The following is a 140888-nucleotide window of genomic DNA, read 5'->3' on the forward strand; positions in this document are numbered from 1 at the left end:
GAAAATATCCAAATTGGGCCCAATTAGACATTTTCCCTCCCCGGTGTCATGTGACTCGTTAGTGTTACAAGGTGTGAATGGGGAGCATGTGTGTTAAATTTGGTGTTATTGCTCTCACACTCCCTCATACTGGTCACTGGAAGTTCAACATGGCACCTCATGGCACTATTTTAACAGGTCAGGAAATATGTGGCCTATAAAATAAAATAAATTCATCAAAGCACTCTCATCAGGCCCAACAAGCTAGTCTGGTTCCACACCTCCAAATTGTTGCGCACATTTCCGATTTTTTTCAGCACTTCAAAGAATTAAGTGAAATTAGATGGCAATTCAGTCTAATTATCAGGCCACATGCCCCTCTGTTTGGTCAGATCAGTGATGAGGCAGTTATGGCCTTGGCTTTGACATTTTGTCCTTTGGGTTGTGCTTTCACCTTACAAAGGTTGATTTGTTTACACTAGTAAATCATTTTTATGTAGTGACACTGTGGAGGTCAATTTTTTGTGTTCGACAATAAAATGTTGGCTGTATTGCACACAAATTACATTAAGATTCATCACAGTAAAACTAAAGCAAACTCAGTATAGAGTACCTGTGATATTTTGCACAGTTTGCCTTAATAGTACCTTCCTTTCTGAGTTTTACATATTTCTCCAGTGTGTTATTTTACTTGTTGTGTTTGTCCTGATTGTCAGAAAAACATTTTTGGTATTCATGAGTTGATGAAAGTTGAAAAAAGCATGACAGAGCCAATGGAATATTTATAGTGGAGCACTTCATGAGGTCGTCCCTGTGGACAAAAAAAAATGAATTTATTCCAATGCTATGTATTAATAAAAATTAAAAGTTAAAATGTGATAGAAGCACCACACATCAAGCCGTCATCTTCATTAAAAGCTATTTATTGGTGAATGATTTGTTTGTGAAATAAATTTTTCATTCTAAATGTCACATTTCTGGAAGTTTGGCAATGCAGATTGGCTAAGATATTTTGTTGAAATATACATGGGACTTCTTTGCTTTCCCATGGCACGCAAATTTGATTGGTGTTAGGGGGAAGGAAGATGGATGAAGATTGTCTGGGGTTAGTTGTCAGGAGACCAGGGGATGTTGCAACATTGTTTTATATCTCCGTGAAATGTCTCTGATCGGAAATGGCAGCTCCCATATGGATTCAAATCCAGACACAATCTGCATACTAATAAACAAACTGCACACAGACAGACACAAATAAAAGACATGCACATATAGCAGACATTTACACATATAGAAACAAAGTGGAGTTAATCCTAAAGTAGGCCTAAACTTAGATCCTCTGAAACAGATAAAACAATAACCTTTAGTCAACCCTGCAGTCAATCTGTGTCACACAGCTCATGACCAATATGGCTTTTACAGGCCAAAACAACACAGAAGAATCACAGCTGACACAACTTATATGTGGTGATGATGCCTTTGAAACTTACCATGCTAAAAGTTAGTGAATATTAATTTCTATTACTAAGAAATATACATATAGTAGTTTTTTTAATGAAATTGGCTACAGGTCGAATAAACAAAATGAACCAAATATAACACTAGTCCAGAGATTCTATTTCCAAAAAAACACAGACCAATATCATCTGAAACCATGACATCTCATTGGAGCAATGTTCATGTGTGAAGCAAAATTAAGCAACATTTCTGATTTACGTATTGAATCAAATAACTCCTGGTAGCTCCTGTACCACTCTGTTTCTGCTTGTGTGTAAGTAATGCATAATAATGTAGAACGTGCTTTTATACAGAGTGCTGTCGTTTAATGGGGAATCAGTTAATGGTAAGCTTCAGTTGTACATAGATAATTAAAAGCATGCATAAAGGCATAGATGATTTCTACAGGGGATATGTACTGTTTGTGTCATGCTGTGGAATTAAGTGGCAGCACTCTTGAAGGTCCAAGACAAAGGTGTTTGTGGAGACTAATCCGTTAATTGATCAGTTAATGTCTTAATCTAACTAATAAATCACTTTTTTGACCTGCGCTGGTTTGCAGCATTTGGTATGTGACATTTTCAGCCCAGATAATCAGGCGCAACGTTAGCATTAGCTATGTAAGGGAACCTCTCTCTTGTTAGTAACCAAAGACACAGACATCTGAAAAAGGGTTGACATGAGCCTTATTATGTCTGTCTAACTCCACATACTTTGATTTGAACTCCACAGCTTCTCCAGCTGCTCAGTCTAGTCTTTGTACCACTTGGCCAGCCATGAATTGCAAAAAATTTGTTAGCCTGCACTTCAATCAGAGGTAGAAAATATCCCTGCCAAGTCAAATAAGTCGAATACCTTTCTTCTTCTGTCTCCAACAAAATATACTGCCCTTATGCTTTTATCATCGTTTAACATCACGTCAGTATACAACTTTAACTTTCCTCGAAATTGTAATATCCAGGGAATAGGTAGATGAGATCCCAGTGAATCCTGGTTTCAGTTCATCTCCCTTCATCAGTGCTGGGCTATATTAGGTCAAATAGATACTGACAGACCATCATGAAACCATTTCCTCCATCAGATTGGCTGTCTTTCTTTCCTCTGACATCATGGATCTGTCCTTGCTGCTCATCTTTCTCACCCGTTCTTCTCTCTCCTGCAACATTTATCATTTCAATTGTTGATTCCTTCTTTCTTCTGCTTTCACTCTTTGTCAAATGGCATCTTGCATTTATAAGTCCATCCTTTACTATTCTAACATGTTGGACTCATCTGTCCTCAGTCACTTCATTGCTCTCTCTCTCATTCTCTCTCTCTGTCTCTCTGTCTGTCTCTGTCTTGCGGTCTCCCTTTCAGATTTACAACAAATGTTTGACCAAGCTGTTCCACACTGTATTATTCAGCGCTGTGTGTGAGCCGGCGTCATCAGACATGATGCATTGGCTCTGTTTAATTATAGAGATGCTGAATAAATATTTACAGATGGCCGATCCGTCTTCTCCTGGCCAGGCCCACAAGTGTGATTTATGAACCGTCAGTTAATGCGGAAGAAACTGCTGTCATTGGAGGCTGGATATTATACACTGCATGTATGCATTACAACCAGCTATATGGTATTTCAGGTCTTAGACACTGATGCATAAATACATGCACAGGGCTGCTACTGCGGGCCTGGATGGAATTTGTTCAAACAGGTTCTTGAGACTATATTAACCTGTAAAAGCAGTCAGGTCTTGTCAGATATGGTGGATACCGGCAAGGGTAGAAGAGTAATTATAATATATTAAAGTTTTAAAACTGTGTGGATTAAGTTTTACCTATAACCTGAACTGAACTTTACTACCATAATGTCCAAAGAATCACTTTAACCCTGACTTGCTATTTAAATAATTATAAAATGACATTTTTAGTGAAGTAAGAGCCATTTGTTAACAATAGATGCTAGACTGCTCCTAAGTAGGCTGATTTAAGGCAAGAGCTGGGCAATATCAGATGAAGAATGCTGTTATATTCAAAACATACATCTTTTAAACTAAAATTAATGCAAACAAATAAATTGTGCTCTAATTTAGGGGGGTGAATAAAATTAAACCTGACCTAATTTGTGCCAGAGGGAATTAGATTCTTAATCGAGCCAAACCCAAAGAGTCAGGCTAATCGGGTTTGGGCTGGGATTCAAAGCTCTAGATTAACAACCCCTCGATCCAAAGCAGTCTTTTACCAGCGTGGGCGGCTGTGTGGAAACGAAGGAGCTGCAAGGCTAGTTATGATGAACTACTGGTATGCAAAGATTATGCCTTTACATACAGTATGCTTGGAGAACTTTCATGTGATGATAAAACAGACTTGTGGACAGGAAGTGGCAAAAGTCACGATTGCTCTTTAGCCATTTTTACTTTTACTTTTTTTTAGAAGAATGTGGGTGAATGTACGTTGTAAAAATAATACTCAAGTAGCTTGGAAAGACTTAGTTTGGAAAGAAAACTTTAGGTAGAGCAAATCAAAAACAAAGAAAACTTCAGTCCACATTAGATCATGTTTTACACAACAACAGACCCATATCTTCAGAAAATGTTTGTAATATCTCCTCAAACTGTAGGAAAAAGTCCTCATTAGTAGCTTCCATGCAAAAGTATGTATTTGAGCACCATAAACTCTCGAACTCTCCTGATCTAGTCCAGCTTTAGACTTTATGAGTGACATTTATGTGAGCTCGGAGGTGGAGCGGGTTGTATATTGCCATGTTGTGCATGAGTTCTACCTCAGCCGCTGGGAGACAAGTACAGTAAAACAAAAAAAACATTAAGCATTTCACTTCGAAACTCGCTGGAGGGCTGCAATGTTTCCTAATGCTCTTTTTATGGCACACAGCAGCGTGTCTGCACGTGTGTGCTTGTGCATGGGAAGGGTGCGCGAGAAAGTCCACTTGCACATGTGTTCTTGCATGTGCGTTGGTGTACTTGCCTGCCTGCTGGTGCTCCACAGCCATCTGGTATCTGGTCAGTCTAGTGAGCCTCTGGAGGGCACCTGGCCAGCAGCTTGCTCACCTGGCTCTTCTAGCCCCTGCCAACCACCACACCTGGTCTGGCCAGCATACATGGAACAGATTGCAGCCAAAAAGCAGCAGCATGGAATAACGCAATGATACGGGATATACTTTCTGTTTGCTGTATAGTGTCAACGGACGTTACTTAGAATATGATCCGCATTTAAAATGTGATATTTTTAAGGCACTACAGTAGTGATGACATTAGTTACACAAATATTAGTCACCAGACAGATCTCAGTGCTTTTGGAAACAATGCTCCACTCATCATTTGTTAGGAAACACTCAACACACTCATGTATGATTCCATAATGAGTAATGTTGACTTCTACTGCATCTGTCCCAACAGTTTGTGCCAGTCTGTGCCAACACATCCATTTAGCATACGATGGCACTTCCTTCCTGCAGGTTGTCCTCAACTATCAATTACACTGTCCTCTCCCTGCAAGAAAAATGCTCTCTGTCCCCTGTTGCGCACATACACACACACACAAACACACACAAACAAGCGCACACATGGTGGCTGTAGAGGGACAGACACCTGCAGAGTGTTTGTCACCTCTTCTGTTGGCATCTGCGACCGCACGGCATTGTGGGAGAGACGGCCATCTGTTGTCGGCAAGGCTGGACTGGAAAGGGGCAAGTGAGCACGATGCATCATGCTGCTCTTTTCTGTTGGTCTGAGCTGTGCGAATTGTTGTGCTGTTAAGGTGTTTTTGTTGTTCTCACTGCTATTGGTGTTACTGAGCTGAAACAATATAGCTACAGGAAGAAGGTAAACTTAATTTTGCTTTTAATGAGCTACAAATGCAACTGCGTGGTTGTTGCAACAGTGTTAGAAGTAAATGTAGCTTCTCTTGAGGGCGCTAACATCTTCTTCTTTTTTAAAATTCAACATGTGCTAATTATACAAAAGCAATGTCCCATACAGAATGTTTTGGATTCATTAAAACCACATGCAAATGGTTGCCTTTTGTCAAATTGAACTCTCTCCTAATTATCTTGGAAGTGTTTATCCCTCTTCACAGGGAGACAGCACACAAATGCTTGATTGACATGACAGTGGCTGCAAAGTTTCTTCAATTATCCTGGCAAGGTTACGATTGCTGCCTCTCCATTCACAGCAGGCCCTTGTCATTCTGAACACAGAAATGCTAAACTCTTTTCTCTACAGACACTGTTGTAACCTATGAATTTTAAGTCTTTTTAGATTGTATATAAAAGATGGACGGGGAGTTAGAACCATTAAAAATGATTGTGGTATTTAAAACATGTGGAGTGAGCTGATGCTTTGATTTTGCGGGCCGGTCAGTTGGTCCACCATTTTGGTCCAGGCTGAAATATCTCAAAAGCGATTGGATAAACTGCAATGACATTTTCTACAGCCATTCATGGTCCCCAGAGGATGAATCCTATTTACATTAGTGACATTTTCTCTGGTGCCACTATGAGGTTGACATTTTTGTTATTTAGTTAAATGTCTCCACAACTTTTGACTGGATTGTCATGAAATGTGGGATACACATTCATGTCCCCCTCAGGATGAAATTTAATGACTTTGGTGATCTCCTGACTTTTCAACAATTTAAATTAAAATGTGTCCAATACTTTGATTTACAACCAAATACCTGCAAAACTAATGACATTCCCATCAGCCCAAGCTGTACTTTGTGCTAATTAGGTAATGTTAGCATGCCAGCACATACGAAACTTGTATTGTGAACATTGCCTGTGTCCGATATCACCAACTACTCACTATATAGTAGTTTTGTAGTGCTGTCCGAATGTATAGTGAGAATTATTAAACCCTATATAGTCCACTCATGGTATGCCAGAATGAATGAAAAGTAGTGTACAACCGATGGTGACTAACCAAGCCGTATATACCATCGTGCATTGGGCTGATAAAGTCCACTAAACGATTGTCCGCCAGCAATGGCGTAATCAACGGCCCCGAGATAATGATCGTAGTAGTGTCCAAAATTGTTGCTGTCATTTTGCGGGTGACCTCACTATATAGTCGTCTACATACAACTCACTAGATATGGTGTCTGTGAAGGTTCTCAGTCATCCAGGTCATAGTTATCCAACGAAGGTTGAGGTCAAGGGCAACTGGACTTGGTTGAAGATACTAGAAGACGACCATCGTTGGCATCTTCACCTGAGGCCAAGAGGAGCCATTTGGCCATGGGTGGCTGTAACGACCATGACGAACCAGCGGTATCAACAATCATAGCTAATGATCCTAGAGGTTAAATAGCTAGAGTTTCAGTCAGAACTGAAGAAGTCGCTTGGATGAGGGACGAAACGTCTTTTAGTATTTTCAACCAAGTCCAGTTGCCCTTGATCTCAACCTTGGTTGGATAACTCACTAGATAGGGAGTAGGGAGTAGTGAATGAGTAGTGATTTCAGACACAGCCATGGTGACACCTGCTAAACATCAGCATGTTGTCATTGTGAGCGTGTTAGCTTGCTGATGTTAGCATTTAGCTCAAAGTACCACTGTGCATAAGTACATCCAAAGCTGTTTTCTTTGCATACAAATAAAAGTCAGAATATACTGTACATGCTCAAGAATGTACGCACGCAGAGCATCTGTGTCCACATTCGCTGTGCTGAGAAAATGGATTCTTGTCATGTCTCTGTTTACAAAACCAAGTGTGCTGGAAATAGCAGACATATTGGCTAGAGGGTTAGAAAATACAACTGAGGAACAAAAGCACCTTTCTTATCTTCAGTATTGCGTAAAATGAATGACTGTAACAAATAAATCATTTACATGATTTCTTACTGTAACAACAAAGACAAATATGTGGTTGAAATATGCACAACATATTCTAGTTTCAGTTTTGTTACTTGAGGCAACAACTAGGCTACTTTGTGAATTGTGTGATGGTTAATGTAATGTTAATAAACATTGGACTTCAAAGAGGATGTGGTCTTTATCTTGAGGAATTGCTGCAGAATGAAGAACAAATAATGACAGCAGCTTTGGAAAAACTATACATATCATAGGCAGGAATGAGCAGAAATCTTGAGATAACAGACACATTAATCCACATGTTCCTGAAGGACATTCACTTGTGCAGGACGTTCATTTGGCTGGTTGGTTGGGTTGTGGGTCTGCTCATCCAGCCGGCCTGCACATCTCAGACAGATGTCCGGCCAGCCAAGCCTGCAGCGCCACAGGCAGTGTGTGTTCTAGAAAAACCCGGAGACCAGATGCTGCTACCTGGTGTCCCACCCGCTTGCCGTTCCACTGTAGCGGGCATGCTCCAGTGGCCATCACATGACCTCAAACTGGGTTTCGAGATTGTGTGCCGTCAATCATATTGATGATAGAGTCGAGTAGAGCTGGAACTGAAAGCTTTCGTAGGGTTGACTCAGCAGGTATCTGACAGGCTGAATTCATATGCCAGATTGTTTTGAATAATGAATCAAATAAGGTAGCTATAAGAAAGTGAAATGCTCCCATACATGTGAGTCAGAGAACATGCATTTTCTCATTGAGAAGTCAAATGAATATCACACGATAAATAATTATTTGGGGGAAATTAAAGCATCAAAGCACACATCATAAAATACCACATGGTATCCTAATGATTGAACTATCTGAAGTGACATCAAAAGATATAATGCAGCATCAACATCCTTTTCCCTCCAGTTTTGTTCAAAATAAATAAACAGTCTCTCTCTCCTGAACAAACAGAAAAACAGATTATTCGTTCCTCTCCACGGTCCCTGTCATTACCAAATCCAAGGAAATGTTCGAAGAGATTCAAAGACACTCAAGATTAAAGAGTTATTTGTTCTTTTGAAGCAGTGTTTTTGTCTTAAATCTTCAACAAAATGCGACATGATAACGGTGTTTCCGTAGCGTGGTTTGTGCTGACCCAGAACTGCCAGAAAGGTTGCTGCCCTGACGGCCAGGCTCTTGTCTCAAATAATGAGGAATGGCTCAGTAATGGCACGGCTTCCTTGTAACCTCAAAGGACAGACAGTTTACTTGCTTGTATTTCAACTGATATTTCTGTATTATTTTGTGATGTGAAAAAAAGAAGAAAAAGAAGGTGGCTTTGTTTTGTAGCATCTTTTTATGGTCTAGTTCACTTCAAATCTATCTTTTCTAGTGTCTTTTTCCCCCCTTCTAATCTATATCAAGGATGCTTCTGTGTTGAATTGTGTTGATTTTGATGTAGCGATATCACAGTTATTGTCTTCTACATCTGTCGTCTTTGCCATTTCTTTTTCTGTTGATATGTATCAGTGAGTGCATTAAACTTCCACCTTTCCTCATATTTGGTAACACTTGTTACATTTAATAGTCATACATGAGTTACAATGCTCTGATGTGATGCTTGGATTTCAGTTAAGCTTTGAATTCCAAAAAACGCTCATTGTTCTTGCTTTTATTAGCTGCTCTATCTCTTAAGATTCATCAGGCATATCTCAGTGTGCTGTGTGCATCAGTGCATCTCTTTCCTCATCTACCCCAGAGCCAGCAGAGAATCACACTGCCCCCTAGTGCCCACGGTCATTAGTAACACAACAGAATTTATTGTGCAGCCGTCAACCAGACAATACCCTGGTACTCTGCCAGTGGCTCGATACCAAGATCTGTCATGGGCAGCGATGCACGACAATAGATTCTACTGATTGGAGTGGTGCACACTCCTGGCTATGACACCGGCCTGCCGCTCGCTATCGAATGGCTGTTTCCCTCTCTCTCTCCAGTCACAAGGCCCCTAATTCAGCAATCAATGCTACTCATTTTAATAGCACCTCTGCTGTTGCCCCAAGGAGACAAGAGGAGAAATCAGGGTAAACCACTGTCAAATCATTCTTTGGAGGGTGAAGACCGCAATCATGGCTTGGATGGATCTCTAAAAATGACTTCAAAAGTGTGGATTCATATAAAACCACCATGCAAATGATATGCTATGCCCTTAACACATAATAATGACACTTCATGATACAGAGTAGAGACATGTCTACATATGACTATAGGGCCACACTTTCAGTATATCCCTTTAATAAAAGCTTTCACCCAGCATCCTTTAGTCTGTTTTTAGCTAACTTATCACTTGCTTTCCAGCCACAAGATGCAATGTGAGCTCAAGCAGCCATAGGCTCCTCTAAAGACATCCTAAGTAAGTGCTCCAAATGACAAGACAGACTAAATACCCCCTAACAAACGATACAAGACCGCAGAAAGCGCTTTAACAAAGGAGGTATGTAATGAACCCCTTGTGCCTTCTCCCCAATATATCATCCTGAGTGAATTTGCCAACATCACTCTCTTTACCTGCAAGAACGGTAAATGAGAATTTATGCACCCGCTACTTTATCATTCTTTACTTTTTTCACCCCCACAAGGTATCCATGCCATGCTAGACAGATTTTTCCACCAAAGGCAATATCCTCTCGTAGTAATTATATCAGAGCGAGAGAATGGCTCATTAACATGTGCTAGGCATGTCAGGAATTTACAAGCGCCTTTTGTAGATGCCTCTCGTCAGTGTAGGCCTACTGCTCCCCTCCGTATGGTGTCTCCTTTGAGGATGCAACCTCCTCATTTACATAGATGTCAATCAAGCTGTGGTTTTTAGAATTGTTCTGTACAAAACACATGACTCTATATATGGCAATCATAAGGGACAGCTCAGTGATATGGAAAAAGTGTGTGTGAGCACATGTGAGGGTTTGACTATGTGTTTTGTGAAGCGACATGATGAAAACAAAGCGATGGGGGCAAAATTATCTTGATGGTGTGTCATCAATGTGGAGTGGGTGAAGTGACTATATTTGCTTTTCTGCTGTATGCCAAAGAGGGATGTGTGTTAGTGTGAATACATGCATAAAGCTTGACACCAGACACCAGACCGACTAACAGTTAAGTCCTGCAGGCCAATGAGCTATAGTGGCGCCGCTGCTGCTGCTGTTGCTGCTTTACAGCTTCAGGACCCAACATCTGCTGCCTTCAAGAATGCACGTAGGCCACTGTTGGCCTTTCACCTAATAGCATGGTGCCAGCAGAATGGAATGACCTATTTATTAGCCATGGTCATATACACCCCTTAAAAACACAATGTCAATTTCCATTTTTAGGTTATTATGTAAATCTAGTGAATATTTACTGAAGTTATATATAATTTATAGTGTAATTCACCCTTGAACAAAATGGTGTGTGTGTAATCTTAGTAATGGGAAGTCTTTAAAAAATTTGAATGTAAATGTGTGAACATACAACTCCCTTCCAGTACTGGAGGCTGGGGAGCCAAGTCTGTAACGGTGTAGCCAAGAAAAGTTTCCCTGTGAAGTGCAGTGTATTGATAGTAGAGTTGGACTTAATTATGGTTCCCAGTTTTCTATAATAACATAACATTTTACTGAAGAATGCTTGCACAAATTTGAAAGCTTTAGGGTGTAAAACAAATACTGCTGAATGCAAGTTTCATTTAAAGACTAGTTTAACCTTTTGGGAAATACGCTTGTTTGCATTCTTGCCAAGAGTTAGGTGAGGATGTCTATACCACTATCATGTCTGAATGGTAAATATGAAGCTATAGCTAGCAGCTGGTTAGCTTAGCTTAGTACAAAGGCTGTAAACAAGGGAAAACAGCTAGCCGTGCTCTGTGGGAGATAAGAAAATCCACTTACCAGCATCTCTAAATTTACACTTATCTTCCTTCTGTGATACCACTGAGACTAAGGAGAACACTGGTAGCATCTCTAAAGCTAGCCACTTTCCTCCTATTTCCAGTTTTTGTGCTAAGCTAAGCTATCTGGCTGCTGGCTCTGGCTTCATACTCACCGCACATGATAGTGATATCACTCTTCTGATCCAACTCTTAGCAAGAAAATGATTAAGGGTATTTCCCAAATGTTGAACTTTTCCTATCTTCACATGAGAGAATTGACCCTATATACTCTGATGAAACTTGGTCCTGCAGTGAAATCCTGATTGTTAAAATGTTGGAGACAATGCTAATCACATGACATGATGATGGGCTGCATATTTCCAAATATACATTATAGTAGGCTATAGACATAATTTATTAAATCTTTATTCAAAATTAAACAAAAATCGATACTATGAAGGGAAAATGCACTAGCTCAGATGGTGCTGTGCCACAGTGGCCCAACGAGGCCAAGACAGCCTGGTATGGTGTTTAGGTCCACCACACTGGCTGACTTGGCCCCTATGCTTGGCCCACTGCCCTCATACTCTGACTGACAGTAAACTAACTAAGCTGACTCGGGAAGGAATTTAGGCTGTTCTGAAAACACAAACTCATACATCCACTTAAACAGATGGCAGCCTCACTTTAATTTGTCTGTGCTGTAAATGGACAGTAGCTGTGGAGTTGACTTTTTAGGAATGAATAAGGCAAGTGAAAATGGACAAAAGAAATCATTTTAAAAAGATATAGATCCATTGGCTGGGAGTGAAAAAGTGACGTAACAGTGGCAAATTATAACAGGAGTTAGACAGAAAACCTACAAAGTGAGATAGAGCTAGAGAGAAAAGTAATTTTGTGTTTGAATGAGTCTGGTCTTTTGCCCCGGCACATGTCATTGCAGTGACTGAAGAGCCAATGTCCATTTCCATCACCAACTGCTCTCTCTATCTTTCTCTCTTTCTTTCTCATTCTTTGTCATTGCCTTTTCCCTTTAAGTGCACTTTCGCCCACACCACTTGGAAATTGATTGAAACAAAATGTCACAATTATGCCCTGTAGCTCGCCGCTTCAATTATTCATCAATTAGGGGCTAGGCTCCTTTTTTTCTCTCCTCTGATCTGATTTTTCATTCAGTTTGCTCGAGATGTATGGCTCCCCTGCTGTTAACCAGTCCAAAGTCATTAGTTTCTGGGTTTGCAATTAAACCTGATGCCTTATGCATGAGGCTCCGACTCAGTAGACACACGCAGCAGCGGCCGCAGCAGCTAGCGAACGAGCTGCTCTGGAGGCGTGGATGGGAAATTAATTTGCTAGAAATGAAGTTCTCTCTCTCACTGTGCCTCTCTCTCTTTTTCTCTCTCTCTCTTGTGTGGCAGGTAGGAACAGATGCCACTGGCTGGAGATGGAGATAGAGATGGGGCAGCTATAGAGTCTCAGTACAGCTTGATCATCACTGACAAGGAAATAGGATCTCACTAGATTTACACACCCAAAATACGTGTTGAAGATATATTCTAGCAACATTGTCATTAAGGTATCACTAGAATTTTGTCAGCAATGTGTGACTTTACTGGGTCTATATCCTCAGTTGCCAGTTGTACACCTTGCTACAACTAATGCAAATCTAATGCAACAGTCCTGCAACAAACCCTAATTTAATGAAGGTTATAATGTCACATTTTTGTTAAAACTGGTATTGGTTCAACTTCATGATCATTCTGTAATTGTATAATGTAACACAAAATACTATAGTTTAAAATTAAACTTAACTGTAATGGTTGAGCCATTCAAGGACAAAGGTTTTGTATAAGTAGTACACAGTAGTAAGCAAAGTCACCATGTACAGACCTATTATACAGATTTTATTATTAGGAATTTTATGAAAGCTATGCTTGGCACACAGCATAAATATACTCGACATGCTATCATTATTAAAACATTTTTCAGTGTTCTTTTGATGCCACCTAGTGACCACGGAGTCAAACGGCATCTGTGAGATGTTTGAAGGACAAAAAACTCATATACTGGAAATCATAGCACCATATTAATATACTTTAGCACATCTAACTACTGCCAGAAATGCACTGTCTTGGTGAGGTTTATTGTTAAATGTGTGTATTAATAGATATGTGTCCATTGTGATTGAGATAGATAGTAGCTATTATTACTGAACTTGTATTTATCTTGCAGCAATACCATAGTAGGAGTGTCCATCTGTATTAAAGCACTTGTACGAACAAAGAAGGGCGCGCACTGGAATAGTCAGCGAACTCCTCGTTTTCATGTCCTGTAACACACATAAACATGACAAAGCACATCTAAATGCATGAGCCGCTATATATTTACCCTATTTCTGTGCAGATCACAAATATTTAAGAACATCTTTTCAAACCTTCTTCAGATTGACAAAATGCACACACTCCAGCCAGGTGGTGAGGAAGGGACCCAGGCAGAGCGCACAACAGCTGCCACTGGCCAACAGGGTGGTCAGGAGTGGGTAGTGGTGAAGCATCCTGTGGACCAGAGACGACCTGTTCCTGTTCTCCTGCAAGACAAATCTGGCAACCAGTTCCTGGCAGACAAAGATGAAGCAGGAATAATGAGATGCAAATACACCAAATATAATGTTACTGAATAAACACAAAGCCATATTGTGAGCTATCTTGCATAGTGGATGATAAATATGGTAAATGTCTGCTGTTCTGCTTCAGTGACACTTTACCTTTAATGTAAGCACCTCCACATCCTGCACTGACGATATCGGCTCACAGCGCACAAACCTGTTGCCTTCATAGTAGAGCTCCTTCAGGGGCAGCAGGTGAAACTACACAGAGCAATGTCCTGTGTCATTCAGTGAGGCGGTGATTAAATTTTTTGATTTCACTATGACACAGCATTGTGCTGCTGAATTAGCTAACAACCTACCTCAATGGGGAACATAGACATCTTGTTCCCAGCCACATCTAGAACCTGGAGTTTTGCCAGTGCCCCAATTCCCTGAGTGAAATGTAAGTGTTTGGTCATGTAGCTGCCACACAATGTGTGTGCAATAAAATGGTAAACTGAAATTAGAACTTGACTGTGACAGCATATGTGGGTGTGACTTAATATCCTAAAAGCTACCTTGTTTAAATATGAAACCATATTCTTTCCGTCCAATAGGTTCAAGAAAATAATAGTTTAGCCATAAGTTACCACATATTCATTTAGATAAAGAATTTCACTTGCATTGCTTGAAGTCAAATAAACATGCAAAAACTGCTAAGTGTGTTTTTTGTTTTGTATGAGCTGAGGACAAATGCATTTAAAAATCCCACTAGTGAATACCCACCTCTGGTAGGCTGGTCAGCTTGTTTCTGGCTACATATAACCTGGTTAGTTCTTTACACTGGTACAGCTGCTGAGGTAGCCAGGACAAATTATTGGATGTCAAGTTTAACTCAGACAACATAGTGAGATGACCCAACTCAGCAGGGACCTCCTCCAACTGATTGTCCAGCACACTGAGATGTTGAAGCCGTCTCAAGCTAATGGGAGAGACAGATTTGAATTTGTGTTTTTAAACACAGAAATACATTATTCGTAACCACTTTACTATAATAGAGTTAATTTAGCATTGATGTACAAATATTAATTCATTAGTCATCTTCAAAATCTATTATTGCAAGGAAGGATATCTTGAATACCATGGTGCCATACCTTTTAATCTCAGGTGGAAGTCTTTGAATCTGGTTGTGGTTCAGATTGAGCACAACAAGGTTGTGTAAACCATCTGTAACACATAATAAAGGGGTTCATTTTAGCTTTGTGTTTTTTATCAAATCTTCAGAGGTGCTTATCAGGCAGAACAGTGAGGACCTACCTATGACATCAGGTGGCACTACTGTAATTTGGTTGCTGAACAGATACAGTTTCTTCAAGGACTCCAGATGGCCCAAAACAGCAGGGACCTCCTTCAAGGCATTATTTCCCAAATTGAGCTTAACCAGCTTGCAGGGATTGTATGAATAAAGGTGTTATTTTGGAAAATGTCCAGCAAACAGATGAGCTCGGAGCAAACAAACGGAGGAGACTCACGCGTTGTAAAGAGAGCAGCTCGGCAGGCAGGGCGCTGATGGAGTTGTTGTTCAGCAGCAGCACTGACAGGTTTGATAATCGGGAAACACACCCGGGGACGTCCTTTAGTTTTTTGGAATTCAAATTTAAAGAAGTCGCTTTACCATAATAAGCTCTGGCCACTGACTCCATGGCAAACTTTGACAACTAACATCCAGCACTCGCCTTAAAGTTTCCATGGCGACAAGACGCTTTTTGACTTGTCATGAGGATTTGCGTTGAGGCAGAGCGACATCTAGTGGTGACAGCTGAATGGCATATACTTCAATGAGTTCAATTCAATTAAAAAATCCATCATTAATCCCACAACGGGATTAAGTTAATATAAGAGAAGAGAATAAAATGGATATTCAGAATATATAGAGAAAATATTATTTAGGCAACATCTTCTTTAATTAGATTACTTAACAATTACATTTAAGTACATTTTAGTATTTTAGTATTTTAGTTTATTAAGTATACTGTTAAGTAAGTTTGTGGACAAATTTACATAAACACACACGTGCGTGCGAGTCATCAGACAGCATGTTACAGGGAGAGGGTAACTTTGTTGTTTATTTCACTACACATGTTTTTGAAGCATATCATATTGCATGACATCCATTTTTGCTTCTTTTGTCTTATTGTTACTATTTACCCCCAGCATGTGTTACAACATACCCTGGTAGTAGGGTAGGTTGTGACAAAGTAACACCATGTAACTCAGGAGGTCTGCGAGATTTTTGAGGACTGAATTGGTGCCATTTGTAGTAAACAAATGTGGGTACTTTGTAAAAAGGTTTGAGAACTCTAGCAAAAAAATTCATTGAGTTATAGTTGCTGAAGCAAGAAGTGTTACAACCATACCCGTGTCCCCTATCTACAGTACATATTATTGCATGGTCCTGTTGTATGTGTGTTTATTTTTTGATATATGTCCAATTCAGTTTTAACTGCACAGCATTTTCCAGTGGTGGAAGAACTAGCTCATTTACTTCAGTAAAAGTAGCAATAAAAAACTACAGAAGTATTATGAGCAAAATGTGTTTAAATTATTAAAAATAACTCAAGCAGAATGGCTGCTTTAGGTGCAATGTTATATATTTTAAAGAATTATAATTACTGATGCATTAATGTGTAAGAAGCGTTTTGACATAGTTGGTCAAGGAGCTAGTTTTAACTATCTATTATACTGTTGGATAGTGTAGGAACTATTTATTATTTGTTCAAGTATCTGCTCCTTGAGCTTTATATTAAATTTTCTTTTGGTACAGGTCTGGGTTTTGGTTTGTAAGAATTGGGAGGCACCACAGGTTTGTCTTTTTACCAGAACGAAAGGGAGGAGCCCTGGTATCTTATTTTATTGCTTGCTTTGCCTAGGATTGGCTATGAACCACATGAAAAACTCAACAACTTCATTATGGACCTCAGACTTCTTTTGCCTGCATACAATTATTTCCAAAAGTGTGGTGCATCAGTGACCTATTAGAATAAAACTTAACATGTTTTGTATTTAAACTCTAATCTAAAAAGCAACTACTAACTATAGCTGTTAATATTTATGTAATCAAGTATAAAGTACAATATTTCCCTCTGAAATGTAGTAGAATTTAAAGTAACAAACAAGAAATACTCAAAGTACCTCAACATTGTACTTCAGTACTTTCCACCACTGGCATTTTACAGTATTTTATGACAAATTGCAAAGCAGTGAGTGTATGATTATAAATATGTTCTGTAGGCCTCCAGTATGTGTACAGTTTACCATATGCAGACATATGTTTAAACCATTTTTCTGTATGAAACTGACAACTGGAATTAACCTGAGGGAGACCATTTGTGGTCAAAATGTCATGTGTGTAGAATTAACGAACAGGAAAGACTGGTGCAGCTGTGTGCAGGTATTTCTTCATCTTTTTGTTCACATTATTTTTGTTAAATACCTGAAAATAATTCAAAGCGTATGCCTTCTGATGATCACCTTAAGTTAAAAATAAATAACTAAAATAAAGCAGTCACATACCTTTTTAGTATTGTATATGTTTATGTAACACGTAATGTTTTACAAGTTCAACAATTCAGTTCATTCCAAGAACACTGCAAAAGTTCTACAACCTCTCGGTGACTCTGTTGACATTTGGTTGAGTGACATGCATAATCAACAGCTCTTACATCCTCTCCTGCCCAAGTGAATTTAGATACACAGTATTTTGCCACTACTTCCTAAAATGGGCTGAAGGAAACCCCGGGGGTCCCTGAGATAGCCCGAGGATGTCCAGTGTAATATCATTAATTTCATTTACATGGTAATTTTTCAGAAGTGATGGATTATATTAGATTTCACTCTCCCCAATGATATCTTTTGACTTCTTAACAGAAAATTGCCATTGTGTGTTTATCCCATTTTGAAATCAGCAACATTCTCCGTTAACCTCAGCTTAACAGTATCTTCAGTGGGGGGTGAGGTCCTCCCTCTAAAATACGTTTGTATTTAGGGGCCCTTGGTGTGAGAGGCTCGAACACTCTCAGCATTACACAGACTCGTTTAAGTCACACCAAGACTGAGCGGTCTCTCAGCTGTCCTCTGTGTTGACTGGGTCCTTTAGCCGCTCCACAGAATTATAATGCTCTCCTAGTCCATAGGCATGACGCATATAGCTGCAAACAATGAGAAAATATGTTTAGGACTTATTATTTAATATTGTTTATGCACAGATATGCTGTCTACAGCTGCTTTAGAGTGCTGCATGATAGCCATGATGTTATCAGTTTCTTAACATTTACATGCATACATGAGGATCCAAACCTGCCATATTATGTCCCTCATAAACAAGTACAGTACATGTTTGGAATATCAGTTACTCAAGTTTACACTGATCGTAACTGGTGAGAGGAACAGCATGCTCTATGAGAGAAGACGTTTGATAAGCCTTTCATAAATGCTTAATTTACATAATTACAGATTATATTTAAACTTGCAACAAATGCCTTGACTAGTTTCATCAGGTTTCAACTGTTGTAAATACCGCTCTAATTTATATGTAATGTTTTCAGCTTCATATTTTATTACACATTTTTCTACTATAACTGTTAATATTTGAACAATTCTGCCTATCCTACGTGATCTTGAACAGATATAGCAACGTACACGAGGGTGATGGATTCACCGTCAAATTCCTCCCCAATTTTTATAGTTGAGGAGTCAGCCTGGATCACTTCTATTGGCATGTGAAGAACTTGGGTCAAAGCTCGCAACTGTTGGGGAAAGAGTCATGGAAAGGAAAATCATTATCGAAAAGCACAAGGAGCTTTAAAACACAAATACCATTTGCCTTAACCATTAAATTGTGCTGTTCAAAAGTTATTGATGTGCCATTGGAGATCTATAAAGATGGAAAAGATAACTTTTTCCTTTAACCAGAGTATGCACATTTACATCCAACACTGGGGAAAGTGGGTGTAATATGTCAAACCTCTGAGACCCAATTTTGTTGAGATAATGAATTGAAGGAACATCCATGAATTTTACTTTTTTGTCTGTCTCTTTAATACACTGTACTGTTCTGTAACTGTGTAAGGCCAAACTGCTATAAACATCTTTATTATGCTTCTTCTTTTATGCCTTTCAATTACGCAATCTCCCTCCTTGGTTGTAAATAGTTATGTTGTGTTACCTTTTCATAGACACTTTATAAGGATGCTGGAATATCCATCTGTACTCACAGTACAGTTCCAACTTGTAACAATGCATTTTGAGTCAGAGACAAGACAAGACAAGACAAAAAAGGAAATGGGGAAAAAGGGACAAGAAGCAACAGCACAGTGTATCTGAGCAAAAACTTCAAACAACTCACTTCTAGTTGTCCACCCCAAGCTGCTGTGTGCTCCACATCACTGCAGTATTTGTCAAACTCATCTGGAAACCAGTACACACACACACACTTTCATGAATACTGTGCATACACATAATTACTTTCTAAAAACATGTCATATGGAATATCTCCGGCTACCATTTAAGGTTTTTAGTATACTTATACCTTTGACAGATTGCTTCTGAAAACCAAAACAAAGATCAAAGTGTTACCTGTTGTGTACATGTCACCAGTGTTGGGGTTGGTGAGGAAAGGCAGGAAGTCATCAGCATGGCTTCTCATGTGCTCAGCAGTGCGGGAGCGCAGTTCTTTCACACTCATGATCAACCCAGGCTAGAATAATACATAACAGAATATAACATGTACTCACTATGTACTCACTGTGTATGAACTTTAGGGATTATAGCAACTCTAGACAGTGCGGTGGCAAAGAGTGTGGTTGGTACACTTTTGCTTATCACATCTCTGATTTGGTATTCAAACTACAGCTACATCTATAATACTTCCACAACAATATGTACCTTCGATCGCTGTGCCAGCTGATCTTCGATGGCACGGTACATGCAGTGGCCATCGGAAGAGATCTCTTTAATCTGAAGCTGTTGCTGGGCGAGTTTCTGAGCCAGCATCAAACCCTCCTGGTGCCTCACACCCTGCAGGTTTTGCACCTCAGCCTCTGCTATCCTGCTCTCCCGCTCCTTCTCCTGGGCAGCCTTCTTGTCCTGGAGAGGATCATTTAAACAAAATGTATTTAATTAGTACTTGGAATCATGACTGAAAAAAAGGAAAGCAAACAAAAATGTTTGATTAAACTACCAATTGTAAATTAAATGTAGAGGAGTAACCAATAATCGTACTTCAGTCTAAAAGGTACCGACATAAATTATAGGATGATAGATAATAGCCTGAAGAGTGCTTCTTCCATCGTTCTCTGAGTGTGTCATTAAATGTATTGCTGTGGGCAATAACAAACAGCACTTAATATGCTCCTATTTGAGGTGGAACCTGTATCTCACCCTTCTCTTCTGGGCCTTGGTTACACGTGGCTGTTTCACATCTTCTTGTTCCCTGTCCTCTGTCTTCATGGTCCCAACTCCATTTATCATCTCTTTCACCTTGTAAGATTGAGTGAGGAGAGCTGTGTTTATGTTGCAAATTGACATTTATCTAATAACACACTTGACATAACCATGAATAATGAGATACAAATGTGACAAAAAAAAAAAGAATTATGTGCAATACTTCGCTAATGTTATGAAGTACCTCCAATGTATTAAACTATGTGCATGTTTAGTACATCCATGTGTCTATTTGGAACAATACATGTGTTCATGACAATTACGTGTTGTGCAATAAATTATACAGGGATTGCATTGAAAAGGGTTTGTCTTTTTAAGGCAGCCATGTCTCCTAATGTAAAGCATAACCGTGACATTTGTCAGTCACCTGAATTCAGACATTTACCTCTGTGTCAGCGGTAGATTTGAGTTGCCTTAATTCCTCCTCGTGTTTCTGGCTGAGGTCAGCCTCTAGTTTGGCAATCTCCTCTGTCAGCTGTTTTCTCTTTTTCTTGTCATTTTTTGGGACTGCATTTTTCATGCTCTGGATTTTAGCTGAAAGTGAAGCACAGGAAAGGATTGTTTGGCAAAACAATATTCAGTAAAGCTTGTGTATACTATATACAGAAAACAACTCTAAGATGATGCTGGATGCTGGTTAGAAAAGCTAAGGTTGAAAATAAATTAGACGGCCAGGATGGCCAAAATGAAGAAGAATACACTCACAGATGATATTAATGAACCTTGATGTTGTTTATTTATTTAAAGAAACTGAAATTTGCTTTCCCTAATTCAAATCTGTTGCTGCACCTCTCCCTGTGAGTTAAAAAAATATATATAGCCTACATAACCTGGCAAAAGTGTAGTATCAAACCTATTTGTCTGGAGACACGCAATGTAACAGCTTGTATTTTGCCTTTAACAGCTGGTTTGCACATGATTGATCAGAATGACGCTATAATGAGAAGCATTAAATCTTCAACCTATACAGATCTGTGCAGTTTTCTGCCATCTATGACTGTGTGAATTTCACCCCTACAGCTACAATCAGCGTGACCTACTACTGAAACACTTTGACTAGTAAACACACCAGAGCATTATAACACTATAATATTACTACATATTATGGGCCTTACATTTTGCTCAGAATCGTCTCCTTTGACTTGATATTTTTATACTACTTGGTTTGATATTGGATAGATTGTCCAAGGAATAAAGCACCAATTTAAATGCAAACAAACTGATAAACTTTAACTACAAAGAGTGCCGAGAGCTGAAGTTCAGGTACCTTGCAGGTCTTTCTTTTCCTTGCGGTGCTGCTTTGCCAGCTGCTCCTCTGGTGTCTCCGCTGTCTCCTCCTCCATGACTGGATGTTGCTCAGTTTGTTCAATGGGTCTTATCGAGCTGTATGAAACAGACCGCCGCTAGACAAACAAAGTGTTATGGTATAAAACGCCACACAACACAGACAACAGATAAAATGTATATTCCACTATAAATAAAATGTGCTGATATCATGGGTGGCTTATCCGGAAGAGAGAGCAGGGCGGAGCTTTGCTCTTCCTCGCCGAGCTAAACTCCGACATTCACTTAACTATACTGACACCTCTTGGCTCGTTGTTATACTACAGTTCCCTCCTCTCAGCAGTCAGTTGTGGGCTTACGTTCAATCACCCTTTCTATAAATATTTATTCAACCCATGTGATACATTTCAAGCACACCTTAGTTTAGGCCAGTGAGAGAACATGCGGTTATAGATACAGGGGACCTGTATTTAGGTCATGTAATCTAATTTTTTATCTGATATTATTTTATACAAACATCACATCACTCTTAGCTCCGGAGTACTTTTTTTCATTTTTAGTCACTGAGTTTTTTTCTACTGCTAGTAGCACAAACTACTTTTGTGCTCACGAGAGAATGGCACTGGCTCGCACAGCTTTCTGAGACTTGAGGCGGTGGCTGTGGTGGGTACTGTCCTTTAGTATCCTTTGGGCTCTGCGCAGGCACCTAACCGATATCACTGATTCTCGGGAGATGGGTACCAATGATCTTCTGAGTAGTTTAATCACCCGCTGCAAAGCCCTTCGGTCCTGGCCTGGGCCGTGCACATCCCATGCCAGTTTGTGATGTTTTCAGTCAGGATGCTTTCTATTGCTCCCGATTGCTCCTCTGTAAAGGGGAATTTAGCCTTCTTAAACTTCCTTAAGAAATACGGTCGTTTTTGAGCTTTCTTCACTAGCTTGTAAAGTTCCTAGGGTATAAATATGTGTGACTATTGCCAATATATTGACAATGCAATATTTTCATATTCGTTGTGTTATATAAATATAAAGTAATGAGTAATTATTATGATTATTAAAATATATTTATTTGGCGTTATTGGTAGCGGAGGGCAGACGCGCTGTGTGACGTGGCACGTGGGGCGGAAGAGGTTGTTTGTGTTTTGGTTCTAAGGGGAAGTTGCGAGAAGAAAGAAAGGAGGAGACGTGACGGGATTGTTGAATTTATTTTCTTGGTTCCCCAACATCACCTCACCACAGTGTCCCGGGTTCCGTGTGTAAATACTACAGCGGTGGTATTTAAAGTTCAAAACATCGTCTGGCTCTCAGGTAGCGTACTTGACATGAATCGACAAGTTGTGGTTTCCAGCTGGCTGACTGGCTAACGCTAACGTTTGCTCAGTTGTCATCAGGGAGTAAGGTTAGCTAGCGCTAACGTTAGCTGACTCCAGCTAACGTCGGTGATGTTTGATAGCTAAGGGAATGCAGAAATACAGGCCTTTGTCACGTCTTACCGAGTCCATCTGTTTCTCTTCTGTGTTCATGTGGTGTCATTAGCAAGCGCACGGGATAGCAAGCTTACATTTGACTTTGTGATTGCTAAAAGCTAAATGGGTGGAATCAGGTCAGTGGGTGGATTGCTAACAGTGCTAGCAAGCTAGTGTGTCTTATTTAAGGGGTTTGGCTACTCCCCATTAAATAACATTAGCTAACAACATTTCAGTTTGATAACGTTAACTAGCAATACAACGACTAGCTTATTAACCCATTGTATTTCCTTTTGCTGTATGTAAGTTAGCCGAGCCTGTCGTATTTCTGTGCTTTTAAAGTGGATGGCAGGGTAACTGGATAGTTAAAAAGCTATGGTTGGCTAACAGCAAATAAGCTAGCTAGACAACAAAAACAGTTTGGAAAATGGCGTCCCCCTCTAAAATCAAAACAGTTACATGGCCACAGCTGACATGAGCAAATTTGTTTACAGTCAACTAATGACAATGACTAATGACATATACAAATATTTTGTGACCATTGCAGTGCGCAGCGTTGATAGTTCCTGTCATAAGTCTGAGCAAACGCAGTTCAAGTTAACTGGTTTCTCGCAGTAGTTTCTCATGCGTATGTCTGTTTTCGTCATGCTTGCCTTTGTTTAAAATGTTTGTTGTCAAATTGTCTTGGTTAATGTAAAGGATAAATCCCCGGCCTAACTACCTCGGTAACGGCCTTACTAGTCGCTTTCATGCGCCATGTGTCGCAAAGCATGTTATTTAAACGCAGTGTTCTTCCCCATTCCTGGATATGTTCTGCATTTTAAGAAATAATTTGACACCTGTGTGCATGCGTTTTGTAAGCTAATATGTAATGTAGGCCTATTATGTTGTTAATATAGCCTTTGCAAAGCCTTGGGCAATATAAGTTAAGGATTTAAAGGCACAGGTTTCTGTGGTGTTGCAAAAATCTGCTTAAAACAGATCATTCTTTTAATATGTGACTAAGACATTATATATAACCCTGTTGATGTTTTGATGTATTGATGACTGACATAACATCAGCAGAAGCCAGCACAGACTGACACAACACAACAGGTGACTAGACCTGTCTTTGCCTTTATAAATAAATGACTATATTCATGCAATAGTATACCAGTTAAACATAACAAACATGAGCATCTGTACGTTCTGTACACCTTACAATGTTATATAATACAGTACAACATCATCAAAACTGTGGCTTCTCAGCGAACAATATCAACTAATGTGTGACTAATATGCTTTACAAATGTACATTTTTGCATAGCCATTGTACTATAATGCATTAGAGAGCATTTATGAGTATGATAAGGTATCTGTGTTTTTGTCAGTAGGCATAATATCCGCCTCCTGGATAAGGTGGTTGGTGGGGGATGCACGGTGAAAGTAATAATAGTCATTTTTGTGGTCAGTGATAAAATTCCCCGTATCATGCTCAGAGTAAATTCTCCTTGCACAATCGCGCATAGAATGCTATTCTCTCTTGACAACATCGTTTGTGCACAAATTAGTCAGCAGTTCAGTCCTAAATAAGTTACTAAGAAATGCCTGAATGCATGGGATGTATTCATACAAAGGTGCCTGCAGTTGTAACACACTCGAGTAATGTGGGTGGGTGAAACTCTGTGACAACTCTGACAATGCTTTCTTTGCTTGTGGTTACCGATGTGGTTGTGGTGGGCTTTCTTTGCCTCTTTGATATTGTCTGTGAAGGTTCTCAGTCATCCAGGTCATAGTTAACCAAGGAAGGTTAAAATCAAGGTCATAAGGGGACTGTTGGAGAGACACACCTACTGTGGTAACATTTTGTCAATGATTACATAGTTATATTTAAATGATGGCTTTGCATGTTGACTGATGACTAATTATTTAACTAATAAATATACATATAGATTTACTTTTTCATTACTCAAAGACAAAAGGAACATGAATTTATTGTGTAGCCTACATTGTAAGTATATTTTGTATTTTGCATGTTTTGTATGTAAATGTATTTATTGCTTTCGAGGGGAAACTGAGAACTTTACACACTTTATTTATTTATTTATATATATATATATATATATAATATTATTGTTGTGGAAAATCTGTAGAAGCCTGCTTGTTTTTTTTTTAAATGGCAATGTAGCACACAGCATACAGAAGTGTGATACTACTGGGCTGGAACTTGAATGTGACATGAGAAAGTATGGGTGTGAAATGCATCACTTTCAATGCACTGGCTCTGTTTTGAGTGGACTTTGTCAGTCAGGACAGGTGGAACTGGACAGGACTATTAAAATGTATTTATTACACAGAATGCGTCTCTATGTACAGTGAAGGTGCTGGCTAATTCTTATGATACTCCACTACACAGATATATATTAGAAAATAATATAAATTAAAAATGTTATCAATAAACACTGAACTGATCTATAATAAGGTGAGTAGAGCCTCCATACTTATTACTTCCATTGTTTTTTTTCTGTCTCAGTCTTTCTCTAATTTGTATTATAGGAATAATTTTTATATTCTTTGCACAGTTGTTATTCATCTGGTTTTTGTTGCATGATGACTCCTTTTGGCAGATCTCTAGTTCCCTTTAAATATTACCAATTACTTAAAACGACCACAAACTGCCCACACAAAACTAGTCGGCAGGGTATTTTTTTTCCACTCTTTGCTTATAGTAATACAGTAATTGTCATAGTATTTTGTTCTATTTCAAATCCCTCATATCAAAACAAAGGGGGGAAAAAGCAGGTTATTTAAGTAACTTTTCACAGCTCTAACCGAAATTGTCATCTGTGTAGACACTGTTTCCGTTAATATTTTGGCATCACACTTGAACTTTGTCAGCATTTGAGAACATTGCACTGTTTACATAAAATGTTGGAGCATATTTCCGTCGATGTAAGAAGATTTTTTTCTGTTTATTCCGAGCAAACACATGTTTATTATTCTTTAATATTCAGCAACTTGGTTTCTTCTGTTACGCGCAGCAGAAGTGCTGATAGTGAGGCACACAGGACACCGGGGGATCTGACTAGGTCATGGCCAATCGGGGAGGAGCTACGAGACCCAATGGACCCAATGCAGGGAACAAGATCTGTCAGTTTAAGCTGGTGCTGTTGGGGGAGTCAGCAGTTGGCAAGTCCAGCTTAGTTCTCCGCTTCGTCAAGGGTCAGTTCCATGAATTCCAGGAGAGCACAATAGGAGGTGAGTGTCACAGACACACCAGGTTGTACATCAGCCAGGTATATTTGTGACTGTATTTGCCAGATTTTGCTTTTTTTTTTGTAGTAATAATGTGTGATTCAGGACAGGTACACCTCCTCATAGCCAATTGGGTGCTTTGCTATTGTTATGACAGTGCTTTAAAAAAAGAACTCCAAATTAAAAAATAATTTGCAGACGTTTACCATTTCATTGTTGCAGTCAGGATTATGGACACATTTTTAAAGTGGAACTTGAATTAGTTACAAAATCATAACATAACAAGCACCTATCTCTTTTCCACATCATTTGAAATGGAATTCTACAAAGGCTACAGTTTGTCTCACATAAATTGATAATTTATGCCCTGTTTCCATGCATTGGAAAAAGTGCTGTTTGGTGTAGATGTTGATCATCTAATGCTGACTCTCCCCTTACCTTATGCTTTCCTTTCAGCGGCCTTTCTCACCCAGACAGTGTGCCTAGATGACACAACGGTGAAGTTTGAAATCTGGGACACTGCAGGCCAGGAGCGTTACCACAGTTTGGCACCCATGTATTACAGAGGAGCACAGGCCGCCATCGTGGTCTACGACATCACAAATGAGGCACATTTACTCCCTACTAAGCTCTTAATACAATTTTCCCATTCAATTTTAAGTCGTACAGATATTTGTCATATTCATGCCCTCAAGATGAAGTAAGATTGCTTCAAAAGAGCTGATGGCTTTTATGAAAATGACAGAGGCGCTATTTTTTCTATTTGCAGGAGTCCTTTGCACGAGCAAAGAACTGGGTGAAAGAGCTGCAAAGACAAGCTAGCCCGAATATAGTCATCGCACTGTCAGGCAACAAGGCTGACCTAGCCAACAAGAGAGCTGTCGACTTCCAGGTCAGAGCAAACTAACTGTGTCTTGACAGTCAGTCTTAATTTTTTCATTTCTTGGGAATAATAATATAATAAAACAAAATAAAATAGTGCACACAGCGAAGATAAAAACAATACAAAACATTAGGGCTGCTCGATTATGGTGAAAATCATAATCACTGTTATTTAACACGATTGATTAGTTACTGATTGACTTAGGAAACATCATGCATTTTAAAATATGCAAGCTTCATTTTCATAAAATATTATGCATTACCCCAAAAATCCCAAATAGTCCATGAAATAAGAAATAGTAATTGAATATTATTAACTTTAAACAGCATTTTGGAGTGCAAGAGGATGACAACAACGCAGTGTTTCCACAGGTTGACTGCTTTGGGGATGTTGTATTGCTGTATACACACATGTGTGTGCGTGTGTATACACGGAGTGGAGCAGAGCAGGTGAACTACATGAGTTGACAACAACTCGTTACGTTACATAATGCTGAAATTCAACCGGGGTGTTCTGTCAGCAGTTACTTAATTAAACCAACGGTGAGTAAGAAAAGTATAACTGGTCATACTTAATTCGTTAGAAGACAGGGAAATTGTGGATATTTAACAAGCAGGGACTTGGTAAAGCCAAGCTTAACACACCTGGTATAGTATAAGTATAAATAATATGGTGTGGTGATGGCGCATAAGACTATGCCTTTGGTGTGAGAGACCCGGGGTTCAACTCCCCACTGTGACCCATCCACCATTGTGTCCCTGAGCAAGACACTTAACCCCTCGTTGCTCCAGAGACATATATAGCAATTGTAAGTCAGCTAAATGAGTAAATGTAAATATGTAAATTGTCAAGCTATGAGTACAGGAAAAGCTGCTAGCTGCTAGGCTAGTTTATGTGACAGTGTAAAATGCTGTAGGCTAAAGCTAATAATGGGGTAGCAAGTTGGAGCAGTTATAACCCCCGTCATCTTGGCCTCCAGCTGAATTAAACATCACAGCCTGGCTTTTAGGGAGGGGCACCACTGTAAAGGAAAGGGTGTGCTGGATTTATAACACAAGACAAAACTATTCTTATTAACTAGTCATTGCAAAGTAGCAGGCAGCACACATCAGTGGAAGCCAAAATCAAAATCGTGATTAAAATTTGATTAATTGTACAGCCCTATAAAACATCAAATCTGATAAAACAATAATGTGCAAAATAATAGGTAAAATGCAGTAGATTTACTAAAAAAAAAGCCATCCTATTTTGAGGACTGATTTAAAAGAATGTACTGGCAAGATTTGCAGTCTCAATAATAATAATAATAATAATCTTTATTTGTAGAGCACTTTTCAAAAACAAGTTACAAAGTGCTTTAACAAGTGTAAAGACAATAATACCCAAGAGACAATCATACAAAAACAATACAAGATAAAAGCAAGAAAACATTGAAAAGACTAAAATACACGTTTAAGATAAATATAAAATAAGTTAAATAGAATAAATTAAAAGGGATAAAATAAAGTCAAATAAGATCAGGAAAGGCTCTCCTATAAAAGTATGTTTTAAGAAGGGACTTAAAAGAGTTCACTGACTCCGCCGACCTGATTTCCTCGGGCAGGCTGTTCCAGAGCCTTGGGGCCCTGACGGCAAACACTCTGTCCCCTTTAGTTTTCAGTCGAGACTCTGGAACAGACAACAGACCTCTGCCCGAGGATCTCAAGGTACGTGCTGGTGTGTATGGAACTAAAAGGTCAGAAATATAACAAGGCGAGAGGCCATGAAGAGCTTTAAAACTGATCAATAAAATTTTAAAGTCAATTCTAAAACATACTGGGAGCCAGTGTAATGAAGCTAAAATAGGAGTAATGTGGTCATATTTCTTTGTTCTGGTTAAAAGCCTGGCAGCTGAGTTCTGGACAGTCTGGAGTCGATCAATAGATTTTTGGGTTAAACAGGTGAAAAGGCTGTTGCAATAATCCAGGCATGATGAGATGAAGGCGTGTAAAATGGTCTCGGTGTCTTTAAAAGTTAACATAGATCAAATTTTTGCTATATTTCTAAGTTGATAAAAACATGATTGAACAAGCTTTGTGGTGTGCTGCTCGAAATTTAAATGACCACATCTAATTGTCTTTTCTTGTCCCCGAATGCATGCATATGTGAGGACGTATCTGAAAGTCATGGCGTTTATGTTGTTTTGACAGGACGCCCAGTCCTACGCAGATGACAACAGCTTACTTTTCATGGAGACGTCAGCCAAGACATCTATGAATGTGAATGAGATATTTATGGCTATTGGTGGGTAATTCTTGACACATTATTCATAATTTTGCCAGTGCATTTGTTGAGTGGTCATCAGAGCCAAATTGCAAAATCTTACACCCATGTCTGTATAAGTCAATGTAAATATTTTTTCTGATTAACTTCAGGGTTGAGGTTGGGCTATGAAAGTTTATTACATGTGTAACTTGTGCAACGAAAAGCTGCAGTTTATTCTACTGTTGTTTAGTTTGGTTTGTTTTTTCACTTCAGCAAAGAGATTGCCGAAGAGTGAGCCTCAAGCTGCAGGAGCCAGTAGCGGGCGGAACCGGGGAGTGGACCTGACAGAAGCTGCCCAGCCAGCCAAGGCTCCATGCTGCAGTAACTAACGTCAAGAACCCCCCCCCCCCCCCCCGACCAATCAACCTGTATAGCAGTAACTAATGTGGCCGATGCCCCGAATGCCACTACAGTTACTAATGCGATGTATTGTACTCTTATCTCCAAATCCCTCATTTGCAAAACAACAAATATACCCTGTGCCCCCCCCCCTTTCTTTTTGCAGTAACGAAGTCAATGCCATTACACTGATCTCTCCAAATGGCTCTGCCTCTTTTCCTACATGGTTCTGCTGCTACCTGGTTAAGCCTCCTAACCATTCAGTCCTACTTTCTGCCATCCAGCTTGTTACATCTATCAATTATTATTGATAGATTAATGATATTGCAGATATTAGAAACATTAGTGCACACCCTGCCTTCCATCATCTTCCTTCAAATATGTAGATATGTTTCATTTAGAGGAAGTGGTCACTTCCCTTTTCTGGGATAGCTTAAGACGTTACTATTGCATTTGTAATAACAGTTTTCTGTTTCAGTTCTTTTTTTATTTTGATAATTTTGATTATTATTTTTTGCTTTTTGTCAAAATTGTGGATGCACACACCTGTATACTTACATGGCCTAAAGTAGAAAAACAAAAAAACTGTGTTTTATCTTTTGTCTGCAGTAGCACAGACAAATCTAAGAAGGAGGAAAGGTGGATGGCGGAGAGCAAGAGAGGAACTCTACACATCTCTCTTGTCACTGGGACCCTTTTATCTTAGAGTTTAAAAACACTCATGAACTATAGTCCTGTTTCCCTCTGCCTGCCCATGTTGTGTCCCCCACTAAACCCAAAGTAGCACTAGTGTACATTCTCTTCTACCACCCCCAAGGCTCCATTCTGGGGCCATGCCTGTTTCTAGCTGTCCCTAGTGGCATTGTGCAATGTTTCACAGTATTTACTCTGTGAGTGTCTGCAAGGACCGATGCAGCACAGCAAACCATCTGTTCCACCCAACTTTCCCCACAAGAAGGCGCAGGGGTCTCTGAGGTACACGTCAGTGTCACCACCTCCCCATCTCCTGATGCAGTGTCCTATCATAAATCTTGTGAAGACCATTCCTTTGTTTAGGTCTCTTGGTTTCTGTCGTGGATGATTAAGCTGATGCCGATGACCTTTTTCATTGTGTTGATGTTGCTGCACCACTGCTGAGTTTGCTCCTGGTAGAAAGTGAAGGTGATGGTAGTGAGTTGGGAGTTGCAAGATGCAAGGCTGCTTCATAATCACCTTTGAATCATAATTATTTGTCATCTTCTTTTGATTAGGAAGTGCTTTAGACACATTTGTGTGTCAGCATGTACAAACTGAACACACATTTGCACATGAACACACACGACATTGACTTCTTCCTTCCAAACCCTGTCAAACCTAAATATCATTGTACATAAGCGCACACATGCACACATAGACTGTTACACCCTCACCTATGCACACACACACACACACACACACACAGTTACACGCGATGACTACACATTCATATACATACAGTACATCTGGTCAATAACTCTTTTTACAGGTCTGTCTTACTCATGCCTTGCACTAATGATGCTCATGAATATATCTTGTCATAATTACAGCCAGTGTGATTGATTGATATATATAAATAAAAATATATAAATATAAATATAAATAATATACTGTAAATAGGGTGTTGCAGTGTAGTCTACCTTTTTTTTTTTTTCTCTCGATTTACCAGTGACAGGACTAATGCTTGCTAGGGAGTTGTCTAGATAATCATAAAAAGAACTGTACAGTTAGTAGAAAAAAACAGCTACAATCTGGGTTTGGAGTTTTGTTGCTGTTCCTTTTTTCCACACAAATGGTTAAATTATAATCAGTGGTGGTCTTTATAAATGTATGTAGTGTTATTAACAAAAAATGAAACTGCCTTTATTTAGTGGTCTGTCTTGTACATTTTTTTCTCAAAAGAAAAAAAAATAATATCCAAACAGTTTGGTTTTCAATTTTTTAACATTATCACTTTCTTGCACTTCACGTATTCTTTTTTAATGGTATCGGGCTACGAGGCCTTGCGGAGTACTCATCCCTGTAAGTAGACCTGAACTTCCAGAGAGACTAGTTGTAAAAGCTCTGGAGGAGTCAGACCCACTACAAAACAGTTTGATTAACAGTTGGCCCCTCTATAACATCTCAGTAACCTTGTGAAGATATCATAGGAACAGTATAACAACTATCAGCTGGCGCGATGGTGATTCGTGAATAAATGAAATAACACAAAATAAGTTGTAAATTGTATGTTTTTTTGCCGTGAACACTTAATTACAGCTGAAAACATTTAAATGCAAGCATTTTACAGTACTGTTATGTAATGACCAAATAAATACTGAAATAAATTTGATCATTTATTTGTGTGTGCCTGCGTGCGTGAACGTGTGGAGTTGGTGACCTCCCACAGATAGTGATAGTTTTGGTTTTGTAGGTTGTTACAGTTTGATGCTCCTCCACCTCCAACTTGACATTGAATTGATAAACTTTGTTTTTCTCCTTTGTTTATCTCTGACCTTTAACCTTAAGGAAACTGTTTTTAATTGGATGCCATGTTCTTTTCCTTCATGAGTTTTAACAAATTGTAGTATGAACCAAAATGTATTTATATGTTTAATGTTATAATATGACATTCATTTTAATATAGTCTATACAATAATGTTTATTGGTATTAATTCCCCTTAATCTTGCATGAAATGACCATGGTTGACCGGTCACTGTGAGCTCAGACATGGCTCCGCATAGTAAGCCACTTTTTGACCTTGAAATTTTGCTACAAATGGTTGCATTTTGTGACCTCTCCTCTCTGAATTGTAGTGGAATTGGCCTATCCCATCTGAGTCCCCTAGCGGAGGAAAATGGGCCTACAGCGAGAAATTGAAAATAAGGATGAGCGCCATGTCTGATCCTCCGCTTGTGAAATAGAGCGGACCGCAGAGCGAATATTTCCCGGGCCGGGGGTCCCGTCGGGGTTCGGTGTGAATCATGGCCGACAGCGCTGGGATCCAGCAAGGTTCGCCGGCCATCGGGGCCGCGGGCTTGGTTCCGGCCGCTCCTGGAGCCGGGGGGACGGAGGGCTCTGGCGCCGCTGGAGGATCCGCACGTATCGCCGTAAAGAAGGCGCAACTCCGCTCCTCACCTCGGCCAAAGAAACTGGAAAAACTCGGAGTGTATTCATCCTGCAAAGTATGCTATATTTGCAGATAGCTGACTTTTCAAACACAGCTGTTTTTGATGGCTTATTCTTTATAAATGGTATTTCCTGGGCTTGGTTGCAATAGTTTACAAAATGCAAGCGCAGCAAAGGAAGCCATTGCCGCACTTCATTTTTTTTTCATTTTGCATGCACGAACCAAATATTGAAAAAGCGAAATCAATAATCTAGTTGATTCAAGCGTTATTATTACTGCAGGACTCTTAAGCAGAGGCCTTCCAGCTGCAAGCTGTCCGCTGTTTAACGTTACTGTCTGTCTAGGTGGGGGGTTGGTGAACGTAAACATTGGCTTGGCGCTGGGACTTGGGAGTAGCAGGGCTGTGGGCTGCATCCAGTGTGTGTGTGTGTGTTCGTGCGCGATCTGACGCTTTCCGCGGGAAATGGTACAGTGTCCCCGTGCATTCTGTCAACGCACAGTATTACATAGAGAGGATTTTATTGGGTTTATGCAGTGTATCATCCGCAGAGAGGGACGGGGTCTTTGTTTTGACAGGGTGACAGCTGCTTGGGGGGGCGGAGTTTGTTGTTGTTTCAGTGCGCATGCTCAGTGTGGCGGCTCCAGCTGACGGTGACAGGCCTTCTCACCCCACCCCCTGATACTGTACAAAGTCATAATAAATCTCCATTAACCTGGGCGGCAGGTCGAGTTTTAAATTTTACATCCTGCCATGGCGCATTTACTGTTTACCTAAATAAAACATTACCAGTAAAAAGTTTAGTGCCTGAAGTGTAGCCTGCTGTTTACTTTTAAGGCACTGATGTGATAGATCAAAACCAGAAATGCAAGTGACTAGCTATTAACAGTAAGATCACCTGTCAATCATTAAGCATCATAACCAACTTTACAGACAACAAATTATTTTGTTTTCAGAAAACAATTCAATCAATAAAACCTGCATCAGTTTATTGCTAATCATTGTGACAGTTGAGTATGAATCTATGTTGCACAGGTTAAAAACTTTGATGCAAAGTGGATTTACCACCCTCTCGTCTTTATTCCTGCTTGTACTCAGTGAAACTGTGTTTTTCCTAGGCGGAGGGAGCCTGTAAGTGTAATGGCTGGAAAAGTCAGAACCCCCCTCCTACACCCCCACGAACTGACCAGCAGTCCAGTACAGTCAACCTGCAGGAGCCCTGCCGGAGCTGCTCTCATACCTTGGGTATGTCAGCAAGTCTAGAAAAGAAGCTACAGTCAGTAATAATACTAAACGGCACAGAGAACAGGCTAAATGTGATGCCACTGATGAATAAACAACTTTTACTTTAATAATAATGTCAGGACACTTACCTTCTGGGTTACAACCATTTTAAGGGTTATTCTTCTCTTCCTAGGTGATCATGTGACCCATCTAGAAAATGTTTCAGAGGAGGAAATGAACAGGCTTCTAGGTATTGTCCTGGATGTGGAGTATCTCTACACGTGTGTTCACAAAGAGGAGGATGCTGATACAAAGCAGGTGTACTTTTCCCTCTTCAAAGTAAGCCTCTGCTTTTACAATCAAAATATACAAACACAGGATTTTACAACCCATGTTATGTACGAGTGAACATACCCCTTTTCTGCTTCTTTTTTCAGCTGTTGAGGAAATCCATCCTACAGATGGGTAAACCGATGTTAGAAGCACAGGAGAGTCCTCCATTTGAAAAACCCAGCATCGAGCAGGTAGTCCCATTTCTACATGTGTATCAAAGGCAACACTGTTCAACACAAACTAGTGTTTTAGTGTGTCCACATTCCCATTTGTTTATTTTCTCTTTCCCAAACAGGGCGTAAACAATTTTGTCCAGTACAAATTCAGCCACCTACCATCTAAGGAACGTCAAACCATTATAGAGCTGGCCAAGATGTTTCTCAACCAGATCAACTACTGGCAGCTGGAGACGCCCTCCCAGAGACGCCAGAGGGTTCCTAATGATGATGCAGCTGGATACAAAGCCAACTACACGAGGTAGCAGCACTGCCAGATGCCCTGTTAACATGCATCGCACCTGTTTTGCAGGCATAGTGTTAAAACTAAGTCATTTCTGCACCACAGATGGCTCTGCTACTGCAACGTGCCTCAGTCCTGTGACAGCCTACCCCGCTACGAGACCACGCAGATCTTCGGCCGGACACTGCTGCGTTCGGTGTTCACTGTGATGAGGAAACAACTGCTGGAGCAGGCCAGACAGGAGAAGGACAAGCTGCCACCTGAGAAACGCACACTTATCCTCACACACTTTCCCAAGTGAGAAAAACAAACACACAGAAACTCCCACAGAACTGTACCACAAACTTAAGTAAACATTCAGACTAACAAATAATAAGATACACAGTAGAGGTACTCCCTCATTCACTACAACATGCATGCACATAGTATCAAACCACAGAAGCCACATGTGAGAGCTTGACAAGCTTTTTTCTTAATATAGCAATGTTGTGATTGTTTTGTTTTCTTTGGCTTAGGTTCCTGTCTATGCTGGAAGAGGAGGTGTACAGCCATAGTTCTCCGATCTGGAGCCAAGACTTCTTGGTAGGAGCGTCGGGAGGGCAGATTCCTATCCACACAGGTAACACACACCCTCACAGGCTTAACAGAAACACACCTCTACAGACAAACCCTTCAAGTGTCTTAAGAATATGATAAAATTAAAACATGTTCTTTTAGTATTAACGTCCTCTCTGTTGTTCTGTAGTTATCAGTGCGCCCCCTGTGGCCAGGCCATTGTACTACAGCACCAGTCCCCTATCAGTGGACCCATCCACCTGTGGCAGTGTCAGTCCTGCCAGGAAAACAGCTTCTGTGCTGGAGCCAATCCCAGGTATTACAGTGAAACCTGTAATTACTCATAGAGCTACAAAAATTCCATGTTATTACACAACATCTCACATCTGACAGGAAACGGACCGCACCAGGGTAAACCCAGTTGTTCATTTAAAAGAACATTTATGTGTTATTGTGGGATTTGCACGTGACCCTCAGTAGCTGACATAGATTCATCTTCTTCATTTAAGTCTGTCCAGTGCCTCAAAGAAGTCTTGTTTTGAAATGAAACGTCCAAAAAGTGTATCTAACCCGTTTCCTCAAATACTCATTTCGATTTTGGCCTTAAAGCTGTATCAAGAAACAGAAGTGAAATACACCTCAGAACTGCTCCTAATGTACTGAAAGTAGGTCAGTTTTGCCATAATCCATAGGCAGCAATTGAAGATGAACCCCATAGTAAGATGACCTTAAACGCTGGGTAACTTCTTGTTTGGATTTAGATACTTTGCTCAACTGGTGAGAAGGTGTAAAAGAGACATGTAATAAGGATGAGTGCCTTCCTCTGTGTCTGTGCATCATAGTTGGAGAAAAGCGTAAACCCTCGGAGCCGCTCCCCTATGAGGAAAACAAGAGGCCCAGGGTGGTGGGCGACATCCCCATGGACCTCATCAATGAAGTCATGGCAACCATCACCGACCCCGCCGCCATTCCAGAGGTAACCAGTTATTCCTTATCCGTGGTTTGGATTAGGGTCAAATGAATGCAATAACTCTACAAAGGAAAAGGTGGACAGGGTAGAAAGTACATAAACGTATAGTTAGAGGTGGGTGCTGATCTCTGTATAGCAATTTTTCTGATAGGTACAGTGATGATAGGATCAAAGGTCAACATCATTATTGTATAATTTCCTTCCTGTGCAGACGAGTCTGCTGTCAGCTCACTCTGCGCGCGACGAAGCTGCCCGTCTAGAGGAGCGTAGAGGGGTGATTGAATTCCACGTTATCGGTAACTCCCTCAACCAGAAACCCAATAAGAGGATCTTGATGTGGCTGGTCGGCCTCCAGAACGTGTTCTCTCACCAGCTACCCCGCATGCCAAAGGAGTACATCACACGGCTGGTCTTTGATCCGTGAGTGTAACTGCGCTTTATCGTCACATTCAGAAATGAAGTGGAGGTACATTCTGACTACAATTTTTTTTTTTTTTTTGACAGGAAGCACAAGACGCTGTCACTGATTAAGGATGGCCGTGTGATCGGGGGGATCTGCTTTCGGATGTTTCCATCGCAGGGATTTACAGAGATTGTCTTCTGTGCTGTCACCTCCAACGAGCAGGTCAAGGTGAGAGCAGTCTCTGTTTCTCTGCATGGTGTGGATTTCATGCTACCCGATTGGTCAGTTTTGACTTTTTTTTTTCTTGTAGGGTTATGGGACCCATTTGATGAATCACCTGAAGGAATATCACATAAAGCATGAAATCCTCAACTTCCTCACTTATGCTGATGAGTACGCCATTGGCTACTTCAAGAAACAGGTAACGCGTTATGTCCATTAAAGTGCATGTTACGTGCCATTAACATTATGACGCAATATTCAATCTCCCCTTTCTTTCCTGAACCTCTCCACTGTGTTTGCATTAAAACCTTTACATGACTAGCAACAAATTAAATTAAGAATGGTTTCCTTTGTTTCTAGTGTAAGTACAATTATTTCAAGAATTGTACTGAATCTGTCATGTTTTAAGATACTGACTCGGCACATTTCTTCACAACAATAAAACTATTACCACTTGGCAATATTTGTACTTTACTTACTTTTCATTTTTACATGGTCTTGAAAGTCTCATAGTTAAAATGAATAAAAACATGAGATTGTGTGGTTTTTTTAAGTGGGCTTATTGTTGTATTGGGTGCATAGCCCTGCATATTCCCCGGTGGTCTAAATGTAATATATAGATATACAGGTACAAGAAAACAGAAACCTCCTCTCTCGCAGGGTTTCTCAAAGGACATCAAGGTTCCCAAGGCCAAATATGTGGGCTACATCAAGGACTACGAGGGAGCCACACTCATGGGCTGTGAGCTCAACCCCAGCATTCCCTACACAGAGTTTTCTGTTATTATCAAGAAGCAGAAGGAGGTGAGCACCTTTGCATCTAAATCACATATTTAAAGTTTGAATGCTTCCTTTTCTGTTTATGTCCTCACTTACCTTTTTTACCTATTTGTCTCAGATCATCAAGAAGCTGATAGAGAGGAAGCAGGCTCAGATCCGAAAAGTCTATCCAGGGCTTTCCTGTTTTAAGGAAGGAGTTCGGCAGATTCCTATTGAGAGCATTCCTGGCATACGTATGTTTACTTACACTGTTGACTTTACTGTATGCAGTCTGTTTTTGTCTTACATTATCTCACTTTCATATTTAACATTTATGGATATCTTTATGCTCATATGTATGATATGTGAGATTCATTTAGTTTCTGTATACCAACAGGTGAAACTGGCTGGAAGCCTGTGGGCAAAGGGTAAGGGTGACTTCACTGTACAAGATTTGAACTCAGCACAGTGCCTTTCCATTGATTCACCCAATGACTTGGCTCAACCCAACCAGTCGAGGCAGGTGGCTGCCCACCCTGAGTCTAGGTTTCTGCTCATGGTGGGAATTGTTGGGTCTCTGTAAATAATGAATTGGATTCCCATAATGGCAAGAGGTGGGATTTCTAACTTGAGGACACAAGTTAGAGTCAGCAACAATAAAACTTGCTAAACTTACATTAACTGGAAATCACTCATATTTATGTCTTGATATAACATCTAGACATATCAAACTAGTTAACAGCATCACAAACACTTTTGGTACTACCATTTTAACTGTAATACATTTGTTTGTCACCCCCACTGTCATCACCGTCTACTTCACAAACTTGATGCTGTTTTTTGTTCCTTATGGTACTTTAGGAAGGAACTGAAGGACCCAGATCAACTGTACAGCACTCTGAAGACCATCCTCCAACATGTGAAGGTGAGGGACAGACACATACGTATACATGCACAGTACCTTTTACACACACACACACACATACACAAGTTATTCTTATCAAACTGGTCTTCCTGTCTTAGAGTCACCAGAACGCCTGGCCTTTCATGGAGCCGGTGAAGAAAACAGAAGCACCTGGGTACTACCAAGTCATCCGCTTCCCCATGGGTATGTATACATTATACCGGTTACTGTCATCTGACAAGGGAGCAGAGGATTGAAAGTGGAACACACTTGCCTATAAGCAGATCTAATTATTTATGAAATTATTTCTGAAATGTGTCCTCTGTGCCTAAAGAGGAGAGCTCTGTGTTTGGTAGCTTACATATTCAACCTTTGACATGTCAAAGATCTCACTTCTTTTTCACCCTCACAGACCTTAAGACAATGAGTGAGCGTCTGAAGAGCAGGTACTACACGACACGCAAGTTGTTCAAGGCGGACATGCAGCGCATCTTCACCAACTGTCGCGAATACAACCCTCCTGAGAGCGAGTACTACAAGTGTGCCAACTTACTGGAGAAATTCTTCTACACCAAGATCAAAGAAGCAGGCCTCATATAGAAGTAGAGATGAGAAGAGGAGGAAGAAGAATTTTTCTCCTCACCTTAACAAAGGATGACTCAGTCCTCAGACTATAAATGGTTAAGGTTAGGTTATGGGAAATGCAAAAGACAGCTATGTGCACAGAGGAGATAAGAATAGGACTACTGATTCTGGAACAGTTAGGTTTCAGACACACATATCTTAATGTAAAGGTGCGAACGGGTCTCAGATCAGCATTCCTTTAATGTTTGATGCAAGCCGGCCCAGATCCTGAATCAGTAGCTTAGACTGATATTTACACTGAATGATAGACCACAAGGGAAGGCCTCATTGAAAGGCCTGCCAGATTGTTGCTGACATTAAGCAACAGAAGCATTGTCTTCATATTTCATCACGTGTCCCAGAGTCCCATGGCAAAACAGGACAGTGGAAGGTGTCAGAGTAATACATGGGCAGAAAGCTTGTTATGTTTGTGTTAAACGTTGAAAGGCAACTCAGAATGACAGCTGATTGGAGATTCACCATACACCTTACTTTGGATCTCTCCGTCTCTCCTCTACTTTATTTCCACACTTTCATCCCCTGCCTTTTTTTGAGCGCCAGCCTCATCTTCTCAGTTGACTCAGGTTGAGTTGTCATGAGCAGTAATCACATCTTACAGTGTATTAATTCATTACACAAGTGTTACCTGTGAGTTTAGTGGCTTTTTGGTCAATTTAACTGTGTTGCTGTGAGCGCGCGCAGCGTTAATGAGGTCAAAGTTTGTCTGTGATGAGTTCATCCTGCCAAAAGAGGAATACGTACTTTAAATTTGTACAGATTTTAATTATTTTAAAGCACTTATACCCATTGTATATTTTAAATGTGTATATAACATATATTTTCTGTTTCAGAACTAAAAAAAAAACCAATTGTCTTTTCCCCCAATAAGCCGCATAGGGCTATATTGACTATCGAAATGCACTTTTATTTTTCCAAGTATTAGTTAACATAAATATTAAAGATTCTTATGTTTTCCATATAAATTACCACTGTTGACTAAGGACTAATCCAATTACCTAGAGTTTATTCTTATTTATGTGCTGTAATTTAAACAAATTATGCTAAAGACAAGGTCTTAATTTATTCTTATTTTTGTCCTGCAGATGGAGATTGATAACTTTATACTTTGGAGATACATGAAAAGATTGTGCAATACTGTGTAGTTTTGCTGTTTTGTAAAAAAGTGTTTGTACTTTTCAAACTTTAGGGGAAAAAAATACATTTTGTAATATGTCTGGAAAAAGTATTTCATGCTCTTTGTACAATTGGTTTTAATGACATAGGATTAGCCTATTTTATAGACTGAATAAAACAGAAGTGAGGCTAATTTAGTATCTGAAGTTTTTCAACTTAAGGACATTAAAAGTTTTTCTAGTCTTGTCATTCTACCACAGCCATTAATATTAATGGAAAAAATGTTTGTCACATCACACAGTAGGAGATTTATTTTTATTAGATGACAATAATATATACACTCATATTCAGGTTCTCATAATAAAAAACATACAGACTTCAAGGTGGTGACATAGAATTGGAAAATCTGGCCATCTTCGCAAAATAGCCATAGACAACAAAGAGAAATAGGTGAGAAGAAAGACTATAGCTTTGCAAAATAAGCAACAAACAAAGTCAAAAATAATATCTAAAACTGACAGTTCTTCACCACAAAGAAATAAAACCTAAAAACAAAATGATCAATTGTCACAAAAAAGAAAAATCACATTAAAACTGACCATGCCAGAGTTCAGAGGGGACAAACAAGGTAGCTGCTTTCAGCGACATCCAACAAATGACTCATTGTACTTATCAAATGGCGGCTGGCTGCTCGTGGAATTCCTTGATTTCTGCACAGATCTCCTGCCAGACTTCTGCTTGAAAATAGGAGAGCAGAGGAACTGCAAGTCTGTGAACTTGTCTCCACGCCGAAGTTTCCTGTCGAGATGGGAATGTGTTGCTGAGCATTCATACAGTAAAAAAACTAAATACATCTTCAATCACTTACATTAAGAGCAGCATCAATGTGTGAACTTACGCATTTAGCGTGGGTTCCTTGTAGTCCACCACCATGGTGCAACGCCGCTTGCGAGCAGGAACAGGGGTGGCGCATCGGGCATCAGAGGGACGTGGGCCACCACGGGAGAACTTGCGCTGGGCTGCAGGGGACAGATTGGTCACATCACACAGACTCAAGCCCCGCCCCGCTGTCCTTACACCAAGCCCACCTGTAGAAACGTGAATGAAGATGTGATCCAAAAGCAAGAAAACAGGAATTGTGTGTATTGAAGTGACAATACAGTGAAAATGTGCTCTGGCCTCCCAAGTGCTCCCTGACGTTGTGACGAAGCTCTTGTCTTTTAGCTGTCAAACAGCGAGATTTTATTTTGTCAAGCAGGTTTGGAGTGTGACAAATACACGTACGTTTCTTGCATGTCCTGGCCATCTGGGGCGTTTGGTGGTGTAAAAGAGGTGGCGCTTCACAGGCGTAATCTCCAAAATTGGACAGGACGCTGTCTATTCTCATCATCTCAGCTTCAACCAGGGGGCTGACAGGGAGCAAGCAATCCTTCTCAATAACCCCTCTGTGAGGCTCTGAAAAACCAGGACAAGCAAACACATGTAGCCTTCTTTAATTCACAAAATACCTTCAACAAAAACAGACACTCGAGCCCCAAAAAACAAGCCATTTAACATTTTTTTTACAATTAATCCCAATGTCTTTGGTATAGACAATATCACCGGTCCAGTGTTTCTCATTATTTAGAGTAAGCATCCATTCAACAGGAATATGACAAACCTCCTTGTCAGAGGTGTCTGGCTAACAGATGGATGTCTATAATGCATCTGTTGACATCACACTGCCTGAAGGCAAGCACCTAATTTTATCACCTCTTTTATATCATATAATTTTTAGAGCTATAGTTAGTCATTTTATGATGGAGCTTGGAGAAACCCAGCGAATACTCAGCTTGATAAAAATAAACATCCTATCAAAACAAGTGCATCCACACTGCATGATGGACAATGGTATATAAAAAGCAATGGACCAAGTTGTGAATAAGTGTTGCCTACTTATTATTACTGCCTAAAGACTTATCAAGAATGATGCAAACAAACTATGAATAAATATCAGCACCATGTTTTCCTCAGTGACATTAGAACCTGAGCACTATAAATGAACACTGCACACACAGTCGGCATGTTCTTGAACATTTGCTCACCTTGGTGATTTTCTTGTCCTGAGCTCGCAGGGTCAGGGCTATTAGAGAAGCTAGAGTCAGGGGGGTGATGGAGAGGAGCTCTTTCCATTTCAGGTTTTACAGCCTTAGGACTGGCCTCCTCATCTCTAAAGACTACAAAACACGAAACAATTAAATCAATTGTTTAATTATATCCATTTAAACTCAACAAAGAGAATAACCACAAATTAAACATGAAGTTGAGATTAAGTTAACCATCTTAACCACCACCACCTAAAAGCTCACCAGAGACCTCCTGTTTTGGAGGGATGTTTTCTTTCTTTCTGACGACTTTAGACGGCCGGCCTCTACGAGTGGCGATCACTTTAGTCGTGTCAGTGGACGTTCGTCTCTGTCTGGTCTTCTGAGGGACATAAAGGCTGTCCTCTGATTCAGAAGATGGTGATGATGAGCTGGACTCATCCTGTTTGGAAACTGCAGGTGAAGCTTCCGTTTGGGCTTGTTCTCTTGGTTGAGTGTCTTTGCTGATGGGCGTGGCCGGCGGATGGTCCTCTGCTTTGGCCCTGAACGGTGCGACATGAACTGTCTCTTCACAGTCAAAGTCAAACGTGTCATTAAATCCCAGAGAGGTGTTGAGTTTATTCCCCTGCGAGAGAGGTGCTGTTTTGGCCCGTGTGGCTGACCGGTCCCGACTCTTGGAGCGGGCTCTGGGTTTGGGATTCTCCCAAGGTTTCTTTAACGGGGCACGCTCTGGTTTGCGACCTCTCTCTGGTTTCCGTGCAGCCGCCTCTGGTTTGGTGCGGCGCTGCTGCTGGGCTTGCTTCCTGCTGGGCAGCTGCTGGCTGTTTTTTTTGGGTGGGGCAGGTCCAGGAGTAGAATGCTGAAATTCCTCAGTGTCAGTGGGGTCTGCTAATTGTGGTTCTGCTCCTTCCTGTGGCTGATATGGATTTCTATCATCACTGTGAATAGGACTTGCCATTAAAGCACCCAAACTTGCGATGGGGTCCCCCTCATTCATTGACCCCTTTTCTCGCACACGTTCAGACATCCTCCTGCTTCTTCTATCTGCATGACGACGCCTCACACTCACTGTAGATGGCAAGGTAACCTGCTTGTCACATTCAGATTGTGCATTCTTTTCAGTGGGCTGAATGTCTATGAAGATGACACAAAAATCAACATTAGAATGGAACCAGCACACAACAGTTTCCATATTATAGTTCAAATTTTTCAACTCGAGCGAGAAATTCACATGACACTATGTTGCGAAAGCCTATGAGTGGTGAGATTGTCCGGACATCACCGACGGTTTCAGAGCATTGTTTGGAGAGGACCAGGAAGAGCGGGGGAGTAAAATGCCGTGGCCGACAGACAGCTGCAGCTAAACTACGGGAAAGTTGAGAAGAAAGAGCCGGAAGCAGCGCTGCAGCTTTTGGACAAATAAACACCCGCAGTCGGTCTGAATTCTGCTCTGACAACTACGCCGTTTACCTGCAAGAGGAGCTCAGAGTTAACTGCTTTCAATAAATTAACTTTTTATTTTAGTTTTTGGGATTACAACGTTGATTTATCTTCACTTGTGCTTCTCATGCAGGAAGCTTCTGTGTATTTCCGGTACCGGTGGTTGTTGTTAGCGTTGGTTGGCACCCAGAGCTCTGTTGGACTACTACTTCATATTATATATATATTTATTTATTTATTTATTTATTATTATTTTAAATCAGACAAAACTGGACATTGCTTGGAGAAAGGAAAGTGATTAAGTTGAACTACCTGGACTACTTTAACCATCAGTTACTTTATTCCAGCTATCGTTGTACTTTACTGTAAACAAGTTAGCATAGCCCTGATCGATCCAAGCTCCATTCAGAAAACAAACATTTAAAAAATTGTTGTCCTGCTGTCTTGCTGACAGACCTGACAAAGCAAGAATTCATGTTTAACAAATCAGCATCATATTGTAGTTATTTTGGCATCAGTTTGATCCGTTTATTGGAATTATATCACAGCAAAATGTTTAGGGTTCATACAGCTGTACTTTATTCGCGTTATCGCGTTGTATGTGAACACATGAGTGTGTGTGTGTGTGTGTGTGTGTGTGTGTGTGTGTGTACCTGCACAAACTATTGAGGCTTTGCATACAATGGGCTCATCAGGGTTCTGGCTGGTCCGCTTCCTGTAAATTAAGAGGTAAAACATCCTGATAAGTTATAAAACTCAGGATAAGGGATGGCATAAAAACTTTATGCGATTTGTTTTTTTATTTTAAAACATTACCTTGCAGAATCCACATTGTGTTGGGGTTCCACAAGGATGTTTGGGGGTTTAGTCTGAATCAACAAACAAAGAAATAAAATATTTATTTTACAATGGTACGCTGTAGTTTACAATCATTTACAAGTACCAAACAAAGGACACGCCGCAGGTCTTCTTGGCGTACCTCTGGAGCACTCACTGCCAGAGCTTCCTGCTCTTTGAGTTTCTTCTTGAGCAGAAGCAGGTGAAGGAACAAGGCCTGTTGCTCCCTTTTCAGCTGCAGGATCACTGCATTGGCCTGCCTCACTTTTTCCTTTTCAGCTTGCAAACCTAAGGCCAGTGCCTTGTTGTTCTCCTGGACACCCTTCAGGATGGTGTGGGTCGAGTTAGTCCCTGGGAGAAATTATGGTTAGGATGTTATTTGCTGGTTAAAGGCACATCTTCATGTCAACATCTTCTGCATATCTGCATCTGTCCATGCCACAGTTTGGCATTTACAAGAGTATAATTTAAGTCTACATAATTTGATTTCAGCAACGATAATTGTGGTTAAAGCATTTCCTTACCACTGCATTTGTTTAGCATTCTGGACCGTCCTCTGCTGGGAGCTGAGGCACTAGCCAGCCGTTTGTTCCTCTTCTCCTTCATCCTGTCCTTGATGTCCTCCAGGCTCTCCTGGAAGGACTTCTTCTGGGCTCGTTCTCTCGCCATGGTTCTGGATCTATTAGTTCAAAGTTGTTTTTACGGTATACAAGTTATAAATAGCGTAGCATAAAGATAACCATTGGAAAAACAAATGATTAAGCTAACGTGCTAACTTGGCTAGCACGCTCTTTAACGTTAACTTAAGTCAATCCAACAAGCTATCCTCAGTAACGTTAGTTGCAGTATGGCGTCATATTTGGAAACAACGTAAAATTAAACTTACCACCATGTGTACATCACCAAGCTATTTCGCATGTAAATTATCAGTTCAGCAAAACGCTTTAGGCAGTAAAGTTAGGTAGCAAAACAGTCCATTTTTCACAGCTCATCCGCGTTTCTCTTCGTGTTGATGTTCGAATATTGAGCTGCGACTGTAATTGGTAGGAATTTGACACGACGTCACTTCCTTCAAGTGAAGTGACCGCTCGCTAGATGGCGCTAATGCATAGCAGAAAATACAGTACATTTCCTTGCAGAGCAGAGGAAATGAAACTGATTTGATATTCATTATTCGTCTGCAAATTTTGATCCTCTGAGACTAAACAGTAGACTACCACGCAGCACACCAACTATCTAATTATAATTGTTGGCGTTTCAATCAGCCCCCTTTCACCTTTTCTGTTTGTCTCCCAGACTGTAGAAGACAAACAAAGCAAAGTGCACCACTGGGAAATGAAGGTATAGTAAATGTCTTTAAAAATGGAAATTAGATTAATACTCATCAAGAGGCTCATTCAGCCCCTCCAAAATGACTAATTGAGTATTTATAATTGACTGCTGAAGATAAGAGCTTGAGCAGTGCTCTGAAGTGCTCTGCTGCATGTGGATAGAGCTGATAATTGTGTTAATTAATCTAAAAGCCCACTGACAGGCAATGTTTGAGTCATATTCCTTGAGGTTCTTTTAAACTCCTTCTTAGCTTATGCAAACTTAGATTACACAGTAGCTCAGAAAGAAAGTCAATTATTAGATGAATGCAAATATTAATTTGGGCTAGTACGTCTTGTGACACGATGCTCCAGTGTCCAGTCTCCTATCTTATTTTTCTTTCTTTTTTTTTTACATAGGGCCTACATACCTGCTTCCATGCCATAAGTACCCATACCCACCCTTCTAAGGGTTTGCTCCATAAATGTTCTGTAAATATTGGATTACACTGAATACCTAGTCATGATCTCATTTACTTTCCCAACTCAGTCAAACAGGCATGTCTTACTTGGCAGTGTGCATGGGAGAAACTTGCACGTTTCCTGTATGGCACTGCAGCTAATGTAACATCCATTTGGGCCTTCTGTCAGCGAATAGCCAATAAAGTGTCCATGACAGCCAACTGAATGGCATATTGAGGCTAGCGAAGTGGATTTGGTAAAACTTGGGTGTTGTGAGTGTCACCCACTGAAAACAAATGACTTTAGCGCGGCACCTCAGCTGTGAAACAGGTCTGTCCTTTCGGGTGAGACCCATGACAAAAGCACACTGACAAGTGTTGATTTAGCTGGCTTTTCCTCACAAATATCTGGCACTTTGCATGTTCTCACTGGGATTATTTCCATATTACATATGCATGGTATGTAGCATTTCAGCTTTATTACAAACAAAATGAAGAATATTTTATTACAGTTGAAAATCCCATCTAAACTGCAGCTAACATCATACGTTTTCATACATACGTGTACTTTAAGACCCCATGTTAGGAGCCGTTGTAAGTGTTGCAAATATGAGTGCTCTGTCACTAAGTGAGCCATACAGAGCTGTAATGACTCACTGTTTTAATAATAAGATCACTTGTGTTTATCTAAAAGGTGTATTATTCTTTCTAAAAGCTACTAAATGTTACAGCTGTTGCCTCACAGTGGGGAAAAAGTGAGTGGGGCATTTGTGTATGAAAGTGTTGTGTTTGTTTTTTTTAGTCTGTCTGTATTAAAAAAAACGAGAGATAGAGAAGGAGGGAGAAAAGACGATAGACAACCAGAGGGACTCCACAGGTTTTAGATCAGCTTGCTTTAATGGACAAAACCATTACACAGTCATTTAATGCCACCCCTGACTGCACACGTGTCAGATGCCTAGAGAGGAACTTATTATCACAGGTACATAAAAAAGGACAGAATAAGAGAGACTGATTAAAATAAAAATGGATTGAGCATTGTGGCAGCCAGATAAATTAGGGCACATGTAGATACAAAAATCAGATGACTACGAACATCAACACATTGCCTTTTTTAGTACAAATCTATTTAGCTGCTGATGTTATGCATTGATCTCATTATTAAGAGATCACAAACTCATCTCTGTCCAGTCAGATCTCTAGCTCACCCATCACTGTCCAGACAGTCTGACTGGCCAATGAAAAGATCATCTTGCTTTTTTAACCAGATGAAAAGTATTAGCTCTAATCTGTGCACTCGCCTCAGCTGGGGCCAAGAAAACACAGGCCGACTTTTTAATATGGAAAATGTGCGTATGGTGCCATACTCACAATTTATGGTAATGAAATCATAACACAGGTTGTGTAATCAACCCCAAAAGCAACCTTTAAGACAGAAACAGCTCAGGAAGTCAAAGTGTGACTTGCTGTATGGGTCTCAGATTGATGGACAGTAGGACAGATGACCAGACAGCCACCTACATCTTTATAAAAAAAAAAATTTGTTTAGATTATTTGATATTACAAGAAGGAGTGCATAAAGGACATCTATGAAGAATGTCAAGATCACGCAGTAAAGTGCAAGACTTATTTCCATAAAGATCATCAAGTCCAGGAGACTAAGTGACATTATACTAACAACAAACCAATCTATATAAACAATGTCAGTCTTTATTGAAGCCTAAATCACGGTGTTTCCTTAAACTAAAACAGCAAGTACCCGATTGTATTAAGCACAACATTAAATCTAGTCTGGCTGACAGTCAGTGTTAGATTTAAGAGTATTTCGTCCAAAAATGCCTCAAATGCCCTCTAAAACCCACATTATAACACAATTAATCATCTAATAAAGAATGTAACAATATGTTTTGGTTATTCACTCACCAGTGATTATTATAACTGGAACTCCCCACAGTGTATTTCAATATTGCAAATTTTCCCCTCTATGGGTGTGAACATTAATCTCTGACTGCATTGCCAAAGAAACCAACCTGGAGGTTGGTCCCTTTGAAAAAAACACAACAGGAGCACTGAGCCACAGACAGAAAATCAACTCTGCGTGTGGTGCAGCTTGGTCATTATGCCTTGCAGCCTGCTCTTGAACACCCTGCTGAGCCATTTACTTCAGCCAACATCCCCTCTGTTTATGGATGTGTTGCTCCATGCCATACCGCACTGCCTCTGCAGGACAAGAAAGCCTCACAGGCTCTCAACAAATCCGGTCTGGTGCTGCAAGAGAAACAATTGCTACTTTGGAGAGATGTCTGACCTTTCAACCTTTGCTCCCAGGACAACCGTGGAAGCGTGATGAACCAGACAGATGGAGCTTATGCCACAGATCCCCTCTGCCCACTCACCTTTTATTCACCCACTAGAGCTAGAGAAACATGTCACAAAGGCAGCTTTTACAGGTCTTGTGTTGTAGGAGTGGCAACCTTTAGATGTACAATACTTTGGTTTAAGACGCTGAGATTGCTGTTTACCACATGGTCAAACACAACAACAAGCAGGTCTCAGGATGGGTCAGGCATAATAGGCAAATACTTATTACAGAGCTTGTTTCCCTCATTTCAAGTCTTTATGCTACTTTTACATTTATTTAATCTTTTATCCAAAGCAACTTACAATTACTATATATGTCAGAGGTCGCAACTGGTGTTAAGTGTCTTGCTCAGGGACAAATTGGTGGATGTGGGGGATGTGGGGGATAGAACCTGGGTCTCTCAAACTAAAGGCTTGTGTCTTATCTACTGCGCCATCACTACCATGCTCAGACAAGCTAATGGGCTGCTGGCTCCAGCATGGTATCTTTCTTCTCATCTAACTCTTGTCAAGAAGATGTCTATTTCCCAAATGCTGAACTATACTTTTAATTAACTGTCTTAGAAGTAATAATGGTGTTTTGGTAATATATTTCAGTTTCCTCTGGATGTTTATTTGACTTAATGAACTTTATTTATACAGCACTTAATGCAGACTTTAAGTTAAAATTCATAAAAAAAATTTTTTTTACTTCCCTCATGTCTGTTAGTGGTAGTCTCATTGCACTTATCCATGACCACCTTTGCTCTATGGTTTGAATTAAAGTGCAATGTGCAGAAGTCAAAATGCTGCATCATGCCAAGAACTTGTTCTTTTTCTATGCGAACAGCAAGCAAAGCTGCCCTCAAATGGCACAGCTCTGCTTTGTACCTTTGTACTCTCTCCAGGTAGCAGAGAGGGAAGAATTCCCTGGATGCCAAGTAAGGCTTTTGTGTTGCTGACATATGTTTATGTGTGCATGTGAGCATGCCCGCCATGAATTTGACAGTGGAGGTGAGAGACAGAAAAAGGCGGTGGAGGGAGTAGCCATGAACGTATTGTGAGATAACGAAAGAAAGATGACAAAAAGTGAAGGAGAAAAGACAGTGAAGGCTGGCGAAGGAATGAGCCAGGGAATTAAGGGGCCAGAGGAGGTCTGGATTCCGACAGTCTGTGGAGAATTGAGCATCCCACACACAGATGTTCACAATCATCACCCCAGACAATTAATAATAATAATGACTGCTGCGACAAGTGGGAGAATCAGGAGGAGGTGATTGATTGGATGATAATTCTCTGAACTGGCCTGTGGAATTATTTCCTTTGGAGCGCCTTTGGGATGCAGAAGCAAAAAATATCTAACTAATTAATCCAGTTTGGTGTCAGTTGGCTGATGAAAGACCAGAATAAGAAGATAGTCTGAGAGGTTGCAGAAAGTTGAAAAGGCAGCTATCTCACAGCCCTCTGACGTGATGGAGTTCGACCTCTGAGAAAGTTTAAAATAACCATCCTTCAGATCACATCAGCATGGACACTGATCACACAAATGTAGTCACGGTTAAAATAATTCACAGTTGTTTCATTTTCAGATAAGTCAGAAAAACAAGAGAAAACAACACCCCGAGACAAAATGTGAGAGTCTGCATGAGGTGCGTCCACTGTAAACCACACTTCAGCTCCTGAGATCAGTGCCTGTACTGAAGCAGAAGTCTACTCTCTCTGTATATATATACCTACAGACTTCCAAAATTAACTTCCTTTTAAAACCTAACCTTACGAAATGAGCTACACGTTGCTTGGGGCTACAGCGTAGTAAACCTCATCAGAAAGACAGACAATAAAGTCAGACAGAACATTCCTGCTTTGATTGATCTCAGAGAGCGAAGCTGGAGGGAATGCAGGCGGGCGGTGGCAGGTGAAGGTTTATCTGTGTCTCTTAAGTGATAAATAGTTTAAAAGTGTTCAAAGTCTTCAGAAGCTAAATAAAGGCTATGGATCCTTTTAGGGTGTTTTTGGGGGGTATACCTGAGTATAGACCAAGGAAAGATTGTTTTTGCGTGCTGCTAAGTAGCAAAGGAGGATGAAATAGGCTTAGGTGCAGTGTCTGAATGCAAAGAGTTATGGGGTTCAGGAGGGGGTGATGCTTGACTACGTCTCAGCGGCGTCTACATTTCTGGCAGTGTCAGGGTGAAAACGTTCGCATGGAGCTGGAAAGACTGACAGATGTGTGTTACAGCATATGCATCTTATTTAGTAAGTCTGTCGGTACAAAGATGTGTCTTTGATGCTGAATGACACATTTCATTGAAAAGATGGTGCACTTATTTATTAAATAAAATGTGCGTTTTGGAGCATTGATTTGGTGTTATGAGCCATTTTCAACAATGACCGCTATGATTATAAAGAATTTTCTGGAATCAAATATGAGTACCCACAACTATTGTTTATTGGAAAATAATAAACATCTTCAGTCAAGCATGCTGTGATCGCCATTCATACTTATATCTGCACACACAAACACACACAGTTATAGTCATCATGGAAGTTCACCATGATGCATCTTTCTAATATCTGTACTGGATTCAACTGTCCATTTTAAGAGGGACTTTCTTGATTGTCAAATAGATTATCGGCATTTACAAATCCTGTTTATGACTGGGTGAATCATGCAGTAGTGCAGCAAACATGTAACAAATTGTACTTCTGTGATGGCTATATCTGCGCATGCACACACACACACACACACACGCCCTCATCAGAAAACACACATTCATTTGCTGCAATGTACTTCCTCCATCCCAACCTGCCTCATGGTTTTGGCCCCAGCAAATGATCTTCAGTCCTGGTCCATGACACTCACAGCATGTGTTGTTGTGTGGAGTACAGTGAGCGCTGTCTTATATCACATCTTGTTCAGGTCTCAGGTCTGCTTTTAGCAGTAGTTCAGAGCTGATTGCAATGTCGATGGGGTCAGTAGGGGGAAAACAGGACCGGTGTGTGTGTTGAACAGATGGGTCCAGGGCCTGGATGCAGCAGCGCCTGGGGGAGGGGCTGATTCTGAAACAGGGCGGGGCTCGGGTTTGAGGCATGGCGGAGGGAGAAGGAGGGCAGCGTCGCCATGGCAGCAGCAGCAGCAACAGAAAGAGAGTTAACAGAGAGTTGACGCTGTAGGAGACACGAGGCCAGAGGTTTGGTCAGGTCCTGGTTCGTCCTTAGAGCCAGACGAATCTGAGTTGGAAACACAGACAAACAAACTGCAATCAAGGTTTTTCTTTCTCTCTCTCTCTCTCCCACAAAAGGAAACTGAGCACTTAAAAGTCTTAGCAGCTACTTGGCCAACAGAAGCACATGCCATCCCAGTTCCTGCCAAACAAATCTTATCATGAATCTGCTCTCCTTTCTAACGTAATCTGCCTTTTTGTCCCTCTTACAACATCACTGGATAAAAGAATTTCAGACAGAAGATTCGTCAGCCCATATCGCAGACGATTTGTCTCATTGGAAGTAGGGAGTGGAGTTTCCTGGAGGAGGCTCTGGAGAATCAACTCGTGTACACGAACACAATGATGAGGGATGAAAGTAAATCAAGCAACAGCAGAGTACTCACTGCCTGGAAACTCTGGTGACGCTGGGTGGGAGTGTAGGGGCTGAACTTAGGCTTGGCTGGTTTACCTGCTGCTCTATCCTTGTGTCTCCGGCTGCTGATGTGCTGCAGCGGAGGAGAGAAACAGATAAACACACAGACAAATAAATCCAGACAGACACAGGCAGGAGCACAAAGACAGAGCAGACAAAGAAATAAAACATGCCAGTCGTATTTACTTGTCAATTTGAATAATCAGTGAAGAGTAAATTAAAGGAAGGCCAATCAAGGTTCCTATTATTATTTACTATTTTGATGATTTGGGAAGAATGTTGATATTTTGTTGGCTCTGACTTTGAGATTCAAAATATTCACGAGGGGTGGGTTTGGACATCTTCCTGATTTGATTGACAAGCACAAACAGATGGCTACGGCCAAGCGAGGCACACAATCAGCGGTGAACTGCTAAATATGCATGAGCACCTGGCTGAAGTTAACTTTTTCAGCAGTCAGTTATAAAGACCAGCGACTGTGCATTCATATCACGAACATCGGATTCAGATGCTCGCTGAAATACACAAGGCTTAGTAGCTTTGTGCTCATTATCTTGAGGGATCTGTGATTTTAACTCACCTGCACTGACAGGTGTGAGATGTTCACACTGTGATTGGGAATAAAATATGCGCCGTCCTGAAGTGCCTTTTCTGTAATGCCTTTTCTGTAATGCATACTGGATAAAGTGATGATGGCCCTGTTGATGTTGAACTGTGTGAGTGGCAAAATCTGCGTGACAGCTGACCTTTTCCTAGCTGTACATTCATGAGAGGAACTAACCAATAAGAACTGTGATGGGCCAGTTTCTTGTGTCTCCTACCCAGTGCTCATTCTGCTAGTTAGTTAGTTAGTGTACATACACATGGACATATAAGACATTTAAGTGTAATCTACTAAGTACATTTACTCAACTATTGTCTTTAGCCATTTTGAGGCACTATCTTTACTTAAACACATATACTACTTAACCTCTGAATACATTTCAGAGGTTAATATTGCACTGATTTACAGCACATGGTTAAAGATTAAACTAGTGGTTCCCAAACTTTTTGGCTTGTGAACTCTTGCAAAAAAAAAAGCTTTACTGGAGCCCCTTGTCATGTTCCAGATATCTACGAGTTGTTAGCGGTTCCCCCTAGATTTCTCACATGGTTTCATTTACATAACTGTTCGAGGCCCAGAGAGGTAAAATAACTCAGTAAGCAAAGATTAGAGGAAAGTCCACAAAATACATTTATATTTAGTAGTACAACTTTTTTTTCTTCCCTCTCCCATTAATCATCTCACGACCCCTCAGATTTATCTTCTGACCTTTGGAGGGGGCCCCACCCTTAAAATATAATACCGTAGCCTTGGTGAAACATTTGTCAGACAAGGACATAACTTCTTAAATCTAAGATCACAATGCAAAGTAAGATATGAAAGAAATGACAGATATGGTTTTCCTGCCTAAAACACAGAATAACAGACATCAAGGACATTTTACTCTAACTCACCTAAAGCCCTTTTCTCTTCTGTTAAACATACATGGTAGTGTACAGTGTGTATCACACACAGATCTGTGGCTTATGTTTCAATTCTGTTTCACACAAGGCTCTGTGCTATAGTTGCTTTTCATGAGAACATGTGTATGCATCAACAGGCTGTGTTTTCTTATACATATTGAACAATTTGGGTTTTGAAAAAAAATAAAATCAATGACTTCTGCAAAAATAAAGATTTGGCCTCACTAATCCTGTGTCGTCTATGCAAAATATTCCACTTATTCCACATATTTCTGGTGATCCGCTATTCACGCATATTCATTAGCAGGATCATCCAAAATCTCTCTAATAGGTCTAAACACATCTCTGTCATGGACAGTTTTTCTGCGTTAATCACTATAACAACTAAACAGCCCCAGACCTTTTGATCAACTAACCTGTTTGAGCTGAGTCTCGGAGTTGACGTGCACATCGCAGATCTCACAGTGGAAAGTTTTGTTCTGGAGTCCAGTTGACGACTCTGGCGGTGCGACCACCTTGGCCTTGACCCCCGTCCTCGGGAAGGACTTGATGGCTCCATCACCACTCCTTGCCTCCAGCATTGTCTTGTGCTTCGTGCCTGAGAGGATATAAAGTCGCGTCAACAGAGTATCATAGTACAAGCTAAACTCGATAACAGCAGCACCTTCAGTATCTCACCACTGTTGTGGGCCTGCAGCTGGGAGGCTGAGTTGACGGCCACCTTGCAGAGGGAGCAGTAGAGAAGACGTATAGCTTTCTCTTCCTCTGTTTCCTCCACTGGAGGCACCTCCACCTCTCCGTCTCTGTGTGTCTCTTTCTCTGGTGCCATCGGGCTGGGTGACAGGGAGGGGTCATAGGGAGCTTTTACGGTTTCAGAGGAGCCAACGCTCGATGGTGCCGCCTCTAAGGTAGGGTTTGGTGCTGAGGGCTCTGAAGAAATAGAAAGATACCACATAATAAAGACAGCGTAAGTCAGAAAGTAAACAGAAAGAGTATAGAAAGCAAGCAAGAGAGATGGAGATGGAGAACGTCAGATGATAGGGAGATAAACTTTTTTCCACTTCTATGAAATTCTTGAACTCTTATAATAAAAAGCACCAATTTCGTGACATGCTCAGAGACAGAGATAATAACTTGCCAGTCTACATTATGATTATGAGCTCTATCGACCTCTCTAATCGCACTGATAATCAATGATTTCCCCTAGGATCGACCTCACAGCACTTAAACGAACAGTTTTGTGTAGAGATGATTTGGCTCTATTATCTTTTGTGAGACTGACTTAAAGAGGTTCCCTGGGGGAGCACGCGCTGATTTAAGGATTCACTCTTTGCTAATAACAATGATTAGCTCTGCCTAGCTGAGTGGGTGTCTGTTTGTTACCATTGATTCCCCACTCTTACAAGCCAACAGGGTTGTTTGCTGAGCGAGCTCTCCTGCCATCTCATCCACTTCGCTGAAACTAACTCCAAACTGGAAATGATCACTCGCTTTTTCTGTCTTACAAACAAACTCTCATATTGGCGATGTCACGTACAATTCTTCAATCGTCTTGTTCTTTAGCTTGCAGCAAAATGTATTATTTTCATTCCCTAACGCCCACGCACATTCAAAAGCAGCACATCATCATGTTGGGAAAGGAGCCAATGCTTCAACACACATCCACACTTATGTTGACATATTCCATGCACACATGCACAAACACACACACTACACAGTCACTCATGGATCATATTCAAAGCATTTTCAATGTGTTTTTGATCTCAGGAGCGGAGGTCAGTAAATGTAGACATGAAGAAGGAGGATAATGCTCAAACTTTAATCTCTTCACTGTGAAACCCAAAGCAGCAGGAGGTTCATCACTTCAAAGAGTTAAAGTCGTGACTGGGAAAAGAAGGTTTGAGCCGTAGATGCATATAACGCTGTCATACATTTGATGTCTGTACACACATACACACACACACACACAAGACACACATACACACAGGGGAATGCGTGCCTGCAGAGACACACACCTCCTGATGTTGTGTCAGAGCTTGGGGGCTGTGAGCAGGGTGATGAGAGGATTTGCAATGTGGTTTCCTTGGCGACCGGTTCAGAGGTCCTGATCTTTGAATCTGGGGTGTCCATGGCTTTCAGCCTTTTTGTGTGTTTGGTGCCACTATAATGGGAAGAAGCCTGCGCCTGTGTACACAACAGCAAACAGGAAGGTATAAACAACTGATCACAATTATTTAGTTATGTGAGCCTGAAAATGTTTTCATTTTAAGCCACAATGCATGACTTTCATGTGAATAAAAACACTAACATAAAGTTTTAAAGGCTTCTATCACTCCCACTTTGACAGATGTTTTACTATACAGGCAACAAGTAAATCAAAGTTTGCTGTGTTTCTGATGTAAATGCTTGCTTAAATCAGTTGCAATTGTAAATATTGGAATTAAACCGCCCTTTGTGTTTACATTTACACATTCTTTCTGTTTTCCATGTATTTTCTGTGGCAATGACTCCTGTGCTGCTACACCATCTTGTTAGCAATAGGAGTGGTGACATTGTAATGCAGCCTTTAATAGTGCTTGTTTATGAATCATTCTATAATGAGCACAAAATGTATGCTCTATAAAGGGCATTAGAGGTGTGCACATTTCACCTAATTACGGCATGAGGCAGCATTAACTCCTCAGAACCAGTAAAACAGCCAAGAAACAGGGGCAGGCCTCCTCAGGCATTCAACTGTCATGCAAGGGTGTGTGTGAGAATTACTGTAAAAGCACCCTGAAAGAAAAACAATTCAAAATGTGTGTTTCCCACAGGACAACACCCACCTCAGAGTTGAACCTCAGTCGACAGACTCCGCAGGAACTAGCCTTCCTCTTAAGCGGTAAGGTTAGCCCAAAGCCTGGGCCAATCAGAGATTTCTGGACGTGATCCATCTGCAACAAAAGAGATGCATAACATTAAGGTCATAACTGGTTTAGGGTCGTGAAAGACAAGACTGAGTAGGTAGTGAAATCATTCACTAGAGACAACAGCACACTGTAAAGAGTGTAAATGGCATGCCCTTCACTCTGGAGAGGCTAAACCTAGACTAACCCAAACACATTTAAAGTGACATTCCACCTTAAATATTTTGACTGTGAAAAACTCAACCCCTGTATGTTTGAAAGATGGCTGTCAGGCAGAACAGAGGCTGTGGTCATCCTGGATTTTGCTTGGATCAATGTTTTTATGGCAGAAAAGTATTCATTCAGTATGTTCAGTATGTTCCAAACACACATATATTTTTTAAAAATATATTGCAATTCACTGCTTTGATCTCTGTCGAGGTTGCAAGCATTAGTTTGTTCACTGGTTAAGAGCTTTGTCCTCTTCCACTGGTCAGAGCCACTTAATCCTAGCTCCCTAACTGACTCGCCTGATTCTGTAGTTCCTAAACAAAATGTAGCATAAATGAATAGCAGTAAATGGCCAGACAGTGGAGAAGTAGTGACTTTTATTTTCCACACAAAATCATCTAACTATGTGAATCCAGTGTGACCACCGTGAATCCCACCTGACCACAGCCTCCGCTCTCCATGATGGAGCTGACAATAAACATTTTACAGCCACCTTTCAAACCTACAGGGGGGCGAGCGCTTCATGCTGAAAACCTAGCCCCGCCCAGTCCTTTTCCCACCCAGACTCCATGACACAGATCCTGCTGATGATCTCTCCACACGGACAGTCAGAAATGAAGGTGGGATTTAGAAACATTCCTCCCGTCATCCACTTTCAAAATAATAAATACACAGGACACAAAGATGCTTTGAAATCATGTGTGTTGTTCTGTAACATGAACACAAAAAAAGCTAAGGAGGAAATTATGGAGCAGTCACCTCCAGACGAGGTTTCTTTATGAGTGTAAAAACCAGGCAGTAAACCTCCTAATGTCTTTGCATGTGTGGGTCTGCGTGAACAATAAATGTACAAATATCTGACCACACAGCGGTGTGCACCTCTGGACATTACCTACTAGAATGTTTAATGAACACATATACTCGGTGCAATAAAACCCAACTGGCCTTTGTGGAGCAAAATAAACCTTATTACCTGTGATGAAATGACCCACATAAGCAGCCACAACCAGGGAGGCTTTATGGAAATCTGGCTGGAGGTGATGTAAAACTTTATGTGTTATTGTGGGTCAGCCAACCGGTTCTATAATCATGTGAACATATAGCACTGCACTAGAGATTTTGCCAAAGATGAATTATTTGCTCTTCAAACATTCTGAACGCAACAGAATCTGCCTCTAAGTGTGTGTGTGTGTGTGTGTGTGTGTGTGCGCTCATTTTCTTTGATCATCACACTAGGCAGCTGCACTGGAATGCATCTCTGCAGTATCTCTCCCTGTTACCCTACAGCTATTTGTGTACATAAAACTCAAACAAACATATAAAAACAAATAGTTATTTTTTAAAAATCATTAAATTACACCAATTAAAAATTCATTCTTTAAATGCCAGTAATAACTATGGCATGGGAATATACAGTGGACGGCTAAGTGTAGGTATACACAGTGCATGGCCACATTATTGTTAAACATTTATGAGAACGTGAGCGTAGTTTTTATGTTTCTCTGAATGAGACTGAACATTTTAACAGTGGCAAAAAAAAAAGTGCCTCCCACCTCAGCCCAGAAGCTCCTGCATCACCATCTGACCTTCCAACACACATTCCTCACTTCACCCCTCCATCTGCTCCCCTCTGAACTCTCTGCCTCTCCCTTCGTCTCCGTCTGATCAAAGTCACCTTCCTGCCTCTCACTCTCTTACCCTTCAACTCCCAAGCCACATTCTGGGGTGGACTAGCACCTGTGGCAAAGTCAGTTTGTCCTTCTTACTCATTGCCTCTTCTTTCTTTCTTCTGTATGCACACTGCATCCCCTGCTGAAACAAATCAGTCTCCTTCATCTATTCCATTGCTGCATCTATCCATGCTGCTTATTGTGACACTAGAAGCAATAAAAGCAGTAAATACAGTAAATAAAGACATGACATCCGCCACATAGTTTCTTATTAATCAATACATTCTGTCTCACCTCCTCACACTCAGCGGTGGTGGCGTGTCAGACATACTCAACACTATAAAGTGAGTTATGGCTGAAAGTAAAATAAAGCAGACTTTTACTTGGAGCTCAGTCAAGAGCCTCAACGTTTATTATGATGAATGTTCCTGGACTTACATTGTGTACCAGCGCAACAGCTAAAAATGGGTGGGTTATGATGAATGAGCTGCTGCTTTGGGTTCTTTGTCATTTAAATTATTCTTTTCTTGGAAACAAAAGCACATTTTTGTTTCCATTTTTAAAAAAAAGCTCTGTCAAACTACAAGCCCGGCCAGCCGGTGAAGTCCCAGTTTACAGCGCCGGATCCCTGACTCACAATAAGCACCCACACACGTGTGCCACCCTGTAACCATGACAACCCACATGTGGGCACCAAACAAACTCCTGCACAGCATTTTACAGATGCCAACACACACATAGCACCTATATTCACAAGAAAGTACAGGCTTATACACACACACACACACATCAAGAAGCTCACATAAAAACACACATTCAAGGAGAAAACACAGCCAGCTACATTTCAGTGGTGTGCCCACTTACTGAACACCCACAGGTTCAAGTCAGAGGAGGGAGAAGATTCCCTTTTACACTATGGTGCGTGATCTATCCAGTTTGCAGACAAAATATTGCACATTAAGTCCTACCATAGGTTTCTGTTTAACAATATTTAAATAAAAAAACTAACTTAGGAAGCCTTTGAGGTGTTATCTACACCTCAAAGGTGTCACACACAGTAGAGCTGAAATGATTAGCTGATTCATTGATTGACAGAAATTCATCAGAAACTATTTTGATAATGAATACTTTTTTTAAGGATAAAATATTCTCAGGCTCCACTGCCGCCAGCGGGGGGTTTCCTGCTTTTCTTTGTCCTATATGATAGCAAACAGAATACCTTTGGGTTTTGGATAAAACACGGTACTGAATAAGTTACACAAGGCTCTGGGAAATTATATATATTTTGCAGAAAAAAGTAAAGAAATCAGCAGATTAATTTTAACATAAATAATAAATAACAGTTGCATGCTGCGCTAAAGTCTACAGAGGTGGCAGAAAGGGCTTTCAGTGAGCATGTTGCATTTTATTTCAGGCATGCGGCCAACGCTCCTTTTCCAACTTAATTGTATAGAAAACATTTAACATTACGTTAAAAATTAAATGCCATAAATCTCCAAAATTACAACCAATCAATAGCAAGCATTGTAAAGGTCAGTGACTTTTTACAGGCCTGACATTATTCATGTACTATAACTGTAGAGCAGGAGAAGTGTTGGAAATGGAATATAATGAAAGAAAAGAGAGAGAGTTATAAATAGGTGAGGAGATGTGACTGAGCAAGGCGAAGGTTTTGTGAGCGATTTGAAGAAATCTTTCAAAATGTGGTAAATTTTAAGTGAGACAGTTTTTCTGACTTGAGTAAAAAGGTCCACCACGAGGAAGCCAAGAGAAGTAAAAGCTACACACAAAAAAAATAAAATGGTGCTAAATAGCACTAATAGTGCTTCATTGGCTCGTAATCATAGGGGAACCAGTTTCGGTGCTATATAGCACCAATCTTCAAAGGTGCTATAAGGTACCTTTGTCAAATGGTACTATGTAGAACCATTAGGTGCCATATAGCACTACTTTGCTCCAACAAAAATGGTGCTTAACAGTACCCAACAGTGGTTCTTTGGCTCGTAATCATAGGGGAACCTCTTCTGGCGCTATATAGCACCTATTTTTTTTCCTTTTTTTTTTTCAGTTTTATAGCACATTTGTCAAATGGGGCTATTTAGAACCATTAGATTCTATAAAAAGTTTTTACATTTTGAGCTAGTGGGGCCCTTAAGTCATGCCAGATACTACCAGAGACAAGTCAATATGCTTTTAAATGACAACTTCATAATTTGTGTTATGATAATCATTTGTTACCAAATGGTGGTTCAAAAAATTCCAAATCCTGTACTAAATACTTACTGAGAAACAAAATTACCCTTTTAAAACCTTTTAATGTATTATTTCAACAGAAAGTAAATTAAAGAGTTGTCAAGTCAGGAAAAAAACAAATAGATAAATATATACACAACATCACAATATACTCTCCTTATATAGATAACAAGCTATAATGTGTACATTTTAAAATAAGTAAAAACAAACATTTTCTGTAGCCCAGTAGGCAGGTCTCTTTTTGGCCTATTCCTGTATAAGCCTACTTTAGTTCTTCACTATATTTAGAAAATCTATAGTCTTTTAACATTAAATTAGTACATTTGTGAAATTACTGCAACTGGCTAATGCAGTTGAAGTCCTGCAGTATCGTTCATTGTCAACAGCACAATAACATGTTTGTAAGTCCTTCAGGATTTCAAAAATAGAAACTGGAAGAGGCCCAGTTCAGTGGAAAAGTCCTTGTTCTCTTCAACAGGCCATCCAGAAAGAGAGAATATTGAGTCCTACAGTCCACTCACAGATTAATTTGTATACTCTTTACTGTGACAGGAAGTCCGACTGCATCCTTAATTTCAATACAACACACTCCAAAAAGGTCAGTGTCTTCTTCAGTCCTTTAGGATGCTGGATTCCAAACAAAATATACACACAGGAGGATGCCCAGTGCCATCGAGATGTCCTCGCTCTCTTCTGTGATAAACTGGCCATCAAGTGTGAGCCAAATGTGGTCACACTGCATAGGATGACCTTCCCTGAAGCCTTAACGTGCCATTTTAGGTATTGAGATGCCAGGAGTGTTGGTCTAAGCATGGCCCTGGGGAAGAGAGGACAATAGCATTAACATCTTATCTCACATTTATTAGTCATGATGTGTTCTTCGCCAAATTTAATACCATTTCATATTTTTAATTAACGAGAGTTTTAGTATGTTATTACACAGTGGATATTTTATAAGTATCGACCAGGTAAAGCAACACTGAACACACCTGGTTTAGTATGAAAATAATATCCATCCAACTATTAACTATACCCGCTTATGTTGTACAGGACAGTGTAAAATGCCATAGGCTTAAGCTAATTATGGTGACTAGCAAGCTACAGCAGTTTTAACCCCTGTCATCTTGGCTCAAGCTAAAGTTTACTTGCAACAGCCTGGCTGAGAGGGAGTCTGTGCTTTTATGGAGGGGCAGGAGCCACCCTGTAAAGAAAAGGGGTGCGCTGGATTTATAAGACAAAATGAGTGTCATTATGAAACAGCTTGCAGCACAATGTTTATCCCCGATCAACTCGTTTGTAAAAAAAAAAATCATTAAGTTAACATAACATGTTGGAAGGTTTTACCTAATACCTTTTTTAAAAATATATTTATTACTGTGTGTGAAGCAGCTATGTAGGAAGACAGGTAGGTAATTGGTCAGACAGGTATGATCTCAGGCAGATATGTAGGGTGTCAGTCAGTCAACTCAGTGGTACACTAAAAATCTAAGCAGTGCAGAGATTTACCTTTTTCCAGTCTGCCATCTTCACAGTCATCCATCACGTTACAGAGAGCTGTGTGACAATTTGTTGGTCCACATCAACATTTGTGGGGTCTCTCAGATCCCAAAGGAGCTTATGTTAAGATGAAAGAAGTAGAAAAGACATTAATTAAATATAGGCATATCTCATACAATTAAATAAAGAGGCAATCAGCACACTACCTGTACTTACCAGTCTGAAACACCGCTGTGGTTTGACACAAAGAGAGAGAAAAATGAAATTAAAAAACTAGGATAAATATTAGCCGATAGCCCTATCTGCTGCCTAGTGACGACAAAAGTTAGAAACATAAATTAATAATTTCTGCTAACTTTAAATAAACATAATATAAATACCAGATAAAAAGAACAGTAGCTACACTAGCAGGGATGTTAAATTGTTAACAGTTTATAAAAATACAAGTTCACAAATTCACTAAGATATATATAATAAATAATGATAAATAGCTTAAATTAAAGCAACAATTAACCTAACTTTACAGTACTGTTTGCTTCCATTGCAGTGCACTTGCATAGAATCGTTTGACATAAGGCTACACTAGCTAATGTAACATATGCCTCTTGCGTGTTCACTACATACATAATTTGAGTTTTAAATGGTTAAATTACTATGTCTGATAGCAAAATCTTGTAATTTTATTTTGTCAGTAATTTTACCTGTATTTGATAGATGTAAGGTGTACATTTGCGTTACTTTCATAAGTTTATGTTGTTCATATTTAATACTCCCTTAAGCTGATGATACACGGGGCAACTTTTTGAGCAATGTTGCTGGGCAATCTTGGTAGTGGCAAGTCTGACAATGTATTGAACGGATAGGGGCGGTGCGGGGCGGGTGGCGCAACGGTGGGGGAGGGGGATTACGGTAGTAATCTTTACAACAATCGATTGCTCTAAAAGTTGCTCCGTGTATCATCAGCTTTACACACGCAGCTTTAAAGCCCGTTACCATGGGAACTAACAAACATCCCTTCTTTGAGTCAACTAATGTTAGCTAACAGTTAGCCGTTATCCGCCGTTAGCCCACCACCATCTGCTGACTGTTACCACTATCAGCGATATAAAAGAGATTAAAAGGGAGTATTACAGAATTGAATAACCCTCGTTACACTAACTTAACGTTACACTTAATGGTTTGTGCAGCAACAAATATGCCTAATCGTATCAACAGAATATTAACTTATCTTATTGAACATTAGTGTATCTTTAACGTTTGTATCAACGTTACAAAACACGGCACAACGTTTGAAAATACCAACGAAAGATTTCCCCTGATAAGCAACTCAACGTTAATAGTCTGTTTCTGTGGCAGCTGGCGCTAAAACACTTACCTCAAAAATGTCTGCTTGTTGTCACTCTGAAGCCGGCCCGTTCTGGATTTGGTTAACGAGTCCGACGACTCCAACGGTCCAACGTTGCAGTTCTGTTTCCAAATTTCTGGCCGCTCTCGCGCTCGCATCGTTGCGGTCGGGCTACGTGCTCTCTTTTTATGTAGCGCCTGTTCTGCGTGTTCTGGTCAAATGTAGTTCCGGGTCAAAAACTCACTTTAATGACAAGTCCTTGATGGTGGTCTCTGTAAATACTATTACAAAGATTTGGCTACGGTGTAAACCTGCTTTATATCAAAAGTGCAATGTTCACTATTATGAATTGGCACTAGATAAATAAAATGTATTTAATTTATTACAATGGTAATTTCAATCTGAATCTGAGGATATTGAGAATGCTTTTCATTATGAATTAATATTTTTATTCTGGGAATGTGTGGAATTATTCTTATGTCCTGTATATGACATAAAGGCCACATTGGAAATTAGTAGGCTACTGAATATTTGAGTGCAGTGCTTTAGAGTAAGGCAGAGGCTTGCTTTTAAAAAAATAATAATTATGTCAGCCTATGTAAATTATTTAAAACTTTACTTACAGAATGTTTAATTTAGGCCTACAAAACATAAAGCCAATGCTTTTCTGAGGTCAAAGAGTCACCTGTGGGGGCCCTGGAATATTTCCTTAGACATGTTGGGGGAGTTTGCGGGAAAAAAGGTTGAGAACCACTGCTTTAATATGTTATCATCAAGAAATATACATTCTTTAAGTGTTGTTGGTTTTTCAAAAAACTAAAAAGAGAGTTTATAAAACCTCTTAAGAACCATACAGGGGCTGAGCTGGTTCTTTACATGGTAGTGGTGCTATATAGCACCTCAACCACCCCAAAGAACCGCTGAAGAACCATACTGGGCTGAGCTGGTTCTTTACATGGTAGCGGTGCTATATAGCACCTCAACCACCCCAAAGAACCGCTGAAGAACCATACTGGGCTGAGCTGGTTCTTTACATGGTAGCGGTGCTATATAGCACCTCAACCACCCCAAAGAACCACTGAAGAACCAATATTTTTTTGTGTGTAGTAATCTGACCAAAAATGGTAGTATATTGATTGTTTGTGGCGGCGGCGGTGGCGGCGGCAGAGGAAGAAAAAGAGTGAAGGAGTTGTAAACTGTTGAAAGCAAGAAAGAGTGCAAGGTGAGATGGGAGAGATGGGGAAGATGACAGCAGGAGACAAAGTGGAAAATACAAAAGAAGAGAGCTGAAGTGAAGAGGGTGATGGAGCAAGAGCAATGCAAGGATTGATGAGAAGGCTGGAGAGAGGAGAGTGAGGTGGAATGGAGGGTGCCAAGACCTGATTTCTCCTCAGGTGGCAGAATGGCTTTTTGACAAAGCAAGAGAGGTCAGGCACACACATACACACACACAGAATAAATCTACACTGCACACTAACAGTCTATCAAATGCAGACACATGCATGCAATCCTCTCTTTCTTTTAAACCCTCCATCTATCTCTATTTCTCTTTTCCACACATCTAAGAGCACATCAGACTTTAGAGACGGGCCCTTCATTTTGTAATAGGGTTGGTATTAGTGAAAGTGTGAGGACAAAAAAACACACATCATGTTTTCTTGGCTCAACTTCTGGCGTCAAGGTGTTAGACACAGTTTTGTATTGTCTGTAAATAAATCTCAGCTTTGTAGTCAAGCTACACTACTTATACTAAATTGATTCAGGCCAGAAGAATGATTTCATACATAGCAGAGGAGTATATTAAGACATATACAGCACGATCCCCCTGTCAACCCGACGGCAGCCCTTAGCTCAGCCTGACACGTCAACTCTCTTCGGGGCTCGGACTTGGCCAGCTTCAGTTCTCTCCCCCTTCATCCTTCACAAAGACCAGGGTGGACAGCTCTAAGAAAAGCTGTGTGAGGAATACCAAGGAATCAGCTCCACCCCCCAGGATGTGTGGAAATGTCACAGCTCTCAGCATCAGATGTGATATATTTGGAATGGTGTGGGCAGCTCGCTCATGCATCTGTGTATTGAAAAATAACTGTACACTATCCCACAAAATAAACTCCTCCACTTGCAGCAGAAAGCAGCATGCTAAAAGTGAACGATTAGGGTTTTGATTTTGATTTTTTTAAGGCAAGAGAGTACAGTTGGTGAGAGCGTGGTTGCCGTGACAACTGCGATGACTGACAGTACTCACGTCAGTGAATCCAGGCAACAGGTGGAAGGGGAGGAGGGCCTTCGCATCTGGGGAGGGCTGGGTCCTGCCCAGCGTGGGACGGACCAGCGGCGGCAGAGCGCTGTGACACACATTACCTAGGAGACAGCACAGCAGGGAGGAGACAGGTGGATCGATTGACATATGGAGGAATGATTATATACAGACGAGGTGATTCTTTTTAGAAATAATCTGATGATAACTGAAGCTACTACACCACAGATAACTAGATGAAGACACTGTGCTCAAGTTTGTCTGCTCAGAAACGTGTCTGATTGTATTGTTTTTTTAACATTTATGTCACTATTGCCACTATAGATTAATGTGATTTGGTCCCTATAAGTAAACACATTCTGGTGTCATGAATTGACAAAATATACTGTGTACCCAATTAACCCCTAACTGGAAAAAACATAAAATGATGTTTGATCTGCGTGGACCTCGATCTCATTTGAGTTTCATTAATCTATATTGGCAGTGATAAAAAAAAAAGGAAAGGTTCACTTAGATCAAACATCACTTTATCTTTTTCTTGTGTTAGTTTGAAACACCCACTCATCCACAGTGGCAGAAAATTAAAATGTGGAACTGGTATGACAAGCAGAGGTGGAAGGTATGTACATACATTTCAGGTACTTGAGTGTATATCCTTTGTGTCCTATATCTACTGTGCTACAATTAGAGTGCAATCCCATTATTAAGTAAAAGTCCAATAATATATATTATAGGCCTATAATAATATACACTCTGATAGTTGCTATTCTACATAATCTGCTATTTTACTTTTGACACTCTGATGATAATAATATTGTACATTTACCAAAATAAAGTATGCTTCTTCCACCACTGATGATAATTGCATCTGTGAGTATAATTACACTGTATATTGATTCTTCCACCATGTTGTTATAATGTCTGAAATGAGAACTCATTAGGGCTGCAACTAATAATTAATTTTAGTGATTACTATGCCAAAACTCAAACTCTATCATTATAGAGTACAAAAAACAGTGAATGCTTACATTTGCGAAGCTGGAACCAGTAATTTTTGACATTTTTGCTTTAAAAAATTACTTAAATCATTAATCAACTGTCAAAATTGTTGCCTGATTAACTTTCTGATGATCAACTAATTGAATAAGTTCCTTGTTTCAGTTATAGAACTGATAATGAGGCCTATTTAACATCTGTTTTCCTAAATAAACATTAATTTCAAAGCCTATCATACAAGCAGTCAAGTGAGAGCTTTCTTAGGTTAATCAAATAGGCCACTCCACACAGGTGCAGAACAGGGTGTGTGCACATAGGCTACTCACACACACACACACACACACACACACACACAGACAAACAATCATCCACATCATAAAACACATTATTTGATCAAAATTAAACTTGCACACTTGCAGCCTGACACACACAAATATTTCTGGTTCAATGAGGCCATTACTAAAAGTGCTGCTTGATAAGCATCTTGTTTGTGCTGCTGAGTCCTGATTATGCAAGCTTGTTTTCTAGTTTGCGTGTTCTCTGAGCTTGATTACAGTTTGATTCAGGACCAGCCCACATGTATAATCATCATAATCAAAATCACAACACACCCATCCGCACTGCCATTAGTCTGATTGCCTTTAACTGGCTGAAGCCGTGTAAGTGTGTGTGCGCAAGTAATGCTGTGTGTGTTTGGCCTGAGTAGTATGTGTGCTGCCCTGGATACGTGCTTGATATATTACATGCACGCGCATTGTAGACTACCGTTCTGTTGTACAATTGGTTCCAAAAAAATACCAATGGCGATTTCACTTTTCCCGAAACCCTTCACAAAGTCAGCACAAGAGCAGCCAGCGTGCACTAAACTGTGGATCGCATGTCATTGCTAAGACACACAACATGCATTCAATAACCACATCTTTCAAATTTCATATAGGCGATTTCTCACTCCACCTCCACCAAAACTCTGTGCACTTAGTTCACAGTCCATTTTGCACATGTTTGCAAACTCTGTTAGATTTACATTCACCTAATACACAAACCTAACAAACCACTAAATTACTGTGGATTAGACTAGGCCCTATACCGTGTTACATCCTGCTACAAGTAGGCCCTCCCTTTAAAAATAAAAAAAATAAATAGAGAAGACCAAGGTCAGAAACCTCAGAATCAAATCTTTAACATACAGGCTTATCACCTAGGCTATGCGCTCATTAGTCCTACTACTTGGCTACTTTATCCTTTATCCTTTATGTTATTAATGATGCGTCATATTTCAAATACTGTAGGCTGGGTGTTAATGCTGTCTGTCTACTTTATTTGCGCAGACCGTTTCCTTTCATCTCATTTGGTCCACAAGTCGATTGTAGGTTAGTGGATACATGGATGCGAAGCTCTGGGCTACACTTCGGTCAGTATCCTTAAAATGAAGAAGGTGCGCGCAGCCGTTGCCCTGGTTACCCGATGTTTTGGATGGAAATGTAGAGAATAATTAACCGATCAGTTTGGTGTGCACACAGCCATGGAGGTTTCTGTGGTTATTTCGCAACAGTGTGCTTGTTACACAAAATGTAACCAGCAGATCTGGTGCGTAATTGTGGTTTAGACAGTTAGACAGCAGATGGAAGAGGGAAGCTTAGGTTGGCTACCTGCTGCCTTCAGACGGCTGTAAAGAGCGTCACCAGAGTAAAGGAAAGGCCTTCAATTTCGAATTTAGTTAGAATATTAATCTTTATTCTGTCTGTCTGATGGTAATGCCATAATTGGAATAAAACTTGTGTGTGATGTAACCTGCTGACCGTTGAGTTGTTGATCTGCTCCTGCAGGCGGGTAATAGCACGAGAGATACCTGACTACACTGGATTGGCATCGGTACACCCTCTGCACTGGTGGCCGTGCGCCGACACCAGCACGAAGCAACGAGCCTCAAAATATCAAAACACGGGATCACAAAACCATAGGCAGCGTCAGTTGTGCATAAATGCGCCTGCGGATGTGGCCTACACATAACATGCAGCCTCGTAAAGCTTAGGCCTATTGTGTGCCAAGAACTTACTTTGACCAGTAATGTTTAGCAACTCTTCTAAACTTTTAGCTGAGGTGAAGGCACGCAGGAAGATAGTCTACTTTTAAAAGTAGAAAACCATATCAGCGTTTAGGCAGTCTAATTTTACAACATATTTCACACTGGAACCGCACCATAATCCACCAAGCACTGAAACGCTGAAAATCAGAGATTAGCCTGTTTAAATTATGATTTCACTTTGGCCAGCAGGGGGGGCTGCAGCCACACCCTCTTTACATGTTCATGTGCTTAATTGTGAGAAATGATTGTAAGGATTTTATGAGATACAAGAAACACGTGGACGAGATGACAGACACGTAATGTTTAGACCCTTCAACTGAAGTAGCCTAAAAAAGCGACTGGTCATGACTAAATGTAATTTCCATAACTTGTAATAATCTAAAGCAATGACAATTTGTCTTACTTTGTCCATGCACAGTGTTTTTCCTATAATCCTGTGAGAAATGGCCTATATAGTATAAGGCATTTAACAAAATAAGCATGCATATAACAATTCATAGTGAAGTTAAATGTTTTCTCTGTTTTCTGTGAGCTATATTATATTTATAAGCTATCTCTCTTGTTATTAAAGAATATATAGAGACCGTGATCTGTAGATGCATTAAATAAGCAGCACCATCGCTGCCTCGGTCTGTTCCACTTCTCAAAGCTCACATCCATTTCAACATAGCAACAAGTGCCTCCGCCGCGTCATGATCAACCACAAAAAACTCTTAAGATAAAAAAGCAAAACGCATCGTTTACGTACCAAAATACATGGCGGCACCAATTGGAAATCCGATTGTTCAGTCTGAGATAAAAGTAGCTTTCATCTCCGGGCAGAGATGAGGCTTTGCTTCTTCCCCTCCACACTCCGTCTCTCCTCTCTATCTCTCTCCTGCGGCGCCGATGCTGCTCCTTCCCATCTGGATTCCCTCCTCCTCTTAGCTCCCCCCCCCCCCCCCACCCCCCCCCCCCCACCCCTCAACTCTTCACAATTCGTGTGCGAGTCTGTCCCTGTATCTACATCTCCCAAAAATCTGTTTTAAATTCAGTAAATAGACGGAAATGACCTTAATGATTGTACAGCACCACCCTATAGTGCAACCCTCAATGCCAATATACAGAGTGCAAGAAGCAGGCTTAGGTTTTATACAGTGTGTGACTAAATATAAAAGAAAGAAGGGAATCCCCTTTTTAACAAAGTTACTTATTCAGCTTTTCTGGGCAATGTCATAAACAAAACTGCATGCTTAAGAAGAATGAGGGGAAATCCTTCGCATCCAGGCCACTCCTGTCTGCGGGCTTCCCTGCTGGGCTCCTGTTTCTGGAAGGAGCCTTGGGTTCTTCTTATGGTTCCGTAAATGGTTTCCCATCCTCACTTTCCTCTGGGGCCCATGGTATTTTTAGATGTCCTGAAGCTTTCACTGCATAGAGATGAAACTACACACAACATGCACAGTCCAGCTAAAACCATCACAGGCTGTCGTGCATTTATGCAGACTTATGTCATGCATATATGCATGCACATATTCACACTGAAAAATGACTCTATGTGGATGCCTGTCTTTATGTCCTGCTCACACACTCACACACATCTGTAGAGAGTTTAAGTGTGCTGTATCTCTGGGCAGTGACCTTGGTTCAACTTTCTTGTCATCAAGCCCAAGCGTGTCCCCCCCCCCCCCCAACAACATGTGTTTTCCCACAATCTACAACTCCAGCTCAGGAAGGCCGTCAATCCAACAACTGTTGTCCTCAAAATGCGCACACACTGCCTCTGTGTGCTTGAACTAACAAGTAGGCTAATTTAATAGGTGCACATTTCTGCTTAGAAACTGCAGCGCTCACTACAAGGACTCGCACAACAAAACCGCAGAGTGAAATGAAATAATACATGCTCAGGATCTCCTGGCTTGAGGCATGTCATCTGGAAGGGACCAGTACCTCCGTCCAGGAGCCACATGGAACAAAAGCTGAGGAGGAGAAAAATACACATATGGAAATATCTACTCACAAACTCAATTTAACGCCCCTTTTGTCACTTACTGTATTGCCAGACATTTTGTTTTCCTCTGAGAAAGAGCAGAGCACTTTTAGGGGCCGGGTGGTATTATTGCCTTTTTTCCCCCTCCCTTGGAAAGGGGCAGCTGTAAAGTTTCACACATTTGGAGTCTCTGGGTTTCATATTCTAGATGTAGCCAGCTGTCTTCTGTCTTCAAGTGTACTAATTGTGCCAAAAATCACCATCAAAATGGTGTGAAACTTTGCTCTGGAAAGTAAAACGTTGGACCAGGGTCAGTGGATTTGTGGTCAGTGCATGACACCAGGCAAAAGTCATGTCTCCTGACTTCATTGAGCTACTGTGGCTGAAAAAAAGTTGTAATTTACTGACTAAAACATGATCTGCCTCCTGCTCTCCAGATCTCATCACTTAAGCACAAATGTAGACTCAGCAGAAAGCTCACCTGTCACACTGGAGATATGTTATTTTATACTGTTTCTGCTCTCAGGTTTCAGCTGAAAGCGGCACTCAAATAATGGCTCCCTGCATCATTTTACACCTGCAGCCGTTTAGCATCACAGACTCACAAACACCGTGGCTGTCATAGCAACTGAGGTGTGTAATATTATGTTAAGTGAACCGATGCTGAAGCTCTCGGCTCTGTTTGTCGCTGGCAACCTGTTTAATTGCACGCCGGAAAGGAATCTTGTGACCCCAGCTGGGCCTTGAATGCTGGCGGCCAAGCACAACAGGCTCCCTCATGAAATTAGAGGCTTTAAAAGAAGTTAATTGACTAAACACAAGAAGGCACACAAATGTACACACACGCACAGTGATAGAAACGGATTTTTAAGCATGTTTTAATCTCATAACAAGCTGGGCTGAGACTAAACAGCTCAAGTCTTCAAGCAGGGGTGATAAAGACGCTCTTAAAATGTTCTCTCCAATCACCTCCAGACAATAATCCACCTCTCAGCTCATTCTCAACTCTCTCTCTCTACTGCGCATTTTGGGGAGTAGAGAGTCTGAACGCACAGCCACCCATCAGCTCACCTCTCCCTTTGATTGGTCGCCATAACAACATTGCCATGGTAATCAGTGTGCATGGACTTTGATTCTATTTATGTGTTGATGTCCGCTGACGTGAAAACCTTAAAATATGTGCTCTCCACAGACATGCAGTGACAGACGCAAGATGGATGGAGGAATGCCGGCTGTTATGGACTTTGATTTGTGTTTGCATGCACTGATGTAGGCATGCGCACACACATCACCCATGTTGGGACAATGATAACAAATCACAATTTTGGCTATGAAGTGACCTCCACTTTTTTGTAAGGGTTACGGGTTGAGAACATATTTCTTCCACTTAAAACCATTAGATTAGCTGAAAATGCATTGTCACAAAGCTGCTACAAAAAAAACACAAAATACCCCTTTGTGTGTGTGTGTGTGTGTGTGTGTGTGTGTGTGTGTGTGTGTGTGTGTGTGTGTTTCAGGAATCTTCTGGGTTTGAGGGACTGGGATAAATTTGCACAGAGAAAAAACAGACAAGAGTGCAGATGTTTTTTGAGATCTTGTGCGTATGTGAATGGAAGTTTATAGGGTCTTGTGTCAGCCTCTGGTAATTGTGCATATAAACAAGCAAACAAACACAGGAAGCTGAAATAAACAACAAAAAAAGCAGCTCTGTAAAACCTGACAGGAAAAAGTCAAGAGTCGGTAGAATCAGGAATTGGGAGAGGGGAGGAGAAATAGGAAGGCTATAGAGATGATGGATTCCATAAGTGTGGGTTTTAGAAAAGAGCCAAGCTCCATGTGGTGAAAGGTCATAACAACATAAAGGTCACAATTATACCCAAACAGATGTGATACTGTGACTGTAAATTCTTGGCTGAAAAGGTTCCCCACAAAGTGCTGGAGGAAAAGGGTCTCGTAAATGGGAGATAAAGAGCTCCATGTTGGGGGGTCAGGGGTGCCGCTCATCATGAGTCCTGCTTTCAGACACACTTTTTACAGGCTACACATGTCAAGTAGCATGTGGGTAATGGCTACCACGTGTATGCGCTAAATCCAAGTCTTTCCAACCACCGTGAGAGCTTTATCTTTAGGGCGAGGTCAGAAGGGCGTACACACACACATACAAACAGATCCAGGGGGAATTTGCGAGAATCTGTAATGTGGTACAAAATCTAACTCTCCTCATTCTAATAAAGACCAGAGAGCTTGTAATTTTTTCATTTCATCATTTAATGCAAACTTACCTCTAGGCTGAGGGAAATTTACAGATATCATGACCAGGCTTTCAACCTGTGCAGCCTGTTCAGTCGGCGTGGGTTATTACACCAGATGTTTTTTCTCAGCCCATAAAAATATCTTCATTCTCAGGAAATAATTAAACATTTATTGGCCGGTGCAGAGCCTTCCCTATCATATCTTCATAAGAGAAAGTTAATAAATGCGTTTGTGGTCATTTCACTGCAGCAAAATGATCTCTGGCAGAGAAATCTTGCTTGGGGACACACCCCACACACACACACACACACAAGTAAAGGTTTCTCATGCACATGTGTGAGCCAGAGATAGAGCACTATCTGTCCAAAATGTCATTAACTACCACTGCTGTAGATTTATATTCTCTTAGTTGTTCCATATGAGCCTGCCCAATTACATCCATAATCTGGAGATTATCTACTTACACACATACACACACTCAACAAGGTCTGTGAATGAACATTCTATTTGTGAGAAAAGTATTAATTAATGGGCACACTGATTAGCTTGTAAAAGAGGGCATAACAGGCTGCTACCATGGCGACAACACTGCAGCGCCACATGAGCTTAATATCATGATCATTAATGGAATAAACAGTGTGACCAGATGGTGGTATGATATATACTGGAGTTAATAAGGAAAGGAGAGAGGGGGAACAAATGCATTGCACTCCACAGTACGGATTCTTCTAATTCAATTTGCAGCATCAGCACTGCCATCTACAGACGGAGAAGAGACAAAACACCTTCAGCTCCTGAGAGTAAAGCATTTCCTGTTGTTTTTGAGTGTGACCTCATAATATGAAACAGTGTCTACTGGTACCACCCAACTGACTTCTGAGAGACGTCAGATGTTCAGTCCATGAGGGAATTTTTTTGTTCTTCTTATACTGTTTCATCTGAAGAGGTAAAATTACTGGATTTCACAATAACAAAAAAAACAATTGTACACGATATCAGAGGACTTTTAGTTTTCTTATTTTCTACATCAGTTATCACTTTGCGACTGTTGCAGGGGTCCGAACACCAGGTTTAGTTTTCCTTGAGTAAAGGTTTTGAGTTCTTGTTCCACCACACGTCTTTATTTCCCATCAGCCCTCTCTCCCGTTCCCTCATCTAGTTTAGATGTGTCTAACGAATATAATAAATTCATGTCTTTGTGAGATAATTACATGCAGACAGAATAACATAAATAATTTATTCCAAATGAATCCCAGTGCATTCCTTTATGAAAGCAGTCCAATTTACAACGGCTCTTTAAAAACATGAATATAAAGGAAAATAAATGCACAGCTATCTATAGTAAAAAAGCACCCATTCGCCACCACAAAAAGTAAAATGTATAAAATATTTTGTTATTGAGTTATATACTATACAGCTTTTATATTTAAAGAGGTCTGTACATTAACTGCTCTAGTGTGAAGCAGGTAACTCGCTCTTCAAAATTGGGAGTGAATGATGTCATGCTTAAGCTTGAACGACAGTCAAGGTGGATCAACGTGGACAGGGCAGTCTGTTAGGAGTTCTTGCAGCAGCCTCTGCGCTCCTCTTGCGCCTCACTGCTGGGTCTGATGGAGTTGGTCAGGGTTACAGCGCTGATGGAGCCACGGGTCACCTCCCTGCTGGCCACCTTCTTGTGGATGGCTGCAAAAAGGAAGACATGTCAGTGAGGTAATTCAAAGAAGCCAGATGAACCAAGGGCATGTGTTTGGACTAAGCTCCTGTACCTGTGAGGACTTCACTGAAAGCAGCTTCTACATTGGTGGAGTCCAACGCTGATGTCTCCATATACATGAGACCCTTCTTCTCTGGGTTGGACAGCAAGGAAGGCAAAGATAAAAATCAATAAACACTGACGTATTCGAAGAGCAAGACATACAATACAGAGTATTAAATACACTTTCCGCTCATTTAAAGTGGGGACATCATGACTGGACATTCAAAAACAAAGACGACATTTATTAACTGACCTGCAAAGTCCTTGGCCTCCTCCATGGGCACAGTCCTGATTGTCTCCAGGTCGCTCTTGTTTCCCACCAGCATGACCACGATGTGAGGATCTGCATGGTCGTACAGCTCCTTCAACCATCGCTCTGCGCTCTCATAGGTCAGATGCTTGCTGATGTCGTAGACCAAAAGTGCTCCAACTGCTCCCCTGTAATACCTGAGTCCGCCAGGTGAGACCAAACATACACGAGTTGGAGTTCACAATAAAAACTGGGAGCCTGATGAAAACTGGGAATGTCTGATGTGTGTCAAGGTGTCACTGTTACTGTCTCACCCTGTTTATTATCTATCTATCTATCTATCTATATATATATATATGTGTGTGTGTGTGTGTACCCACGCTGAGGTGATAGCCCTGTAGCGCTCCAGCCCCGCTGTGTCCCAGATTTGGGCTTTGATGGTGAAGTTGTCCAGCTGAACAGTCCGCGTGCTGAACTCGACGCCAATGGTGGTGCGACTGTCGTGATTGAACTCGTTCTTAGTGAAGCGACCCAGAAGGTTGCTCTTTCCTACGCCAGACTCCCCTATCAACACCACTAAACGGGCACAGACAGGATAAGTCAAAAGTTAATTCATTCACTTTTCCTGATTGCCACAGAAGGAGGTTTTAAGAAGAAGAAGATATACTTTAATGGCTTTTTAATGGCAGTTTTGTTACACACTAAGTCCAAAAATGTAACTGTTATTTTGTAAAAATTGTAACTTTCTGTAATGAATCAGATATCATTCCTCTCCTTATGAAGACTTTCTGTCACCCCCACCAGACACCACACACAGTGACATATTTTAAACGTGGCAGATCTACCCTGTGGCTGACCTAACTATGGCATGAATGGAATGGAAAATCATATGCTGTTTATTTTAATCAGGGAAATACGCATACAAACCACATAACAGTCTCTTGAATAAAGCAGGAAATGTAAGATCATATGTTTCTTTAACAGGTCAAAGTTCAAATGGTTTACAGTCAAATGTACAGAAAGCTATCTCTTCCTGCTTTACTTCCTTCTCTCTCTTCCTCAGAAATTAGAGCAGGCAGTTAGAGTTGCACCTGGTGGCTTTGACGTCTACAGAAGTAAAACAAACTATGGATGTTTTAGCTCTTCTTCCACAAACACAGCTCAAGTAAACACGACTCACCCTTGAAGACAAAATTGTACGACTCGTCAGACCCCATGTTGCATTCAGTAGTGACGGGTTCCTGTTTCAGGTAGAAAATATCTTGAAGCCACTTTCAATATTAGTTCCCGAAACAAACACAGCCTCACTCCTCGTTCCCTCCAGTGTGGCGAGTAAGGGTGAAAAGAGAGGAGAAAAACAGGTTCAGCTGCACCCACCTGCTTCCTTCTTTATCTGTGAACAGGGGTAACTACTGATTGAGCACAGACAGACGGGCAGGCAGGAGTCCTGTGGCCTGCCGTTCCCTCATCAGCTGACACCCAAGGGAGCGCTGGGAGTGTGTGTGTGTGTGTGTGTGGTGGTGGTGGTGGTGGTGGTGGGGGGGGGGGGGGTGTCAGGTGGAACAAGTAGAACGACTCGCAGGCAGCCATCAGGAGCAGACTCCACCCTCTCCTACACTCTTTCACTCTCATTTGTATGACAATAAACCTCACCCAACAGGTGGATCTGTGTAGTAGAGCACGACGCCATTTTGCCACCTGTCTAATGCCTACAGGGATGTGGGATAGATTAGGCCCGGTGGACTAATTTGATTTGATTTGATTGATTTTGATTGTACATTGTAATCATTTTAATGCTTCGTGGAATATAGCACAGAAACATTTAATACAGTTGTAACCAGCAAATTTAGATCTTAAGCTTGAATGGTAATAATAAAAGGTTGTCATGGTTATATTGACTCATCACTCAATTGGTTAAGGCTTTATTTTACAGGTGCATACAGAATTACCTAATAGTTTTCTAAAACATTTCCTGGAAAGAATTGTGCAATTTGGTACTAATTACAGTGAAGACAGAGACAGTTGTTTTGAGTTTAGTTGGTTAATTTCCAAACAAATATATCACTTTAGAATCAAAACATTATACTCCAAATCTGTTCGATTTTATGCTTCCCACAAAGTTCTGCATGTTCTGCAAAGTTACTTATAATTAATACCAATTTACCACCTTTCCAGAAATCTTGTTGGGTATTATTGGGAAAATAGAGTACAGTAGTATATCTGAAGTGTTACCATAATTACCAAACAAAAGTGCCTTTAAATGACCACATGTTCCCCACACACAGATTGTTTAATCTTACCTATCAATTTGCAACATTTTCATACTAAACAAAACAGCAGCATACCATAAACTGAATAACCATCCCAAGGCTATAATCAACTGACACACAGGGCGTAGACTGTTTTTGACCATGTTTTATTTTTTTTTAGTACAGTACTGTTAAAAGTTAGTTTCAACATGTTCAATTGGGAGATGGATTTTTTTCTCTCTAGCTGAGGTCAACAGACAAAGCAAAGCTATAGAAGCAGTTGCCAAGGTTACCACAACTACAATGCTGAGATTTTCAAAAAAAAAAAAGAAAAAAAAAAAAAAAAGACACAACCTACAACTTGATTTTAGAAATGTATGGTGCCACCATACCAGAATTGTTTTTAAAGCCTTTCCATTATTTCTTTACTCACTTGATTTCCACGTTTACTTTATGCGAGACAAATCATAATCATCTCTAGGTACTAACTGCACCTCAAAAAAAAAAAGGAAAATAAAAATAAAAAGAATAAATCAGATTAAAATGAAAGGAAAGCTTGTTTTGTTTCATTCATATTCATTTTAGCAGCACCCTCTGCTTTGGAGCTGCTACGTGATATTTGATTATGGTTATAGTTGATGCTGGATGATGCTGTGTAGAATTTATTTGGAGTTTCTGAAAAACCCACTGAATGGGGTGAGTATGGGTGGGGTGGGGGTGTAATTTGCCAGCAATGCTCTCAAAGGGCAGGAAAGGATAAAAGGCACAGCAGTGGTGCCTCAGGAGGAAAAGACACTGTGCACCTGTGAGTGGGCACTTTCATCTGGAATGACAAATTACAAGTTTAGGGAAGTGTGGAGGGTGTCACTTAAGCACTTGCAATAAATAGTGAAAGTTTTTGAGCCAAAACAGATATTTATGTAAAATGTCAAGAGCGGAGAAAAGGGGAGGAATGAGGTTGAACGTCTGTATGGACAAAATATCTTCCTTTATACCAGAAAAATTTCATGTATTGATTTGCTAGATAAATGCTAACAAACTGCCGCACAATGGCCATGTGTGAAACAGAGCCAACAGCCAATCACATCACATGGGTTTTATCAGTATTATGTAAATGTTTATCTGCAACAATCGACTCCAGTTTTATGTGAAGAAAACTGTGAATGAAGAAATGGTTGGGAATCCCTTTTCAGGAGAGGTTTTCGCTCCTTCGCTCTGCACCAGAACGCCCCTCAAGTTGAGAGTGGTTCAGTCCGGCTCTACAGCAGCACTCTGAGACAGAGGTCTGGTTGGACGACGGCAAAAAGAGAAAGTATGGGGACTAGGGAATGATCTGAGAACGCATGTAGAATGAGGGTCTTACAGATCCTGCCCAAGTTTCTTCTGTAAAGTTTGGGACAATACACTTAAATTTCTCTTGGTTCTCTGTAGATGCTGGGTATTTTTATGAGTCAGGTATGTATGTATGCACGTGTCTGTGTGTCAGTATGTACTGTATGTCTTTACGAGGGCTGTGAGCCCAGCAGTCTCTCAATAGCGGCGTTGATGTCTCCTCCAGTAGCGATGAGGGCCTGCAGGTTGGCCTCGCGGTTGATGAAGCCCATGGCGCTCAGCTGGTCCAGCTGGGACTGGAATCGCACCTCTGGGGTCTGGGTCTGCAGGGGGAAAATTAATGGAACATTTATAAAAATAAAAAAAAACAGGTGTGCGGGTGTAAAGGGTTTAATATCAGTGCATGTGTGTACCGTTGCACTTCCTCCTCCTCCTCCAGCTCCTCCAGCAAACATCTGCAGCATCTGTTGCATCAGCTGCTGCTGTGTGGCGTTTGTTCCCGCACTGCTAGGTGAGGAGGCCGGGTTCTCTGTGGGCATGCCCCCTCCAGTGGGTATGCCAGGAACTCCACCTGTGGGTATGCCAGGAACTCCACCTGTGGGTATGCCAGGAACTCCACCTGACATCAAACTAGGCCAAAAGAAAAAAACAGAAGTTGGGGAAAAGAAATACAAAACAAAAGTTACATGTTTACGTGTATCTGTGTGAGTTTACCTGGGCATGAGGCCTGGTGCTTCTGTCTGCAGTGTCTGTAGACCCTGCTGGATCTGCATTAGAGCTTGCATGGCCCGAGGATTGGTCATTACTGACAGGGCTTCTGGGTTCTGCATCTGCAACCAAACAGAGAGTTAGCAGTTAATTAATTCGACCGACTGCATTTACTGTACTGTTTACTAAATACCTAAAATAATAACAATAAAGAAATGAACAACAATAAAGCACGCCTAATACACGTACTTGGCAAATGTCTTGAGATTTATGAGAAAATGACTAGAGGCTTATAAAAAAATGGGAGCAAACTATGTCAGATATCTATAATACTGCCCCTTATGTGTCAATTAACATACTTCTTTTATTATGTTACTAGGACTGCCTTTGTGTCTTACTGCGATAGAAAAATGTAAAAATCCAGGACAGAGTTATCAAACTGAAATGAGTGCGATACCTGCTGCAGAAATATTGGCAACTGAGCTCTGAATTGGTCCTGCAGCTGTGGGTTTCCGGCAAACAAGGGGTTATTCATCAAAACCTGGTACAGAGAGAGAAAGAATGACAGTTATGATAATGTGTCATTACACATCTGGCCATGCTGCTTACTCGCTGGAGTTGATATTTAAATTATAAAGGCTTTAGCACCTTAGCAAAGGACTAACAACAAATAAAATGTCAAATAACAGAAATAAAAGCTCTGTAGTATTCCAGTCGCTGTGTATGCAGCACTCCCCAGTAACGATGTTCTGATTTGCTGTATAGACAGCATTGTTTATTAGAACCAATCAAGTCAGAGCTGTGTTGTTTATTCTTTCTTACTAATTTGCTGCAAATGCAAGTGAGCTTATCCCCTCTGTTGAGTATGCACTAAATACCTGGGCTTATAGGCCTAATGCACAACAAGCCTAGCTAGATGCTACTATTTACAATTCATTACAAACTGCAGAGTTCAATATAATCAAATCGATCCCATATGTGGTCACAATCAGAATAACAAAGAGTTAAAACGCAAGCTGAATCTGTATGAGTGTGTGAACACACATCTTTCTGTTTCATACCTGGGAGGCCAACTCTGGGTTTTGAGACAATGACTGCATCATACTGCGCATGTAGGGAGCAGACAGCATGTTCTGCATCAGCTGAGGGTTTTCTGAGATCTGCTGCAGTAGGCTCTGCATGCCCGGGCTGTTGAACATCCCTGCAGCACACAGAAAAGAACAGGGTTTATTTATGTATATGTGTATACAGGTAAGTAAATAAATGACTTGGCATGCAGGTGTATTGAGAATCTTGCTCAGTCTTACCGTTGCCAAGACTGCCAGGATTGATGCCCAGAGGGTTGGACACACTAGGGGTGGTGCCCCCAGTAGTGCTAGTGCTTCCTGTGGTGCCCCCTCCACTCTCAGAGGGGTTAGAAGAATTTGGTGGCCCCCATGGATTGGGCAGGGGCTCTCGGTTCTCTGTCCGTGACGGCTGGACACCAGACTCCAAGTTCCCACCTAGAGCTGAGAATGGGTTGCTGCCAAACTACAGGGAAAAAGATTAAACCCATTTTAAAACACACACACAAAAAATGTAGTTAGCCATGTAACATTGGCAAATAAATCCAAGACAACGGTTATAGAATGTGTGAAAACATCCTAACAAAGAAGACAAACACAGCACAAACAAACAAAGATTTCAGTAAACATCCCTCCCTGATACCTGTTCCCTGGCAGCACTGAACATGGGTTCCTGGATGTCTGTGTACATCCTCCGCAAGGCATTGTAACCTCCTGGGATGCTCTCCAAGTTGCTCAGAGCCCGGTCTTGGTTCCGCATCATTTCCTGCATCATGGCCGGGTTCCTGGCCAGCTCCATGGTCTGGGAGGTGAGATAAGGGGAGGCAGAAAAAGTTTATTTTAAACAGAGCATGAAAATCCTGAAAAAACAGAACAAAGGGCAGTGGGAAGCTACTGTATGTAGTCATGCCTGTTCTACTGGAACCATCCCCGAGTATGTACTGCACGGTCCTGACTCGAGCCGGCGACCTCGGGCATGCTGACGAGGAGGCTAAAACCCATGGGCACTAGCATCAGTCGCCAGTGTGTCTCTTAAGGTGTCGGGGAGTGAGGTTAACCATTCAGTCCCTTTCCATTCCCTTTACCTGTCTCATGAGCTCAGGATTATTGAGCATGTGGGAGATCTCAGGGTTGCGTTCCATCAGCTGTTGCATCTGAGGATTGGCCATGATCATCTGTCTCATCAGGTCTGGATTGGACATCATGTTCTGCACCAGCGGGTTTTCCATGATCTGAGAAAGCATCTCAGGGTTGGACATGAGCTGCCTCTGCATCTGCTGCTGCAGTTCCATGAAATTAGCTGAGCCCATGCCTAGTCCAGACAGACCAGCCAGGTCACCAAAACCAGCTGAAGGAGGCCAGACGGGGTGGGTGATGGTTAGTCACATTAACTTTGTGATGTTGAACTTGTGAAGGGTTTTGAACTTAAACAGTTACACACAGGTGGACTCACTTAATATGTTAGGCGCCTGTGTGGGTGGTGGAGCGGTGCCAGTGGAGCCTGCTGTGGAAGAGGGGTTGGTACCTGGACTAGAGGTGGAGGTATTGCCTGCTTGAGTGGAGGATGAGCTAGAGGCAGAGGTGCTACCGCCATCTCCTGCCCTGCAGGGATAATTTGAACTTGTATTAGAAATTCAGTACTAAAGTAAGCTGACAGTGTGTCTGATAGTTTAACATGAATGTAAAAACAAATGCAGTTTACTTAATTCCACACCAAGATTTTACTGCAAGGCAAATAAATTCATCTTACAGGCCTACTAAAAAATAATCTCTTGAGCCCACATGCTTTGTTTAATAATGTAACCTTACTTGTGTGCTGTCTTTATGACTAGGTGAACTGTCAGGCCATCCTTGATGCCGTGTTGGCTGAGGCTGTCGCCGTCCTTCAAGATCTTCCCTGCAAAAATCAGAACCAATTGGTCCTGTTTGGCTTTGAATCGCCTCGAGATCTCTTCTTTAAACTAAAAGACATAACGAAATAAAGAGAGATGAGAAAGGAAATGGGATAACGAGGGAAAGGAGGTGAGAAAGAAACAGGAAATGAAAAGGATAATATTAAGAATAACACGGTTACACCTCAGTAGTACTGCTTCAATGTGTTTCTGTTCTTTTGCATGCTTCAAGACTTAAATTCCAAGAAAGACTTTTGAACTTATCCTATTAGCAATGCTCTAAACACTTCAAATGTGCCAATCACTGAATCTTGGAGTATTAGATGAAGCATAATTAGAATAGAAAAAGGTCTAATCCTTAAGGAAGCTACCATCTTGTTACATCTTTAATTTTTAATGTATCTTAACACTGAACTGTACGCAGTACAATTTTTACAGTTATACAGGATATGAATGTTGATAACTGAAACAGATGAGATAGAGCACCAAGGTGATTCCTGCCATGCAAAATGTAATAAAAATCTAATGTTATCTACAAGTACGGCTCGGTGAGAATTCTGATTCTGATCTGGTTGTGCAATGCCCATAACGAGATGAACAGCTTCGTCTGCCTGAAATATGTTAACCACAAACACAAGACACACTAAAAGATGAATTTCTTTCAAAAAGACACAAAAACAAAAGCTAAAAATCTCACATAGTTGTGATATTTGTTTTGGTTGATATTGTTTGGGCCGTTTTTTATTTTCTTTTTGTTGCTGTTCATTTTGACAGTATGTTTTTGTCTTCCCTGTTCATGTGCAAATTCATTTAACTTATTTTCTTATGTTTGTTTTGCTCCATCTATCTTGTTCTGTTGACGTTGTGTGCTGTTTACTTTTATTATAGTTTTGTGTGCCCCCCTGAAAGACAACCACTCTGTGGGGATCAAAATAAAGAATAGAGAGAACAATGAATACTGTAATTCCCATTAGTTCTCAGCTTTAACACCGCTCCTTGTACAATGTGTGTCTCAAAGAATGCTAATTTTTCTAATCAGAATCAACTATATTTGCCAGTTGTGTGTACACACTCATTATGCATATCAAACATACAGCCACGTGTAGATGGTAATAGTAAGAATGACAACACATATTTAGAAGTCAGACATGTAAGTCCAATGTCTGAACATAAAGCACATAAAGACATAAGACACAAAAAATGGCCACTTAAGATCACACAGTAATGAAAAAAGCATAACCGGGCGTCACACAAAGCTACAGAAACTGTCTACAGTCTGGTTACATGTACCGCATTATGGTTTCACTTCAACACGTCGCCAAGCCAACAGTAGGTCTGAGGATACTGTATATTCCCTGGAAAGCTTAATGACTCAGTGGTAGCAGTGAGAATGTTCTAGAGTGAGGGCAATCCTTAGCAATTTTAAAGCTGTTGAGCTGAAATGGGAAATGAAAGCGATTCGGGATACCATCCACCCAAAATCATTTCCCCGGTTCTAGCAGGCCATTGTTGCTTGTTGCAAGAGGCAAAGCAAGCGCGCAACCCGTCAGCTGACACTTGTTTGGCTTCTTAGTTAGCTTGGGTTGGTTCAGGTCGCAAAGCTGTTAGCTAACTAGCTAACTGTAACCGTTAGCTGGCTAGCCGGTTAGCCATTCCAAATATTAACCTGGTTATATCTCTCTATTTGTTGTCAAGGGCGTTAATACCGCCGAACACTTGTTGACTCGAGCAGTAAAACTTTCACTACACACAACCTCTTTAATTTCACACACTATCAGTTAGCCGGTGAGAGTGACGACAAATGCTAACCGGGCTAACTAGCTTCCTAGCTGAAGTTGTGGGCAGGGGCATGACGTTAGAGCACGGCGCTGAACCGCACCAGGCAGCTCCCCGCCAGCGAAATCAACCAACCTGAGTGACAGAGGCATCTTCTGCGATGGCGATTTCTTCTTTGTCTTTAGGGGTTTTTACTGTGACCTTAATAATAGTTCCCTCCGATGCTTCAGGTTTATTATTGTTGTTATTACCAGGATCTGCGGCGCCTTGGTCAGCCATCTTTACTCCGCCGATGGAACAGCTCGGGTCTGGCGTCAGCTTCCGGGTCACAGGTCAAACCTCTTTCCAGAACGAACCTCAGGAGTTCCCATGCCTGCCTGTTCATCTCAACTTCAAGGATGAAAATATAGGTTTTCCCCTTGCAATGTATGTTGTTCATACAGGTTTATATTAGGTCACGTCTCTAAAGGTAGTTATATTAAAAAAAAAAAAAAAAAAAAAAAAAAAAAGTAAAAAATTCAAATGAGTTGACTTTACAGACGCCTTTGTCAGGAAAATTATTGGAACATTTATTCTACTTAACATAAAAGCTGACCAGAAAGTCAGAAATAGTGCTAAATGTCGTGTTTCTAGTTTGCCAAAAGTCGTGATTTGCTACGTTTCACAGTTTCAAAGCTTTACAAATGAAATATTTATGGGTTTATGAACAAAACAAGACATTTCAGAACATAACCCTGGACTACTATATTGTGATGGACATTTTTCAGAACTTACTGACATTGAATAAGTTGAATTATTAATTAATCAAAAATGTCAATAATGAAAATATTTAGTAGCCTAGTTGCAGCCTCAAAGTGAAGTTGTCAATAACATTTTATTTATGCAGCCTAATTCCACAAATCACACATTTGCCTCAATGTACTGTGTCTTTACCATTTAGTTTTTGTGTCAAAATAAAATTAATTAAAACTAATTAAAAATAGTGCATGCTCTAGCAGTCAGAAATCGGAACATATGTTCAAACTAAGTTTTACTCACATTTGAGTTTAAAGTAGCAATAAGTATGCTGTCATGCTAAATTACCCAGGTATCCAATTTAGGAGCTTCAAAAGTTGGATTGTACATGATTAATTTTAAACTAGAATGCATATGATTAATTGCCATGTTGATCTGTTGTGCCCACACTACTGATACTGCTGATACTGGAGGAGACTAATAGTCCTATATTTTATGTTTTTACATGTTGTCATCATTGCCTCATGCTTTGTCTGCATCTACTGAGTGTGAAATGTCAGGCTTAATTACCAGTTTAGTTACTAGTAATGGTAGAGCTGTAACTGCCCAGAGTCTTGGGAGAGCCAAAAGCTTGTCTAATATTATAATACACTGAGAATTAATAAATAATGCAGTATGTCTGACAAGGCTGACATGTTCAGGAGTCACCAGATGACACCCCCTCTCCTCTATTGCCCTGGGCTTGGGCCTGCCGGTGTTTGTTTGTGGACATGCTTAAAGTGACATTATATGCACTCTTACTTGTTTTTTTCCTTTACCATTTTTCTCTTGATCATTTTTTAACCCATATTTGTGCATGGGAGGCTTGGCTGAAAACAGGGCTTTCCTAAAACACTGCATACACACCTGGAAGCTGCACAGCACAACCACAGTCTAATCTGTTGGCCACAAGTAGCTTCATTGGAGTAGTTGGGCCTTAAGTCCTTGCTCAAGGGCACCTCAGTGGGGGACACTTCTCTAACAGTCTCTGCCCTTTGTCATTAATTTTTTTCACTGACAGACGGACTGAAACATCCCCTCACTTAAACCCAAACACAGATTGTTTAACTAACTATATCATGTTTTGTATGTTAATTTGTTGTCTGTTGAGTACAAGATGTGAAAACTGGACGATATTAAAACATATATGCAATCTCAGTTAAGACAATCCTATAGAAGAGAGAGACACTGCTTGTATAGAGCGCTCCCTCTATATGTGTCTCTCCTCACCGCCACAGTGTGACAGCACTGAAAGAAAAGTGTGTGGTTCAGCATGTCGCATTGACACAGACAGTCCTGCAAACCTATGCATATCCCCAGTTCTAGATCAGGCCATTTACAAACAAACAAAACCCAAAAAAAGGTACATGGACCACCACCCCTTTTCCAAGGCCCCACAAACCCCACACACACTCACACACACACACACTCAAATGTACAGGGTCACATGCACTGTGGCCCCTACGGTGTCTCATTCAGGTGCATCCCACACAGGGAGACTGATTACTGCAAAAGATTTTGCTTTCATCAACAGAAAAAACGAGGGGACAACTTTTTGGTTGTAGTATTTTCTGTTACTCTCTCTCTCTTTCCCCCCAAGTGAGCAACAGCTCTCTCTCTCTCTCTCTTTCCCCCTCCAACCGCTTCTATCTTTACCTCTGAAAGGTTGGCAGTAGAGAGAGTGCATTTCCAGAAACAAGGTAAGGGATCAAATGTCAGGGTGCTTTTTGTGTGTATCCTAGAGCCATACATTTTCATTTATGATGACTGTGATTGGACAAAGGCTGGCAGAATCAGATAAAACCTCATTACTGCTGAACAAGCACTGGTGTGACATGAGGATTGGGCAGGGGGACAACAACAAACTGCAACTTTATAGCTTTTACTGTGGTTTTGCTTTGCACCTGTTCAACTAATAGTGATGTTTCCACTACAGAAGAGGTAAATATGTTTGATAAAATTTTTGTAGGAGTCCACTCTGCTTTGCTTTTTACAAATCAAGGAGTTAAAGCAGCTGTAAATAGGCTTGTTATGTTCATACACAGAGTAATGTTTGCAGTTTGTGTGTTTGTTTCATATTTCTCTTGTTTTCATTATTGTGGCTGTATGATTGGCTGGCATCATATGTGGTTTTCATACAATTGAGGATTGAATTTGACTAATTACATTTCACCATCACAACTCTTTTTTATATGGATCCTTTGGCTGCATTGGCTGTATTTGCATGAATACGTTGAGCACTATTACATTTTTAAAGACCTTATGTTTTGTCATTGTATACTCGTGGTGCCACATCAGGAACATATTTAAATTTATTGAGACAGTATGTGTGTGTAAATAGTGCAAATATGTGTATGTAGCACATGAGTAGCAAAAAAATATTTTACTATATGTGCACTACCCTTGACTTTCATGATTGTTCCTCACCATGTTGCAGTTGCTCTGCTGCGGCCCCGTTACCTCAGCTCAAGATGTACAGCTTCATGGGAGGGGGTCTGTTCTGTGCTATTGTTGGTAATATCCTCTTGGTGGTCTCCACTGCAACTGACTACTGGATGCAGTACCGTCTCTCTGGAAACTATGCCCACCAGGGTCTGTGGAGGTACTGCATGTCCAACAAGTGCTACATGCAGACTGACAGCATAGGTAAGATACTCCCATGTGGGACTACCACGATAACATTTGAGACGAATCAAAAGCACATGCAGATTTGTGTTTGCATCAGGGGAGCAGGTTGCTCTATTTTCACACAGATTTTGTGATACTGACTGCAGAAGCTCTGGCTGGATGCGGCTGCGAGCAACCCCACTCCTTGTATATTTGTGCACCAGCTGATGCAACAGACACAGCTTTTCTTAAAAGAGTGACAAATGCTTTCTAATGCCATAAACAGCATCTATAAGGATGAAACATTTGATGATTTCTACCTGTTTCCTTGCAGCTTACTGGAATGCCACCAGGGCCTTCATGATCCTTTCAGGGATGTCGTGCTTTGCAGGCATCATTGCTGGCCTCATGTCTTTTGCTCACTTCTCGTCCTTTGAACGGTTCAACCGCTCCTTTGCTGCAGGAATCATGTTTTTTGTCTCCAGTGAGTCTTGTTTCTTCTGAATTGACACACACACATACACATACACTTACTTCAATCATAACTGGCATGTACACCCCTGTCTCCCTCTTAGCTTTCTTTGTTCTGCTGGCTATGGCCATTTATACTGGAGTGACAGTCAACTTCCTGGGGAGGCGATTTGGTGACTGGCGCTTCTCCTGGTCCTACATACTGGGCTGGGTGGCCATGCTCATGACCTTCTTTGCAGGTGAGAAAGGACAAAGGCTGGGTCAAGGTTTTCCAGGGATAAACCCCATTTTTATTCATACTTGTCAGAGAGCTCAGAAGAAGCAATAACCACAGAAATTATTATGAAAAATTCTATATAATAACATTTGTTTGCTATGTTTTTTGAGATAATTTCTATCCTATTAATACTGGATGAATGAAATCATATATATTTGTCATATGTAAATGTAAATGTGCAAAAACTGATTCTAAAACAAATTTTATATCCAAATCACCATTGTAAACATAGCCCTCTTCAAAGACAGATTGTCTAGCTATTGTTAGTAGACCTATTTTGTAAATTTGTTATCATACATACTTGTGCATCACCAAATACATTGCCGCTGTCTGTTGCAGGTATTTTCTACATATGTGCCTACAGAATGTGTGAATGCAGGAGAGGAACTGGCCCACGCTAGAGGGAGACAGACAGGTTGTTTAAAAAGAAAAAAGAGGACAATGCCACTTTAAACTGAGGACAAACAGAAGGCAGTTGTGACTGATCTACTGAAGAGATGACGTCTGATGCTGGAGTTCTTTGACGGTCGGCTTAACATGTTTTCTAAAAGTCATGTTCTTGCAATATGGATTTATTATTTAGGAATAGTCATGATGATAGCACAGAGGTTAATAAACTTAATAAATTTAATCCCGTGTTTTATTACTACAACAGAAGTTTTAAATCTTACTGTAATTTGACACATCCAATAAAGTCGGTCCTCAAATTTTAGCTGTTGTTCGCAGCTGTACTGAAAGATCCCCAGAAGATGGCAGCACTGAAGCACTCCACTTAAAGGAGACTAGCGCCTCAGGGATGTGGGGATTGCATTACAGATTGAAACAGGATCAAAAATCTGATAAGACTGTAGACTGTTGAGCAACATTGATCATTTATCTACAGTCAAAATCCTCTAACTCTTTACTTCGGAGCCAGTTCAGCATCACAGACAACTGAAACAAGGTTTCCCCTCAGGTAATGTACTGTGCGAAGATAATATAATGTGGAAATAGTCTACACAGCAGAGAGCAATACATCAAAGGTGTATAGTACAAATATTTGTCTCAGGATTCCCCTGAAGCTATATGATTTGGTCCTACTTCAGAACTTCTGACAAGGATTCCCCCAAACCTAAAATTATATGTGTGCTCTTTATTAGGTTGTTGTTCATGGGAAAGGGCTTTGCCTCTGGCAGCCAGCATGTTTGTTGACATCCCCTGTACACTCAAGTACAGATAGCACATGGAAAAGTGGTGGGAGGCTGTTTGTGTTTGTGCGTGTGTACAGAACAGGGCACATTGATCCTGAGAAAAAGATCATCATGTTCCTTGACTAGGGGGACCAAACGTGGTCTCCAGCCAGTGATTGTTCCACTGCCTCTGTCTCTAATAACTGCTTTTTTTGGGTACTCGACCATTCCTCATCATCATCAGCTGGGAGGAGAGGAGGAGTAGAAACAAACAACAAGAGCAGAAACAATGAGAGAAATGTAAACAGTCACTGGACAGATCCCTTGATCCAAGTTTCCATACTTGGTCCCTGTGGCTGCTGTGAAGAGATAAGCTCTGTAATATTGTGTGATTTTCACCAGATGCTTTCATAAGCCCCTCTAAAGCTTTCTCTGAAGCTAGGTCTTAATAGCTTGTAAGGGAACCTGACAAATGTTCACATTTCAGCAAATCATATGCATTCACTGCAGAATTACAGTGGGAGGTTTTACAGTAAAAAGTGAGGAAGTGATGATGGAGGGGGTATCTTCATTCGTCCGTCCCTTCACATATGCGTTAAGTAAACTGTGAGGAAGCGTCACAACATTTTTAACACAATGAGTAGTTGGTATGAGTGCGTTTTTGTGAAGGGTTTTCGTAAAAGATTAAAAAGTATTAGTATTAGTTTCCAGGTGAAAGTCCTGATCTTTAAATCAGAAAATAAATCACATTGCAAAATCATCTTCAAAAGTATTACATATGTCCTAAAATATTATTTTGGCCAAAAAGAAGGGAAACAGTCATGTATTTTCATTGCAGTATGTTTTACCACAAAATGCAACTCAATTTAAACAACAAAACTGTTTTCTTGGCATCAATGCCATGAGAGACTAAATATGAGATTGTTGTTTCTAAATTAGCAGCATCATCTTCCTCATTCTGCTATTGAAGAGCAATATTTACTTTATTGTGAAACAAACTAGTTTGCAATGAAAAGCAAATTGATGCCATCTCAGCAGCAGGATGTTTCTCTTTTTAAAACTGAATATGACCTTGTAAAAATTGCAACACTTTCAGTTCACAGAAGCTGCCAGACCAAATGTGTACTTAAAGTTGAAGTGTAACTTAAAGTGGGCAATGCATATAATAAAAACAAGTTTCATAGGTGATTCAATGCAGGAATGCAAGGTTAAGGTCAGCCCTCCAAGGCGTCTGTGCTGGGCACTGCAGGTCTGCTCACCCTTCTATTAGAGTTTGTTGAACATGGTGTCAGTGAGAACACCTGGTAGTTTTCACTGACAGATCCTGTTGATATTTGCAACAATTTGCTCAGTCTGGATACTTTTACAAACCTGCAATTTCTCTTACAACAAACAGGAGGGTGAAACGCTGTCTATCTCTGAGGCAGATGTTCACCCAGGTGTTTATGTGGGACATGGAGGGACAGACAAAAATGAAAGGAAAGGGAGTTGATTCAAAATAGAAATTGTATTTATTAGGCACTGTGGTAAGAGTGGAGACTAAAGTCTTTGTAGATAATTTAGTAATTCAAAAGAGAATTTAATGATTCAATATAATAATCAAAGGAAAAAATATTTCAAATTACTCATTTTCATTTAGGGTATTTCCTAGTTCACCAAAGTATGCTGTTGTTGTAATGTTAGCTATAGTAGCAGGAGAGTTGTGAGTATTGCTGTCTGGACCTGGTGTGCTTCTCTGAGACCGCCTCATCCTCTCGGCATTTTAGCTTCACTGCAGCAACTGTAGCGACAGTTTGCTAACCCACAACTTGGCTAAAGTTAGTTACATTACTTGCTGTGTCATTGTGTACTCCGCATCAGTGGTTGTCAAACTTTTTCTTGAGTCAAAGTTAGCAAGTTAAATACATTAAAATAAAACAACCATTCCCATTTTGGATCCTCTGTACACAAGAATATTTTGGGGTTTAATGAGCCATTTCATGAAAAATATTCTGAAATAATCAATGTTTGTACAGTACAAAAGAAAACGGAACTGAATCTGCTAACTTCCATGGCCAGAGAAAGGATACATAAGCGTATTTATGATCTATTATGCATACTCTTCATCCTGGTCTTCCACTGACTGATGGTCAGAGTTATTGCTCTCAGTGATGGAAGAGTTCGCTGACACTGCAGGAGCTTATAAAAACTGCCCTCATCCCAGCCAGCCCCGTCCCATGGCGCTTCCCCCTGAAAACCCTGCACACAGTCCCTCCCATTGTGGCTCGCTGATCCCTAATGTTCCTAAAAAATCACACACCTTCTCTACCACCCAACCTACATACATGCAGACTATATATGGCATTTTTCCAGATTATTTACTTTTACTTGTTTCAGTGCATCAGTACAGTACAGTACGAACTGTAACATTAAAGTGTTCACAATGAGACCATGTGGCTTTGGAAAGACTTTATTGTGACGCACAAGTGAACACTAATGTGGTATTGCAAGTTAGTGCACACAATACAAGAGACAGAAAGGTAATAAAACATTGCACAGAAAAATAAAGAATAAAAGTATATAATTTACACATCTTGTCATAAATAAAGTCTAAACCTCAGTGAATATGGAGTGGTTCATTTTACATAAAATACACATCTTCTGAGTGGATGCCTGCTGCAGCTCCTGGGGTGGGGAGGTTTGGATAAGAGACTGTGTAGTTGGAGAAAACCGTTGCTGAAAGTGAGATCAGTTTCTATTAAATACATTTGGATTTTGCAGAGAATCTTTAGTAATATAGTCGTAGTTGGTCCCATCTGAACCTTTATGTAAAAATAATAATTATCTTGGCATGTGTTTCTCGTGAGCATTTCCTTTAGAAAGCAATAAGTGGATTTTTTCACGCCTCTTTTCTTTATATTCTGTTTCATATTTAACATTTAGGTTCAAGCTTACTAAGAACCTGAATGGCCATTAATCCAACATAGTGTAAACAAAATAAACAACATTGACAATAAGTTGTCTCTACTCGGTGGAAACAAAACGATCCCAGTTTTGGTCAGATATCAGTACTTTCCTGCATAGAAAAAGTCACTTGTCTTTTTTTTCTCTTGCAGGGAGGTTATGAATTATCTTGTGTAAATTAAAATTTAAGGCTTCCAAACTTCAAAATATGCATACATCTGTGCACTTTCAGTGAAGACTGCAACACAGTAGCATAAACCAATCTAGCAACGGAAGTTTTGTCCATTGATCTTTGTCTCTCTTGTAAAGGAGCTATAGCAACATGCCCATAGATGAAAAAATATAAAGACGAATCTCTTTCTTTCTTCTGATAGAAGATTGAAACTCTTCACATTGTCTTTGGTGACATTTATTGTAAACCTGTTGTGCATCTCATGTTGACAGGCTGCTCTTCATCTTTCCCTACCCTCACTCACTTCAGAATGAAAGCAAATATTCGGTAGATTGTATGAGAAATATGCAATAATTGCTTATCTATCTACAGGCCCTCCACCACATTGCACATTGCCTATCCAGACATTTTGCTTATTGGCCTATCTGCCTATCCATGCCTAAAGGACATGATAGAGGGAACTTAAAGATCACAAGACAGGATGATATAGATACTGAAAAGCCCTTTGAAGTTACAGCTGAAGCACACCAGGATGTAATTTAAGGTAAGTGGTAATAATACACCGTGCTTTCCTTTTCAAGTGAGGCTGTGCTCAAAAAACATCTGAAAATCCCTCAATCAGCCAGTGGAAATAAAGACAGCATAAAGCACTGTGGTACTGTAGCAAAGATAGGCACATCGCTGATAAGATGTTAAGTTTTCCAGCAGAAAACAATAAAAATGTGAAATAAAATATGAGAACATAACGTAAAACAGCTCATCTGCAGCCTGTGTGACTTGAACCGGTGTTTTGGCGTTAGTTAGAAGCGGCTTTACATGTTGATTACATAAGATATGCATCAAACTAAAGACTCTGCTGTCAAATACTGTAGCACAGACCAGACTTCAGCAGCAGTATCCCCCCCTCATCCTCCTGGCTGTGGTCAAACAAGCACAAGCAGAAAAGCGACTGAGTCATGAGTGTGTTATCAACGTTACTAAATACAGTACATCTTTAAACAAGTAGTAAAATGAAACTTCAGAACATAACTGCAACGGGCAAAAATGACATCTGTAGCTGAAATTGTAACAGTGCACACAGAACAGAGAAAATTAAGACTATTATACACAAACACTTTCTTTTGGAGTGGTCAAAACAACTCTGTTTCTTTAGGGCAATGCAATCTTTTTTACCTTTTAACGCAGCAGTGTTTTATTTTTCATATGAGATGGTCGGGTCAAGAACAGCACCATGGCTTTTAATTAAAAGTTTATCATTGTTCATAATGACTTTTTCCTCTAGTGTGACTGAAAATTTTTTATTTCACAAATGACACATGTATAATCTTATATATTCGTAATCCTTTACCCCACATTAAATATCCTACTGTTTCCAGTGTCAGATTCTACGTTTTTATTGGAATGTGTGAGAAACTACCGCCTGTAGCTACGCCCTCCATGCATGTGTCCTCTCTAACACTGAAGGAATGAGCTGACTGTGCGTTTGTATAGCTGACAGGTAAATGTCAATAAGGTCATCTATGATATATGATCATGTTACACAGTTCGGCTGGGCGTGTCTCTCTGAAAGGGTCTGATGTCTGATAATCTGGCGCTCAGATTTCCTCTTTTCCACGCTGTCCCTCTGAAAATGCATCTGTCTGGATTATAGATTTAGCACTAGAAATGACTAAAGGTTCAGGTTGACAAAGAAGAACAAAGAAGAATGAAGATATCAGATTGAGCTTCTCCTTCTGTCATCACCCAACTTTGACATGAACATGTTTCACCAGATATTACGCTGAGGATTCTGAGAAGTGTGGGCTTTGGATCAGTAGGTACCTGAGGCGCCTAATTGCAAGGCAACGTAAAAAGAGCTTTAGCTTAGTTGAGTTTTTCATCTTTTTTTTTTGGTGCCATAAACCTTGAGTTACAGGGAGAGAAGGGAGGGCTGTTCTCTTAAAAAAGAGAAAAGATAGAGAAGAAGAGGGGTTGTATTGATCCTCAGAGTAAGGTATAAAAAGAGAGGGTTCAGGGTCTCTGGGGTTGATTTTGTGGCTGTCCCTGCCAGCTTGATGGGTAAGGGGTGCTGAAGTTCTGAGACTCTTGGTGTGGTTCTCCTCTGGGGTAAAAACCTAGCTATAGGTGGGATTAAAAACAAAGGTCTCAGTTGGGGTTTGAACATCTCTTGTGTCTTTATATGTGTCTGCGACGATGGTGGTGATGATGGTTGTGCATGTCCTCCATTGTGATCCTGCCCCACACACCAATCACAAATGTTTCAATCTCGCACTCGTTGTCCCCGCGAGCGATACGGAAGTAGCCGTTCTCTCCCCAGTTCTTTCCCCAGGAGTTGGCAGCAATCTGAAAAGGAAAGTATAGTCAAACTTACTACAGATGAGACAGATTGTCCTGGCATCTCTTTCAATTATTTTGTTAGTAGGATAGTGATTCGTGTGTGTAAAAGCATTCGCGGAGATCCTTCCGTTTCGTTCAAATACAAGATTTATTAGGTCAAAAAAACAAAAAAAGATATTCTCTGTGGTTGACTTTCAACAGAACCTATAAACTCTTCAGATAATCTTACGATATCATTAATCGGTTTCAGTCCTCCTCTCTCACTCAAACAAAGGAACTTTCCAAGCTGTCACCCAGCCCCTCATTAAACCTGTGAAATGACCTGGTGAGGAGGAGTCAAGGTAATCATTTTTACCGGCATTAGTTAATAGTTATTTCAAAAGTTTCCTTAATCAAAATCCATAGTGTATTTTTCTTGATGTCAAAATTTCAACAGAAAGAATAATATAAATTCAAATCTTCTTGTTTTGCTGTAAATTAGTGACTTAATCGGAATAAACTTATTATGGCTCCAGCACAGATATTATTTGAGAACTCATAATACGTACCTGGTAATTTTCATGTACATTAGAAAAAAAGAGACCTGACAACACTTGTCAAACACCCCATTTAAAATGTATATTTTATTTATTAGAAAGAACAATTAAAAAGAACAATGTTGGAGTCAAATAAAAACTGAGTTGGACTTTTTTTGATGTACAACAAAAGAAATTTTAAAGGGAGCGTTTAACAGTGTTAACAGTTCTTGGGAGACAAAGATCAAAGTTACAGTTTTTGTAACTCAGCACTTAGACAAGAAAGATGTTTGTTATGCACACTGAAGAAACGTACCCAATATTTTCTTGATGTCCCATCAAAGTTTCTCTCCTCTCCCCACCTGGTGCATGAAACAGAGGGGATGGTTACTCAAAGGACAACAAAATGTCCTCAAATACAGGCATTTAATCAGCTGTGTCAGAGTTGCCCTGCTATTTTAAAGTATGGATGCTCTCCAACAAACAAACAAATAAAGTCTGACGTGAAAACTTCAGAAATGTGTTCACGCTTGGCATTATTGACAAAAAAAAGCAGGATGAGATATAAGTAGCGTTCAAGTGGGGAGAAAAAATGCTTTCATCTTGTTAACAACATCCTGAAAACAGAGTATTTATGGCTGGACAGCGGCTAGTTGAACTCCTACATCATTCCAATCCAAATAACACGGAATTTCCTACTCCAGGCATGAAACGGGATGTAGAGGGTAGGTTACGAGGAAGTGATGACCACCTCAACAATGTCAAAACAAAGACAGCAGATAATACAGGCTAAGGAAAACCTTATTTGTGGATCTGAACTTAGAGTCCTATCTTCACCTTTCTCCATCTCAAGCAGCTCTTTTCTCGGGAAACCTTGGCAAAGGCTGATAAATTCCCATCATTCCTTGCACTTTGGTCTTAGCTTAGCAACTGCCAACTTTTTAGACGCCCGCTGTTTCTGCTTGTCTGGATCAAAACATGCTCCCGAAGCCAATACCCATCCTGTTTTTGCACTCCAGGCCTTTCGTTTCCCAAGAGACCCGCAGTGCCCAATCGCTTGTTATCTTTTATAAGGGAAAGGAATGCTGGGAAATAGAGTGGCTGGTCTCAGACTCTGCCAAATCAGTAGCCTGCCACCACAACACTGGCAGATACAGCCAACCTTCTATCAGCGAGTGACTTTTAGCCCAGTGTTTCCCTGACCGGTGTTGGACGTCACATTAACGGGGGAGCAGAAACATTCAAATCAGCTGTGTGGACAACAGATGCAAACTACAATCTGAAACATACATTTGAGTTAAGCCCACACCTGCATATGTGTGATCCCATATGCATGCCTGTCTGTCTGCATATTTATTGGTATGAACAGAGCCAGACAGAATCGGACCACTGCTGATCTCTTATCTGGCTTCCAATCAGCTCACTTGCTCACCCGGGGACAATGATGGGCATACCGCTGTGCCCATGTGCCCCGCCCTTCCTCACCGCCCCTCACCCCACCCCTGACCTCTTCTCCGAGAATTGATCCCCCTCTCTCTGTCCGGTGCAGTCAGGATCAGCAGCCCAGACAATGCCCTTTCCACCACAGTGGACCTCAATGCTCTTTCCACAAACTTTCCCAGGCACTGGGCTTAAAGGAACACATCACTGTGGGATTTAGCCTATGTAAACACACTGATGCCTGTGGCTGGCAGGTTGGAGCTCAAAACACCATGCACCAGCCACCGAACCCCCTCGCTCCATCGGTTCCTAAACCTTTGTCGCTGGTACATTCACATCCACTCACCCAGCGAGCGGTGAGGAATTAAAGCGTCAGTGGAAGGAGCCAAAGAGCAGGAGGCATTCAGGAAAGCTAGGAATCCTCAACATCATCCCACACCATGCATACCTCCACAGTTTATTGAAAAAATTAGGCTGTAGAGACTTAATTACAATCCACAAATGTGCATCTGCAGTTTTCCAAGAACACATTTCTGAACAGTGCGTCCTTGCGCAGTATGTGATTTAAACAAGCTAAGTACAGGTTGGAGGTGGGGGGCTTGAGTGTTTATCATACACATTCCTATACATGCCCTATGATGTCATAACATGAGACGTCATAAAACATACATGCTAGACACGCACACGAAGAAGGACATGAAAAGCTGCCCGTATGTGGGTTGTGTTTAGTCTTCATCAATGGCCAATCAGTTAAAAGCACTGAGATGCCGTGTGAGGAGAGTCTGGAGAAACTGATGTTCAAATAAGGGACAAGCTCAGACACTGAGATACTAAGGTACAGTCAAATGCTCACAAGCACACATTCCTTAGCCCCCATTATAGACCCATTATGAGGTAGCTGCTCATTTTTATAATTTGGAAAGTGAGACTAGCGAGCGGCAAATGTATCATTGCCATGAAAGACACACTTCAAAACCAGCTGGTTGACTGGTTGAAGAGACAAATATTTACAATTTGAAAGGATGTTTCTGATTTTTTTTTTACAGGTCAAAACCTCTCCCGGCCTCTCAATGCCCTCCAAACAAACACATAAAACAGCAGCAAACAGCTACCTGTCTTTCTGAGTATTTTAGCTTGGATGTGGAGAGGAGAGAAAGAGTGACGGTCAGTGAGTCAGGTGGCAAGCTGAGGAGTGATGATGGAGACACCACAGACCGAGAAGAAATGTGGCAGGAAAGCGAGGGGGTTGGGGAAGAATGAGAGACAGAGGGTGGGGGCAGGTAATCCAGGTGTGTCAGCTGTCTGCCCGCCTGCATATTTGTGGTCGCAGTAGTTGCTAGATAGAGGAGGAAGAGGGAGGGGGGGCTTTGTCTGGGGCTAGACGGAGGAGTGGAGCCAAGGTGTGTCTCCAGGAGCAGTAGACTGGGAGGGAAGCCTTGTTCACATGTACACTCTTGGCTGTGTGCAAACAGCAGGTGAAGCTTTGAATCACGCCTGATACCAGCAGCTACTCAAATGAAACCTGATTCATCCTTAATACACACTTTATCTGCTGTTGAGCATGTGAGCATGTAGCAACAGAAAAATCAGACACATGAAGACTTGGATCGGGAGCAGGGAAGGCAAATGTTTTTGTTCAGGCCCCATTCAGTTAATAAGTGAACGCAAAGTTTGTATAACATGGTGTGCGGATATCCTGTCAGGAATTCCAATTGAACAAAAGTCAAAAGGCGTTAAATCCCATTTCGATCTCAAAACCCAAAAGTGTTTACGTTGAGTCTTATCAGGTTTGTGCAAGGCGTAAAACCTCTACTCAGGACCATGCTATGACTACCAGGAGGTTGATTTATAAAACAGGGGGGAAATGTTTTGCACTGTTACTATATACTGCTAACTTACCCAGTGATCCTGATGGAGTGTGTGCCATGCTTGCGGTATTGTGGCGGTTTGGTGAAGCTGACGTCAGTGTGTTTGTAGATCCCACTCTTATAGACAAAGAAGTCCTCGTGGACCTCCATAATAGCTGCGAGAATAAACAAGCAGGGAGAATTAGTAGGCGGATATAACAGGCACACACACTTACACGCGCACACACACAACAGTATGACTATGTTTTATGAAGGATGCTGAATCTATTATGGAAGGGAGAGATCCAAATCTTATTCAAACATTGATTAATCTAAAAGTAATTTCCTAATTTCATCAAGCAAATTCCAATTCCCCCCTTGGGTTACACACACCCAGACATCAGAAAGGGCATGTGTGTATATATATGTGTGTGTGTGTGTGTGTGTGTGTGTGTGCGCGTTCAGCTGTGAACTCCATGTGACTTTCTTATTCCAGCTCAATGGGAATAACTCTCCAGATCTCCAGATGTACAGCTGAGAAATTCCCTCTTTTGGAGGTCTACCTACGCTAAATTCAATATTCTCTAGCTGAGAACAGCGTGTGAACTCATATCAGCAACTCACAATAAGATGTGGAAGTACACACACACACACACACCTCTATGCCTTTGTGTCAGAGAGAAAGTAAAAGGCAAAAAGGAAACTTGATGTGAAGCCAATACATTTTCCTGGGCTTCTAAACAATTAAACAAGAATTTGGCAGAGGCTCATAGAGAATCACACACACACACACACACCTACATGTGACTCTTCTATTCAAGTGTACTTGACAATGGTCCAGATGGGCACCAGACAGTGAGGCGGGCTAGTAAAGGAAGGTCAGTTCAACCACACTGACATGAAGGCCCATCATTTTTGACCAGGTGACTGGGGTCACAGTTGAAACACAGGGCAAAACCATCAGGCTGACGTGACATCATCTGAGGTCAGATACCCAACATGACGCCTCAAGGTGCATACTTTTGGTTTTGTGAGTCCCTTGGGAGTGAGTTGTTGTTTTTTAAAGTAACACTCACAATGAGACAATGTTGACACTAAAACATTATTTACAAGTTTGCCTTACCTTGCACAGGGCCATTATCCATTATCTCCTTCATGATCTCCTTTTCCTGAAAGAGACGATAGAAGGAACAATTTATAGTCAGAGGAGAGGGAGACGGACAGAAAGATCATTACATGTCAGTAAAATGGAGAGGATGAAAACAACCCCTCTGGATGTTAAAAGTCAGATAACAAGATTAAGTCCAGCAGGGCCCCTGGGCCTTTAATGCCTGGCTTATTGACTTCACAGGTCATCGGGAGACAGAAACAACAGGCTCTAATGGTTATGAGAGGCATTAGCTGTCATTTAAAAGTGATGAATGCTCGCTGATGAAACCGCATTTTGTGCTGCAGCTCAGTGGCTGACTTCTCTGTGTTTTCTCTCTTGGCCCCTATGCTTTCATTTCATTTCTCTGATTCTAGTTTACTCATGAATAGATGACATGTAGAAAGAGTTGAGTAATCTGATATTAGAAGGTAAACACAGAAATCTAATTCCAGATGCACTTTTGAGATAATGATTATGGATGATGATATCCAAAGTGCACTTTGTAAATTGGCTTAATTCACTCACGGACCTGTATAACCAACATATTTTGAGTCAAACTAATCTAACTACAAACAGAATAGGTTCATTTTCCTGTATTGTATTGTTCCTGTAGTATATTTGAATCAACCAACTGCCTGGACCATGAAAGTTGACAAACGTGCAGGTAAAAATACAACTTCCTGCCCGTCATTGATTCAGTCCAGAGTGCTGTCGAGCACTTAATCCTGTACATTCCCATGTTCATTCACAGCAGAGTCAAGTATGCAAGAGGAAAGTGTGCAAAAACACATACTGTAATAAACATGTGAGAGAGATTATAGTCCACTGTAGCACGAGGAAGTCCCAAAAATGTACAGAGAGCTTGTGCAAGCTGCGTGTTTACTGGAGATTTAAGACCATGTCGTGCTGTTCAGGTGTTGACCCGTGAGTCGGCGCGTACGCATGCATGTGTGCATCATGTATCTGTGTTTATGCACGTGTTGGTTTTGTGTTGCTTACGTTGGATGAGAGCCTGTAGGGCGGCGTGGACTGGTAGATGTCGTTCTGGTAGTTGTGTGTGTTGGGGCAGTGCTGTGTGGCCTGCCTCTTCCCCCGGCCAATCGAGCGACTCTGCATCATACAGCGACTCACCTCCGCTGGTGTTTGCTGTGGGAGTTGGTATGGATAACAATCTTCTGTCACCACCCTTTGAGAGAAGAGGAGAAACGGAAGGATGTGCAGAATGTCTTCATCAAGTAATCACCAACACTTATTGAATGCTTGATTACTTTTCTGTTTCTAGTTCATATAAGATGAAGTCTTTACCCTCTACGCCGGAGGTACCACCAGGCTCCATCGATGCGTCCCCCGGCACAGCCTCCCTGGTTGCGCGTGTCACAGGAAATAAGATTTTGAGGCGACAGCTGAGGAGTCATGTGACCCATTGACTGGATGGAGATTCTGTCTGATGCCACAGCTAGTGAAGAGGATAGGAAACATTGAAAAATGTCATGCCAAAAACCTTTTCAAAAACATGGAATAAGATGTAAGATTACTTAAGAATTCAATCAAAAGGACTTTTTAAGATTTTATCTTGTGAATTGTTTCTATTTTGCGTCTTTAGGAAGCTTAATTATGTGACAGCCAATGTCAATTAATCATCAGAAGCCACACACACATCCATGGATCTTTTGCAGGTACTGGAAAACAAATATCTGCACAGAAAAATTATATATTTCAGCCAGAAACCGGAGGAAGACTTTTTGTAGTCAACACATCGTCATGTCCATGTAAAATTCAAGTATTACGAACAAGACTGCAGTGTTTGGGCTGTTTTTTTTGTCTTTTTTATCTAACGTCATTTAAACTGCCAGCACCTTGTCAAAATAGTCAAAATGATGATGTTTTTATTCTTGTATTTTATTTCCTTTATGTCCGTAAAATGTTATCCCACATTTCCCTCCATCTATTCTCTTCCTGCTCTACCTGCAGTTGAGAAAGCCCAGGATGCAGCACAGTTGCCCTGGTCCAGTGGTTCATGGATCTTTCCTGGCCACTTCTCTGCTGAGTTGAAGTAGAGCGGCAGGCGGTCACTCTGAGGATCCATGTTCATCTGACAGAGAGAGGAAAGAGTGAGAAAAAGACAGAGAGACAGTTATTACAGGCCTGCAACACATCGGGAGTCAATAGAGCTTAGTCACCGTTACACTCTCACAGAACCTCATTGAGAAAACATTAATATTTCTCAGTGAAAACAATTATTATCATAAGTGACAGCCTAAAGTCTTTAACAAGGATTTAGAGTAAAATATAGAAAACAGCAGTTAGAGCCAAAAACAGCTGCAGCAGCGGTTTGAATGTAGTATTAGACCTACAGAGTACTTGTTTGCCCACAACAGAACACAAACTAACGGCTACAATTAAAATACTTGTGGACGGCTTTGTATAACAAATTTGGATCGCAGGCAGATTATATTAGTCTGCTAATCAACACTCCAGTAGAAGGGACTTATTCACAGGCGATTAGGACCGCTTGGCCCGGTTTGGATCTCTGACTCTGTAGAACAGAATAGAACCTTTGAACCCAGTCCTCTTCATCAGTGTAAAATCGAATGTGTCATTTGAGCCAACTCACCTCACAGCTTTCATGGAGGAATCCATCTCTATTTAAAATATCAGTGCCACTGTGATGAGAAATCCTAATTAGGATGATACATCTATGGCAGAGTGCAGATATTTTCCTGATTGCTCATGTTCACTCACAGGTGCTTCTCAGATGCCAAACATACTCAGTCTATTAGCCTCCACTCCAAGTTGGATGCTCTCCTAATCTCCCAGTTATGTGTGATAACAGAGAACACACTTCTGTACAACTAACTTTGCCCTGACTCTCTTTGTCTGGCTGCCTGCGTTGCATTCCTCTGATTAATAGTGAGGTATTCAGAGCACAAACGGCCACCTGATATATAACTAAGGAATGTGCTGCTGGTCAGAGATTTGTAGTTGAGGAAGGTCAAAGTCCAAAAGCGCAGACACCTGAAATACCTGACCTAAAGAAAAGGAAAAAACGGCTTCCAGAATGAGGTGTTATGTAATAAATTAATTCACTGATTCACTATTTTCCATGCCTTATACAGGAGACAGACAGGGAAGAAAAGAGATTTATGAATGGGCTGCAATGCTCTGGTCTGGTTCCTGGCACAGGTAGGGACACGCTGCTGACGGAAGAAGGGAGAGTTTTGTTGGGGGTTGGAAAAAGTCATGGAATGCTGGTAGAGGTAAGCAGGGGAGTGAGGATGGACAAATGAAGGGATGGATGGAGGTGGGGAGGTGCAGGCTGGAGAGGAGGTTGCTCTTTATTCTCCAGGCGGCCACCATCCCCTCCATCTTCTCTGTGTGATGTTTTGGTTCCGTCTTATGTAACCTGTCTGGGTAAAATGCAAACAATGGCTGTGCGGCTCAGAGTGGGCTGAGGCTGCAGATGGAGACGCCATCACACACCAGCAAGAGGCCATAATGAAGTGGAACGTGGTTTGATCAGCATTCCCTTGTTGATACAGGTTTTAAACCCGCGTATTGCAAATCATAAACTCACAGGAAGTTTGCAAGAGTGTTTAAAGAAATGAAAACAGCCCCAACGCAATGGCAACAATTGACCTTCTCTCTGCATTCTCACCTGTCACTAAAACTTCCTCTTCCACCACACCGCCCCGCATTTCTCTCCACCATACCCACATCCCTGCATTACATGTGTCACACTAGTTTCTGGCTGGTATATAGCCCCTTGACTGTCCTTAAAAAACTTTCAATAAAGTTTTTAAATAATAATAAATATATATAAAATAATGATGTTGATGTCATCCAAGCCAAAGATAGAGATGAACTATCATGGCTTAAAATAATACAATATGCAGGAACTAAAAGGTACAGTACATTGCAAAGGAAGCTTTCATATTTTGGCTTTGGCTAATCTGTGGCAAAAGTGTTTTTTTCCAGACCAAGACCAAAAAAATAAAGAAAAGTAAAGAGATTTTATTGTAGGGAATTCCATTATTAAACTTTTTTGTTACCTCTTCTGATAGGTCCAACATTGCAAATATACTTGCATGAAATTTATTCAATTGTAGTGAAACAAAAATCTGAAATTTTCTAATTTTCTAAAGTCTGAATTGTGGGGAAATGTGGAGTGTTGGAAATGTACTGTATATAAAATGACAAAATGATACAGAAGAAAACTGAATGTTTACAGGTGGTAAAGCTATTACTATAGGAGTTGTAACAAAAAAAACATAATATGCGATGTATGTGACACTATGTAATTATATTTGTGTATTCTCTGTAAATGTTTTTTTAAAGTAGAATTTAAGAGGTTAGACCCACTAGCAACAAGTAACATGATACTCTACTCCCTGTATGGTAGCACTGAGGATGGCATGGATTTCATAATTTGCTTATGGGTACTTATGTACCCGTGCTTTTGGGAACTTGACCACCCATATATTTCTTTGTCGACTCGGTTTTATCGGTCAGTTGGGTCATATTAACCCCAAAAATAATTTTCAAGGATGAAGACTGTCCTGTACCTGGATCTCATTCATGTTCATAATAGTCTTAGAGGGTCTCTGTGTGCCCAGGCGAAACCGGATGCCCTCGTCTAGAGTCATGCCGTAGAGCTGACTGTAGTTTGCTGCCTTCCACCTGAAAGCACAAGATAGAAAAGGAACCATGTGTAATAAAAAGCTTGTTGTAGGCCATCAAATACCACCAAGTTTGTGTTTTCATGTGTGGCCGTGTTTGTTTTTTTACCCATAGTTTCCTCTGTTGACGGCGTGGATAATGTCAGGCTCCATCAGACAGGCGTTCTGCTCACACTCCCAGCGTCCTGTGGTCCCACATGTACTACAGAGGAGAGACAGAAAGCAGGGGCAAAGAGATGAGACCATTAAAAGGCATTAGCAGCTGCAATTGCATAAACATAGAAATATTAAAATTTCTATATTTATGCTAAAGCCAGTGATGTCACCGGCTAAAATAGAAAAACCATCTGAGACACTGGCAAATATGCAGGGGCTGGAATTCCCAAATAAGAAATTAATTGAGAGAAGAATGTCAGTAAGTGGAAAATGCCGGGAAAAGAAGAACTGAGGGGGGTGAGAAATAGTGGGGAGGTTAAAGGAGACATTCAGCCTTTTAAGGCTGCAAAACGCAGATCCATTTTTAGTCAGAATGAAGCAGAGAGACTGAAGAAGTCAAGAAGATGACAGAAGAGATAAGAGAACAGGATATTAATGATGACAACAATGACTACTTTGGGGATGCTCAAAAATAACTTGCACTGATGACTCACTGTAAAGGTGTGTGTGTGTGTGGGGGGGGTGGGTGTGTGTGTGTGTGTGTGTGGGGGGGGGGGGGGGGTAGGTAGCCAGACCAGTAGTGGAAAAAGGATCAAGATCCTTTACTTAAGTAAAAGTACCAATATCACAACAGAAGTAGACGTCATCCAGTCTTTTGCAAGTAAGAGCAAACAAGTATTATTATTATTACTACTACCACTACTACAAATAATAATAATAATAATAATAATAATAATAATAATATAATAATAATAATAATAATAATTTATTTATAGCACCTTTCAAGTCACCAAAGGACACTTTACAAATCCAGTCAGAGAGTCAATACTTAGTAAAAGACAACAGTGTAAAGAAAATGAACAATAGCAGTAAAATATATGTACAGGTAAAGGAACACATTCATAATTTACACATTACGCAGCACCAGGGCAAGCTAATGTAAACATATGAGTTTTTAGTAGTGTTGCTTAAAAGGAGCAACAGATGTGCACTGGCGCAAACCCTGAGGGAAAGCATTCCAGAGTTTAGGGCCAGCCACACTGACTGCCTTGTCACCCATAGTGCAGAGCCTGGAGGGGGGCGTGGAGAGTAGATGGGCATCATGAAGCTACCGCCAGCAGCCAAAGACTGGAACAGGGGTCGACAGATAGCCTGGCTTTGTTCAAAGGTAACAAAACCTGCCTACCAGCACCTATCTTTTTGTTTAATGTAAAAATTATACATCTGGTTTGTTTTAGTGTTTATGCTAAGCTAAGTAAACTGGCTCCAGCTACATAGTTACTCAATAGACAGGAAAGTGGCATTGATATTCTCAACTCTCTTTTGTACACACTTCTATGTACTTTTTAGATGAATTGTTAACAAGCTATAGTCTTTAACTCCCCTTTGGAGATTTTAAAGTTTTATTGATGTTTTCTTGGTTTCTTGGTTGTCTGACTGTAAATGTTTTGGTTCTCAGGTCCCTCTATAACACTATCTGGTTAAATAAAGTTACTACGTCAACATAAATTACTGTGTATAAAAGCCACAGGGTCAGCAGCCGTTTTGGGAATATCATAATAAATGATTACGTTAGAATGAGGGGTATTTCCCACATGGGCGTGTATAGACTCCAAAGTCTACTGTACATTAGACATCATGTGTACAGAGAGGGGAACCTGCCCATTAAACACAAACACACAATGATCAAGAGGCCAAATTCCCCTTTAGTCACAGGGAAGCCTACAGAGTGTGTTTCACCTCTCAAACTGCACTCCTCCCTGCTGGGTCTCTGAGACTCGAGCAAACACAAGCACACACACTAATATATACCCACACTGCCACACACTTTAGACCAGTGACTGTCTGCTCAGCCTCCCACAGAGGACCGTCTGATGGCTTTGATTGAAGAGAAGAGACAATGACCTTTCGCCTCTCCCTCCCTTCAGCGGTAAAATATACACGCAGCTCAGTGCCACTGATCCCGCCAGTACATTGGGGACAGAGAATAGTTTGTGTGTGTTTAGATATGACATATCTACAGCATCTGAGGAACTGTACAACTTAGGACGTCCAAGTGGCCATTTGGCTGTTGTCCAAGTGCACGCAGACACAGATCGTTGGCCCTTCGGGCTGTGTGAGATTGCCAGCGCGAGTGGGAGGCGCCATGTTTCAGATCATTTGGAGCAGATAAAGAGTTATCAAGATTCCAACAGCTCAGGGCGGAAAAGGCCTCAGCTGGAGATCCCATTAACACAACAAAAGACTGCCACACATATCATAGTGCATCTTCACACGCGCACTCACACACACACAAACACACACAAAAAGTAAACAGAAGCATTGCTTTAGTACTGCTTTTAGTCAGTGTGTGTTTTGTTTCTATGCTGTCTAGTGCTGACACAATCTGCCAAGGAGTTATTTGAAGCTTTAACCGTGCCGTAGGAAAAGAAGATAAAGTTTAGACCAATTGGGACACTGATGTCAAAGAGCTGATATTTTTGACTGTATGGGTGATATTTGGCTAACAAGGCTTCCCATTTTGCCCAAGTCAGGGGTTAGCCAAGACATGTAGGAGATTAGATAAAAGCATGCAGGAGCTTGACCACTGCTAATAAGAAACTAAGAAAAAGGAGGGAGAGCTGCCTGTTGACTCAAAGCGGAAGTTATGTCCTCCACCCTGTAGCCCTGATTGTGAGAGTTGGGAGGACGCTCATTTGGGAAATTAATAAGTGGAGAGAGTGGGAGTAGGAAAAGGGAGTGTGTGTGTGTCTGCGGCAAAGTTGTGGTGCAATTTTTCAAGCGTCCATGTGTATTGCTTTAACAAGCACGTGTGAGAGAGTATATGCATAAGGCTCTTTTGTTTGGGGGTGTTGGCACATAAACGCTGTTTTCTGCTAAGCTGGAACACTGGAGGCTATTTTTACCACGCAATTTGTGTTTGCTCATCCTCCACAAGTCTTTCCTCAAGAAAAAAAGCCTGCCCTGCCATTTATCATCTTACACCTGCCTATCTACACCATCACACCCTTTAGGTCAAACTTAATTGAGCTGCCTTGATAAAAGTCATACTTTAAGCCTATCACACTGACACAGCACAGCTACTGGAGTCGAACAGCTACAAGACTTAAAGCAGGGGATGTGGAGATCCGCGGGTCAGCGTGGTTTCTGTTAGACGCGTTGTGACAAACAGCAACAGAATGTTCTTGTTGCATTAAAATAAATACAACACAGATGTAAAAAAAATGGATGTTAAAATTAATATTTATGAGCAATTGTGCATGTTCACACCCGTACACATATAGGGTCTGTGAGGAACATCAAATGACACAAGTGTGAGAAACAACAGCGAAGCACATGTGAGGAATTAAGGCCCCATCCACACTACTCTGATAACTGAAAACACACATCTAGTCATTTTAATGTAGACGGAGATCAACTCTAAAACGCAGCTAAAACACTGGTGTGGACGGAGATTGTATTTGTTTTAAGTCTCCATTTCTAATCTAAAACGGAGTTGTGTGGATGGGGCCTAAAAAAGGCCTACTGTTTTTAGACACAAAATCATGTCAGGGTCATAAAGCGAGGTGTTGTTTGTAAATATGTCCATCAGTGCCCCTGAACTGGATAGAACATTGTCAGGGAGACCTACTCAAAGAGTCAAAACAAGAAAGCTTGAGATTTGTATAACAAATGTATCCCCTATTCCCCCCCTTCCAGACACAGATTGCCAATGTGTTCTCCAGAGAGAACGCTTTGGAATACATAATAACTGACTTTATCAGCATAACCTGGTCAATACATGGAGCAGTAAGTTTGTAAACAGACCTTAGAGTCAACATTCTCTATGCTCCCAGTCCTCCAGCTCATTATCCTCTTAATATGACACATTAAAAAGACCGTTTAAGGTCAAATGCTCAATGTATGTTTCCCGGGGTCAATATGTTGAATTCACCCAGTAGGTTTATTGTCTACTGATGTTTTAGTTATACACCTTACTCAATTTGGGGGCAATATTATTTTCTTGCCTTTAGACAGCGATATCTCCACAATGGCTGAATGAATTTTTACCATTACAACTGCATTGAAATGTCTATCTTCTTTTTTTTAGCATTTTGAAGTGCAAGGATAATTGCTTACAATGTGAGTTCATATCAAAAGACACACATGCTGCGAACGTAGGAACGTAGGAACATAGGAACATAGGATGAGCCCCTGCTAGTGGCAGATGTTTAGCAAAAATGGGGATATACTGTGTATACAGTATTCACCGTCTTATTTTATTGTGTCAGCACAGTAAGTACAGCTGAGGCTGATGGAGACGTCACTAGGCGTTTAGTCATAAACAAAATAAGTTTTGACCTGGTGATGACCAGTTATTACAATTCATCTTGAGGGGGACATATATGTCCATACCAAATTTCATGGCAATCAATCTGATAGTTGTTGAGATAGTTCAGTCTGGGCCAAAATTGCGGAGAGACTGACAGACACACATTGCAATCCAGAGAGCCATGCAGCTAGCGTGGCTAAAAACAGTGCTCTCTACAACATTCTGTCTCATCTGATGCAAAAAAAGTCATCAAACATTCACAACAGGAACAAACTTCAATAGCTTTCCACTGTTTAACATTCTCAACTGTTAGGACATCAACAAAAAACAAGGCAAGGCCTGCAGCCCTTTGTTTTCCAAACTTTAAGCGTGTGTTTCATCCTTTACTATCTCATTACTCTTACACTGAACAATGGGCCTTTTTCACAGCAGACTTGCCATAGAAAAGCACAGGTGTTACTTACAACATTGACGATAGCTCTGTTCTATTCAAGTATCCCAATAAGGCAGTGTGACAGTGAGCCCATATGCACAACACCAGGAAGCTGAAACTGAAGCAGCTAAATGGAGTTCATCTTTAATGTACCCCTATTGTTTGTTCAACTGACATGTTAAAATAACTTTTGAGAAAAATTATGGGCAAAGAGTGATGACACATAGTAGAGGACGTGGAGGGACCGTCAGGATGTGTGTTTGTGAGTTTGTGTGGGTATAAAGATCATGTGATCAATGTAAGATTTACACTCAAACTAAATTTTACTCCACCAGTGGCTTTATTATCAGAAGCACATGCTGTACACAAATTTTGTAACATAGCTCAATTTTAAATTCCAGTACAGATCCCAGAGGTCTTAAGAATGCCATGTACCGCATGTCAGTGTAAAATTTTGAGAAATGTGACGCACAAGATTGTTATAATGGCGAAGCATATTCATGAAGTGAGGGTGGAGAAAATGTTTTTCAAAATTGAAGCTACTTAAGAGGATATTTAATAGAAAGCCAGGTATGTAAGAGGTTAAAAGAGAAACAGAGGAAGAAAGAGGGCTTTACATACCATAAATTGCAGTTCTCTTTATATGTTTGCCCTGTAAAGAACTTGTTCCCATTTCTTTCACAGGTGCCTGAGAGGAGACAAAGAGGGGCAACTTAATATATCAGGGTTCCTACTATTAATCTCAAAGAAAGTCACACACAGTCTCAGATGCAGAGACAGAACTACACACTTACACATACAACACTCACACTTAATATAATACCATCAGACTGGCCAAATTCCTTCACTTCACAAAAATAAAAAAGTGTTAACAGTAACTCCCCCGGTGTGTGTGTGTGGCTCTGTGTGCGCGTGTACACACAGTATATGTGAGGTCTTAGGAGCTCTGAGCTCCAGTAATCCAGTGTAGGAATGTTGCGTTAGCTTCTTTCCTGCCTTCCCAGGCTTCCTGGGCCCTCGTCATGCTTTAACCAGCTTAGGCTTCACTTCGCCACCTCTAGAGAGACTGAAGGAAAGGGCCGCAAAAGTAGCCCATCCATAATTAAACACCAAGAAATGTGTGAGCTGCAATGGTGAGTCAGCTCAGCATTGTCACAAAGCACAACAATGATTTAGCAGTGGCACAGCATTACCATTCAGTTTAAATGAATTTTGACCCATTACGCTTGAAGCTTACTTCCAGATTGTGAAAACTATATTGGCTTGGTGACAGATTCACAATGAGGGTTATTTACAAGCTGATTTACAGTGAAAGGCGCTGTCAGTGTGAATTTCATATGGAATTTAGGGCATGAGCTGGCCGAGAATTCAGTGTGAGTGGGTTTCGAGGCCCAGAGCTGACTGTGTGACTTACAACCAAGTCCTCTGATACGTGTCTTCCCCTTTACAGCTGTCTCACCCAGTCTATCACAGCCCTGCCCAGATTGTGACAAGTTACACATTGACAGTGAAGGTTTTTAGATAGGGTAATTCTGTTGTATATATGAGGTTTCATGTAACAGGCTGATGTGATACTTCTTATATGGCATGATGAGTGAATATTCAGATTTATACACTGACTTTGACAACAAAATTTTAATACATATCCAGTTGAATAAAGCATTGAATATTGAGTTATGGACTACAACAATCTGTGACTGCAGGCCAGCAATAGTTGTTGTGAAAATCTATCACCTCCTTCCTTTTGAAGCACCAAAGCTTTGCTCCAGGCTGTGTGACTGTGTGGTCGAGTGGGAGCACATACCTGCATCGACCCCTCTGCTTCCCATCCTGCACCCGTTGTCTGTCTCTCCCTCCCTTCGCATAGCCCACATTCTTTCTCCTGACCTCCATTTATCCCTCCATCCACCCCTCCTCCCTCCCTCTGTCTGCGTTAATAAGAAGTGTTCTGTTCCCTGCTCTGTTCTCAGGTAGTCCTCTGCTGTCACTGGCACATTTTACACATCTGCCTTGAGAGAATGTTATGTACTGTTACTGTGTGCGGAATCCGAATGTTGTCAACTGAATAGTTGGACTCGGGGACTGCACAGAAATTATCAGGGGTGGACAGAGGGTCAGAAAAGAGAGAGGGTATTGTAATTTTTATCTTTGGTGAAGGGAGAGTAGACTGACTTTTTGGGAGATATAGGGAGGGTCTTTTATTTAATTTTTTTTTGTTTCAGGCTCCCTTTTTAGATTTAATAATAAGAAAGAGATCAAACAGACAATAATGCATGGTGTTCATGTGCACCATGGGTCATAAAGGTGTGTTTGGCCATATAAGATTTTCCTCATGATAATCAAGTAAGCAGCTAAGAGGACATGCATGGGTCTGAGAGAATTATCATCAGTATTTATAAAAAACAAATACAAGATTTAGCTTCCCTACACACACTTATTTTCATGCTGTCCCTAGTCTTAAGCATGTGTCTTTCTTGTGAGAAAGCAGGTATGTAATTGCAATTAATTTCAGATGCCATGCTGCTTTGCAGTGTGATCCAGCAGAAGAGTGCACACGCAAACGTATTTACACATTCGCTTGCACACCCTTACTTACCAATGAAAGGTGGCTGCACGCCTAGACAATGACCCCAGAAGTCAGGGCAGCAATCAGAGATGGTGCGGTTGCAGAACAGGTCACAGTAGCAGATGGTGTCCAGGTAGGGAACCGTGCAGAGGTCGTCTCTGCCAGGGCAGCACCCTCCTCTCCTCTGGCAGTAGGAGCCAAATGGGTCCCTGATGCCACCAACATGGAGCGGATTGGCAAGTTCCCTCTTGGTCCTTCTAGACAGGATCCTGTCTGCAGTGCTTGCTCCAACCACCAGGAGCAGCAGTGCCACAGTCAACAGGAATAGCTTCATGATGAAACTGTGTAAAGAAAGGGGACAGGAATAAGGATAAAATATGTTTAGGTAAAGGTAATGCTACATAATCCATGCCCTTCTTTAATCCTTTTTCCTGCAATAGACACTTATATGATGAAGTGGAAAAAGGTTGGCTTGCTTTTCCCAAGAAGAGAGACTCCAAATGCTTCACACTCCACAGGAAGAGAGCTGAAGAGGTTACACTGTGAGCCGCATAACTGGAATATGACTGCTGCAAACACACTGTCCTGTCCCGCTGTGTCATTCACATACACACTGAGGCAAATACACTCAGTAGCACATACACACTAAAGATACATTTAAACTGAACTGGCAGTAAATGGTCCAAGCAGAAACCCCCATGATCCTTAGAGATCATCTGCTTATTTTTTCAACTTTCCATTTCAAGCCCCCAACACAAACAGCAACTAAATATGAAAATACATTCAGCAAGAAAGTGACGGAAAACAATCTTGCAATAATAGAAACAAAGAGGTCTTTAAATGTGTTGATGTATGATGGGGTCACTTCAGGTTGTTTAGCTACACTTTATTTACTCTCAGCCCCCACTTATTCTTTAGACTGAATATGTATGTGATTCCCACATTTTGCTATATTTTTCCTTCATAAGTGCTGCTACTTAGTGCCTCTTGTGCTGTTATTATTTTCACTAGTGCAGCACTGTTTGCATTGCAGTGTTTATAAATCCAGCTGCAATATAACCCTGTAATTAAATATTTTACTTTATCCAAAAGGGACCTGGGGCCAATGCAGTTGCTAGTATGAGGGATGAGGGAGGTGACATTATCATCCGAGATTAGCGTGCTATCTCAGTCAGGGAAATAAAGTAATGTCCTGCTGTCAAAGCTAATCTGTCACACTTAAGGAAATTGTCTGGGTGAACGGACACAGCCCACATCCAGTATTAATGGACCTCAGAGACAATACAGTTTATCTAAGTGCCAAGCTGGGGCATGGTAACAGGGCAGGCAGGGGGGAACTAGACATACAGTAACTGTCTGTTAACCACAGTTTTTGAAACTAGTGTGATCACACTTCAGCTGATGACTCTGGTATCAACTATCTGACTATAAGCATTCCAAGATATGTGGTTACAATTAATTAATTAATAAAAGTTAATGGAGCTGGATCCCAGTTTTAAAAAACAGCTTAGCCTATTAATCGCTTACAGTATGTAAGAACTATGGTACAGTATGTAAGAATTAAGACTATCTGTCTCCACCTGTTAAATTCAAACTCCAAAAAGCATATCAAATATTAGGTCATAACTACTGCTAACTGCTGTTCGCTAGTTAGCTCTGTTAGCTGTGCAGCTAACTTAGTCCTATTAGCAGGCAATAGAACCTGGCTATGCAGCCTCCCAAAGACAGCCTCCAAGACCAACAGAGGCCAGTTTGTCAACAGGAAATACAGTACCGTGGTGATTTACAGCGGCTCTGACCAGGACTCTGATCCTTCAGAGACGCGAGAGGCGTCAAGAGAGAGGTCGGGCATCAGAGAGGCAGCGTGGGGAGCCAGAATATTTTCAAGGCAATTAGTTTGGTGAAAGAGAGAAACTTTCATTCAGAAGGTGTATGGTTGTATTTTTCTGTTTGATAAAGAAAATAGCTGTAAGAATCTCTCCTTTCTTGACATTTTGTGAGTTCATTTTGTTTATTTATTAGACTAAAAAAGCAAGAGCTTGTGTAACACAGTAAACACGCTAACGTTACTCGCACACATCTCTTAGATGAAACTACAGGGGGAAGCCTGAGCTATACTATGTGACTGTTACCTCTTGAGGTAGAAAATTGTAACACATGACTGGCTTTAAAGGAAGCCACAGTGTCCGGGATACAGTTCCTCAATTTATTAATCTCTAGTACAGGTATATGCACGTGTAACACCTTCAATTACCAAGCTTTGTGAGTGTGTGTGTGTGTGTGTGTGTGTGTGTGTGAGAGAGAGAGAGAGAGAGTTAGGCTTAACAAAGGTCAAACAATAATCCATATGTATGCTTGTTTGTGTGGATGCGTGTGTGCGTATTGGTCTCAAGTTACTGGATGGGTGAGTCTCTATTGGGCCGGACAAAGACAAGGGGGTTGTCCCCCTGCTTACATAATTAACATCATTAATTTAACCAATCACATCTCAGAGCACAATGGACCCTCTGCAAGTAAAGCGGGGCTCCGGAAAAAAGATCTTTGCTGTGTTGTTTTCTGCATGACTGTGCCTTTAGATGAAACACACACACACACACACACACACACACACACACACACACACACACACACACACAAGCATATGGCAGCATGGGATGGGCAGGTCTCTTCCTTTACACAAGTGTTTTTTTTGTGGCAGAGTCTCAGCAGCAGTGCAATAAAACACCCACCAGTCTGCTCAATGAGCTTCAGGTCAAACTGACACAAGCACTGATCGAAGTTCTCGCTGCTGACACTACCTTAAACAAGCAACGTACAGTAACTTAAACGTAAATGAAATCTCCAAGGAACTCTAATATAGGAAAATATTTGATTTTGTTTGGTTCAGTTCTCAACTGAAGTGAGAGAATATTAATTAGCTGCCGCATCCAAAGTGAACCAATCCTGTAAAGTTCAATATTTCAAACATATCATCAAAATAAGGTAAATAAGGACAAAGTATGTGATACCAAGCATTAGTTAGCAAAGCTTTCAATAGATAATACAATGATGCCTCAGCTTCTTTTAGTCTTATGAAACAAGGCCACAGAAGCTGCCATATGGCCCATCGGTGCTCCAGACAGCTGCAGCCACAGGACAGATGACCCCCCCCCCCCCCCCCCCCCCCCCCGCCCAAACTTAAGTTTACACAGCAGAAGATGTCTCTGTCTCAGCTGGACCTTCATCACAGCTTCAGGACCATGTTCACAACCTAAACCTGCCTGATCTCAGCGACACTGTCAGTATCATCTGTTTATATCAAAAACACAGTAAAGACACTTCTTTTTTTTTACATATTTACTCTCCTACCTTTAGTGACATGCTTGACTCAACATCAGCACCTCTTTTTCAGAAAAAGTGTCCAGGTTGGTCTTGATAATGCACAGACATTAATGTGAACACTTTGAAACTACTTTCATCATGTTTGCTCATACATGCCCTATGACTCCACTCTTCTCTATCAATGCACCACCCTCCAGGTAATTCAGGCATTGTGGCTCAGTGGAGAACATTTACAATACCGTACAGGTGAGTGAGGGGATAATTGGTCTTGGTGTATTATCAGTCTAATTGTGAATTACACAGGAGCAGCCACAAACTCAATGACCTTGTTAAAAAAAAAAAAACTCACCAGCCTCCCACACATTGGAGCACAACCTATTAATAACCTCTTGAATATTGTGTTCTGTACAATCCCACACCCGGAAGGTAAATATGTTACAACAATAAAGTCTTGGCTAACTAAAGTTCTGTGCCTTTGGCTAAATAAAGCAGAGAAATTAGTTCAAATCTCAGAAAATTAACAGTGATTAACAAACGTTTGAATCAAAAGACCTTAAAAGTTTCCATAAATCGGACAGATATTTCTGGGTAATGTGAGATCAGTATAAACCATGCTGTGACGTTCAGCCTGCACCTGCCTGGACTCTGGCACTGAAAGAGTGCTGCTGTTGAAGAAAGCCAAAACTGTTGTTACCTTGTGTTGAGAGAGAAATCCTGGTTTTGTAATCCGATAGAAAAACCGCAGAGCTTTGCTGACGTGTTGCTCAGAAAGTCATTCACAGGTAGAGAAGGTTTGGGTAAAAGGTCAGTTCCTCTTTCCTCTGTTCCTTACTGTCTCACAGGATCGGCTCTGTCAGACTCTGTCTTCTCTATATACAGGCAAGGGCAAACCACTCCCCCCTCCCGACCCTCCCTTCACTCTCTGCCCTGTCCCTTGCTTCACTGCCTCCTGCTCAAATCTGTGCTCACTCTCCCTCCCTCATTCGCTTTTTCTCGCACACACACACACACACACACACACTCCTTTTTTCTGTGACTCCTACAGGTTTGCTATCTCTTCATGCCTTCCCTCTCCTTATCAGACTGGAACCACCAATCTGAAAGTGAAACAGTTTGCACTCATGCACATCTATAGTATATCTGCTCTGCTGCTATTTCTTATGTTTTCTTTCCACTGTCACTTTCACTAACAGCAGCACCACCTCTCCACTGCCTGTGGCTTTTCCCTGCAGGGTCATACCTGCTGTCCTCTGTTGTGGACAAAAAAAGTGGGGAGTACTGCTGACCTCTCGTCCACCATCTAGTGGTCATAGGCTGCATATTTTCATCTCAGGTAGCCAGGAAATTATGGGATAGCCTGTGGAAGACCTCCCAGCTTCTAGAAACTTCAGAACTAGCCTCTGGAGGTGAAGTTTTGGCAGGTGTTTTAGGGAGGCCAAATACTCTGAATACGCCTCCTTTCCAGAAGTTTTCCAAAGTTTTGTTTAACTGGATTTACCAAGTCAGTGAATATCAATGCTGAAAATATGGCTACTTTTCTATTTAATGCAAAATTCAAGATACAATTTTTTTCCAATATTGCTCAAAGTGTTTGTGATTTGTTTCAGCATTTTTGTGTGTTTGCATTTTTTCTGGATAAGAATGCTAAATAGGTATTTAGGAGACTGACATGGTGGTCCCCAAAGACACAGCTGAGTCACAGAACCTCCTTTTGGGTTGATCAATAAGCTAAAGGCTGAATCAATAAACGAGGTGGTTGGGGAAGGGCAGGGCTCCCCAAAAAAACCTTTCAGAACAAAAGAGAATACTGTCCACACAAAGGTACTGAAATTTCAGTGTGTTGATTTTGCTTAGCATAAATAGCACTTGTAGAACATTTACAGAAAATGACCAGTGTCCTCTGAAAGGTATGCCATGCCCTCATTTACTAATCACTGATCAGTATCAGCCACTCTGAAAGAAAATACAAAAACTACTGAAATAAGCTAAATTAAAAAGGTAAATCAGTTTTAGGTGGCGTGTTGTGTCAACTGCTGTTTTTTCTGTTTAAAAAAAATGAATAAAATGCTGCAACAACTGTTCAAACTATACTGCTGTCCTGTATTTAGTTAAGGCCACATACTGCTGACTGGTACAGGCTATTGCAAATGCAGTATCATGTCCTTTTTTTCATTTATACCAGGTTTTGGTTAAAATGTGAAACGCTGTTTGAACATTTTTGAGCTGTCAAGATGAGCACACCCAGGAGGCGACCAATCCATAATTTTAAAGGTATAGACAAACTTTCTGATTTCAATTTAATATGAAATATAAGATGGGTACCCACTATTAAACAGTAGAGCAATGAATACTTTTGAAAGAGGAAGCCCAGCTTACAGAGTTGCAGAGTCTGGAAAAACTGATTGTGATGTTAAGTTGGTGCTTGGTATCTTCCCTTAAAGCCTAGTTGGGGCATCACAACACATGAACACCAGAGTCTTTTGTCCAGCCTGTCCAATGTCTGTAACCCACATGGCAGAATTGAAAATCTCTCAGACAATTTCTTTCAATAATGTGAGCAAAGAGGAGATAATTTGGTCGAACCCAGTTTGCTTTTCATACAACACTATAATTATGGCTTTAACACCTCTTACACAACCTCATGCCTCCTGAAGAGAGGTGCTCCAAGCTATGTTTACAGTGTTTATTGTCCCCCACCTTCTCAATCATTATTGCAGGTTTTAATGTTGTTTACCGTCAGATTGATTCAGTTATACTAAGATGTAAAGAATGCCATTTCGCACAGCTACTGGCAGCAAATGAGTCATGTAGAAGAGTACGGCCGTGATGCTTCATTGGCGGTAAATGCAGAAGAGGTTGATTGTAGCCATCTGTAGGAGAAGGTGTGTCTGTGTGGGGGGGACCCTAACAGACCCCTTATTTACAACGAAGTCACCAGACAAGGGAGTATGTGTGATTCATTGCCAGGTCATCAGTGAAGACAAGGAGAGTGAATCACCTTGGATGGCTTGTACAACTATGTTTCACAAGATCTGTAGGTGGTGTGTTGCAAGACTCATATATGGGTGCACATTTGATATGTACACGCATGGGATTGACTCGGCCGGCAGTGACTCAGGCCTTAACGAGCCTGAAGATGTTAAACCGTGACCAGAAGAAAAAAAGGAACCAGATATGAGATCATCAGTGCTTCTGTTCGTGAGGTCATTTCCCTGAAAATAGACTGAACTGAGGAGGATGAGGACACACATGGTAACAATAAAGCCTATACATATACAAAGAACCCTCTGCGGGTGCACTCTCGAGTAAAGCAACACACACACACACACTCACATGCACACAAAAACAGACAGTTGTGTCCGCTTGCAGATGTGTATGCAATTATGTCAATGGACTTTCATGTGTTTAATAAGGAAGCTTCAGAAAAAAGAATCAAATATTGAGATTGGACTTGACAGACACATGGCGTGGGCCAGACACACACACACACACACACACACACACACACACACACACACACACACCATCCTGAGGAACAATCCTTCTCTTTCTCCCGATCATTGCATCACAACCCTCCCATGATCCTACGCAGCGAGGCCGGGAATCCCAGCTGTCCTCTGTCAGGGTGGAGGCCTGCTCTCCTGACCCCATGGAGGCGGGGACACATATCAATCCCCATCTCTCTGGTGCATTTCCTGTTCCTGGAACATGGAGGACGAGTGCAGCTGATAGTAAATAAGAACGGACGTGCTGGCGGCACACACGAGTGCATCAACAACATCATGCAATAATTTTTCTAGATGTTTCTGAGGCAGAAACACCCACATGTTGATGTGTTAATGAGAAGCACAGACATTTGGAGGAATATCATTGTACTGTTTGTTCTCTCTTCTCTGGCACTTGACAGTTTTGTTTTTGAGAACAGTCGGTGTACTTTTGTTTGGAGGCTGCATGCCTCAAGTAAAATAACCCTTACACAAACAAGTGGAATATGAGATACATCTATACAAGTCCCCTTTCTCTCTACAGTCTTCTAGTTCAGGTCAGTTTCAGGCTCAAACTGATTTTTATGTTGGAAAAAACAGGTTGCAGTCCTGTTTTTGTTCTTCATATCTCCAAGACAAAACACCTGTCCACAGTCAGTGTAGGACAAGGACAAAGCATAAAGAAGACCTTTTTATGCAAAAGCAGATTTGAAACTGAACTATGGAAACAGGATCTGAGGTAATTTGCTGAAAATACCTGATTGAGCTAAAGGGCAAACAAGATGACCTTAACAACTCAGTGCATACACACATACTGAATCTGTACATTATCCAAAATGAAACGGTTACAGTAACTCTCTCTCTGTTTCTGCATTTGTTATACACCAAAAAAAAAATTTGTCTCCCAGGTATTACATGCATATGCTTCACATTTATTTGTTTCCAATTACATTTTGAGTGAATGCAGTTGCTACCTGGATTATTGTACATTCAGTGGCAACGTTTTGGTTTGTTTTTTTAAGTGTAATGACCTGATCAATATCGGTGACTTATGTCGTGTTATTTCTGAAATATGTGGGTTATTGTATTTTGTTGGGCTTGATAAAGTGCTTAATTCATATGTAATCTATGTTAAAGTATCAGAGTTACTGAGGTGGCTAATGCCTAGTTGTTGAAAATGCAATAGGATTTATCATTTAATTATCCTTGCTCTGTTCAGATGTGGCCTGGTAATTTTACAGTTAAGTTGTGTTTTCCTTAAAATATTTACAGGATGGTTTATTACATAGGATAAGCTCACATCATTTTGTTAATGTGAGATTTAGTGACTAATAAAGTATCCTGTTGAACTATGGGTAATCACACGAGAACAGGAGAGCGGAGGGAAAAGTTGCCTGAGCTCGAGGGCTAGTCGGCAGCTAACACAGTGTTTTGTGGGCACTTAACGCTTTAAGTGGGACTATTTGTTTTATCGGACACCGCGCTCTCTGCGTAGGAGTTTGTGACTGTGGGACTACCACCGGAGGTGTGTGTATTTGTATTGTGAAGCGAGCTTAGACCTGTTAGCTTCTCTGGCTAAGTTAGCTCGTGGCTTCGCAGTACTGTGCCACCGTCGTGGGAGGGACCGCAGACGCACCGTTCCCCTTTGAGGGAACTCGAACTGCGTCGGTTACGACACTTTGGGAACGCCTCTAGTCGTAGCATGTCTGAACGTGAATGAAATCACTCCAATCCTATTGGTTTGTTGCTAGAACGGTAAGGTGTGACGGAATAACCGGAGGAGTATAAAGCACACCTGTACACACTCATCATTAGCTTTTTTCTATTCAGCAGGCGCTCTGTATGTTGTTTGAAGAAAGCTCCAGTCCTACAAGCAGTGTGTCTTACCTGAAGAAGAAGTCTACCAGCATGTCCGGCAACCAGAAGTACAGTGTTGTGTTTTTCCTTGCCCTCGGTACATCACGGATGGAGATTCTCATGAGATGTGTGGACTGCTGCACATGAGACCCCTGCAGTGGTGGCTAAGGACCAAGGGTTTTTCCCCGAGGGGAAATCCTTTCCACCTGATTTGGGTTACGCGCAAGTGTCTTCGTTCCCTATCAGTTTGGAAGGAAACTTGGTTCCTGTCCCAGGGGCCCGTGCTGGGAGGGTCTTGTCGCCAGCTGGTCATTTCAACAGACGCCTCCCTCACGGGCTGGGGCGCGGTCATGGGGGCCGCTTTGCAAGGGGATCCTGGCAGGTGCATCAGTCCGAGTGGCATATCAACTGTCTCGAGGTGTTGGCGGTGTTCCAGGCTCTAAGGAGTTTCCTGCCCGATCTCCAAGGCCACCACGTCCTGGTTCGTTCCGACTACACAGCGGTGGTGGCCTATCTGAATCACCAGGGCGGTCTGTGCTCGCGCCCTCTGTACAGACTGGCGCGTCAGATCCTCCTGTGGTCCCAGCAGAGGTTGCTATCGCTCAGGGCGATGTATCTCCCGGGGACGCAGAATCAGGGAGCAGACCTGCTGTCGAGGCAGGGGCTGAGGCCCAGGGAATGGAGACTTCACCCCGAAGTGGTGGAGCTCTTGTGCGGAGAGTTCGGCCCCATAGACGTGGATCTGTTTGTATCTCAAGAGACTAAGCACTGCCCGCTATGGTTTTCTCTCGTTCCTCCAGCCCCGTTGGGTCTGGACGCCATGGTACATTCGTGGCCGAGGCTACGTCTGTACGCTTTTCCCCCATTCGCTCTGCTCCCGGGGATTCTGGAGCGGGTCCGCCAGGACAATGTCGGCCTACGGACATCATGTCGCTCCTGTCCCAGGCGCAGGGCCGGGTTCTTCACCCTTGCCCCGCCGTATGGCGACTGTGGGTCTGGCCCCTGAGGGGGCACAGTACCTAGAGGCGGGTCTAACAGCCAGAGCAGTCGAGACCCTCCTCAGCTCCAGGGCCCCGTCCACACGGAGGATGTATGGCCTGAAGTGGAGTGTTTTCTTCACTTGGTGTAGGGAGCGGTCGGTGGACCCTGTTACCTGCCCGGTGGTTCAGGTACTTGAGTTTCTCCAGGACCGGTTCTCTGCTGGTCTTTCCCCTTTCACCCTCAAGGTGTACGTGTACAATTTCATCTTTCCACGCCCCTCTGAGGGAGGGGTCTTTGGGGAAACTTCCCTTGGTTGTACGTTTCCTCCGTGGTGCCCGGAGGATGAGACCTGCGACTCGGGCCAAGGTTCCCACTTGGGATCTGGCGGTGGTTCTTTGGGCGTTGGCTGAGGCCCCCTTCGAAACCCTGGAGTCAGCTGAGGCTAAGCACTTGACCCTCAAGATGGCCTTTCTCCTTGCTATCACCTCTCTGAGGAGGGTGGGGGATCTCCAAGCGCTTTCGGTTTCCCCGCAAAGCCTGGAGTTTGCCCCGGGGAATATTAGGGCTATCCTGCACCCTCGTCCAGGATACATCCCTAAAGTGCCTTCTTGTGCGGCAGGGTCCACAGTGCTGCAGGCATTTCATTCTCCACCTCATGTGACGGCGGAGGACAGGAGACTTCATCTGCTCTGCCCTGTCAGAGCACTGAGTATTTACACTCTGAGGTCCTCCCGTTGGAGGAAGGCTGACCAGCTGCTAGTGTGTTTTGGGTCCCCCAGGGCTGGGCTCCCTGCATCCAAACATGCTATTAGCAACTGGATTGTTCAAACTATTTCCCTGGGACCTCTGAGGAGAGACCTGCTGTCCCAGGCGGGAGGCCGGGTCTTTCACCCGCGCCCCGCCCTGTGGCAGCTGTGGGTCTGGCCCATGAGGGGGCGCAGTTCCTGGAGGCGGGCCTGACGGCAGAAGCGGTCAAGACGCTACTCAGCTCCAGAGCCCCGTCCACGAGGATGTACGGCCTGCAGTGGAATGTGTCCACCGCCCATTCTCTACACCAGGTGGCAAACCTGGTGTAGAGAATGGGCGGTGGACCCAGTTACCTGCCAGGTGACTATGGTACTGGAGTTCCTCCAGTACCGTTTCTCTGCTGGCCTTTTTTCCCCGTCCACACTCAAGGTGTATGTGGCTGCCATTGCAGCGTTCAACGCCCCTCTGAAGGATGGGCCTCTGGGGAGGTTTCCACTGGTCGTGCGCCTCCTCCGTGGAGCCCGTAGGATGAGACCCGTGACTCGTTCCAGGGTTCCCACTTGGGATCTGGCGGTGGTTCTTGGGGCGTTGGAGGAAGGCTGACCAGCTGCTAGTGTGTTTTGGGTCCCCCAGGGCTGGGCTCCCTGCATCCAAACATGCTATTAGCAACTGGATTGTTCAGACTATTTCCCTGGCCTATCAGGTGCGCGGTTTGCCTTCACCTGTGGCTGTGAGGGCTCATTCTACCAGAGGCATGGCGGCCTCTCGAGCCCTCCTTTCTCTTTGCAGGATGTTTGTGTAGCGGCTGGCTGGGCCACTCCGCACACATTCATTCGGTTTTACAGTCTTGACCTTCCTTCGGCATCTGGTTTTCGGCACGGTTTAGTGGGTATCTCGTTCCCATAGTGTCGTAACCGACGCAGAGTTCCCTCGAAGGGGAACGTCTCGGATTACGTATGTAACCCTGGTTCCCCAAGAAGGGGAACGAGACACTGCGTCGGCCCGCCGCACCTCTCTCCCCGCCTGAAGCGCCTGCTTCATAGTTTAAGCTAATGATGAGTGTGTACAGGTGTGCTTTATACTCCTCCGGTTATTCCGTCACACCTTACCATTCTAGCAACAAACCAATAGGATTGGAGTGTATGTACTGTCACAGCCCAGCTCTTGGCATGTAACAAAAACAGGAGACACACAGGTAAACTAAAAAACAAACTGATTTATTGATAAGAAAAATATGCAAAACCAATGGTGTAGGGCAGGTTGGGATTGGGGTTGTATGAAGCAGGGTTTGCATAATGAGTACTGTGTTTGTTCATGTTGAGTCAACAAATTAATTTTGGTTAAGGGAAGTGATTTTGGTTAAATGTTCATAAGGTCATGTCTTTTGGTCATTGCCAGCATTTCCATAAATACCCACACGTCTCATCTCCTCACCTCCTCTTCTTTGCTCTTGCATTCTGCATCCCTCCCCCAGACACCTTTCTCTGTCCTGCCTCCTGATCTCCTTCTTCCTCTCCATGGGGTTATAGGGTTATACCCATCGTGCTACGGCAGATTTCCCTATCGCAGCACAACGCTTAAGTGTCTCTTCAGCAACTGCTAGCCTCATATCTTTGTTTCGATTATTAATAAATCATTTAATCGTATCTGTTGATTGTGTGGTCCTTGCTGGTGAAGCAGACTTAGTCCTCAGCAGGATTTGAACCCCAGTCCTGCTGCTCAAAGGGCAGCAACACTGCCACAGCACCCCCAAGCTACGATTTACAACGAGGAACGGATTGTCCTTAAATATAGTACAATTGTTCTTTACTCACTAGAGGAGAAATACCATATGCACTATTAAAGTATACAAAATTCTACTCAAGCAAAGGTATAAAAGTATTCCATGGTAAGTGTATCAAAAGTAAAGCTGCTCATTCTGTATGACATTATTGCATCTCAGTTTTTGTGTGCATTAAGTCTTTAATGAAATTATCTGTAAACATCATGTCAAAGTGGTGGGTGTTCCAGTTATACTGGCTGTGACTACCATAACAATTTGGAAAACCTGAAATTTGAAAGAGCATTATCTTTAATGACAAAATAACTTGTATCTACAGGGTTCAAATAAACAGCAGTAAATACAAGTATGATAGTAAGTATGATACAGTATTTGAAATTCAGGGGAGTAAAAGTATAAAGACCCTTAAAAAGAAAATACTCAAGCGCATGTACCTCAACATTTGACTTAACTAAGACAAAGCTGAGACATACCTTGGTGCTTTTGTTCTGATCCACATTCTGGAGATTGAAATTACATTTATTTAAGATCATTTTGAGATCTCATCTTTTGATCAGAGTAAGACACCCACTCCTGAGGTCACTGTGATAAAACTGAGACATATTTGAGAAGAATCATGAGATCCCAGAAGTTTTATTTGAGCTCTTTCTCCAATCTCATGGTTCCATGTTCAGGAGACTTAAATTAGACACATTTAAGACCATTTAGAGATCTCTTGTTTTGATCTGAATAAGATATAAATGAGATTGTATATGGTTGTTTCTCCTAAGCTGAATTTGAGAGGTAGGAGAAAAAGCCTTTGGTCTCACCTTAGTATTAAAAGTAGCTCATTTGTGTCTAGGAAAAATGAAAGAAACTGAGATCTCTTCTTGGATTTTGCTTTCCTATAGGAGTGCAAAAAAAATGCTAATCACTCGTTAGTTGTATTCATATAACAGGGAAAACGAATAAAGTATGTTGTCACTGACTGTTTTGCAGTTGTGTTTAGGATGAACAATTTGCATTTTAGCGGATACATTCAGTAAAGCTTTTTCCTCATTACATCTAAAGGGGCAGCATTATGTTTCCTTCAAAACACATTTGCTGTTGCAAATTATTTACATAGAAACGTAATGTCTAGGAGACACCATTGCAAAAAACTATATATAATTTTACATATACACCTAGACAAAAGCTTGTCATTGTCAAACACATTCATGGTCATGAGATGAAAAATGGATGGCTCAGCATGTATTGCAGGATTTGAATTGCTGTAAGGTCAGTCTGTCACCCCTGCCCCCCTCACATCTGTTCATCTGTCACATCACATTGATTGTGAAACCACTGACTTGCAGATTGATTACTGCTGACTGAGAGGTGACAGATTTAGATTAATTTAGTCATAGGAAAAACTAAATTGCTCAAAATCTCTAAACTTCATTCATGTCAGCAAAATTAAACACAAGTTCTGCTTGATAAGACTCATGAATTACAGGCTCAACAGATGCTGTAAGACATTATGCCCCGGCAAAACACATCTACTAAAGTGGAATTTCAGTGAATATACAGTATGAGGAAGTCAGAGTAGTGTTCATCATGTTGACTTAAAAGAAATTGTTTCTTTTATGCTAACTAATCAATTACTGATTACAGATGTTTAGCAATAAGTCCTTTAGCACCCCAGTTTAGGTATCATTCCAAGACTACATAGCGATATAGGTATTTATCATCAATTGATGACGATTAACAATTAAATATTTATTGACATTAAAGTGTTAGCATTGCACCCGACACCACTGTAAAAACACTAAAACCCCAGCACATCATGACTTATTTTGAAACCACATAGTTTAGCAGTCACAAACAAAATGATGAACTACCTCTCATCAAGCGCTTTCTTCTTTATCACTCGGCAGATCTGGAACCATCAAATACAGCCCCTATAAATCCATTCATCCAGGTCCTTGTTGATATTTTATTACGTTAAATTAATCTTCTGTGGCAAAGATTACACATCATGAAAGAAAGTCAGTGCCTCGAGGTGCCTCTTTGTCTAGTAGAAATAACTGTATGTGGCATGCACAGTCTTGTTGCTTTGATTCTTTAGTATTTTTCAGCTCTCTGGCGTGTGAGAGATGTTTCCATGCAAGTCACATGCTAAAATATTACAGATTGTACAAACTGTGTTGAAATCACTTTGTTTTATGTAATAACAACAACAATGAACTAAAAGACTCATTTGGGGGAAAAATGATTTGACTTCCAAAGGGACTGTGTGTAACACTGGACATTGAAGGAAACACTTGTATAAGGATCTGTCCAGATTTGAGATGTGAGTCCGCTGGGAGAAGAGAGGAAAAGCACCTCTAATACACGCCCTCTCCCTCGCCTATGATGTCATCTCTGTACTTTAAACAAAAAGACAAGAGGAGGCATCAGGTGGTGCTTCACCCAACCCCCCTCTCCTCCCCCAACCACCAAGGCTCTCCATCCATCCATCCCCACAGGGACGGACCCAGCTGTGGTGGTCTTAACACCCTCGCTTAATACCTGTCATCCACCCCTATATTCATCCATTTATCCATCTATCTATTCACTGAAGGTACTCCTCTCTCCTAATGGAGCATAGTACAATCCTAGGTCTGAAACCACTCCCTCATTCACCACTCCCTAATATATACTCAGTATTTCACTTTATTACTGTACAACATTGTGTATTGCTTATGCAGGTTTTAAGAAGCCCATTTGTAACTTACGCATCTGTGATCTATACAATTAAAATTGATGGCACCTGCCTTATGCAATCAGCGATTTCCCCTTAAATAATGCTACCAAAAATAAGGGTTTAGTCGGGAATTGCCATGGGAATGACCAAAAGAGAAAAGAAAAAATTTTGTAAGACTAGATTGCGTCAATGGTAGAGGAGTTTATAGCCAGGCGACACATATTGTTTGGTGGAGTAAATTGGGGGTTGACAAACAAAGCCAAACACGTAGCTTGGGAGTGATAATTCACATTGTTCATAAGGCTAATGAAAAGTTCACCACAGGCTTGTGTGCATTTGAGTCCCAAACTGCAAAAACCCCTCATAACAAGCTGGGAAATCACGTCAAGTCTAGACTTCCAAAGTAAGGTTTTATACTACACTACATCAAGTCATTCTTAAGATCAAAATTGATCATAAGTCTGTTTTTTAAGTAAGGTCTCTGAAAGCAAAACGGGAAGAGAAAATAGAAGGTAGCTCAGAGAGCTGTTAGCTCTCCAGCTGCAAGTTCACCAACCAGCCCATGTAATCAAGCCTCTAGCAGTGCCTATTTCAAAGACACAGACACATTTTACTGTGCCACTGTGTCTGGGGCTTTTAGCAATCACATCGGGATGGGTAGCATGGGAACATGTTATTGACTTTTTTTGCATCTTGAAGATGGCTATGCTTAGGGTAACATATTATAAAATAAATAACTACAGTTGACAAATTAATTTATATTTAATTAAATTATTTTTTAGGAAAAGGCGACTGATAGTGAAGTTGCTAGTTGGCTAAAGGGGCTGTCCAGTGTTTGAATTACATCTAACTTACAAACGATCAACCATAAAGGGGGTGTCTTTGCCCCCAACATACTAACCTTTAACCTTTACCTACTTTAAAAATCCTTCTTTCTAAACAATTGCAAAACTTATCTTAAGGCTCTCCTTAATGTAAATATATACATATATATAAAGTATCTCACAGAAGTGATTGATTATATCTTTTCATGTGACAACACTGAAGAAATTACACTTTCCTTCAATGTAAAGTAGCGAGTGTACAGCTTGTATAACTTGTAAATTTGCTGTCCCCTCAAAATAACACATCACACAGCCATTAATGTATAAACCGCTGGCAACAAAAGTGAGTACACCCCTAAGTGAAAGGCCCAATGTCCACACTCATAGACTTTGAGGCGCGTTCCCGGGAAGTCCATGAATGGTTAGGGCTGTCCCACTGTCAAGGGTTCTCTCTCAATACTTAAAAATCAGGCAAAAACATAAAATAAAAAGTGTACAACGTGTTCAGTGTCGTCAAGATAATGTGATAATGTGGCAAAGTGCTGTCTCGTTCCTGTTTACAATTCAATTCAATTCAATTCAATTTTATTTATATAGCGCCAAATCACAACAACAGTTATCTCACAGCGCTTTTCATAAAAGAGCAGGTCTAGACCGTACTCTGTGATGATATTTACAGAAGCCCAACAGTTCCCACCAAGAGCAAGCACTAGGCGACAGAGGCAAGGAAAAACTTCCTTTTAAGAGGCAGAAACCTCGAGCAGAACCATGGCTCAGGGTGGGCGGCCATCTGCCTCGACCGGTTGGGGGTGAAGGAGAGAGAGAGGGGAGAGAGAGAGAGAGAGAGAGAGCAGGAGAGGAATAGAGAGAAAAAGAGAGGGAAGGAGAGAGAGAGGGGAGGGAGGCAGCCTACACAATATATACACACAGAGGTACAGACAGTGAAGGTGATGTTGCTATAGACTAAATGAAAAATGGTACACATATTTATAATAGTGTTAATGGTAACAATCGTAATGTTATGATTATAATAACAATAATAACAATAAGACTAGCAACAATAGTCATTGCAGCAGAGGGTGTCGAGCAGGAACACGGGGGCAGCAGGTGACACGCAACCACAGATCCAGACTCCACAGCTCCAGAGCCAGAAAACCTGCAGGAAGTGATAGGAGGAGAGAGGAGAGAGACGAGAAAGCACAAGACTACCAGAAAGGGGAGAAGTTGTGTTAGTAACATGCAATAATGGGATGAGGTTGCATACAGAGGGAGAGAAAGTAGAGGAGAGAGGAGCTCAGTGCATCATGGGAAATCCCCCGGCAGTCTAGGCCTATAGCAGCATAACTAAGAGATGGTTCAGGACTCACCTGAGCCAGCCCTAACTATAAGCTTATCAAAGAGGAAAGTCTTAAGCCTACTCTTAAATGTGGAGATGGTGTCTGCCTCCTGAACCCAAACTGGAACCTGGTTCCACAGGAGAGGAGCTTGATAGCTGAACGCTCTGGCTCCTAGTCTACTTTTGGAGACTCTAGGAACCACAAGTAACCCTGCATTCTGGGAGCGCAGTGCTCTGGTGGGGTAGTAAGGTACTATGAGCTCTTTAAGATAAGATGGTGCCTGACCATTAAGAGCTTTGTAGGTAAGAAGAATGATTTTAAATTCTATTCTGGAATTTACTGGAAGCCAATGCAGAGAAGCTAAAACAGGAGAAATGTGATCTCTTTTCCTGGTTCCTGTCAGAACACGTGCTGCAGCATTCTGGATCAGATGAAGAGTCTTAATGGACTTTTTCGAGCAGCCTGATAATAAGGAATTGCAGTAATCCAGCCTAGAAGTAACAAATGCATAGACTAGTTTTTCTGCATCATTTTTAGACAGGATGTTCCTGATTTTCACAATATTACGTAGGTGAAAAAAGGCGGTCCTTGAAATTTGCTTAATGTGAGACTTAAACGACATGTCCTGATCAAAGATAACTCCAAGATTCCTCACAGTGGTGCTGGAGGCCAGGGCGATGCCATCCAGGGAAACTATATCTTTAGATAATGCGTCATGGAGGTGCTTAGGCCCCAGAACAATAACCAGTTTTATCTGAGTTTAACATGAGAAAATTACAGGTCATCCAGGTTTTAACATCCTGAAGGCACATTTGAAGTTTAGCTAACTGATGAGTTTCATCTGGCTTGATCGACAGATATAACTGAGTATCATCTGCATAACAATGAAAGCTTATGGAATGTTTCCTGATAATATTGCCTAAAGGAAGCATATATAAAGTGAAGAGGATTGGTCCGAGGACAGATCCTTGAGGAACTCCATGACTAACTTTGGCATGCATGGAGGACTCATCGTTAACATGTACAAACTGAAATCGATCTGATAAATAGGACTTAAACCAGCTTAGAGCGGTTCCTTTAATGCCAATGAAATATTCCAGTCTCTGCAATAGGATCTGATGGTCAATGGTATCAAATGCAGCACTAAGATCTAATAAAACCAGTACAGAGACAAGTCCTTTGTCTGATGCAATAAGGAGGTCGTTAGTAATTTTCACCAGTGCTGTCTCTGTGCTATGATGAGCTCTAAATCCTGACTGAAAATCCTCAAATAAACTATTGCTCTGTAGAAAGTCACACAGCTGTTTAGCAACTGCTTTCTCCAGAACCTTAGAGAGAAATGGAAGGTTAGATATAGGTCTATAGTTTGATAAAACATCCGGATCAAGTTTGGGCTTTTTCAGAAGAGGTTTAATTACAGCTACTTTAAAGTACTGTGGTACATAGCCTGTTGATAGAGATAGATTGATCATATCTAGTATAGAGGTACTGACTAAGGGTAAAACATCTTTAAGCAGCCTAGTCGGGATGGGGTCTAAGAGGCAGGTTGATGGTTTAGATGAAGAAATTATTGAAGTTAGTTGGTAAAGATTGAGGGAAGCAAAACAGTCTAAACATGTATCTGGTTCTACAGCTGTTTCTAAGGTTCCTGAGTTAAGAGATAAGTCGGTGCCAGTTGAGGGCAGGTCTTGGTGAATTTTGTCTCTAATAGCTAGAATTTTATCATTAAAGAAGAACTACTGAGAGCTATGGGAATACTTGGCTCAATAGAGCTGTGACTCTCTGTCAGCCTGGCTACAGTGCTGAAAAGAAACTTTGGGTTGTTCCTATTTTCCTCTATTAATGACGAGTAGTACACTGCTCTAGCATTACGGAGGGCCTTCCTATAAGTTTTAAGACTATCTTGCCAAATTAAACGAGAATTTTCCATTTTGGTGGAACACCAATTCCTCTCAAGTTTCCGCGATATTTGCTTTAATTTGTGAGTTTCAGTATTATACCATGGAGCTAACCGTCTTTGTTTTAGTATTTTCTTTTTTAGAGGAGCTACAGAGTCGAGTGTCATTCGCAGCGAGCCTGCAGCACTATCAACAAGATGATCGATTTGGGAGGGATAGGAGCATAGGAGTCCTCCGTTACTTTGTGACTAGATAATGTATTTAGAGCTGATGGAATCGCATGGTGAGTAGTTCAGCAATACAAACTCAAAAGTTATCAAACAGTGGTCAGACAAAGAGGGATTCTGTGGGAACACATGTTCAATTTCAATACCATACACCAAAACAAGGTCGAGGGTGTGGTTAAAACAGTGAGTCGGTTCATGAACACTCTGAGAGAAGCCAATGGAATCTAACAGAGAGATAAACGCAGTACTAAAGCTGTCATTCTCAACGTCCACATGAATATTAAAATCCCCTACAATAATAACTTTGTCCGTTTTAAGGACTAAAGTTGACAAAAACTCTGCAAATTCAGATAAGAATTCAGAATACACGCCAGGTGCTCGGTACACTATAACGAAGAGAATTGGTTGCAGTGATTTCCAACTTGGGTGCGAAAAACTAAGAACAAGACTTTCAAATGAGTTATAGTTTGGTTTAGGTTTAGAGCTGATTAGTAGGCTAGAGTCGAAGATAGCTGCAACTCCACCTCCTTGGCCTGTGCCTCGAGGAATGTGAGTATTAATATGACTGGGAGGGGTGGATTCATTTAGGCTAACATATTCTCCATCACCCAGCCAGGTTTCAGTAAGACAAAATAAATCAATATCATAATCTGATATTAGTTCATTTACTAGTACACCTTTAGAAGAGAGAGATCTGATGTTTAAGAGTCCACATTTAACTCTCCTATTCATTTGCACTATTGCTCTTGTGGTTTTAATTTTTATGAGGTTTTTATGCACAGCTCCTCTTCTGTTTACCTTTTTAAATAATTTCGATGGTCGGGGGACAGACACCGACACATACAGCATTTTGAGCCCTTACAGCCTCTTGCACACAATCACTTTCCAAGTGACGTCAGTAAAATCTGTGAGGGTTCAGGGCTTTGGAGGGGGGACATTGGGATTGGGCCAATATTTCCAAATCAGGCCCAATTAGCCATTTTCCCTCCCCAGTGTCATGTGACTTGTTAGTGGTTACAAGGTCTCAGATGTGAATGGGAAGCAGGTGTGTTAAATGGGGTGTTATCGCTCTCACACTCCCTCATACTGGTCACTGGAAGTTCAAAATGACACCTCATGGCAAAGAACTCTGAGGATCTGAAAGAAAGAATTGCTGCTCTACATAAAGATGACCTAGGCCATAAGAAGATTGCCAAGACCCTGAAACTGAGCTGCAGCACAGTGGCCAAGACCATACAACGGTTCAACAGGACAGGTTCCACTCAGAACAGGTCTCGCCATGGTCGACCAAAGAAGTTGCAGTATTCCAACCTGATAATGACCCCAAACACACCTCCAAGACAACCACTGCCTTGCTAAAGAAGCTGAGGGTAAAGGTAATTGACTGGCCAAGCATTTCTGCAGACCTAAACCCTGTTGAGCATCTGTGGAGAATCCTCAAACAGAAGGTGGAGGAGCGCAAGGTCTCCAACATCCACCAGCGCCGTGATGTCATCTTGGAGGAGTGGAAGAGGACTCCAGTGGCAACCTGTGAACCTCTCTGGTGAACTCCATGCCCAAGAGAATTAAGGGAGTGCTGGAAAATAATTTTGAGATTTTATTTTTTGTTGGAATTACACGGGGGGGGTCTTGCTCCATGTTACCCTACCTTTGTGCAAAAGCATCTATGGCACCATGAAATTCACTGACAACACAAATACTATTCAAAAAATACCATTCAGTTCAAGTATGTTGACATCTCATGTGTGTTTAAAAGTGCTGAGTCAGTTTATAAATATACACCATCTCTACACTATCTTAGAAATACTGTCCCATCTCGTGATAAGCGGCATGACTCATTACAGCGGGACTAGTACACAGCTTGATTTATTTAAAAATCTCTTTTCCACAAATAAAGTGGAAATAGGTTTGGCCCTAAGGAAGAGTTTTGTTTTATTTGGAGCAGACTAGAGTTCAGGGGGCGGGAGCATCAGCAGCGCTCCTCACCTCTCCTATGTTTATCATCTGTTTATCCTGTCCAACTTGTACAACTGTTACACAAGCAATCCACTGAACTCCACGGGGATTCAAGAAACATCTCATGGTTTGGAATAATTTGGTTTCTTTGTTTATGCTTGTAAATAAAAATGTTTTAAAGGGCTTGCTGAGTTTTATTTTAGGCCAATATTATAAAATCTGTGGTAATTTGATCTCCTCGCTTCCTTCCTCCTCTTATTTCTCCCTCTCCTCTCTCGGTTGCGCAAGTGGTTTGCAATTTACTCTCAGTTTGTGTTCAGACAGAATGGGACAGTTGAGGATTTCACACCCTTGTCGATTCCCAGTCAGTGTCACAGGAGCAAGATTGTCTACAACAGGCTGGCAAAGACTTGAGATTCCCGAAGGCCTGCAGAACATCGAGTGTTATGTTCCATGTCAGGCAGCTGTGCATGGGGCCGTTACCATGGAGACCAGGACAGAAATGGAATAAACATAAATGTCGAGAACCGGGACGAGAAGAGAGTTCGGTTTGTCCCACAAATGTCAAGAGGATGAGAGAGTCAACAACTTGTAGTCCAAACAATATAAATGGAAAGGGTTGCTAATATGAAATGCACTTAATGTAAAATGCACTTGTGTCACATATTTTTAAATGGAGTCTATTAACAGTCTCATGTTAACAAACTGTAGCACTTTATCGTCCAGTCCTGCTTCTCTCCAGTCATATTACATTCACTCAGCCGTCAGCAGATGCCTTTGTCGAAGGGGACCTAAATACTTTTCCCCAGGTATATACACATTCAAAGCGCTCATCATGTGCGGTCATTTGGGGTTCAGTGTTTTTGCTCAAAGACATATGGGCTTAGCCAAATCTATATGGTTAATTTTACGGTTTGTAATAGTCGGACTCAAAAAGCAGACACAGAATACACTATAGCTCGATGTAAAAGGTAAGTCTTTTATTTTCAACCAATAAAGCAAAGTCCAGGGCTGGTAACTTGTACGGTTTCAAGGAAAAGCAGGTGAACCCTGTGGAATTCACTGGATTTCTGCATAAATTGGTCATAAAATGTGATCTGATCTCCATCTAAGTCACAACAATAGACAAACACAGTCCTTTTTATGAAATTGTTTCAGTTCAGCAATATTCTTGGGATGTCTGGTGTGAATTGCTTTCTTGAGGTCATGCCACAGCATCTCAGTCGGGTTGAGGTCAGGACTCAGTGGCTGGGCCACTCCAGAAGGTGTATTTTCTTCTGCAGAAGCCATTCTGTTGTTGATTCACTTCTGTGCTTTGGGTCGTTGTCCTTTTGTATCACCCATCTTCTGCCGAGCTTTCATTGGCAAACAGATGGCCTTAAATTCTCCTGCAAAATTTCTTGATAAACTTTGCAATTGATTTTTCTGTCGATGATAGCAACCCTTCCAGGCCCTTAGGCCATGAAGCACCCCTAAACAATGATTGCCCCTCCACCATACTTCACAGTTGGGATGAGGTTTTGATGTGCTGTGCCATTTTTCCATCACACATAGGATTGTTTGTTACTTCCAAACAACTCAACTTTGGTTTCATCTATCCACAGAATATTTTTATCAGTAGTGGTGTGGAACATCCAGGTGCTCTTTTGCAAACTTCAGACATACAGCAATGTTTTTTTTGGACACTTTGTCAGTGGCATCCTCCTATGAACTCCATTCTTTGTCAGTGTTTGACGTATCAGAGAGTCATCAACAGAGATGTTAGCATGTTCCAGAGATTTCTGTAAGTCTTCAACTGACACTCTAGGACTCTTCTTAACCTCAGTGAGCATTCTGTGTTGTGCTCATGCGGTTATCTTTGCAGAAAGGCCATTCCTAGGGAGAGTAGCAACAGTGCTGAACGAAGAATATTCTGGAATAATCCTGAATTCTTTTCATAGCACATTTTTATTTTCGATTTTATACAACTTTAAGTACTTTTATTTTCTCAGTCATGTTCATTCTGATGTATTTGATATTAACATGCCAATATCCCAAGGCAAATTGAATGTGAAAACGTACTTGGCAATAAGCCTGATTATGATTCTGAGATAAAAGCTACAACATGCTAATCAAAAGAAGACATATCAGTTTTTTAAGTGACACTATGTATGTGGACACTTGGACAAAACATTGCAAAACATGAGTTTATTCCTGAGTGCAAACCAAGTAAAATAATAATTGTGTTCATTACCTGATTTGCAGATGTTATCCTATTTATACTATTTTCTTTCTCAAAATTATGGGATATACTCATTATCATCTAATTTGTGTTCTGTTCACCCATCAAGTGTATATCTCCTATACAGCAGAAACCATGTTGCTCATGAACAAAGCACTTGATCTCGTGATGACTGGAAAGTGGAAGCAAACATACAGTTTTCTCACTTTTTGCTAATGAGCGAACAGTATTACTTAGCTATACACAAAACCTTGAAGTTGTTGTTGCTGTTGTTGATTGAGATTCATTTTGGCGTCCTAGGACATGACAACAAAACTGTGTGGATTGATAGATAGCACTGGTGAGAGAAAGAATTTGTGTATTTGTGGGCGATGACACTTAAAAAAAACATGTATGACCAAGAAAAACAGCTGTTAGTCCAAACCCATGCATCAGCCACTACATGTAGTAATCCTGACCTCTGACCCTTGTAGAGCTGAAACCTCTTTGTCTCTAAAACCGCAACACTAATCTTGTAAGACCATCAACACTAATCCCCTAAGACCATCACTATCTGATGACAGCACGGTTGTCCGTCAATACATTTTACGTTAATTTGCTGGCAGCGTTAGGTTAAAGAACGGTGAGGAGACTCAGTGCAGACATTCCCACAGATATTATCAAACACACATTATAGGACAGCCATGCCGGTGAGGGTCTTATCTCAGGACTTTTTCTACCTGTGGCCCCTTCCCATTCCACATCCCCTCCCTTACCTCTAGTCTCTTCTCCCCCTCCTCCATCCTTCTCCTCCTTTGGCATGTCCCTTCATGGCTCCTCTAGGATTCCCAGAATATCTTAGATACACTATCACACAGCGTGGGGAAAATAATAAACAAATGGGGAAAAAAGAAGAGAGAGTGCTCAGAGGGAGACAAAACATGGCAGCTCTGATTTTGGATGTTCCCACTTCTCGCTTCCTCTGCTTCCTGTATTTGCGTACATGCACACACTATAGCAGTGGTTCTCAACCTGGTTTGAGACCCCCTATGAGGTCTAAAAATAAATCTGAGGGGTCACTAGATGATTAAAGGGCTAAAACAGAAAAAATACATCCTTAATCTCTGGTTATGGTGCTAACAATGCACTTTTCCACAATATTCAAATCTTTTTAGAGGCAATCTGTCCTTCAAAATTCTGCTTACTTTTCTCAAATGTCTTCTCTTGAAAGCTTGGATAGTTCAACCCACAAAAAATCCTTAACAATTTTAAAGTAAAAATTACTCTTTTTTTTTTTTTTTTTTTTTTAACTGCTAACAACACACTATGGCCATGTATTTCCCAAACTTTTCATGAGTGTAGAAACACAGCCGTTTTCAGCTTTGTTAATTTATTTCAATTCAATTCAATTTTATTTATATAGCACCAAATCAAAACAACAGTTATCTCAGAGCGTTTTTCATAATCATAATCAGTGTATCATAATCATAATCATAATATATCTTTCAGTAAATTACATGTTTTTAGAATGGTTTATTTATCTAAAGAAATAGGAGAATTTTTTCTTTCAGTTCATCTGAAATCTCTAAATTTGGACATACATGGTTTTCACTGTAACACTATGCAAACTTTTGCTGAATAGATATTCTCTCGTCCTGTAAAAGTAAATATTTAGATCGACAATCTAAATATTGTCATCACCAAGTGAAACACAAATACACCTGAAGTACCTGTTAAATTACCATAGATAAGCCAGAGGATGAATGTGTTTGGGTCTAGTATTTAATTTTGACCTGATCCCCCCTACAGCATCACAATAAGCTATACAAACACAGGAGCTCAGAGTAACTTAGAATAACCAAACTTCTTTTGGGAATCACAGCCTACACTGCCAGACCCTGCAGAGAATAAAAAGAGTTCAGTAGCAAAGTTCACACTCTCACCATGACATCATTAGGAAAAGTTTCAGATACTGATTCATTATCAAAATACTCCAGCAGGATTTTTCCATTGTTCCCCAAGTCTGGGCACAACTCTTTCCCTTCTTGTTCAGTCAAACAAATGTTCATGCAGGAAAATGTCTTTACTTTGTGCTTTACTGTCCTCATCTTAACTGATTCGCAAACATTTCCATGCTAAATAATCACTTTTTTTTATCTTTGGAGGTGTAGAAGAAAAGAAGTAGATGACACAGAGGATGTTTAAGCTTTGAGAAAGTTGAGAAATTACTTGTGCAAAACTGGCTGCAACTCAACAGCCTGCAATATTTTAAGTGATTTAAGAAGATGAGGCGAGAAGATAAGGGGAAGAAACCACACCAAATACAAAAGGTTGACCCCAGATGATGGCATGACTTAAAAAAAGGTCCTCCTGGAGGCCTCTCTGGGCGGGGATGGACTGGAGCCACATTAAGCCTCATAATTGTCTGAATGACATTTGGGAAAAGGAAACCTGCATTGTCAGAGTCCTGGTCAGATAACGTGGAACATGATTGCAGTTTTGCTGACAATAGCAAAACTTGGGAAGGAATTTGGAGACTTTAACAGCGTCAGCAGCTTTGCTCATGTCCCTTTCCTGCAAGCAGTCAGCCTTTTTTTTAATATTATGACCAGAGAGTTTGATTATGCAGGGGTTTTGTGAACATCTAAGCATATAAAAATACAATAATGAATAATTAAGTTTGAATGAGAATCTAATCAATTGTAAATCAGATTGCCTGTTTGATTTAAAGTTAAATAAAACTGAAATCACAAGCTCGGGGTCAAAGTCATGATATCCCTCAACACAAACCAAAGCAAAAACAAAGCCTGCATAAAGGTCTAAATATTTGTATTTTTCACTTTTAATTTATTCAGTTAAATATCCAATTATATTTTCTGTAAATGTTATTTTCCCCAAAAAGGGTCAAATCCTACTTGACACAGGAAGACACATAGTCCTGTGAACACTTTATTTGTTTTCCTCTCCTGTTGTTCTAGTAAAATTCAAGTAAATTGAGTTTAAGAAATACAGGAAGGGGCCTGTAATCAGCTCCCAAAGGTTCCCAGATTCATTGTAAAAATACATAGGATATGATTTATATAATGGACAGAACGACTGCTCTCTGGGTGTTAGCTAGCATTTGGAAAAGGCTCAGTATCAGTTTTTGAATCTGTATCACTGGCATGGAACCTCCAAACATTCCTCAGCTGTTACATCTCCTCACCTGCGTCGCCTTCCTGCCTGCCAGGTTTCTGTTCTGATCCTGATAGATGTAATGAGCAGGAATCAAGTGCAATTACCACGTAGCAATCAGCAGACACAAGTAAGACACTTGACTTGACTCAATTATGTCAGGTTGTACCCTGGCTGTAGAGTGTCAAAACATCAATTTGGCACAATTTTTTCCTTCAATCACTTCTTTGGACTGTAACAGCTGGATTTGGCCCCATGTTTGGCCCGTCACACATCCTCTGCATTAGGCTTGTCACCGTCTAGACACAGTAAATGTTCCCAGGCTGTCGGTTTTCATTATGAGAATATTAAGTTTAAATACAGTGACATTTATTACTCCAGCTGTCACCAGTATTTTGGGGATGTTCTAATAACAAACACATTGTTATGAGATTGGACAGAATGGACCCAAACGCAACGCTCAGTGGGAAGGAGGTTTATTGAAAGTTTACAGAGGGGCTAGGGAAGAGGAGGTGGAGGTGAGGTGGACGCCGGGGGACGTGAGAAGCGGGGGGAGCCGGTAGGGCGCCGTGGAGGAAGCCCGAGAGGAGAGGACCGGAGGATGAGCCCAGCCGACAGGACGGAGGACGAGGGTGAGTGAACCCGGGAGGGAAAGCAGAGAGAGACAGAGTTAACACAGGGAATAACCGGGGGCTGGAAAACAGAGATAACGTCTGAGGTTTAACCAGAGCTTGAGAGGTTGGCACCGGGTTGGGATCAACGACGATCAAGCGAAGATGGTGTGGAGAACCGGGGTTGATATACAGGCAGGGATGAGGTTGATTACTGGCAGGTGTGGCAGGATGACGAGGTGTAGGTGCGGGTCGTTGGCTGGGCTCAGGAGCGGAGGGAGAGAGAGGAGGAGAACACGCAGGGGAGGAGACACAGGGAGGCAGGCAGAATACAGGAGAACAAAACAGTGGGAGAACAAAAACAAGAGAAAACCAGGACACTCACCGTCAGCCGGGCTGGCCCCACAACACACATGGCTAATGGGTTTACACAATGGTTATCATTCTTACATCATAATACATTTCATGATAATAGTGTCAGGCAGAGAGAGACAGTAGGCCTAGATTTTAAAATCTGCAACCTAAAACCTAAAACCAATTTAAATGTCAAGAAACAGCATAATTGATGCTTTTAACAAGTGAATTTTATATAATCACATAACCTCTCTCATCCAGTGTCTTTCTTCAGCATCTCATCACTCATCTCACCAGCTGAGGAGATTATTTTTTTTAAATCATAATTACGGGTTTATTAAAATAAGGTCAGATATAAAACAATTACACATTCGATTTTGTAATGAATGTAATGGCTATAATGAAGGCAATATATATATATATATATATATATAGATATAACAGAGACAATAAAACATGGTTACATTATCATGACTTCATGTTGTCCCCGAGCCGGATATTCTTGGCTTTGGGAATATCAGGGGTCTGGACGTCCTACACTGGAATGTGGATCAAAAGGATCTCACATCCTGGAATGAAGGGAATGAAATGAGTATTTGAGCCAGGATGACAAACTTTTTTTAGGGATCTGTAGGATGGACTAGTTGATGAAAAAAATCCTTCTGTTGTACAAGAGTAAACGTGTACAAGCACAGAAGCACTTTAACTGGAGAGAAGCTCCAGGAGACACAGTGCTGGATGTGATTTCAGAAAAAGCAATATCTCTAAATGTACGGTTGATGGGAAAAAAGGGACCCTGCCCTTTTTGTTCCAGATGCGCAGGTGTTCCTGCCAAATTGAAAAATATTTACAAGAGAACATCTAGTCTTTGGATTGCAAACATAAAGCAGGGGGCTAGTCAAAACATCTAGAGAGACATCTGTGCTTCACCTCAGGGCTTTAAGGACACATCAGGCCTATACTGACAGACGATTTTTATGCAGCCTAGCCTACTGAGTTTTGTTAGGGATTTGCATAGTTTGAAGTAAGATAAAAAGA

At 41.1% G+C, this 140888-nt stretch overlaps 10 protein-coding genes and 1 long non-coding RNA gene across 16 annotated transcripts; 3 read left to right on the top strand and 8 right to left on the bottom strand.

Moving 5' to 3' along the window:
- Positions 1–12911: 12911 nt before the first annotated feature.
- Positions 12912–15458, bottom strand: lrrc69 (leucine rich repeat containing 69). The gene is made up of 8 exons (XM_038725230.1): positions 15281–15458; positions 15066–15192; positions 14903–14975; positions 14535–14730; positions 14129–14200; positions 13926–14027; positions 13596–13775; positions 12912–13490 (listed from the first exon to the last, which is right to left on the bottom strand). Exons 1-8 carry the CDS (start codon positions 15449–15451, stop codon positions 13383–13385), a joined length of 1029 nt encoding a protein of 342 aa, XP_038581158.1. The 5' UTR covers positions 15452–15458; the 3' UTR covers positions 12912–13382.
- A 1862-nt stretch (positions 15459–17320) lies between these two features.
- Positions 17321–21784, bottom strand: otud6b (OTU deubiquitinase 6B). The gene is made up of 8 exons (XM_038725485.1): positions 21517–21784; positions 20635–20783; positions 20187–20285; positions 19692–19892; positions 19383–19503; positions 19153–19214; positions 18447–18553; positions 17321–17956 (listed from the first exon to the last, which is right to left on the bottom strand). The coding sequence occupies exons 1-8, from the start codon at positions 21590–21592 to the stop codon at positions 17872–17874; spliced, it is 900 nt and encodes a 299-aa protein (XP_038581413.1). The 5' UTR covers positions 21593–21784; the 3' UTR covers positions 17321–17871.
- Positions 21785–21951: 167 nt separating this feature from the next.
- Positions 21952–29963, top strand: LOC119906669 (ras-related protein Rab-5A). Of its 4 annotated transcripts, none has more exons than XM_038723961.1 (6): positions 21952–22196; positions 26020–26236; positions 26690–26841; positions 27003–27125; positions 29306–29399; positions 29634–29963. In XM_038723961.1, the coding sequence occupies exons 2-6, from the start codon at positions 26071–26073 to the stop codon at positions 29747–29749; spliced, it is 651 nt and encodes a 216-aa protein (XP_038579889.1). In that variant the 5' UTR covers positions 21952–22196; positions 26020–26070; the 3' UTR covers positions 29750–29963. The 4 variants fall into 4 exon arrangements, with proteins under 4 accessions (XP_038579889.1, XP_038579890.1, XP_038579887.1 ...); XM_038723962.1 differs by having other exon boundaries at positions 26023–26236; XM_038723959.1 differs by lacking the exon at positions 21952–22196 and adding an exon at positions 22337–22841.
- Positions 29964–32606: 2643 nt separating this feature from the next.
- Positions 32607–40662, top strand: kat2b (K(lysine) acetyltransferase 2B). Its single transcript, XM_038723955.1, has 18 exons — positions 32607–32939; positions 34001–34127; positions 34300–34445; positions 34544–34630; positions 34735–34916; positions 35004–35195; positions 35414–35517; positions 35644–35769; positions 36296–36429; positions 36635–36843; positions 36928–37054; positions 37137–37247; positions 37709–37852; positions 37947–38061; positions 38205–38235; positions 38669–38732; positions 38831–38915; positions 39124–40662. Exons 1-18 carry the CDS (start codon positions 32739–32741, stop codon positions 39309–39311), a joined length of 2373 nt encoding a protein of 790 aa, XP_038579883.1. The 5' UTR covers positions 32607–32738; the 3' UTR covers positions 39312–40662.
- Positions 40663–40764: 102 nt separating this feature from the next.
- Positions 40765–45873, bottom strand: sgo1 (shugoshin 1). 2 transcript variants are annotated; one of them, XM_038723958.1, is made up of 10 exons: positions 45717–45873; positions 45355–45509; positions 44973–45181; positions 44810–44862; positions 44647–44708; positions 42818–43687; positions 42554–42685; positions 41754–41924; positions 41368–41488; positions 40765–41267 (listed from the first exon to the last, which is right to left on the bottom strand). In XM_038723958.1, exons 2-10 carry the CDS (start codon positions 45497–45499, stop codon positions 41108–41110), a joined length of 1923 nt encoding a protein of 640 aa, XP_038579886.1. In that variant the 5' UTR covers positions 45500–45509; positions 45717–45873; the 3' UTR covers positions 40765–41107. The 2 variants fall into 2 exon arrangements, with proteins under 2 accessions (XP_038579886.1, XP_038579885.1); XM_038723957.1 differs by having other exon boundaries at positions 41368–41557.
- A 5492-nt stretch (positions 45874–51365) lies between these two features.
- Positions 51366–70205, bottom strand: LOC119907484 (zinc finger protein 385D-like). Its single transcript, XM_038725245.1, has 8 exons — positions 70052–70205; positions 66210–66325; positions 56909–57016; positions 56099–56267; positions 54762–55013; positions 54500–54681; positions 52549–52650; positions 51366–52169 (listed from the first exon to the last, which is right to left on the bottom strand). The coding sequence occupies exons 1-8, from the start codon at positions 70059–70061 to the stop codon at positions 51912–51914; spliced, it is 1197 nt and encodes a 398-aa protein (XP_038581173.1). The 5' UTR covers positions 70062–70205; the 3' UTR covers positions 51366–51911.
- LOC119907485 lies at positions 61165–63986 on the bottom strand. Its single transcript, XR_005445110.1, has 3 exons — positions 62836–63986; positions 62629–62736; positions 61165–61939 (listed from the first exon to the last, which is right to left on the bottom strand). It is a non-coding gene; the product is annotated as an uncharacterized LOC119907485 (long non-coding RNA).
- Positions 70206–74729: 4524 nt separating the features above from the next.
- Positions 74730–77014, bottom strand: LOC119906753 (ras-related protein Rab-25-like). Its single transcript, XM_038724087.1, has 5 exons — positions 76709–77014; positions 75909–76104; positions 75532–75725; positions 75289–75369; positions 74730–75205 (listed from the first exon to the last, which is right to left on the bottom strand). The coding sequence occupies exons 1-5, from the start codon at positions 76743–76745 to the stop codon at positions 75078–75080; spliced, it is 636 nt and encodes a 211-aa protein (XP_038580015.1). The 5' UTR covers positions 76746–77014; the 3' UTR covers positions 74730–75077.
- Positions 77015–77927: 913 nt separating this feature from the next.
- LOC119906754 (ubiquilin-4-like) lies at positions 77928–84828 on the bottom strand. Its single transcript, XM_038724088.1, has 11 exons — positions 84685–84828; positions 82691–82842; positions 82335–82483; positions 81967–82229; positions 81525–81683; positions 81125–81347; positions 80879–81018; positions 80275–80358; positions 79824–79939; positions 79523–79739; positions 77928–79432 (listed from the first exon to the last, which is right to left on the bottom strand). The coding sequence occupies exons 1-11, from the start codon at positions 84826–84828 to the stop codon at positions 79280–79282; spliced, it is 1800 nt and encodes a 599-aa protein (XP_038580016.1). The 3' UTR covers positions 77928–79279.
- Positions 84829–87244: 2416 nt separating this feature from the next.
- On the top strand, positions 87245–89153 carry LOC119906755 (lens fiber membrane intrinsic protein-like). 2 transcript variants are annotated; one of them, XM_038724090.1, is made up of 5 exons: positions 87245–87264; positions 87761–87969; positions 88265–88414; positions 88506–88640; positions 89018–89153. In XM_038724090.1, the coding sequence occupies exons 1-5, from the start codon at positions 87245–87247 to the stop codon at positions 89077–89079; spliced, it is 576 nt and encodes a 191-aa protein (XP_038580018.1). In that variant the 3' UTR covers positions 89080–89153. The 2 variants fall into 2 exon arrangements, with proteins under 2 accessions (XP_038580018.1, XP_038580017.1); XM_038724089.1 differs by lacking the exon at positions 87245–87264 and having other exon boundaries at positions 87770–88041; positions 88217–88414.
- Positions 89154–92280: 3127 nt separating this feature from the next.
- Positions 92281–116566, bottom strand: tinagl1 (tubulointerstitial nephritis antigen-like 1). The gene is made up of 12 exons (XM_038724091.1): positions 116410–116566; positions 112425–112735; positions 110450–110516; positions 105037–105129; positions 104814–104928; positions 102217–102343; positions 101557–101707; positions 101251–101437; positions 100225–100270; positions 99154–99277; positions 96131–96176; positions 92281–95305 (listed from the first exon to the last, which is right to left on the bottom strand). Exons 2-12 carry the CDS (start codon positions 112726–112728, stop codon positions 95138–95140), a joined length of 1428 nt encoding a protein of 475 aa, XP_038580019.1. The 5' UTR covers positions 112729–112735; positions 116410–116566; the 3' UTR covers positions 92281–95137.
- Positions 116567–140888: the final 24322 nt, after the last annotated feature.

This window comes from Micropterus salmoides, unplaced genomic scaffold (assembly GCF_014851395.1).
Source record: "Micropterus salmoides isolate LMB-PRFRI ecotype aquatic unplaced genomic scaffold, ASM1485139v1 Ms_hic_scaffold_17, whole genome shotgun sequence".
NCBI classification, from domain to species: Eukaryota; Metazoa; Chordata; class Actinopteri; order Centrarchiformes; family Centrarchidae; genus Micropterus; species Micropterus salmoides.

What these genes read in the sequence shown, in the direction of transcription:
- lrrc69 (XM_038725230.1), bottom strand. Translation starts at nt 15,451, where the DNA reads ATGGAGTCAGTGGCCAGAGCTTATTATGGTAAAGCGACTTCTTTAAAT. An exon ending in AGCTGCTCTCTTTACAACGC is followed by an intron (nt 15,193 to 15,280) that starts GTGAGTCTCCTC and finishes AATCCCTGCAAG; the next exon opens with CTGGTTAAGCTCAATTTGGG. An exon ending in TGGAGGTGCTTACATTAAAG is followed by an intron (nt 13,776 to 13,925) that starts GTAAAGTGTCAC and finishes TTTGTCTGCCAG; the next exon opens with GAACTGGTTGCCAGATTTGT.
- otud6b (XM_038725485.1), bottom strand. Translation starts at nt 21,592, where the DNA reads ATGGAGGAGGAGACAGCGGAGACACCAGAGGAGCAGCTGGCAAAGCAG. An exon ending in GGAAAAGAAAGACCTGCAAG is followed by an intron (nt 20,784 to 21,516) that starts GTACCTGAACTT and finishes CTTCACTTTCAG; the next exon opens with CTAAAATCCAGAGCATGAAA. An exon ending in AATCTACCGCTGACACAGAG is followed by an intron (nt 20,286 to 20,634) that starts GTAAATGTCTGA and finishes CAATCTTACAAG; the next exon opens with GTGAAAGAGATGATAAATGG.
- LOC119906669 (XM_038723961.1), top strand. Translation starts at nt 26,071, where the DNA reads ATGGCCAATCGGGGAGGAGCTACGAGACCCAATGGACCCAATGCAGGG. An exon ending in TCTACGACATCACAAATGAG is followed by an intron (nt 26,842 to 27,002) that starts GCACATTTACTC and finishes TTCTATTTGCAG; the next exon opens with GAGTCCTTTGCACGAGCAAA. An exon ending in TGAGATATTTATGGCTATTG is followed by an intron (nt 29,400 to 29,633) that starts GTGGGTAATTCT and finishes TTTTCACTTCAG; the next exon opens with CAAAGAGATTGCCGAAGAGT.
- kat2b (XM_038723955.1), top strand. Translation starts at nt 32,739, where the DNA reads ATGGCCGACAGCGCTGGGATCCAGCAAGGTTCGCCGGCCATCGGGGCC. An exon ending in GAGTGTATTCATCCTGCAAA is followed by an intron (nt 32,940 to 34,000) that starts GTATGCTATATT and finishes TGTTTTTCCTAG; the next exon opens with GCGGAGGGAGCCTGTAAGTG. An exon ending in ATCCTCACACACTTTCCCAA is followed by an intron (nt 35,196 to 35,413) that starts GTGAGAAAAACA and finishes TCTTTGGCTTAG; the next exon opens with GTTCCTGTCTATGCTGGAAG.
- sgo1 (XM_038723957.1), bottom strand. Translation starts at nt 45,499, where the DNA reads ATGGCGAGAGAACGAGCCCAGAAGAAGTCCTTCCAGGAGAGCCTGGAG. An exon ending in AATGCTAAACAAATGCAGTG is followed by an intron (nt 45,182 to 45,354) that starts GTAAGGAAATGC and finishes AATTTCTCCCAG; the next exon opens with GGACTAACTCGACCCACACC. An exon ending in AAGGAACCCACGCTAAATGC is followed by an intron (nt 41,268 to 41,367) that starts GTAAGTTCACAC and finishes CCATCTCGACAG; the next exon opens with GAAACTTCGGCGTGGAGACA.
- LOC119907484 (XM_038725245.1), bottom strand. An exon ending in TGTTGCCTGGATTCACTGAC is followed by an intron (nt 57,017 to 66,209) that starts GTGAGTACTGTC and finishes CTTTTGTTGCAG; the next exon opens with ATGGATCACGTCCAGAAATC. An exon ending in GTCACCAGAGTTTCCAGGCA is followed by an intron (nt 52,170 to 52,548) that starts GTGAGTACTCTG and finishes TTTCCAACTCAG; the next exon opens with ATTCGTCTGGCTCTAAGGAC.
- LOC119906753 (XM_038724087.1), bottom strand. Translation starts at nt 76,745, where the DNA reads ATGGGGTCTGACGAGTCGTACAATTTTGTCTTCAAGG. An exon ending in GTACAATTTTGTCTTCAAGG is followed by an intron (nt 76,105 to 76,708) that starts GTGAGTCGTGTT and finishes GTGCCCGTTTAG; the next exon opens with TGGTGTTGATAGGGGAGTCT. An exon ending in TTTCAGTGAAGTCCTCACAG is followed by an intron (nt 75,206 to 75,288) that starts GTACAGGAGCTT and finishes TCCTTTTTGCAG; the next exon opens with CCATCCACAAGAAGGTGGCC.
- LOC119906754 (XM_038724088.1), bottom strand. Translation starts at nt 84,828, where the DNA reads ATGGCTGACCAAGGCGCCGCAGATCCTGGTAATAACAACAATAATAAA. An exon ending in AAGATGCCTCTGTCACTCAG is followed by an intron (nt 82,843 to 84,684) that starts GTTGGTTGATTT and finishes TATGTCTTTTAG; the next exon opens with TTTAAAGAAGAGATCTCGAG. An exon ending in TCCTGGCAGTCTTGGCAACG is followed by an intron (nt 81,019 to 81,124) that starts GTAAGACTGAGC and finishes TGTGTGCTGCAG; the next exon opens with GGATGTTCAACAGCCCGGGC.
- LOC119906755 (XM_038724089.1), top strand. Translation starts at nt 87,795, where the DNA reads ATGTACAGCTTCATGGGAGGGGGTCTGTTCTGTGCTATTGTTGGTAAT. An exon ending in GCACATGCAGATTTGTGTTT is followed by an intron (nt 88,042 to 88,216) that starts GCATCAGGGGAG and finishes TGCCATAAACAG; the next exon opens with CATCTATAAGGATGAAACAT. An exon ending in GCTCATGACCTTCTTTGCAG is followed by an intron (nt 88,641 to 89,017) that starts GTGAGAAAGGAC and finishes TGTCTGTTGCAG; the next exon opens with GTATTTTCTACATATGTGCC.
- tinagl1 (XM_038724091.1), bottom strand. Translation starts at nt 112,728, where the DNA reads ATGAAGCTATTCCTGTTGACTGTGGCACTGCTGCTCCTGGTGGTTGGA. An exon ending in GGATAATGGCCCTGTGCAAG is followed by an intron (nt 99,278 to 100,224) that starts GTAAGGCAAACT and finishes TTATTCTCGCAG; the next exon opens with CTATTATGGAGGTCCACGAG. An exon ending in CACTCCATCAGGATCACTGG is followed by an intron (nt 96,177 to 99,153) that starts GTAAGTTAGCAG and finishes TTCATGCACCAG; the next exon opens with GTGGGGAGAGGAGAGAAACT.